The 144,179-nt window shown below is 41.8% G+C and overlaps 3 protein-coding genes and 1 pseudogene across 3 annotated transcripts; 2 read left to right on the top strand and 2 right to left on the bottom strand.

The window, feature by feature from the left end:
* The first annotated feature begins 26,520 nt into the window (after positions 1 to 26,520).
* Positions 26,521 to 31,438, top strand: LOC129860297 (homeobox protein Dlx4b-like). The gene is made up of 3 exons (XM_055930620.1): positions 26,521 to 27,093; positions 28,201 to 28,394; positions 30,498 to 31,438. The coding sequence occupies exons 1-3, from the start codon at positions 26,781 to 26,783 to the stop codon at positions 30,744 to 30,746; spliced, it is 756 nt and encodes a 251-aa protein (XP_055786595.1). The 5' UTR covers positions 26,521 to 26,780; the 3' UTR covers positions 30,747 to 31,438.
* Positions 31,439 to 50,598: 19,160 nt separating this feature from the next.
* LOC129860296 (homeobox protein Dlx3b-like) lies at positions 50,599 to 53,445 on the bottom strand. The gene is made up of 3 exons (XM_055930619.1): positions 52,942 to 53,445; positions 51,970 to 52,154; positions 50,599 to 51,540 (listed from the first exon to the last, which is right to left on the bottom strand). Exons 1-3 carry the CDS (start codon positions 53,282 to 53,284, stop codon positions 51,226 to 51,228), a joined length of 843 nt encoding a protein of 280 aa, XP_055786594.1. The 5' UTR covers positions 53,285 to 53,445; the 3' UTR covers positions 50,599 to 51,225.
* Positions 53,446 to 62,136: 8,691 nt separating this feature from the next.
* Positions 62,137 to 77,812, top strand: LOC129861410 (integrin alpha-3-like; annotated as a pseudogene).
* Positions 77,813 to 84,946: 7,134 nt separating this feature from the next.
* Positions 84,947 to 111,096, bottom strand: LOC129860367 (angiotensin-converting enzyme-like). The gene is made up of 25 exons (XM_055930712.1): positions 110,387 to 111,096; positions 106,200 to 106,367; positions 105,878 to 105,965; positions 104,474 to 104,617; positions 104,097 to 104,288; positions 103,638 to 103,735; positions 103,212 to 103,381; positions 102,870 to 103,093; positions 102,424 to 102,568; positions 102,182 to 102,280; positions 101,432 to 101,554; positions 100,966 to 101,177; positions 99,885 to 100,021; positions 99,452 to 99,610; positions 99,153 to 99,240; positions 98,476 to 98,619; positions 98,083 to 98,274; positions 97,712 to 97,809; positions 97,429 to 97,601; positions 96,941 to 97,164; positions 96,502 to 96,646; positions 96,302 to 96,400; positions 95,926 to 96,048; positions 95,526 to 95,710; positions 84,947 to 85,519 (listed from the first exon to the last, which is right to left on the bottom strand). Exons 1-25 carry the CDS (start codon positions 110,603 to 110,605, stop codon positions 85,311 to 85,313), a joined length of 3,858 nt encoding a protein of 1,285 aa, XP_055786687.1. The 5' UTR covers positions 110,606 to 111,096; the 3' UTR covers positions 84,947 to 85,310.
* Positions 111,097 to 144,179: the final 33,083 nt, after the last annotated feature.

The raw sequence follows: 144,179 nt of genomic DNA, 5'->3' as shown, positions 1-144,179 counted from the left end.
CCGTGAAATGCTTACTTACAGGCCCTTAACCAACAATGCAGTTCAAGAAATAGTTAATAAAATATTTACTAAATATAAGAAAGTTTTTTTTTTAATTGAAAAGTAACACAATAAATGTACCTAACAACAACAACAAGGCTATATACAGGGGGTACCGGTACCGAGTCAATATGCGGAGGTACAGGATAGTCGAGGTAACTGTGACTGCATAGATAATAAACAGCAGGTTTTGCAGCAAATGTAAAAAAAGAAAGGGGGTCAACGTAAATAGTCCGGGTGGCCATTTCATTAGTTGTTCAGCAGTCTTATGGCTTGGGGGTAGAAGCTGTTAAGAAGCCTTTTGGTCCTAGACTTGGCGCTCCCGTACCACTTGCAGTGCGGTAGCAGAGATATCAGTCTATGACTTGGGTGACTGGAGTCTTTGACAATTTTTTGGGCCTTCTTCTGACACCGCCTGTATATAGGTCCTGGACGTCAGGAAGCTTGGCCCCAGTGATGTACTGGGCCATACGCACTACCCTCTGTAGCGCCTTACGGTCAGATGCAGAGTAGTTGCCATACCAGGCAGTGATGCAACCGGTCAGAATGCTCTTGATGGTGTAGCTGTAGAAGTTTTGAGGATCTGGGGACCCATGCCAAATCTTTTCAGTCTCCTGAGGGGAAAAAGTTTTGTCGTGCCCTCTGTCATGGTGTGTTTGGACCATGATAGTTTATTGGTGATGTGGACACCAAGGAACTTAAAACTCTCGACCTGCTCCACTTCAGTCCCGTCGATGTTAACAGGGGCCTGTTCGGCCGTCCTTTTCCTATAGTCTACGATCAGCTCCTTTGTCTTGCTCACATTGAGAGAGAGGTTGTTGTCCTGGCACCACACTGACATTTCTCTGACCTCCTCCCTATAAGCTGTCTCATCATTGTTGGGGATCAGGCCTACCACTGTTGTGTTGTCAGCAAACTTAATGATGGTGTTGGAGTTGTGCTTGGCCACGCAGTCATGGGTGAACAGGGAGTACAGGAGGGGCCTAAGCATGCACCCCTGAGGGGCCCCAGTGTTGAGGATCAATTTGGCAGATGTGTTGTTGCCCACCCTTACCACCTGGGTGCGGCCTGTCAAGAAGTCCGAAGTCCGAAGAGTTAGGTGTTTAGTCCCAGGGTCCTTAGCTAAGTGATGAGCTTTGTGAGCACTGTGGTGTTGATCGCTGAGCTGTAGTCAATGAACAGGTAAGTGCGCTAAACGTCTATTGCCCCGTAGCACTCACTTCCATCATCATGAAGTGCTTTGAGAGACTAGTCAAGGATCATATCACCTCCACCCTACCTGACACCCTAGACCCATTCTAATTTGCTTACCGCAACAAAGGTCCACAGACGACGCAATCGCAATCACACTGCACACTGCCCTAACCCATCTGGACAAGAGGAATACCTGTGTAAGAATGCTGTTAATCGATTACAGGTCAGCATTTAACACCATAGTACCCTCCAAACTTGTTATTAAGCTCGAGACCCTGGGTCACGACCCCGCCCTGTGCAACTGGGTCCTGGACTTTCTGACGGGCCGCCCCCAGGTGGTGAGTGTAGGAAACAACATCTCCACCCACTGACCATCAACACTGGGGCCCCACAAGGGTGCGTTCTCAGCCCTCTCCTGTCCTCCCTGTTCACCCATGACTGCGTGGCCATGCACGCTTCCAACTCAATCATCAAGTTTGCAGACGACACTACAGTGGTAGGCTGGATTACCAACAACGACGAGACGGCCTACAGGGAGGAGGTGAGGGCACTCGGAGTGTGGTGTCAGGAAAATAACCTCACACTCAACGTCAACAAAACAAAGGAGATGATCGTGGACTTCAGGAAACGGGACACATCGACACATCGACGGGACAGTAGTGGAGAAGGTGGAAAGTATTAAGTTCCTCGGTGTACACATCAATGACAAACTGAAATGGTCCACCCACACAGACAACATTTCGGGTAGCCTTCCACAAGCTTCCCACAATAAGTTGGGAGAATTTTGGCCCATTCCTCCTGACAGAGCTGGTGTAACTGAATGAGGTTTGTAGGCCTCCTTGCTCGCACACACGTTTTAAGTTCTACCCACAAATTTTCTATAAGATTGAGGTCAGAGCTTTGTGATGGCCACTCCAATACGTTGACTTTGTTGTCCTTAAGCCATTTTGACACACCTATGTAAGTATGCTTGGGGTCATTGTCCATTTGGAAGACCCATTTGCGACCAAGCTTTAACTTTCTGACTGATGTCTTAAGATGTTGTTTCAATATATCCACATCATTTTCCTCCCTCATGATGCCATCTATTTTGTGAAGTGCACCAGTCCCTCCTGCAGCAAAGCACCCCAACAACATGATGCTGCCACCCCCGTGCTTCACGGTTGGGATGGTATTCTTCGACTTGCAAGCCTCCCCCTTTTTCCTCCAAACATAACGATGGTCATTATGGCAAAACACTTCTATTTTTGTTTCATCAGACCAGAGAACATTTCTCCAAATAGTACAATCTTTGTCCACATGTGCAGTTGCAAACCGTAGTCTGGCTTTTTATGGTGGTTTTGGAGCAGTGGCTTCTTTCTTGCTGAGCGGCCTTTAAGGTTATGTCAATATAGGACTTGTTTTACTGTGGATATAGATACCTTTGTACCTGTTTCCTCCATTATCTTCACAAGGTCCTTTGCTGTTGTTCTGGGATTGATTTGCACTTTTCGCACCAGAGTACGTTCATCTCTAGGAGACAGAACACGTCTCCTTCCTGAGCGGTATGACGGTTGCGTGGTCCCATGGTGTTTATACTTCGTACTATTGTTTCTACAGATGAACGTGGTACCTTCGGGCATTTGGAAATTGCTCCCAAGGATGAACTAGACTTCTGAGGTCTACAATTTTCTGAGGTCTTGGCTGATTTCTTCTGATTTTACCATGATGTCAAGCAAAGAGGCACTGAGTTTGAAGGTAGGCCTTGAAATACATCCACAGGTACACTTCCAATTGACTCAAATGATGTCAATTAGCCTATCAGAAGCCATGACATCATTTTCTGGAATTTTCCAAGCTGTTTAAAGGCACAGTCAACTTAATGTAAACTTCTGACTCACTGGAATTGTGATACAGGGAATTATGAGTGAAATAATCTGTCTGTAAACAATTGTTGGAAAAAATACTTGTGTCATGCACAAAGTAGATCTCCTAACCGACTTGCCAAAACTATAGTTTGTTAACAATACATTTGTGGAGTGGTTGAAAAATGAATTTTAATGACTCCAACCTAAGTGTATGTAAACTTCCGACTTCAACTGTATGTACATATTCTTATTCATTCCTTTACACTTGCGTGTATAAGGTAGTTGTTGTGAAATTGTTAGAGTACTTGTTAGATATTACTGCACGGGCGGAACTAGAAGCACAAGCATTTCGCTACACTCGCATTAACATCTGCTAACCATGTGTATGTGACCAATATAATTTGATTTGATTTGAACAGCATTCTCACATAGGAGTTTCTTTTGTCCGGGTGGGAAAGGGCAGTGTGGAGCGCGATTGAGATTGCGTCATCTGTGGATCTGTTGAGGCGGTATGTGAATTGGAGTGGATCTACGGTTTCTGGCATGATGGTGTTGATGTGAGTCACGACCAGCCTTTCAAAGCACTTCATGGCTACCGACGTGAGTGCTTCAGGGCGGTAATCATTTAGGCAGGTTACCTTCGCTTTCTTGGGCACAGGGACTATGGTGGTCTGTTTGGAACATGTAGGTATTACAGACTCAGCAAGGAGAGATGTTGAAAATGTCAGTGAAGTGTCAGTTTCTGTCATGTATTTCTGGTGTCAGTTTCTGGTTGTGCAAGACAGCAGATATCATTCCACTTGTTATAATTTTATTTCACATCATTATATAACACAGGAGACACTGATTGTATCATGGTTTCTTTTTTAGGTTGACCTAAGTGACATTTGATTCATGAGTTCACAGTAACTTACCTTCTTGTTGCTTATCACGCCTAACATATGTAACAATGACATGACTACCATGCAGAAACCGTTTTGACATCAGTTTGACATGTTTCCTTGTCTCATTGCCGAGCAACACTGTGTGTTATTCATTGGGCAGTAGGGACAGGCCAAGTGCTGTGGGGACCATTGTGTGTCATTGTAGGTCACAATGGAACTTAACACTTGACAGAGCTGGGGTTTCTTGTCAGCAGCTAAACTTGATCCTATTGTTTTGTTTCTGGTGAAGAGCTGTAAATAGAGGGATTTGACCCTGTGGCAGTTAGTCTTCATGTCACATTGACTCTAAACACAGTAATACTGCATATACAGTAAGGAAGATGATCACATGTAGGAGATCAACTGCATACATTAGTACTAAACACAGGAAGTGGGGATTTCCAAAGTAACGTATCTAAACATAATTTCACATACTACAGTGTTGGATGGCTTTATAGAACGTAATATGTTTAGAGGAACATATCTATTTTCTGGTGCTGTCATCTATCCCCATAGCCAGCAGCCCTTGAGGTGAGACAGGTTGACCTGTCCTGTCATTTTCATCCAGACAGATGTCTTCCTCCATCCTGCAAGGCCCCATCACGCTAGACGTTTACATCAACGCTTATGGAACCCCTACAGTGCCCTGCAGACCACAAAGGGGGCGGTCACATTACCAGAGGTGTAGCTACCTAGGTAACTTCAGAAGGATAATCCGTGGACCTGGTAAAACCGGTCTTTACAGGGCTTACTGTCTTTACAAGGCAACACCTAGCAACCTCAAGCCGTGCAGCATTGTCTGTTGATTGGGTCTGCATGTGTTCCCTTAGTCCAAGTCCCCTCGGTCGGTCATTGTTCTCTTGCTGGAGTATTTCATCTCTGTCTGTTGTCTCAACTGCTCTGTAACAAAGAAACAAACAAGGAAGAGGAGAATGAGAAATGGGGAAAGTTATGAAATACTGAGTGTGTAACTGTGCTACTTTACAGTATACTCTGATAGTGCTACCCAACACCTGTAGTATATTAAATAATGATATAAACTGGTTTACTGATATACGGATTTGTTAAAAACGGTCTGTTATTCTCTTTGGTTACCTTCTCATTGTCCTGGAGGAATCAAATTCTTCAGATGTATTTTCTCAGCTCCGCAGATGCCTCCTCAATGTCTTATAAACAAACATTTAACAGTCATGCCAACCTTCCTGCTGGCGTGCACTTAGTCGAACTGCGCTGCCACCTCAGAGCCACAGAGATGGATTGGATGGATTCTCCGTTTCTCAGACATGTCTCTAAGAACACTCCAGGCCACTGCCACACTCTGATGCACTGCTGATTCAAGCTAGACACCCAGACCACCACCCCTCCCCTTTATATTAAAATATACCAGCCGCCACTGGCATGGGGCTGGATTCAAGATTTACAGTGGAAAAGGCATATACATTTCTCCACCATGTTGAGCTGGTGTGTCTGGAATGTTTGTTGGGACTGGAGTTTTGCGAGGGGTGTGAGAAAACAACATAGTGTTGTAAACACTGAGGGTAGCCCCAGCCCCAATCTCTGATCCAGATGTAATGCAGGCGTGGAGACTGGAGAGAGAGAGAAGATTGCTGTAACCTAATCCAGAGCTACTGGTGTCACATTGGCAGTCCATCACCTCTCTCTCTCTTCTCTTGCTCTCTTTCGGTCTCTCCCTCCTCCTCTCTGTTTGGATTTATGGAGACAGACATCCAACATTCTGATGTATTGCTTCTGATTAATACTTTCTTGTCTTGACTTTACATTTATTTTGTATTTGTGGGGATTCTAAAGGCCCTGTGATCACAGGAAACAAATGACAAACACATGGTGTGATGTTTCCAAATTCTTTTATTAATTTGCAATAAACTACTCTAGCCTTGTTTTAAGGCATCTTGGGTAGTATCTCTTCTAAAAACAGGTATATTATCTATCGTGTGGCTATTCTATAGCAATTGGTTATTTCCATGCGCCTATTCCAATAGATTATAAATACGTTAGTTTATGTGCATGCATTTGTATTTGTACAAATGAGCTCTGACTGGGATTTTTGGGGGGGAATGGTCATCCAACTTGGAATTCCAAGTCGGAAACTCGGGCATCTTTCAAGAGCTCCGTCCGTCCGACGTCAAGACAACAGACTTTTTTCCCGAGTTCCCATTTGTCTTAAAAGCACCATAAGATACGGTCCTTTACACAGCCAATCAATTACAAATGTAAGTCTATCAGTGGCGAGGTCGAGGTGTGTTGCAGAAGCGCTTTCCTCACTCTGCTTTCTGGCAACAATTACACCAACGATGAATTCAAAGCTTTGGCCCAAAACCAGACGTACTCTGGTATTTCCCACTTATAGTGGTATTCCGGGAACTCGTCAGTCACTTAGGTTTGGAGGCTAGCTATAGGCACATTTCACCCTCTTCCTCTCGGTGCAGGTGTTGGTCGTTGGTCCTGCTGTTGGTAAGCGAGCTCTGAATCAGTCGTATTGATGTGCGTAAAATTAGGGTTTGGTCCAGGCCGCAGGAGTCAGTCGTTCATGAATATTCGAAGGTTGATTTCAACAAGTTACATTATCCCTTTTGGTCATACATCGAAATATTGACAGATTTTAAATATCTGCAAATAATCGATTTATTAATATATCCTACCAGGCAAATAAAGCATTTCTCAAAGCTGAAATGTACGTTTATGCGTTTGTTTCAGTCTGGCAAAATGTTGATTCTGTTTCTTTTTGTGTTTACAAATTGTGTAATATTAGTTTATTTTCTGCTTGTTTGTTTAAGAATTGCAATTGTATTTCGTGCTGTATAAATAGAGTTGTTGGCCTATATTATGCCTACAAAATAATAAAGTATCAAATTGAGGAGGAAAGCATTGCATTACTGGAACTATACAATGAATCCTGACAATATAAGTGTACATGTCTTTTCAGTTGCACAGCCATTTTACCATAATTTTGTATGCACATAAACTAGGAATATGTGCCTGCATTCATAATACCCAAGTTCTGCTGGTCATTACACAAGACAGGGGAGTAACTTTCTCTGGGGACGGGGGACATGAACCCCTCCCCTCATTCTGAAATTGCACTCTTCACGACTGTCTTGGTGTGCTTGGACCATGTTAGTCTGTTGGTGATGTGGACGCCAAGGAACTTGTAGTCCACAATCATCTCCTTTGTCTTGATCACGTTGAGGGAGAGTTTGTTGTCCTTGCACCACACGGTCAGGTCTCTGACCTCCTCCCTATAGGCTGTCTCATCGTTGGTCAGGCCTACCATTGTTTTGTCATCAGCAAACTTAATGATGGTGTTGGAGTCGTGCCTAGCCGTGTAGTCATGAGTGAACAGGGAGTAGAGGAGGGGACTGAGCACGCACCCCTGATGGGCACCCGTGTTGAGGATCAGCGTGGCGGATGTGTTGTTACCTAAAGCATTTCATGACTACAGATGTGAGTGCTAAGGGTCGGTAGTCATTTAGGCAGGTTACTTTAGTGTTCTTGGGCACAGGGACTATGGTGGTTTGCTTGAAACATGTTGGTATTACAGACTCAGACATGGAAAGGTTGAAAACCCCAGTGAAGACACTTGCCAGTTGGTCAGCGCATGCTCGGAGTACACGTCCTGGTAATCCGGCTGGCCCAGCGGCCTTGTGAATGTTGACCTGTTTAAAGGTCTTACTCACATCGGCTGCGGAGTGCGTGATCACACAGTCGTCCGGAACATCTGATGCTTTCATGCATGTTTCAGTGTTACTTGCCTCGAAGCGAGCATAGAAGTTATTTAGCTCGTCTGGTAGGCTCGTGTCACTGGGCAGCTCTCGGCTGTGCTTCCCTTTATAATCTGTAATGGTTTGCGAGCCCTGCCACATCTGACAAGCGTCGGAGCCGGTGTAGTACGATTCGATCTTAGTCTTGTATTGACGCTTTGCCTGTTTGATGGTTCGTTGGAGGGCATAGCGGGATTTCTTATAAGCTTCCGGGTTAGAGTCCCGCTCCTTGAAAGTGGCAGTTCTACCATTTTAGCTCAGTGCGGATGTTTCCTGTAATCCATGGCTTCTGGTTGGGGTATGTACGTACAGTCACTGTGGTGACAATGTCCTTGAAGCACTTATTGATAAAGGCAGTAATTCATGTGGTCTAATCCTCAATGCCATCGGAAGAATCTTATAACATATTCTGTTTTGTTAGCAAACAGTCCTGTAGTTTAGCATCTGCTTCATCTGCTTTATTGATCTAGTCACTGGTGCTTCCTGCTTTATTTTTTGCTTGTAAGCAGGAATCAGGAGGATAGAGTTATGGTTAGGTTTTCCAAATGGAGGGCGAGGGAGAGCTTTGTACGTGTCTCTGTGTGTGGAGTAAAGGTGGTCTAGAATTTTTTTCCCCTCTGGTTGCACATTTATCATGCTGATAGAAATTAGGAAAGACTGATTTAAGTTTCCCTGCATTAAAGTCCCCGGTCACTAGGAGTGCCGCCTCTGGATGAGCGTTTTCCTGTTTGCTCATGGTGGAATACAGCTCACTGAGTGCGGTTTTAGTGCCAGCTTCTGTCTGTGGTGGTATGTAGACAGCTATGAAAAATACAGATAAACTCTCTAGGTAGATAGTGTGGTCTACAGCTAAACATGAGATACTCTACCTCAGGCGAGCAAAACCCTGAGACTTCCTTAGATATCGTGCACCAGCTATTGTTTACAAATATGCATAGGCTCTCGCCCCGTGTCTTACCACAGGCTGCTATTCTGTCCTGCCGATGGAGTTTATAACCCGCCAGCTGTATGTTCTTAATTAATGTCGTCGTTCAGCCACGACTCGGTGAAACATAAGATATTACAGTTTTTAATGTTACGTTGGTAGGATATACGTGCTCTCAGTTCGTCCCATTTATTTTCCAGCAATTAAACGTTAACTAGCAGAACGGAAGGCAAGGGCAGATTAGCCACTCGTTGCCTGATCCTCACAAGGCATCCTGATCTCTTTCCACCTACGACACCAATTTGAGGTGCGTAATCCCAGTTCTGATGTCCAGAAGCTCTTTTTGGTCATAAGAGACGGTAGCAGCAACATTATGTGCAAAACAAGAAACGAACAATGTGAAAAAACAAACAAAATAGCATGGTTGGTTAATAGCCGATAAGACATAGCTATCTGTCAGGTAGAAGTACACTGCTCAAAAAAATAAAGGGAACACTAAAATAACACATCCTAGATCTGAATGAATGAAATATTCTTATTAAATATTTTTTTCTTTACATAGTTGAATGTGCTGACAACAAAATCACACAAAAATTTATCAACCCATGGAGGTCTGGATTTGGAGTCACACTCAAAATTAAAGTGGAAAACCACACTACAGGCTGATCCAACTTTGATGTAATGTCCTTAAAACAAGTCAAAATGAGGCTCAGTAGTGTGTGTGGCCTCCACGTGCCTGTATGACCTCCCTACAATGCCTGGGCATGCTCCTGATGAGGTGGCGGATGGTCTCCTGAGGGATCTCCTCCCAGACCTGGACTAAAGCATCCGCCAACTCCTGGACAGTCTGTGGTGCAACGTGGCATAGTGGATGGAGCGAGACATGATGTCCCAGATGTGCTCAATTGGATTCAGGTCTGGGGAACGGGCGGGCCAGTCCATAGCCTTCCTCTTGCAGGAACTGCTGACACACTCCAGCCACATGAGGTCTAGCATTGTCTTGCATTAGGAGGAACCCAGGGCCAACCGCACCAGCATATGGTCTCACAAGGGGTCTGAGGATCTCATCTCGGTACCTAATGGCAGTCAGGCTACCTCTGGCGAGCACATGGAGGGCTGTGCGGCCCCCAAAGAAATGCCACCCCACACCATGACTGACCCACCGCCAAATCGGTCATGCTGGAGGATGTTGCAGGCAGCAGAACGTTCTCCATGGTGTCTCCAGACTCTGTCACGTCTGTCACGTGCTCAGTGTGAACCTGCTTTCATCTGTGAAGAGCACAGGGCACCAGTGGCGAATTTGCCAATCTTGGTGTTCTCTGTCAAATGCCAAACGTCCTGCACGGTGTTGGGCTGTAAGCACAAACTCCACCTGTGGACGTCGGGCCCTCATACCACCCTCATGGAGTCTGTTTCTGACCGTTTGAGCAGACACATGCACATTTGTGGCCTGCTGGAGGTCATTTTGCAGGGCTCTGGCAGTGCTCCTCCTTGCACAAAGGCAGAGGTACCGGTCCTGCTGCTGGGTTGTTGCCCTCCTACGGCCTCCTCCACGTCTCCTGATGTACTGGCCTGTCTCCTGCTAGCGCCTCCATGCTCTGGATACTACGCTGACAGACACTGCAAACCTTCTTGCCACAGCTCGCATTGATGTGCCATCCTGGATGAGCTGCACTACCTGAGCCACTTGTGTGGGTTGTAGACTCCGTCTCATGCTAGTACTAGAGTGGAAGCACCGCCAGCATTCAAAAGTGACCAAAACATTAGCCAGGAAGCATAAGAACTGAAAAGTGGTCTGTTGTCACCACCTGCAGAACCACTCCTTTATTGGGGGTGTCTTGCTAATTGCCTATAATTTCCACCTGTTGTCTATTCCATTTGCACAACAGCATGTGAAATGTATTGTCAATCAGTGTTGCTTCCTAAGTGGACAGTTTGATTTCACAGAAGTGTGATTGACTTGGAGTTACATTGTGTTGTTTAAGTGTTCCCTTTATTTTTTTGAGCAGTGTATTAACCTTAGTTTTTTACCCGTTTCAACAGAAGTAAATTTGATGATGTACCATTAGCTAGAGCTAGCCAAAAGTTGGCTAACGTTAGATAACTTTGGCTATTCTTTTTGCCTCAATCACACTAGACCTGAATCAAACGATGAAACCAGTGGCCAAACGATCGAAGACCGATATTCTGATGTTTTTTCGAGGCAATGTGAGTTTTTATTAGTCAGTATAGCAATGTAACGTTATTGATCTGTCAGTTTCCCTAGCTAATTCCCTACTTTTCACACTGACATGGTATAAACAGCTCTACAGGCTTCTCTGTCATGGTGCACAGTCAGTACACAACATAATGCCCATCATGTCTTAGCACGATGAGATGGTGACAGGTGTTCCTGCAGTGTCAAACAGCCAGGAAAGACCAGCCTACGGAGGTCAGGTGAATTTTTGCAGTATATTATAACAAACAGTGAATGGATGCAAAGTTCCATCTTGAGTTGATGGGTAGGCTTCAGTCTGGGATCTGGGAATTATGGTAATTTCAATTATTGAACCATTGATTATATTCTTGGATAATATAATGTATAAATGTACACCAATGTAATTGTCTCTGTGCAGCAAACACTTGACAAGCAAGACGCTTCAAAGATTGAAACGATTTTAAGGCAGTCTGACAAACCTCTAAAGTTGATTTCCAAACTGTATTAAGGGTGGAGAGGCTTTTCAATGACACAAAACATGTAAAATAAAAATGTGAGGAAGACTTGGGAGATGCTAATGATGATGATGAATGGATACAGATATGTTAGAATGCCCAGTCATGTTCATATCATCTCAGACATAAATTCCTGCAGTTTAATGCAATCGCCGTGTTAGAATTCTAAAAATAACTTCATTACGACATCCAGCTTAGGTATAGCGAGAGAGTACCCAAAATCTGGGCGCAAACGACTATTTCACATGTTCGACAGATATATGAAATAGCATCATAAAATGGGTCCTACTTTTGACGATCTTTCATCAGAATGTTGTACAAGGGGTCCTTTGTCGGGAACAATCGTTGTTTGGATTTAGAATGTCCTCTTCTCCAGTCAATTAGCACGGAAAGCTAGCAAAGTGGCACGAAGCTCTCCTTCCTGAACAAAGGCACACAACGCAACACGCCTAACGTCCCGAAAAATTTTCAATAATCTAATAAAACTATATTGAAAAAACATACTTTACAATGATATTGTCACATGTATCAAATAAAATCAAAGCCGGAGATATTAGTCGTCTATAACGACAGCTGTACAGAAGGCAAAACCAGGTCCCTTCACGCGCTCTCCAGAAAACAGGAAACTGGTGACACGTCATACAAAGAGCTTTTGTTCGACCCCAGATCAAGTTATTCACTCCATTTCTTCTCTCACTGCCTGTCGACATCTAGTGGAAGACGTATGAAGTGCATCTATACTAATAAATATCAAGGACATTAATAGGCAGGCCCTAGAACAGAGCATCGATTTCAGATTTTCCACTTCCTGTAAGGAAGTTTGCTGCAAAAGGAGTTCTGTTTTACTCACAGATGTAATTCAAACGGTTTTAGAAACTAGAGAGTGTTTTCTATCCAATAGTAATAATAATATGCATATTGTACGAGCAAGAATTGAGTACGAGGCCGTTTGAAATGGGCACCTTTTATCCGGCTACTCAATACTGCCCCTGCAGCCCAAACAGGTTAATAACGAAGTGAAACTTTGACAGGACAAAACAATCACGAATACAACGACCGAACAGCTTCGATGTGCAAACTTCCAGCACACAAACAAAGAACAAGATCCCACACAGAAGGAGGGAAAGGGCTGCCTAAGTATTTTATTTATTTTACCGTTATTTTACCAGGTAAGTTGACTGAGAACACATTCTCATTTGCAGCAACGACCTGGGGAATAGTTACAGGGGAGAGGAGGGGGATGAATGAGCCAATTGTAAACTCTGATCCCCAATCAGAGACAACGATAGACAGCTGCCTCTGATTGGGAACCACACTCACCAGAAACAAAGAAATACAAAACCTAGAAATAAAGAACATAGAATGCCCACCCAAATCACACCCTTGACAGCTACTGTGACAGTTACTGTGTATACTTTACAGTATGAATACTTTTCATTAATTGACCAATATAAAACCATTCTCATTTGCAGCAACGACCTGGGGAATAGTTACAGGGGAGAGGAGGGGGATGAATGAGCCAATTGTAAACTCTGATCCCCAATCAGAGACAACGATAGCCTCTGATTGGGAACCACACTCACCAGAAACAAAGAAATACAAAACCTAGAAATAAAGAACATAGAATGCCCACCCAAATCACACCCTTGACAGCTACTGTGACAGTTACTGTGTATACTTTACAGTATGAATACTTTTCATTAATTGACCAATATAAAACCATATATAAAAATATTAAAAATAATGCATAAAAAAATATTGTTTCCCATCAGCTTGGACCACATTTTATTAGCCAAAAATGTGTCATTTCAATTCATGTATCCAATTATCAATACTGTAGATTTTTGTAACATCATATGAGTATGTTAAGTGTTTCTTATAAATGGCATAGGACTTTGAATAGCTAATAGAGAAATAAACATGCACACCAGATCTATTTATTGTTCACAAAATAGCCCCAGTCCTCAAACAGTCTCAGAGGAAGGACCCATCAGAAACATCATGGCTGCACTGTCTGAAGCGATGGGCTAAGCAGGCAGAAATGAGTGTTATGCTCAGTCAAATGGTGCCTGAAGGAGAGATTAAGAGTTCATCAATTGTGGCATGAACTCTTGTTCTGTTTTGTTTTCACTCCTAGGGCGAGAACACGAATGTAAAACAGCAAATCCGGTTGAGTGGTATGTGCACTGTACAGTATATGTAAAATAGTCCAGTTTCATAATAGAAGTTCTGATATCCCTGCCTCGAGTAAAACTACAAAAATACATTATTAACTGTTAAAATTAAGCGGATATTTACCATAGATGATCTACAATTGTAAATGTATTTTGGGTGTCATTTAACCATTGGAAGGGGGAGAATAGCCTACAAAAACTCAAAAGCTTTAATTTATGACAATTAGCATTTCAACTTCATGTTGAAAACTGATACACATGATGTGCACAATCTGCATAATTTCCTATGTTGTCGTTGTGATCTGATCCCATGCATTCATGATGTTTTCTCAGGGGCAGTGGAGTGACAGTCAGTCTAACACCAGGCCTCACCATTCTAACAGAGCCCTGCTTGTAAAACATGACGTGCCAAGGGGGAAGATCACAGCCATAGCAGTTACATGAGAATGTGCATTTGATTTGTACATGGGGGATGTTGTCATTCTGTATCAGTGCAGTGTGATGGACAAAACGGACTGACAGACACACACACACACACACACAAACACATGCCCATGCACAACTTGTGGACAAGGGAGACGCCAGTGAGTCTGGGACTTGCTCAGGAGTATTGTTATTAACATTTTCCCTTGCGTGTATTAAGGCAGCCACAGCGAGGACTCATCCAAGTGCTATGACTGCAGGGCTCGCCTTTGTTCTTCTCCTGTAACGCAGACATAATTGCAAGCCTTAAAGAGCATCTACCTTTCCTTTTCTCTCGCTCACACGTCTGCCTCACACCATGGCCCTCACCCTGCACGGTTATGACAGACATTCAGATCAGAGCTCAGCCCTATGGATTGAGCAACTAAGTGCCTTGTAAGCGGCGAGGTACATGCCCATAGGCTTCAGTCCCAAAACCTTTATTTTCTGTTTCTGTTCATTTGACCTATTGATCCGTTCGTGTGTCAAGCTGTCAGTTCCACGTGTAGGATTTCCATGATGGTTGTTTTGCTGTGATGAATTAAGAGTCTAGGAGTATCACATGCTAATCTGTCCAACGTGTACTGATCCCACGGTCTACCATTGTCGAGGTTCCTTTTAATGACTAGCTATTGCTGTCGTCACAACAAAAATAATGCACTATTTTCCGTAACAGGTTGAACAGATACTGCAGGTAACAGTATAGCAGTTTGCCATATTATTGTTCCATTTGACATCATGCTACAGGTCATTTCACCAAGCTTCCCAATTCGAAGCCTATGCAGCTGAGGCATTGTATGGAGCTATAGCAGTGCTCGATTACAAAGCCTGCATGCATTTCAGCTTGGCGGTCATTTTTCGGACTAATTTCTCTGACAATAAGTTGTGGCTTTGTTCAGGCTGGTTGGCTGTGTCGGGGGGTACAGGGAGGGACACATTTGTTCCAGCCCTAACCCAGAGTACTCTCAGTATGCATATACACTCAAAAAAACTGCTAATTAAAAGCAACCCAATTTGGGTTATTTGCTAACCCAGCGCTCTGTAAATATTGGACAAAACACACCCTCTGTCATTTTGACCCAGCCAGTTGGGTTGCGTGAATCATTTGGATAATTTAACCCTTAGTTAGGTCATTTTTACTCTCATGCTGGGTTGACCTAGCAGCTGGGACATTTTGAATGTAATCCTTTGGTTATTTTCAGGAGGTGTGGTGTATTAGGGCCGTGGCTTTCAGATAGATCTTATTGGCCACCTGTGAGGGTAAATGTTATTCATGTTCATCACGTTAAGTCTACAGGATTTTTTCTGCAAAGAAAAGTCTTGGGCGGGCCGAGCCCAAACAGTAACAATACAGAAAAGTTTTTCCATCCTGCAAATTTTATATATCAAATGTTATTTGTCTCATGTGTCGAATACAACTGTTGTAGACGTTACCGTGAAATTCTTACTTAAAAGTTCTTAACCAACAATGCAGTTCAAGAAATAGAGTTAAGGAAATATTACTAAATAAACTAGAGTATAATTTTTTATAAAAGTAACAGAATAAAATAACAATAACAAGGGTATTTACAGGGGGTAAATAGTCCGGGTGGCCATTTGATTAATTGTTCAGCAGTCATATGGCTTGGGGGTAGAAGCTGTTAAGGAGCCTTTTGGACCTAGACTTGGCGCTCCAGTACCGCTTGCCGTGCGGTTGCAGAGAGAACAGTCTGTTGGAAAAGCATTCCAGGTGAAACTGGTTGAGAGAATGCCAACAGTGTGCAAAGCTGTTATCAAGGCAAAGGGTGGCTACTTCATATCTAAAATATGAAATATATTTTGATTTGTTTAACACTTTTCTGGTTACTACATGATTCCATATGTGTTATTTCATTGTTTTGGTGTCTTTACTATTACTCTACAATATAGAAATAGTAAAAATAAAGAAAAACCCTTGATTGAGTAGGTGTCCAAACTTTTGACTTGCACTGTATATATGTAATTTGCCGGATGGTAAAACGTTTTGGTGTAAAAGTAACCTTTTACTACAATGGGCTAAATCAGGATCACACAGTGTTTCTTGGTAGTCTTAAAACAAATCTACTTTGAAACAAAAGTATACAACTCACCCACATGGTTATGGGCTTAAAAAAAGAAGAAACCTGTACCATGTCAGATATATTTTTTGTTTGCATCCCAATATTACACATTATATACATCACAGAAGATGGAAATATAACAAAACCGTTTGACATAGCAACAGTATTTTCAACAGGTTTTTTAAATAATGTTTATGAATTATGAAATTATGAAAGATATTTCACATTGCACCCATGAGGCCACCAGAGGATGATTTGGTCATTTGACTGCAGGAAAGGTCTACATGACTAAAACCAGATAGAAAGCATGTTGAAAGATAATGGACCTATATCTTTTTAAAATTAGATAAACCTTTTGAGAACTAAATCACAAAAGCTAGACAGTCAGGGAGAATCAAAAATGATGCATTCAGGAGTAACTCCATTGATTTTCTTATCATGTTTTAGCATAATATCACAGCATAAGCCATGTCAAAATGCGTAGAATTGCAGAAAATCAGCTTTAAAGAATAACTTTACATATTTTTCATCGAACACCAGGTGTTTTAGGCTTAGTTATAGTGAAACACATCAATTCTGGTCTTCATTTTGACCGTTTGTTTCAAAAGGGATATTTTGGTCTTTTAGTGGTAAATCTAGCTGTTTTTACTCCTAGTGGTTCACTCTACCATTGAAATCATTATATAGAGTCCTCTACGTCATCTCAAGGGAAGGGTTCAGTATGAAATATGCTGCTTTCAAAATGTGCTGTGCTGTCACCTCAAGACAGCAAAAAAATATCAAAAGGCAGTAATTGTGCTTTCAAGAGAACTGGGAACTCTTAAAAAAATGACTTCATGTGATCTCCAAGTCGAAAAGTCGGAGCTCTACAAAGATGCCAAAGTTTCCGACTTGGAATTCAAAGTTGCGTGACCGTTAAAAATATTTTTTCCCAGTCAGAGCTAGTTTTTTTCCCAGAGTTCCCAGTTGTCTTGAACGCACTGAAGTTGGAAATCTGAGATTTCCGATTTCCCAGTTGTTTTGAAGGCGGCATCAGGCACATTTCTGCATATGCCCAAATTCTACTTTTTGCTTACCGTTTTCACAAAGAAGAAAAAAACATGAAGGCTATGAAGATTATACAATTATATTTGTAGATACATCCATCGTAACAAGAAATATATGACACTGGTGATCATGTCAAATCGTTGTATTTTCTCCCTACCCGCTATGACTGATTGGTGGTGCAGTCCGCTATAATAGTTGGCTCATAGTTCGAAGGTTGTGAATTCTAATCACACATGGTGGAGATGTCTTTTTCCCCAAATCCTTTATTTACAACATTCATCCCATTCCCACACACTTTTAATTCTGAAAAGTGAAAGCATACCCGGGAGAGGGGTCGGCCTGGGGATAGTTGGAGGTTTTTATTAAGTAACCAAAACCAATCTATTGGAAAAAGAGCTGTTACCTGCGGGCCTGTGTACCGACATCCATGTTTTACAGCTAGTTTCCTGCATTTCTACACATTTTGCCATAGAGTGGAGAGATGTTTGCAGTTTTAAATATGGTATCTGAGTGAGACTGACTAACCAAATTAAATGGGGATCCCCCCAGGCTGGTAATTCGACCATGATAACAAGTCTTATACAGCTGGTCAGTAAACACATTTTGCAATCAAAAAATTGGATGCTGACATGGGCTAAGTGACTGATAAAACAAGACAAACATACGAGAAAGGCTGATGCACAACAACATTTCGATATTGCACCTTGTGGGGGCTAAAAATAACTATCTGAAGAAAAAAAAAGTCTGTAACATTAGGTAAAACATGACCAAAATGAGAGGGTTGTACACCAGCTTGACGCTAAATTTTACACAAATTTTACAACATACACCATCTGTTTACATTTTGACCATATGATTGAGTTCAGGTACAAGACAAATGTGCAGTTTTTGTTTTGCTATTAATTTAAATAGATTACATTCTCATCTGCATATATTTTTCTTGAATATTTATGAAACGTGTTGAAATTTGACCAAATAGGCAGGGTAAACTGTTTCCAAAAGCATCCCTTTATTTGCTTTTACAGAACCTTCAGAAAGTATTCACACCCCTTGACTTTTTCCAAATGTTGTTGTATTACAGCCTGAATTTAAAATGGATGAATTTAGAAATGTAAAATGAAAAGCTGAAATGTCTTGAGTCAATAAGTATTCAACCCCTTAGTCATGGCAAACCTAAATAAATTCAAGAGTAAACGTGCTTAACAAGTCACACTAAGTTGCATGGACCCACTCTGTGTGCAATAATAGTGTTTAACATGACTTTTCAATGACTACCTCATCTCTGTATCCCATACATACAATTATTTGTAAGGTCCCTCAGTTGAGCAGTGAATTTCAAACACAGATTCAACTACAAAGACCAGGGAAGTTTTACAATACCTCGCAAAGAAAGGCACTGTCATGCCCTGACCATAGAAAGCCTGTTATTCTCTATGTTGGTTAGGTCGGGGTGTGACTAGGGTGGGTCATCTAGGTGTCTATGTTGGCCTGTTATGGTTCCCAATCAGAGGCAGCTGTTTATTGTTGTCTCTGATTGGGGATCATATCTAGGCAGCCATTTCCCATTTGTGCTTTGTGGGATCTTGTGTTTGTGTAGCTGCCTGCGAGCAGCCCAGAACATCACGTTTCGTTTGTGCTTGTTAGTGTTGTTTGGTGAGTTTCGATTAATTAAAATATGTGGAACACAATGCTCGCTGCGCCTTGGTCCAATCATTTCGACGAGCGTGACAGGCACCTACTGGTAAACGGGTAAAAAATAAGCAGACATTGAAAATCCATTTGAGCATGGTAAAGTTATTAATTACACTTTGGATGGTGTATCAATACGCCCAGTCACTACAAAGATACAGGCGTTGTTCCTAACTCAGTTGCCGGAGAGGAAGGAAACCACTTAGGGATTTTACCAATGGTGACAGAGATTAATGACTGTGATAGGAGAAAACTGAAGATGGATCAACAACATTGTAGTTACTCCACAATACTAACCTAATTGACAGAGTGAAAAGAAGGAAGCCTGTACAGAATAAAGCATGTTCCAAAACATGCGTCCGGTTTGCAATAAGCCACTAAAGTAATACTGCAAAAAAACGTGTGGCAAAGCAATGAACTTTTAGTCATGAATACAAACTGTTAGGTTTGAGGCAAAACCAATACAACACATTACTGAGTACCATTCTCCATATTTTCAAGCATAATGCTGGCGTCATCATGTTATGTATGCTTGTAATCGTTAAGGACTGGGGGAGTTTTTCAGGATAAAAAGAAATGGAATAGAGATGAGCATAGGCAAAATCTTAGATAAAAACCTGGCTCAGTCTGCTTTCCAACAGACACTGCGAGATGAATTCACGTTTTAGCAGGACAATAACCTACAGCAATTTTTTTACCAACAAGACAGTGAATGTTCGTGAGTGGCCGAGTTACAGTTTTGACTTAAATCTACTTGAAAATCTATGGCAAGACCTGAAAATGGTTGTCTAGCGATGATCAGCAACCAATTTGACAGAGCTTGAAGAATTTTGAATACAATATTGGGCAAATGTTGAACCATCCAGGTGTGCAAAGCTCTTAGAGACTTACCCAGAAAGACTCACAGCTGGAATCATTGCCAAAGGTGCTTCTACAAAGTATTGACTCAGGGGTGTGAATGCTTATGTAAATTAGATATTTCATGCATTTAATTTTGAAACAATTAGCAAAAATGATTAACTCAATTTCATATTCAGGCTGTAACACAACAAAATAAGTCAAGGCGGTATGAATACTTTCTGAAATTACTGTACATACACTACACGGCCAAAAGTATGTGGAAACCTGCTCGTCGAAAATCTAATTCAAAGATCATGGACATTAACAGACTTTAACAGTCTTCACTCTACTGGAAAGGCTTTTCACTAGATGTCGGAACATTACTGAGCATTAGTGAGGTTGGGGACTGATGATGGGCGATTAGACCTGGCTCGCAGTCACCATTCCAATTCATCCCAAAGGTGTTCGATGGAGTTGATGTCAGGGCTCTGTGCAGGCCAGTCAAGGTCTTCCACACAGATCTCAACAAACCGTTTCTGTATGGACTTCGCTTTGTGCACGGGGGCATTGTCATACTGAAACAGGAAAGGGCCTTCCCCAAACTGTTGCCACAAAGTTGGAAGCAGAGTATCATCTAGACTGTCATTGTATACTGTAGCGTTAAGATTTCCCTTCACTAGAACTAAGGGACCTACAGTAGCGCGAACCATGAACAACAGCCCAGCCCATTATTCCTCCCTACCAAACTTTAGTTGGCACTGTGCATTCGGGCAGGTAGCATTCTCCTGGCATTCGCCAAACCCAGATTTGTCCGTCGGACTGCCAGATGGTGAAGCGTGATTCATCACTCCAGAGATATTTCCACTTCACAATAACAGCACTTAAAACTGACCAGGGCAGCTCTAGCAGGACATAAATGTGACGAACTGACTTGTTGGAAAGGTGGCGTCTCATGACGGTACCACGTTGAAAGTCACTGAGCTCTGCAGTGAGGCAAATTTTACTCCCAATGTTTGTCTACGGAGAATGTATGGCTGTGTGCTTGATTTTACACACCTGTCAGCAACAGGTGTGGCTGAAATAGCCGAAGCCACTTATTTTAAGTGGTGTCCACATACTTAAGTATTTACACTACCAGTCAAAAGTTTGTACACACCTACTCATTCCAGGGTTTTTCTTTCATTTTGCACGCTCTTGGCATTCTCTCAATACAATGCTGCTGGAGGAATGCTTTTCCAACAGTCTTGAAGGATTCCCGCATATGCTGAGCACTTGTTGGCTGCTTTTCCTTCACTGTGGACCAACTCATCCCAAACAATCTCAATTGGTTTGAGGTCAGGTGATTGTGGAGGCTATGTCATCTGATGCAGCACCATCACTCTCCTTCTTGGTCAAATAGCCCTTACACAGCCTGGAAGTGTGTTTTGGGTCATTGTTCTGTTGATAAACAAAAAATAGTCCCACTAAACGCAAACCAGATGGGATGGCGTATCGCTGCAGAATGCTGTAGTAGCCATGTTGGTTAAGTGCGCCTTGAATTCTAAATTTATCACTGACATTGTCAACAGCAAAGCACCTTCACACCTCCTCCTCCATGCTTCACGGTGGGAACCACACATGCTGAGATCATCCATTCACCTACTCTGCGTCTCACAGACACGGCGGTAGGAACCGAAAATCTCAGATTTGGACTCATCAGACCAAAGGACAGATTTCCACTGGTCTAATGTCCATTGCTCCTTTTCTTGGCCTAAGCAAGTGTCTTCTTCTTATTGGTGTCCTTTAGTAGTGGTTACTTTGCAGCAATTCGACCATGAAGGCCTGATTCATGCAGTCTCCTCTAAACAGTTGATGTTGAGATGTGTCTGTCACTACTCTGGATGGTTCTGACCTAGAACATGTGAACAACTACAAATACCTAGGTGTCTGGTTAGACTGTAAACTCTCCTTCCAGACTTACATTAAGCATCTCCAATCCAAAATGAAATCTAGAATCAGCTTCCTATTTTGCAACAAAGCATCCTTCACTCATGCTGCCAAACATACCATCGTAAAACTGACTATCCTACCGATCCTTGACTTCGGCAATATCATTTACAAAATAGCCTCCAACACTCTACTCAACAAATTTGATGCAGTCTATCACAGTGCCATCCGCTTTGTCACCAAAGCCCCATATACCACCCACCATTCCGACCTGTTTGCTCTCGTTGGCAGGCCCTCACTAAATATCCATCACCAAACCCACTGGCTCCAGGTCATCTATAAGTCTTTGCTAGGTAAAGCACCGCCTTATCTCAGCTCACTGGTCACCATAGCAACATCCACCTGTAGCATGCGCTCCAGCAGGTATATTGCACTGGTCATCCCCAAAGCCAACTCCTCCTTTGGCCGCCTATCCTTCCAGTTCTCTGCTGGAACGAATTGCAAAAATCTCTGAAGCTGGAGTCTTATATCTCCCTCTCTAACTTTAATCAAATCAAAATCACATTTATTTATATAGCCCTTCTTACATCAGCTGATATCTCAAAGTGCTGTACAGAAACCCAGCCTAAAACCCCAAACAGCAAGCAATGCAGGTGTAGAAGCACGGTGGCTAGGAAAAACTCTCTAGAAAGGCAAAAACCTAGGAAGAAACCTAGAGAGGAATCAGGCTATGAGGGGTGGCCAGTCCTCTTCTGGCTGTACCGGGAGGAGATTATAACAGAGCATGGCCAAGATGTTCATAAATGACCAGGATGGTCAAATAATAATTATCACAGTAGTTGTCGAGGGTGCAGCAAGTCAGCACCTCAGGAGTAAATGTCAGTTGGCTTTTCATAGCCGATCATTAAGAGTATCTCTACCGCTCCTGCGGTCTCTAGAGAGTTGAAAACAGCAGGTCTGGGACAGGTAGCACGTCCGGTGAACAGGTCAGGGTTCCATAGCCGCAGGCAGAACAGTTGAAACTGGAGCAGCAGCACGGCCAGGTGGACTGGGGACAGCAAGGAGTCATCATGCCAGGTAGTCCTGAGGCATGGTCCTAGGGCTCAGCTCCTCCGAGAGAGAGAAAGAAAGAGAGAAAGAGATAATTAGAGAGAGCATACTTAAATTCACACAGGACACCGGATAAGACAGGAGAAGTACTCCAGATATAACAGACTGACCCTAGCCCCCCGACACATAAACTACTGCAGCATAAATCCTGGAGGCTGAGACAGGAGGGGTCAGGAGACATTGACAAAGCATCAGCTGACTAAGCATCAGCTGTCAGAGCAGCTTACCGATCACTGTACCTGTACACAGCCAATCTGTAAATAGCACACCCAACTACCTCATCCCCATATTATTACTTACCCTCTTGGTCTTTTGCACCCCAGTATCTCTACTTGCATCATCATCTGCACATCTATCACTCCAGTATTAATGCTAAATTGTAACTATTTCGCCTCTATGGCCTATTTATTGCCTTCCTCCCTACTCTTCTACATTTGCACACACTGTACATAGATTCTTCTATTGTGTTATTGACTATACGTTTGTTTGTGTAACTGTGCTGTTGTTTTTGTCGCACTGCTTTGCTTTTTCTTGGCCAGGTCGTAGTTGTAAATGAGAACTTGTTCTCAACTGGCCTACCTGGTTAAATAAAGGTGAGAAAAATACGATTTTCTTTTTTTAACTCTGTGAAGCATTTATTTGGGCTGCAATCTGAAGTTCTGTTAACTCTAATGCACTTATCCTCTGCAGCAGAGGTAACTCTGGGTCTTCCTTTCCTGTGGCGGTCCTCATGAGAACCAGTTTCCTCATAGTGCTTGATGTTTTTTGTGACTGCACTTGAAGAAACTTTCAAAGTTCTGGTCTTAGTCTAATGATGGACTTTCGTTTCTCTTTGCTTATCTGAGCTGTTTTTGCCATAATATGGACTTGGTGTTTTACCAAATAGAGCTATCTTCTGTATATGACCCCTACCTTGTCACAACACAACTGATTTGCTCAAACGCATTAAGAAGGAAAGAAATTCCACAAATTAACTTTAACAAGGCACACCTGTTAAACGAATTGCATTCCAGGTGACTACCTCATGAAGCTGGTTGAGAGAATGTCAAGAGTGTTCAAAGCTGTCAAGGCAAAGGGTGACTACTTTGAAGAATCTCAAATATAAAATATATTTTGATATGTTTAACACTTTTTTGGTTACTACATGATTCCATATGTGTTATTTCATAATTTTGATGTCTTCACTCTTATTCTACAATGTAGAAAATAGTAAAAAAATAAAGAAAACGCCTTGAATGAGTAGGTGTGTCCAAACTTTGAACTGGTTCTGTATAGTGTATGTGAATTTGCTCAGTGTTTGAGTTCAGAGTGTCAGAGGCTGAGATGTTGAGACAAGTTTGCTCTGAGCCTGTGGTCAGGAATTGTATGCTTTCTTGAACGTGCCCCATCAAATGTGTTTTGCTGACTGATTAGGCCTATGCAACAAGCTATTAGTCCCTGTCATGTTTTAGATAATATGAGTGTAAGGGCTGTCGTTCTCCTCTTCCTCAGATGAGGAGAGGAGAGAAGGATCAGTGGACCAATACGCAGCATTAGGGAAATAAGCCATCTCTTTATTTGTAAAGACGATGGCAACACGAAAAAACAAAACACTTTCAAAATTACAAAACAAGAAAACGACGTAGACGAAAAACTTGAACTTACATAACTAACGTAAAACTCACGGACAGGAACAGACTACATCAAAACGAAACGAACAGCCAAACAGTCCCGTATGGTACATACATTCGACGACACAGGAGACAATCACCCACAAACAAACAGTGAGAACACCCTACCTAAATATGACTCTTAATTAGAGGAAAACGCAAACCACCTGCCTCTAATTAAGAGCCATACCAGGCAACCCAAAACCAACATAGAAACAGAAAACATAGACTGCCCACCCAAAACACACGCCCTGACCATAAACACATACAAAAACAACAGAAAACAGGTCAGGACCGTTACAATGAGTGTGTTTGAATGTTTCTCTTTTTGTTATAGTTTAACGATCTAAGAATAAAATATATGTATATATATATTCAGACATCATTATTTTATTCACTATCTTATGAAAATGATCCCATTGCATTTTTTACATTGTGAAAATAACCAAAAAGCACATCTCCGACAATGGATTCAAGTTTGGGCTCAATAAAGGTTGGCACTGGATAAAAGGGCAAAACGTATCCAGGCTCTGCAGCAGTTACCGGTTAGCAACAGTGAACCTTTACCTGTACCTGAACCTTGACCTTTACCTTGTAGAGTGAAACGTCACCTTGTAGTCTGCATAGGTCTACTGACTCAAACTGTTATATGTAGGTCAATATCTAATGATAGAATTAGTACACGCATGTAAACATCACTGTCACGTTGCGCTCCTTTAGTTCCTTTTTTTCTTCACACTTGCTGCGAAAGATGCCAGAGGGATGTTCTGGGCTATTTTATTGTTCCTGATACCATCATGTGGACCCCATAATTAATAGAATAACAAAAATATAAGTACATCTATAGAAAACTGTAAGTGGTTGTGCGCCATTCAAAAACTAGGCCTTACATATGCGATTAAGTTTCACCTTGTTGTGAAAGAAAGGCTTTGCTAGTACTTAAAGTTGCTTTCACTTTAACTGGCGCCACGGTGAGAATTACAGACACTGACATTAAAATAGCTGTCAAACTGCTGCGATTAAGAAACTGTTTTGCCTAGGGGGCAGTTAATTCACCAGGATCAGATATTTATATCGTTCATTCGATTGAGTTAGAATTGGCCGTTCTGATGGGAATTTGATTCTTTATAATACACCAAGTAAGGCCCATAGGGTAGACCTATCTGGATAAGATTTCCATTGGTGAATATTAGTTATAACGTTTATTATTGAGGGTTAATTATGACCTCGTATTGATTTATAATAGTGTAAAATACTGGATGGTTGAAAACGCATGTGCCTATCTAGATTATTGTTAAATTAAGATCATGAATGCACCTGCCATGGTTTCCATGTCTATGTGCTTTTTAAATAGCCCATGGCTAGAGGTTTATCATTTGACCGTCAAAGTGTGTCATTCAATGAAGTCTATACATTGAATATGCCAATATTTGGTACATTTCCATTGTAGGCATGTGTTGTCAACGTAACAAACAAATAGCTTATCTATCTGCATCTACTCAAATGAGAGTGAAATAGAAATAGCCTTAGGCCTAATACTACTTGTGTTTGGTATCTGATCCTTTGGATTTAGCGGGGCTAGAAGCCTATTGGCACCAAGTGACCGCTCAAACCCCAAATCACTGCTTGTCTATTGTGAATGCTTCTAAAATGTTGTGCTGTTTTGGTAACATCATCTAAATCAATCATACAAAGGATGGCCAATTTCGCAAACTTTTAGACCACCTAATTGATTTGCTTCGATTTTTATTTCAAACAACGTTTTAATAAAAATATGCGATTAATCAATGTTATTTCCACTTTGAGTCAATGGAACGAAACTTTTACCGCAACAAATAGTTATAAATAACATTAGGCTGTATTTAAATGATTGAGTAATGTCATTCTGGACTTTCTGTTTCAAAATAAGTGATTTATTATGTTACGTAAATCGAGCGGCGCACTGTGCGCAAATGATTGTTTATCAAATCGTTTGAGTGACATTGCATTAGTGGCTGAAGGAGTGCATTCACGAAACATATGTTAATGAACTTAACGGGTCTTTCGTGCAGGCTCGAGTGACAGCGTAGGTATTCGAGACCAATCAGAGCGCACGCTGATGGAAGGCAGTGGGGTTTTGAGGCACACCGCGTCTACATGAGTGTCTGGAGGATATTGTGAGGTTTACGAATGATGTAAAGAAGGATTTACTTTTATGTAGTTCTTTTTTTTTCTGCCTTTCACAGATCCCTGGATGTACATTTTCTTCGTTTGGAATACCTTTTTTTTTTATACAGGCAATGTTATTGACTTGATGGTGGATCCAGTTCAACTTTTCCTCGTTCTCCGACATTGCTCAATGCATTCCTCTTTAGACCGACGGTTTTATGGACTTCTGTATTAGCTAATGATGTCTATAGGTTTCATGCCTGACAGTTTGAATTCTTCAGGTCCCTCCAAATCGACCTTTTTCGAGTTTGGGCACGGGCACCCTGCGCACCAGCAGCATTCCCAAGGACACTCTCACATCTACCCCGTTAATGGCTTACAATCGGCCGGACACTCTCAACACGGTAGTCCCTTCTCCCCCAGCGCGTCCTCCTATGGCCGCTCCCTGGGCTACGCCTACCCCAGAGCGGTGAACACTCATCCCCCGAGTGCCTACATGCCCTACCAGCACAACAATCACAGTTTGGCGCACTCCAGATTAGATGAGACAGGTACGTGTAATATCAATATCTGTTTGTTCCTCACAGCTCTTGGCCTGTCATACCACCATACCATTTTGTTTTAAATCAATCAAATGCGTCGTCTACAATGAAAGTGTGCAATGTGCAAATTGAGCGGTAAAAGGAGTGTGGATTGTATGGAACTGTGCTTTAAAATGTAGACCTATTGCAATTGTAGGCTACATATTATCAGATGTAGGCTAAATGATCAGACAGTTCTTTGTAGGCTGTGGTAGGCCTATACCTCATTATAGTTGTCAGTCTGTACATATTTGTTGTTTACAAAAATGACAAAAATTGTCCTAATCACATTTGGGTTTAAAGGCAATACATTCAACAGCAATTTACAGTCAGTGCTACGGTAATCAAAATGTTTTCCTACTTTAAATGCATGTCAGACATTTTGGGGTTATCTTTACTACTCATGTTCCGTAATGAACACAGATGGTGTCATTAATTTTAATTAACCATCATTTTCTGTGGGTTAGCCCGATTATGCATGAGTACCTCAAACAGTCGTTCACTCCCATTATTAGTCAAGATTAACAAAGCAATTCCAGAAAATAAGAACCATTTCATCCATGCACAGCACTATAGTTGTGTCTATTTATTGTTCAACTGTGGCATTTTCGTAGGAGATAGCCTGACATGTAGGCATGCAGTCTGAATTCCCGGCCGTGAATTTCAAGTAGCCTCGGCATAGGCCTATGTTGATACGAACTCTTACATAGATACTAGGCCTTCTCGTGAATTTGTTTGGTAGATTATAGACAATGGGTTTTGCTTACATTTGAAATGGACTATATCAGACTATACTATATAAACAACAAAATTCAGAGTCCCTGGGATATAAATATCTGTCTTCCTCACTTGAGTCCTCATTATATGTTTGAAACAGCCTAGGATCTAATTTTATGATAATACGAGTTGCCTATCCAAGTTCAAGTATACGATAACAACTCTCATGTAGACCTAAATCGTATATTATCTTCTGCCCTGATGTAAAGTGGAAAGTTGTAAATCAAAGTGAATGTAGGCTACACCAGATTAGGCTACTGTTCAGCGCAGTTTGACTGAAATGATCTCTTCTATCCACAGATCATGAGAAGTCTACAGTGATTGAGAACGGGGAAATTCGTTTGAATGGTAAAGGAAAAAAAATTCGCAAACCACGGACCATCTACTCCAGTCTTCAGCTACAGGCGCTCCAACATAGGTTTCAGCAGACCCAGTACCTGGCTTTACCCGAACGCGCGGATTTGGCGGCTAAATTAGGGCTGACCCAAACACAGGTGGGCTAAATTAAACTTGACATAATAGCCATCAACAGTAGGAAATGTGATTTTAAAACTATCTTACATCAGTAGACTAATTACCAAATTATAATAAATTATTTGTGCAGTGTTGTATTTCTAGGTCATCCTTATGTTCAGGCCTAAGAAACCAAATAGTTTATAACAATTAAAGTGGAGTGCAGACAAGTTAGATAGGTACAAAACACCTCATTAATCGTTTTAAATACACATTGTATTTATTTCACTTTTTCCCTATTAATTTAATCTTGGAATATCAAATTAGGTCAAATTTGCTTCAAATAAAATTAATGATCCAAAGGCCTCACATACCTTAATTGTACTGCAAGACTGGACTATTTGAATTTGTGCACAGATCAAATTACTAGCCGTCGTGATAGAAGTGACAGATAATTAAATATTATGCAATGCTGTCTACTAGCATTATGACACATTTTTTCAAAAAATGTTGACATGAAACTCTTGAATCTGTCTCACACGGGTTAACATTTGAAAATGTCACACCAATACTGCCACAAGTTCATGTTTGTGTTTGATTGAAGAAAAACACAACACAACCTTCCCCTTTAGTTGTATGGAGAGGGTTTACATAGATCACAGATCTGTGGGTAACATTGTGGCTTTCTGCACTGCTCAAGACCAAATGAAAAGGCTAATTGAGAGCTTAGTTAAGTCAATTTCTTAATGCACCTTTATTCTTAATCTTAAATTACCATTGCGGCTGAAACCTTCTCACAGAGAGCTCTCTGTGACTTAAAGCAAACATAGCTCAATTGCGATATTGCAAGTACAAGTAGGCTTAACAGAGTAACAGGAAGACAGAAATACATGCTGCCACTCTAAACTTTAGGCCTGTGTGTTGTCTTTATAAACATCGGTGTCTAATTACCAACAATCTTTTGGTCGAAGTCATGTTAAAGCACAGTTATACATGACCGCAGAAATGGGCATTGAGCAGTACAATGTCGGCTGTCGGCACACACACGCAGAGTTTACAGATTGTAACTGGAAGAAAAAAAATAGGACAAGCTGTCATGTTGATGATCTATTTTCAAAGTCATTGTTGGCATTATTCATTTATGTCAGGTAAAATTCCGAAATCTAAGGGTGAAATAGAGATCGTGGCAACCATTTCCTTTGGACCTGTAAAGATAATGAAAGGCGAATAAACAGGTGGCGAGCATAACGTTTGGGTCTCACATCTCACCATGCACATCTGTCTTTTATGGGATACATTTTCAAGCCTTTAAAACATTGTTTTGCTCCATATATTTTAGTTATATTGTACATGCAACACTTCTATTCAATGTCTAAAATCAATAACGTGAATATGTTTTTAAATGACAGGCAATCCTAGGTTGATTGAGTTAAATTGTCATTCAAAACACTCCCTGGCCAAATCTCTGACCCACACCATCCTGTCTGGGTCTGATTTGATTTGGCTTTGTGTCTTGTTGCTATATATCAGAATGGTTTGACTTTGTCCACCTCGGGCTCTGTGGCTTTTATTTAATATTTTATACCGTCGTAAAATCGATCAGAATAGCATCTTGTTCTCCCTCCTTGTTTCCAGTGTTATACTCAAGCTCGCTGGGGCTATTTTATTTGACTATATTTTTAGCATGGGATTGTTGTCAGACTCATCTATCGTTGGCCTCATAAAATGTTGAACAATAGGGGAGCTAGCATTTAATGAACTAGTGAAGTGTCGCTCATCCATTTTGCTGAATTGCAATAAGCCTAATGGTTCTGGATCCATGCACTACCTGGCAACGTTGAAGAAATGTGTTCAAATTATAAGAAGTTTAAGAACGAATGCCATTTTCTGGGCTATTTTCTTTTTTAAACGTATAAAATCGTTCCAATTTTCAATGTAATTTCGAAATGATCAAATGTGAATATGACAAGCCATTACGAGTTTGCAAGCCATGACGAACGTAAATCATTTCTATTGTGTGGAAGATAATTGTTTAATGATTGTTGTGGTGGTGGTGGTGGAGAGAGGGACGTCATAGCATACGCTGAAATGTGCGGCTTTCCCCTCATATTTTCACTTTCTAAACATCTATTTTATCTTTTTAGATTAAAATATGGTTTCAAAACAAGCGCTCGAAATATAAGAAGATAATGAAGCATGGCAGCGGGCCAGAGGGGGAACATCTCCACAGTACGTCATCTATTTCTCCGTGTTCACCCGGGATGCCTCAACTTTGGGACGTGTCAATGGCAAACAAAGGGACCCCTATGCACCCCAACAATTACATGAACAATTTTGGTCACTGGTACCCAAACCATCTCCAGGATCCTATGTCCAGACCTCAAATGATGTGAGCGGACCAACTCAACACACCCGGCCATTTCTAACTTTTCAAGGGCCTTAAGGCTATATCTGCATACCCCACACTCGAACACGTCTCATCTAGCCTATCAAGTTTGATTTACGTGTTAAATGTCAATTGTCTTTTTTTCTTTCATTGCAATGTAGCCTATGTTTTTGGATGACGATTTGTATGTATGGTTAGCCTATTTCTTGTGTCCCCTTTACGCACTGTTCTTAATTTTTGGAACGGCTTTGGTGAGAATTGTGCTGTCAGGTGGCAACATGCTTATGGTTTGATTCCAGCAAGGTACATGCACCTGAATATGTGTGTCAATTGGTTATGACCGTATTATTAATGTGATTAACAGTAGTGTCCCAGGCAGTCCACGTTTGGAAAGCCTCGTCACAGCAAATATGAATCTATTGTGCAAATACATGTCAGAATTGTTTGCTACACACTGATGGATCTCAGCGTCTATTATGGTGAAGGTGTCAATAGTTATGGATCATTTTAAAGTGCTTTGTTTGATATACAGTGTATTCAGAAGGTATTCACATCCTTTTACCTTTTCAACATTTTGTTGTGTTACAGCCTGGATTTACAATGGATTAAATTGGGATTGTGTGTCACTGGCCTACACACAATGTCTCATCGTGTCAAAAGTGGATTTTTGTTTGTAGAAAATTGTTGAAGGTGAATTAAACATTTAAAGCTGAAATGTCTTGAGTCAATAACTATTCAACTAATTTGTTATGGCAAGCCTAAATAAGTCCAGGAATAAAATGTGCTTAACAAGTTGCATAGTAAGTTGCAGGGACTCATTCCGTGTTGAAATAATAGTGGTGAACATGATTTTTGAAAAACTACCCCATCTCTGTACAACACACATACAAATATCTGTAAGGTCCCTTTAATCGAGTAGTGAATTTCAAGCACAGATTCAACATCAAAGGCCAAATAAATTATTCAATGCCTCGCAAAGATTGAATAACTTTGCCTATTGGTAGATGGGTAAAACATAAATAATCAGACGCTAAATATCCCATTGAGCATGTTGACGTTATTAATTAGACTTTGGATGGTGTATCAATACACCCAGTCACTACAAAGATACAGGCGTCCTTCCTAACTCAGTTGCCGGAGAGGAAGGAAACCGCTCAGGGATTTCACCATGAGGCCAATGGTGACTTTAAAACCTCTTAAAGATCCAACCCTTTTTTTCAAATTTCCCCTAAAATGACATCCAAATCTAACTGCCTGTAGCTCAGGACCTGAAGCAAGGATTTGCATATTTAAAGTTTGTGTAAATGTGAAATGAATGTAGGAGAATATAACACATTAGATCTGGTAAAAAATAATACAAAGAAAAAAACAATGTTTTATTCCCGCCCAGGTGCAATTTAGACTTTGGCCACTAGACAGCAGAAGTGTATGTTCAAAGCTTTAGATTGATCCAATGAACCATGCATATCTATTCAACATGTCGTATCAAGACTGGCCAAATGTGCCTAATTGGTTTATTCATACATTTTCCAGTTCATAGTTGTGCACTCTCCTCAAGCAATAGCATGGTATTCTTTCACTGTAATAGCTACTGTAAATTGGACAGTGCAGTTAGATTAACAAGAATTTAAGCTTTCTGCCCATATCAGATATGTCTATGTCCTGGGAATTGTTTTTGTTTCTTACAACCTCATGCTAATCACATTAGCCTACATTAGCTCAACCGTTCCGAGGGGGGACACCGATCCTGTAGAGGTTTAAATCAGTTACAAAGTTTAATGGCTGTGATAGGAGAAAACTGAAGATGGATCAATAACATTGTAGTTACTCCACAATACTAACCTAAATGACTCAGTGAAAAGAAGGATGCTTGTACAGAATAAAAATGTTCCAAAACACCGCATCCTGTTTGCAATGAGCCACTAAAGTAAAACTGCAACAAAGAAATTAACTTTATGTCCTGAGTACCTCTCTTCATATTTTCAAGCATGGTGGTGGTTGCATCATGTTATGGGTATGCTTGTCATCAGCAAGGACTAGGATGTTTTTTTTAATATAAAATTAAATGGAATAGAGCTAAGCATAGGCACACTGGGAGACAAATTGACCTTTCAGAGGGTCAATAAACTAAAAGACAAGGCCAAATATACACTGGAGATGTTTATCAAAACAACATTGAATGTTCTTGAGTGGCCTAGTTACGATTTTGACTTAAATCATCTTGAAAATCTATGGAAAGACTTGAAAATGGCTGTCTAGCAATGATCAACAGCCAACTTGATAGCGCTTGAAGAATTTCAAAAAGAATAATGTGCAAATATTTCGCAGGTGTGCAAAAGCTCCTTAGAGACTTACCCAGAAAGACTCTCAGCTTTAATTGCTGCCAAACGTGATTCTAACTTGTACTGACTCAGTGGGTGTGAATACTTAGGCCTATGTGAATTAGATATTTCTGTGTTTCATTTTCAATACACATTTCTAAAAACCTGTTTTCACTTTGTCATTGCGGGATATTGTGTGTAGATGGGTGGGAATGTTTTATTTGATCCACCTTGAATTCTGGCTGTAACACAGCAAAATGTGGAATAAATTAAGGGGTATGTATACTTTCTGCATGGTGAAAATATGATAATTACAAACCTGTATGAAAATGCAATTTAATCAAATGCATGAGTAGACCTATAATCACTTATTGCAATTAAAATAAATCAACCGCAAGCCAATGTGGGGTAATACTGTCCTTAATAGTTAATTCTAATATTTTCAAAAGATCCCTTTTGCCGTGACATTGTATTCGCAATGCCGTGACCCGGATTCGAACCGGGGTTGCTGCGGCCACAACGCAGAGTACTAACCACTATACGCTCACGGCGAGCTACCAGGGCTGCGGTGGTACTGTGGGGGATTCTGGCCAATTAACTGGAGCCTGCAATGACGTTTATAGGCATGCAAATATCTTCAGCTGTTCGAGTCCAATTTTGAAATGATTCTGTCTTGATATTCTATTGTCTTCATAGTAGCACATCTATCTTAACGCTATAGTATAGTCTACCATCCTATATGCTATATATAGGCCTACCATTGAAGCACTCTTCTAGAGCGATTGAAATGTATTTTAAAGACCTTTGACAGTGAGTGATAGTTCGATTTCCAAACAATTCATATTCAGGTGAGGTCTATGATTACGCGCGTGGGTAGACCTATGATAGGTCTGAGCTTCTTCCAGAATAGTTAAGCCTACAATATTGGAACCCATCATTGTTCAGAATATTGCATTATGTTAGATATTTATTTGATTGACATTATGAATATGACAAGATCCCGGGCTATTGGTATTAAATCTGACTTGCAAAAAAACGTATATCAACAGTTGGAATCTACACTCTTTGAAAAAAAGAATCAAAAAGGATTCTATTGCTTGCTTCATATATTATGGCACCCCTAAAGGTTCTATATAGAACCCTTTGTAGGGTTATTTGATCAGAACCCCCAGGGGTTCTTCTTCACTGAACCAAAATTTGTTCTATATAGAACCCTTGAGATCCATGTAGGGTTCTATATGGGACCAATTTAGGTCATGTATAGAACCTTAAGGGGTGCCATAAATGAAGCAAGCATATAACCTTTTTGGTTCTATCCAGAACCTTTTTTTTTCTAAGGGTGTATAAGAAAAAACAATCAGAGATCATGGTGGAAAAAGTACTCAATTGTCATACTCGAGTAAAAGTAAAGATACCTTGACATAAAATGACTCAAGTCAAAGTGAAAGTCACCCAGTAAAATACTACTTGAGTAAAAGTAAACAAGTATTTGGTTTTAAATATACTTAAGTATCAAAAGTAAATGGAATTGCTAAATGTACTTAAGTATCAAGTAAAAGTATAAATCATTTAATGTTCCTTAAGCAAACCAGACGGCACAATTTTCTTGTTTTTTTTATTGACGGATAGCCAGGGGCACACTCGAACACTCAGACATAATTTACAAACGAAGCATTTGTGTTTAGTGAGTCCGCAAGATCAGAGGCAGGAGATGACCAGGGGTCTTCTCTTGACAAGAGGGTGAATTAGACCATTTTCATGTCAAAATGTAACAAGTATACTTTTGGGTGTCAAGGGTCAAGGGAAAATGTATGGAGTAAAAAGTACATCATTTTCTTTAGGAATGTAGTGAAGTAAACGTAAAAGTTGTCAAAAATATAAATTGTAAAGTACAGATACCCCAAAAAACAACGTACGTTGTACTTTAAAGTATGTTTTACTTAAGTACATGACACCACTGTCAAATATTCGTTTTGAAACATCATACATTCATATTTGTGTTGCTTATTGGTGTACAGCGTATGCTTATTTTGCTTGCACGGAATTTCAAATGCGAGCTATTCCCTCTCGATAGGCCTACAACTATGGAGGTCAAAAAGCCTTAGCTCGGCCTACTCTCAGAACATCTGGACGAGCGAGAAATCGTCGGTGCTTCGTTGAATGGGTCCACCTATTAAGGTCATTTCGACAGTGTTTGTTGAATAAAGCTTTTATTCGCGCGGGATAGACCTAGTCAAAGTCTACAAAATATCCCTCCTCATTAAGTGGTAGAAAGAACGAATGTCCATGAGAAGATACATAGTTGTACTGGGGGGGGCATGGAACATTTGCCACCATTTGCACGAGACAGGTGTTCGACTATACCAGCAGGGCAGTGCTAACATGTTTGGAGCCAGCAGGGCAGTGCTAACATGTCACATTATATGTTTTTTTTTAATCGATTATGAATAACCATTACATAGTTACCGATAAATAAAGTTTTTCCAATAAGGAGTGGACATTTTCGTGTAGCAGCCTTTGAGAAAACAGACAATTAAAGCATGCTCATTCCATTGCAGTGGACGAGGAATATTTTACTGCATATTTCTGTTTTCAACGTGGAATTATAAGAGCACACTTTCTGTTTTGCATGTTGCAAGGTATGTATAAGGAAGTTGTTTTCCTTTTTCATGACATGAGTAGAAGGGAGCGAGCGGTTATTGCCAAAATTCTCTCGGTATTTCTCCCCCTCTCCCTCTCTTTAAGTAAATCCAGGAATAAAACTGCCTGTTGTCATAATAAAATGATAAATGGGTGCATTATTCGATCACGAAGCAGTTTCTGATTAATAGTACTTCCAACTGATTTGCACATTCTTGCGTTTAAACTGTTTAAACATCCTGAACAAGCTATTTGTATTACTTTAGACAGTATCCATTGGAGCGAGCTGATGTTAATTCAGTATGGTGCAAGTTGCGCTGTAGTGAGCTTGCTTAATGACATCGAATGCATGCGTTTTAGAAGAAGAAAAAAATGTATTTTTTTTATTTTTCACACAGCCTCTTGCTTTCAGTGTCTTGGCAAAAAAGTATCAGTTATGTAAAATCCATTATGGACATATGCATTTTCGCCATAAGGAATTCGTTTTGGACTTTACTTGTAGCCTAACTATCATATAAATATAATTTTACTTGAATTAACAATTACATTCAGAGTTGTTTTTGTTATAAATCATTTTAAGAATATCATATGCTGGTTGTATTTGAGCGTTTTTGTTTTCTCTGCACAACATTTAGAAGTTGTTCCTTTTCAGGTTTGAAAATGCTAACTCCCGTTCGTATAAGCTAGTAGCCTAGCTAGCATACAGAAATCGGTGGTAGTAGTCAAAGTCGTTTTTAACTGCAATGCAGTTGATTAATGGCGATGACATGAACGTGTAGGCTTTTGGGTTTGACATCCATACAAATATTAGGCTCATTTTGCTGGGCGGCAATGAAGAGATTTGGGATCATTCCCGGATGGCATCTTACACCCACGCGTTTCCATGGCATTTCCATCGTTTGGGTCGAGTTCCATTGACCTCTTTACCACATCTATGGTAACATAAACACATATTAAAACATTACACGAATCTCTCTCTGCCTTGCTGTTGATCCCCCATAAACCCATACCACCACTGCCTCAGCGATTGTCATAGACATACTGTGCAGGGGTCTCCCGAGGCCATAAACTAGAAAGAGGGGAAAAGAGCATTTTGATTAATAAGGCTGCAGCAAGATAAAGACATACCACCTGCAGCAAGATAAAGATAAATATTGTTTTTAATATTTACATGTCCTCACCCCTGCTTTATTTCTTTATACACTGAACAAACATATAAACAGTAAAGTGTTGGTCCCATGTTTCAAAGCTGAAATATAAAATCCCATACATTTCCCATGCACACTTATAGCTTATTTATCTCAGATTTTGTGCACAAATTTGTTTACATCCCTGTTAGTGAGCCTTTCTTCTTTGCCAAGATAATTAATCCACCTGACAGGTGTGACATATCAAGAAACTGATTAAACAGCATGATCATTACACAGGTTCACCTTGTGCTGGGACAATAAAAGGCCACTCTAAAATGAGCAGTTTTGTCACACAACACAACACCACAGATGTCTCAAGTTTTGAGGGTGTGTGCAATTGGCATGCTGACTGCAGGAATGTCCACCAGAGCTGTTGCCAGAGAATTGAATGCTAATTTATCTACCATGAGCTGCCTCAAATGTCATTTTAGAGAATTTGGCAGTACGTCCAATCGACCTCAGACCACGCGTAACCACGCCAACCCAAAGTGAGCAATCGGTGGAGAAGGGCCTTGGTCAGGGAGGTTACCAAGAACCCGATGGTCACTCTGACAGAGTTCCGGAGGTCCTCTGTGGAGATAGGAGAACCTTCCAGAAGGACAACCATCTCTGCAGCACTCCACCAATCAGGCCTTTATGGTGGTGTCGCCAGACGGAAGCCACTCCTCAGTAAAAGGCACATGACAGCCCGCTTGGAGTTAGCCAAAAGGCACCTAAAGTACTCTGAAACTATGAGAAACAAGATTCTCTGGTCTGATGAAACTAAGACTAACTCTTTTGCCTGAATGCCAAGCATCACGTCTGGAGGAAACCTATCACCATCCCTACGGTGAAGCATAGTGGTGGCAGCATCATGCTGTGGGGATGTTGTTCATCAGCAGGGACTGGGAGACTAGTAAGGATCGAGGGAAAGATGAACGGAGCAAAGTACAGAGATCCTTGATGAAAACCTGTTTCTGAGCGCTCAGAACCTCAGACTGGGGTGAAGGTTCACCTTTCAACATGACAACGACCCTAAGCACATAGCCAAGACAATGCAGGCGTGGCTTCGGGACAAGTCTCTAAATGTCCTTGAGTGGTCCAGCCAGAGCCCAGACTTGAACCTGATCGAACATCTCTGGAGAGACCTGAAAATAGCTGTTTAGCAACACTCCCCATCCAACCTGACAGAGCTTGAGATGATCTGCAGAGAAGAATGGGAGAAACTCCCCAAATACAGGTGTGCCAAGCTTGTAACATCATACCAAGAAGACTCGATGCTGTAATCGCTGCCAAATGTGCTTTAACAAAGTACTGAGTAAAGGGTCCGAATAGTTATGTAAATCTGATATTGCCGGCTTTTAAAAAAAATACATTTGCAAAAATGTTTAAAAAAAAATGTTTTTCCTTTGTCATTATGGGGTATTGTGTGTAGATTGATGAGGGGGGGGGAAACTATTTCATCCATTTTAGAATAAGGCTGTAATGTAACAAAATATGGATAAAGTCAAGGGTTCTGAATACTTTCCGAATGCTCTGTAGTTGCTGAATGAAGTGACAAGGCATCTTTATATGCAATTTCACATCTCAAGATTAGAATAATGGGTAATCAAGTTAGACAGACAGAGTCTGGCCTTTTAAACAGGGCAATCAGGAAGATTCAAGGGAAACTCAAAAGACTGTCCCTGTGAGAGACAGAGTAGGCTGCAGAAGGGGAAGGGAGAGTGCAAGATGGGTTATGATATGGATACAATACATTCAATACATACAATACATTCGAATGGATAAATGCTATGGAGGCTTGCTTTGTTTATGAGCGTCAGAGGTGCCTGATGGATTTTAATCGCAGGATAGCAATGAGAGGAAAATGGGGATGTTATTGCAGTAAATCCCAGTTCCTTCGGTGGTGGACGAATAGCAAAGCTGCTCTATGGGGATTATTGTTATTAGCTTGAGTGATCTGACATCTAGTATAATTGTGTGCAACGTCCCGTTTGGATAGAATTCCACAGTTTCATTTGAGGGAATGATTGACTCCTAGGCACAATGCTAGGGATTAGAACTAAAACACACACACCGAGATAGAGAGAGAAACAGAGGCAGACTTCAACCGGCTTTGCACACAGCAAAAAGTAAAAAATATGATGACACTCCCATCAATGTGTATGCTGGCAGCCTACCAAGTAAATTCCACGATCACGCATTATTAAATCCACCAGCAGTCAGAATCCGACTGGCTTGAGTACCACCAACCTCCATAGCCCTGAGGTCAACTGGGGTTCACGAGTCCACAGCTGTCAAGAATGCCTTTCTCATTTAAGTTAATTTACATTTGTAGCAAAATGGCTCTGGTGAGTGATTCCAATGCAAGGGGGAGGCATGAGGCTTTGAATACGCGTGGGACAGCTGCAAACAGTCTTTCCATGGCTACATTTGCCATCCTGATTACATGTCAACCCCCAGTTCAACCCATACCCCAGAACCCCCGAGACCTCTGTGACACCATGCTGTTGACTGTTACTGTGCTAGGGAAGGAGAACAGTGCAGGATCCTTGGCACAATCTCTATTTAGGGCTGTTCTGAAGTGTTGTCATGCCGTATCACATTCAAGTTCAACAGTTCACGACCAGCCAGGGCACTTACACTTGCTAAAGTCTGGAGATTATAAAGAGACCTTTGTAACCTCTACAGCCCACACACACCAGCCCAGAGCCCTATAGCCACCAGGTGCATTTGTCTTCAGCAGAAATAGATCCCCTGGTGACATATAAGCAGCTAGCCATGACCACGGGCCACCCACGGTGAGGGAGGCACAGAGGGAAGGTCATATGTGTATATCTGAGCTGTCAAAGATTGCAGAGATATGTATAGGTTGTGTCATGTCATTTTGGATAATGAGACTTACAGTAAAAATCTAAAGTAAATTCATGTTACTGTAATTACAAGCAAATATAGACAGTGATGCTATAGGCCTTTAATGGATGTTAGCCTATATCAATATGACTTAAGTGCTGTATGTGGCATAACTGGTTTGGAAAGTGAACAGTCTTAAGGTCAAGTGTATGTTGCATGGTGAACACAGTTGACTTTCTTTGAATAGTAATCTGTTGTGGGGGTTTAATTCCAAAATGCAATAGTTAAATACAGACACTGCTCAAAAAAATAAAGGGAACACTTAAACAACACAATGTAACTCCAAGTCAATCACACTTCTGTGAAATCAAACTGTCCACTTAGGAAGCAACACTGATTGACAATAAATTTCACATGCTGTTGTGCAAATGGAATAGACAAAAGGTGGAAATTGTAGGCAATTAGCAAGACACCCCCAATAAAGGAGTGGTTCTGCAGGTGGTGACCACAGACCACTTCTCAGTTCCTATGCTTCCTGGCTGATGTTTTGGTCACTTTTGAATGCTGGCGGTGCTTTCACTCTAGTGGTAGCATGAGACGGAGTCTACAACCCACACAAGTGGCTCAGGTAGTGCAGCTCATCCAGGATGGCACATCAATGCTAGCTGTGGCAAGAAGGTTTGCTGTGTCTGTCAGCATAGTGTCCAGAGCATGGAGGCGCTACCAGGAGACAGGCCAGTACATCAGGAGACGTGGAGGAGGCCGTAGGAGGGCAACAACCCAGCAGCAGGACCGCTACCTCCGCCTTTGTGCATGGAGGAGCACTGCCAGAACCCTGCAAAATGACCTCCAGCAGGCCACCATCGAAGAGGAGCAAATATGATGAGAACTACATTGATTTGTGGAGTCGCTAGTGCGCGATGAGACAAGGATATCCCTGCCGGCCAAACACTCCCTAACCCCGACGACGCTGGGCCAATTGTGCATCGCCCCATGGACCTCCCGGTCACGGCTGGCTGTGACAGAGCCTGGGCTCGAACCCAGAGTCTCTGATGGAACAGCTAGCACTGCGATGCAGTGCCTTAGACCACTGCCCCACCCGGGAGGCCTATGGCTAGGACAATTCTGGGGGAAAGGCCAAAAAAACGATACAGACAATGACTTCATCAAACAACACTGTTTCACGACGCGTCAGTGACATGGCAGGAGATGTTTTGAAACAATTACTTCTTTGCATGCAGGCCAGTGAATTCTATGCGTTACAGCTGGATGAGTCAACAGATGTGGCGGGCCTGGCACAGCTCCTGGTATATATCCATTATGTTTATGGGGGTCAATTAAGGAAGACATCCTCTTCTGCAAACCACTGGAAACCAGGACAACAGGAGAGGAAATTTTTAAATTACTGGACAGCTTTGTGACATCAAATGGACTTTGGTGGTCAAGATGTGTTGGTATCTGTACTGATGCCGCAAAAGCCATGACAGGGAGACGTAGTGGAGTGGTAACGCGTACAAGCAGTTGCTCCCGACGCCACTTGGGTACACTGCAGCATCCACTGAGAGGCTCTTGCTGCCAAGGCAATGCATGACAGCTTGAAAGACATTTTTGACACTACAGTGAATATGGTTACCTTTATTAAAGCAAGGCCCCTGAACTCTCGTCTATTTTCTGGACTATGCAATGATATGTGTAGTGACCATGCAACGCTTTTACAACATACAGAAGTGCGCTGGTTATCAATGGGCAAAAATTGAGAGACAAGCTTAAAGTTTTCTTTACTGACCATCATTTTCACTTGTCTGACAGCTTGCATGTTGACGAGTTTCTCACACGACTGGCCTATCTGGGTGATGCTTTTTCTCACCTGAATGATCTGAATCTAGGATTACAGGGACTCTCCGCAATTACATTCAATGTGCGGGACAAAATTAAAGCTCTTCTCGGTCTGCATTAACAAGGACAACACACAGGTCTGTCCATCATTGTATGATTTTTTTGTGTGCAAATGAACTCAAGCTTACGGACAATGTCAAATGTTATATAGCTAGCGAATCACCTGAGTGTGTTGGGTGCGCAATTACACAGGTACTTTCCCGAAATGGATGACACAAACAACTGGATCCCTTTCATGCCCTGCCTCCAGTCCACTTACCGATATCTGAACAAGAGAGACTCATTGAAATTGCAACAAGCGGTTCTGTGAATATTGATATTAATAAATTTTCTTCGGGATAGAGTCCTTTTTTCTCATTTTCCGCATGACTGACATGCCCAAAGTAAACTGCCTGTTGCTCAGGGCCTGAAGCCAGGATATGCATATAATTGGTACCATTGGAAAGAAAACACTTAGTAGTTTGTAGAAATGTTAAAATAATGTAGGAGACTATAACACAATAGATAAGGTAGGAGAAAATTCAAAGAAAAACCAACCAGATATTTTTGTTTTTTGAGAGCCCATGCTGTTACAATGGAAAGTATAGGGGCATTCTGAAATCTAGCTCTCAGGGTGCAGTCCTATGGCTCCCACTGGGTGTCAGCACTCTATGTTCAAGGTTTCAGGCTTGTTTTTTATGGACTCCTCTTTAAATCTGCGTATTCCTCCAAAGCTCAGCTGTCCTGAGTATGCACAACTCTGCCAGGACCTAGGATCAAGACAGACAATTAAGTGTTTTAGTACTATATCTCTTGACACAATGATGAAAATAATCAAGGCCTCTAAACCTTCAAGCTGCATACTGGACCCTATTCCAACTAAACTACTGAAAGAGCTGCTTCCTGTGCATGGCCCTCCTATGTTGAACATAATAAACGGCTCTCTATCCACTGGATGTGTACCAAACTCACTAAAAGTCGCAATAATAAAGCCTCTAGAAAAAGCCAAACCTTGACCCAGAAATTATACAAAACTATCGGCCTATATCGAAACTTCCATTCCTCTCAATAAAATAAAAAAAAAGCTGTTGCGCGGCAACTCACTGCCTTCCTGAAGACAAACAATGTATAGGAAATGCTTCAGTCTGGTTTTAGACCCCATCATAGCACTGAGACTGCACTTGTGAAGGTGGTAAATGACCTTTTAATGGCGTCAGACCGAGGCTCTGCATCTGTCCTCGTGCTCCTAGACCTTAGTGCGGCCTTTGATACCATCGATCACCACATTCTTTTAGAGAGATTGGAAACCCAAATTGGTCTACACGGACAAGTTCTGGCCTGGTTTAGATCTTATCTGTCAGAAAGATATCAGCTTGTCTCTGTGAATGGTTTGTCCTCTGACAAATCAACTGTACATTTCGGTGTTCCTCAAGGTTCCGTTTTAGGACCACTACTGTTTTCACTATATATTTTACCTCTTGGGGATGTCATTCGAAAACATAATGTTAACTTTCACTGCTATGCGGATGACACACAGCTGTACATTTCAATGAAACATGGTGAAGCCTCAAAATTACCCTCGCTAGAAGCCTGTGTTTCAGACATAAGGAAGTGGATGGCTGCAAACTTTCTACTTTTAAACTCGGACAAAACAGAGATGCTTGTTCTAGGTCTCAAGAAACAAAGAGATCTTCTGTTGAATCTGACAATTAATCTTGATGGTTGTAAAGTCGTCTCAAATAAAACTGTGAAGGACCTCGGCGTTACTCTGGACCCTGAACTCTCTTTTGACGAACATATCAAGACTGTTTCAAGACAGCTTTTTTCCATCTACGTAACATTGCAAAAATCAGAAACTTTCTGTCCTAAAATGATGCAGAAAAATGTATCCATGCTTTTGTTACTTCTAGGTTAGACTACTGCAATGCTCTACTTTCCGGCTACCCGGGTAAAGCACTAAATAAACTTCAGTTAGTGCTAAATACGGCTGCTAGAATACTGACTAGAACAATTTTTTTTTATCATATCACTCAAGTGCTAGCCTCCCTACATTGGCTTCGTGTTAAGGCAAGGGCTGATTTCAAGGTTTTACTGCTAACCTACCAAGCATTACATGGGCTTGCTCCTACCTATCTTTCCGATTTGGTCCTGCCGTACATACCTACACGTACGCTACGGTCACAAGACGCAGGCCTCCTAATTGCCCCTAGAATTTCTAAGCAAACAGCTGGAGGCAGGGCTTTCTCCTATAGAGCTCCATTTTTATGGAATGGTCTGCCTACCCATGTGAGAGACGCAGACTCTGTCTCAACTTTTAAGACTTTACTGAAGACTCATCTATTCAGTGGGTCATATGATTGAGTGTAGTCTGGCCCAGGAGTGTGAAGGTGAACGGAAAGGCTCTGGATCAATGAACCACCCTTGCTGTCTCTGCCTAGCCGGTTCCCCTCACTCCACTGTGATTCTCTGCCTCTAACCCTATTACAGGGGCTGAGTCACTGGCTTACTGGTGCTCTTTCATGCCATCCCTAGGAGGGGTGCGACACTTGAGTGGGTTGAGTCACTGAGGTGATCTTCCTGTCTGGGTTGGCGCCCCCCCCCCCTTGGGTTGTGCCGTGGCGGAGATCTTTGTGGGCTATACTCGGCCTTGTCTCAGGATGGTAAGTTGGTGGTTGAAGATATCCCTCTAGTGGTGTGGGGGCTGTGCTTTGGCAAAGTGGGTGGGATATATCCTTCCTGTTTGGCCCTGTCCGGGGGTATCATCGGTGTCTCCTGACCCCTCCTGTTTAAGCCTCTAGAATTTATGCTGCAGTAGTTTATGTGTTGGGGGGTTAGGGTCAGTCTGTTATATCTGGAGTACTTCTCCTGTCTTATCCGGTGTCCTGTGTGAATTTAAGTATGCTCTCTCTAATTATCTCTTTCTCTCTTTCTTTCTCTCTCTCGGAGGAGCTGAGCCCTAGGTCCTTGCCTCAGGACTACCTGGCATGATGACTCCTTGCTGTCCCCAGTCCACCTGGCCGTGCTGCTGCTCCAGTTTCAACTGTTCTGCCTGCGGCTATGGAACCCTGACCTGTTCACCGGACGTGCTACCTGTCCCAGACCTGCTGTTTTCAACTCTCTAGAGACAGCAGGAGCGGTAGAGATACTCTTAATGATGGGCTATGAAAACCCAACTGACATTTACTCCTGAGGTGCTGACTTGCTGCACCCTCGACAACTACTGTGATTATTATTATTTGACCATGCTGGTCATTTATGAACATTTGAACATCTTGGCCATGTTCTGTTATAATCTCCACCCGGCACAGCCAGAAGAGGACTGGCTACCCCTCATAGCCTGATTCCTCTCTAGGTTTCTTCCTAGGTTTTGGCCTTTCTAGGGAGTTATTCCTTTCCACCATGCTTCTACACCTGCATTGCTTGCTGTTTGGGGTTTTAGGCTGGGTTTCTGTACAGCACTTTGAGATATCAGCTGATATAAGAAGGGCTATATAAATAAATTTGATTTGATTTGTTTCTTCCAAAACAAATAAGAATAATGAGTTTTATTACTGGGGCACACCCTTGGAAATTTGTGTATGTGCGCGCGATGAATACAAGACGCACCTGCAAATATCGGTTTCCTATTGAACATACTTCTTTCCGAATTAAATATTATAGTTTGATTACATTTGAGAGTATCTGAGGAGTCAATAGAAACATATTTTGAGTTGTTTTAACAAATTTTAGCGGTAGATTTTTGGATTCCTTTCTCTGCATGTTGAACGAGTTGATTACTCAAATCGATGGCGCCAACTAAACTGACTTTTTGGGATATAAAGAAGGACAAATCAGAGGAAGATTATCAAAAAGTAAGTGAATATTCAATTGCTATTTGTGAATTTATGAAACCTGTGCTGGTGGAAAAATATTTTTGATGTGTGGGCCGTCCTCAAACAATCGCAAGGCATGCTTTCGCTGTATTGGATACTGTAAATCGGACAGTGCAGTTAGATTAACAAGAATTTAAGCTTTCAACCGATATAAGACACTTGTATGTACCTAAATGTTTAATATTGATAATTTTTATGATTATTTATTTGAATTGCGCGCCCTCCAGTTTCACCGGAAGTTGTCCCGCTAGTGGGACGCCTAGCCTTAAAGAGATTTCATAAGCCACTGCCAGATTTCTGGATTGGGCTCAGAGTATCCTGCTTGGAAAATCGTGCTGTTAAGACACTGATGCCCTTTGCAACCACGTACCTATGTGAAAATGGATTCTCGGCCCTCACTAGCATGAAAACTAAATACAGGCACAGAATGTGTGTGGGAAAATATTTAAGACTGAGATTCTCTCCATTTTTACATTTAAGTCATTTAGCAGACGCTCTTATCCAGAGCGACTTACAAGTACATACATTCATACTTTTTTTGTACTGGCCCCCCATGGGAATCGAACCCACAACCCTGGCGTTGCAAGCACCATGCTCTACCAACTGAGCCACACGGGGCCACCCAACAACCCAACATTGCAGAGTTATGTGCATCCTTTCAAGCATACCATTCTCATTAACCTGTGGTGAGTTATTCACAATTTTCGATTAACAAATAAGGTTTTATATGTAAGATGGTTATATAAAGAGCAAAATTATTGATTATTATTATTTGTGCCCTCGTCCTATAAGAGCTCCTTGTCACTTCCCAAGAGCCGGATTGTGACATCACCAGATTAGTGACCAGAAAGCCCTTGTTTAATTTTCTCGGGTTTTGGCTGGCAAAACAGAGTAGCCTTCCTATGTTAATATTATCCATATAAAGTAGACTAACCATTTAGCAGTCTGCTACAGATGCATCTTTGCCACAGCAATACCCGGGGCCTAATTTACAACCGCTGCATAAACTTAAAATCAGACCTGTCCTCTTAACTGTGCACGTGTGAACAAGCATTATAACTCCTCCTGAAAAACACTCATACTTGTACCTTTTATGGTGACAATAACGCCCTTATTTGCTGATGTATAGTTTGGAAGTATTGGAATTAGGCCAAGACAGTAGGCTATCTAAAGGAATTAGCAATGTCGAATTTGATGACATGTCTTTGGAGGTGTTGGCAAAATGTTTTCTTTTGCAGTGACATTTGCGGTATCCGACCGTTTCTGAAAGACTAAAACAATTGCAAATTGTTGTGGACCTGTACACAGATCGTTTGAATGTAATAATGTTTTGCATTCTCTTTTTCCCTAATTTAAATATGCTAATTCTGATTTTTTTTTTTTTATCTACAGTAGGCCTACTTACTTACAGTGGTAGCCTACACTCTTCAACTCAAAATGTTTTTGTTTTTTTAAACGTTCACCCTTTCGGATGCATAGAGCAAAAACTTGAAATGATAATAACCTAACTAACAGTCCCAGTTAAATGAGAGATGCGCATGGTAATTTGGTGTATGGCTACTATGGGAATATAAACTCATGGCCAGAAAAGGAGAGGAATGTATTCCGCAATGGTTATGATACAATACCGTTCTAAAGTTTGGGGTGACTTATAAATGTCCTTGTTTTTCGTGAAAACATGCATGAAATTAGTTGCAAAATTATTAGGAAATATAGTCAAGACGTTGACAAGGTTATAAATAGTAATTGTGTACTTCAAACTTTGCTTTCGTCAAAGAATCCTCCATTTGCAGCAATTACAGCCTTGCAGACCTTTGGCATTCTAGTTGTCAATTTGATGAGGTCATCTGAAGAGATTTCACCTCATGCTTCCTGAAGCACCTCCCACAAGTTGGATTGGCTTGATGAGCACTTCTTACGGTCAAGCTGCTCCCACAACAGCTCAATAGGGTTGAGATCCGGTGACTATGCTGGCCACTCCATTATAGACAGAATACCAGCTGACTGCTTCTTCCTTAAATAGTTCTTGCATAGTTTGGAGCTGTGCTCTGGCTCATTGTCCTGTTGTAGGAGGAAATTGGCTCCAATTATGCGCTGTCCACAGGATATGGCATGGCATTGCAAAATGGAGTGATAGCCTTCCTTCTTCAAGATACTTTTTACCCTGTACAAATCTCCCACTTTACTACCACCAAAGCACCCCACATTGCCTCCACCATGCTTGACAGATGGCATCAAGCACTTTTGAGCCTGTAATCGAACCCACAAATGCTGATGCTCCAGATACTCAACTAGTCTAAAGAAGGCCAGTTTTATTACTTCTTTAATCAGGACAACAGTTTTTCAGCTATGCTAACATAGTTGCAAAAGTTTTTTCTAAGGATCACTTAGCCTTTTAAAATGATACACTTGGATTAGCTAACACAACGTGCCATTGGAACACAGGAGTGTGTAAGGACCAACGCCGTGGATGAGAAAAAGGTACTTGGAGTCAACATTTAATAAGGAACAGACATGAAACAACACAGACATAGTGTCAGCACATGGGCAAAACAACAGCACACGACAATCAATGCAGCAGCGGGGAACAGAGATGGGGAACTGAAAAATATAGGGGAGGTAATAAACAGGGGATTGAGACCAGGTGAGTCCAATAATATGCTGATGCGCGTGACGGGGAAAGGCAGGTGTGCGTAATGATGGGGAGCCTGGCGCCTTCGAGCGCCAGGGAGGGGGAGCGGGTGCAGGCGTGACAGAGTGATGGTTGCTGAATAATGGGCCTACACCTATGTAGATATTCCATTAAAAATCATCCGTTTCCAATAGTCATTTACAAAATTATCAATGTCTACACGGTATTTCTGATCAATTTGATGTTATTTTAATGGACAACAAAAGGTGCTTTTCTTTCAAAAACAAGAACATTTCTAAGTGACCCCAAACTTTTTGAACGGTAGTGTATATTATGTTCATAGATGAAATATTGCCTACGCTAGAAATCACATTACAGTACTCAGACGTAGCCTACATACGTCAATGGAAAAGGTGAACCGTCTGTCCTACCTTAGGATCGGATCGCATAGAGCAAAATAGACTAATTGAAAGACCTTACCTATTTACTACTGTGTAGTGGGTCCAATTAAATGAGAGATGGGACGAATGGTAGTCTATCCAAACCTGTTGTAGGCCTATAGGCTATTTTGTGAGTAGCCTATGAAACCATCACAGTCAGAAAAGGTGAGGAATTCATTCTGCAATGATCATGGACATGAAATAAATAGTAGGAAATATATTCCTATTTTTTAAATGATTTTAGAATTCAAAAGAATGGCAAATGATTGCACCTTGTTATTACATTTACCTAGACCTACCTGTTTTTGTGTTGTTGTTATGAATAAGAGTGTCATCATATATTCCTAATTTGCAAAAGGCTACTAGGACACTTTTTATGCCTTGCAATGCAAGACTTCAACCACTAGAAACTGTGAGTACGCATGGTCTAGAAACTGTGAGTACGCATGGTCTAGAAACTGTGAGTACGCATGGTCTAAGCAGTATAAGCACTTCCCCACTTTAAGTTCAGTTTTTATAAATGCCAACTTTGGCGTGAAAATTGGTTCACGCATGTTTTGGGGCATATTTTGTTAATTTGCAAAGTTTAGAAATGAGGACCCTGGTGATTTCATTGATCATTGACATATTTTGGGTGGGTTATATAGGCCTACGTCAGTGGTGGTACTGGCTATATGTCTACAAGATGGCTGTAACATCGCACCACCTTCAATACTTATGGGATGAAGATGTAACATACTCTGGCGAATTAATTGCGATATTTGTGAGGAAGAAAAAGGCTACAGACAGAGCGTATGCTTTCCATCCGGTCCTGCAACCTCCGCTGCACAGGCCCACAGGTAGGCCATAGGATCCTGCTTGCTCTGAACTCCAAGGTGACAATGTGACATCATATCCCTAGTTGATATTGACTGCTAACATGAATGACTTTCAGCTCAAAATCCAGGTGTAAAACGCAGTTTATTTTTCTGTATCTTGCGTTTTGTAGATGCTTGATCGTTTACTGCTGTCAGGATAGGCTGCGTTCGCGCAGCGATTCTGCTCGGGTGTTCGCCCTCTGCGCGCGCGCATGTGCGTGCATAGGGGCCGCAAGCTCAAAAAGTGTGAAAACCACTGAGCTAATAACCGGAGTGCTGATTTGATGTACATTTATAGGATCAGATGCAGCGCAAACATCAAATTGTAGGGAGCCAGGATTACCATAATAATAAATATGCAGCTTCAAAAATTGTTTGGTGATCAAGAATATGAACCGTTTACTTTGCAAGCTCACCAGCAATTGGGCAAAACCCTAACCCTAACACAGGCCTACCGGTCTTTTGGTATGTTAAAATTGCTTGAAATTACTAATTTAATTATGAAGCTGGAATTTTGAATTTGTTATTAAAATGAATGATTACATAATCAAAATGTGTTGTAGACAAAATAATGAAAAAGGCTGTGTCTGGTAGCCTCTATAAATAGACAAAGATTTGTATTTGAAGAAGTCATTGCCTGTAGCCTATATATTTGTTTTACTTGACTTGAGACTTGACTTGAAAAAACTTGTGACTCAACTCGACATGCTCTTAGAATGCACGACTTGGACTTGACTCAAGACTAGACCGGTTGTAAATTGGACTTGGACCCTGTGACTTGCTCTATTCTTTCTTGTAATCTGGCAACATAATACTAATCAAATCAAGAGACTCAAGCATGTCTGTTTGAATTTCGCATCCTATGGCCTCTTTGCACGCAGCCCTAAAAAACAAACCTGGACCGATTATGACTGTATCAACCTTCAGGGAGGGAGGCAAGCTGTCACACAGACCGATGTAACCCTTTCCTGGTGTTGGCCATTTGGTGCAACACTCAGCATTGAAGAAAACAGTTATTCAAATGAAACATTTACGAGATATTATCAACACATCTAAAATACACGTAGAATTAAGCTGCCACGTTAGTTCTATTTGTTTCCTGTCGACTGGACAAGCCAAATACAGAGGAAACAATGCATATATGTGATGAATTAAAAGTGAGTAAAAACGTTGAAAAAAATGGACAAGTGAAAAACAATATTCAATTGATATCTTTATTTGTTTTGACAGAAAGACAATAGAAACATACTAATTGCAACAATAATATAAAAAGGTTTGCAGCACCACAGTGCAGTACTTCCATTCCAAACAAATATGATCTTAGTGGTTCTGATTTCTATTAACACCTATGTACAGCCTTCGACATTTTGTAGGCTACAAATCGATATAAATTATGACCTGAGTTTCTGACGTGCGCACTGCAAACCCATAACCATGATATGGCTCAACTGCACCGTTTTTTTCATGATTGAGTTTTGGATCTTGTTAAAATATGATTTTGCATAGTCATTTACAAAAAGAAAAATAGAAATACAATGGAAGTGATAAATAATTTAAAACCACGCCAGACTTCCTTTAAATAGGCTACAAGTGATTCGACATCTCTTATGTGCTTGTGAATTTGAGACTGAGTTTTGAAATATTCCCATGGTAGGTAGCCTACAGTAAAAATGGTTTACCCAACGTTTCAGGGAAATACCTACTGCGCTCAACATTATCCAAAATAACCAAGGTTTCACCTTTGTCAGGTCTACGTCCAAAACTTTTAGAGCTCTATAAAGTTCCGTTGATTTGAAAGGGCCTCGTACTAAAACTCTATAGTCTTTGTTAATAAGCAGCCCCAACGCTTTGCTGTGGTACTACTGGGTGGTGCACTGCGCCCGGGTGCTGTAGATGCGATCCCTGTTGGTACCAGTGGTTGTTATAATCCTCCAGGTAGGGGGGCGACGAGCTGAGGGGTGGCTGCGGGATTTGGGGCCTGCTGGGCGGGGTAGTGAGAGAGTTATTGTCCCAGACCGTCGGGGATGGCGGGGAGTTGCACGCCATGGAGTCGCTGGCGTTTGGGCTGTGGTCGAGGGGAACCTCTCCGTTCTTGTAGAGCTTCTTGAATTTGGACCTCCGGTTTTGGAACCAAATCTTGACCTGTTAGGGAAAAGATGAACGTTGTTAGTCTAAATGTCATGTCAAAAGAGGAAAATATAATTTTCAACAAAACATCTGCATTTTAAATAGTCAATTAATAATGGGGGCTTACATCAGTAGGCCTCGGTCTAAATATAAAGCTAGGCCTATAGGCCTACATTATAAGGACATCTGGCCAAGAGCACACATTAAAAAAAATGTGTACACAAATGTGGCCAATATTCAAATGCAATATAATAACCAATTATTTTTGACAATACAAACATTTGTCAATGGAAAATAGCCTATAGGCTTCCGATGATTAATTTGGCGAGGTATGCCAGATATGAGACATTTCACTATTTGAGGACAACCTACAGAATTCAAAGCAAGTTGTTATGAGTTAAGGGTGACTGCACTTACAATGTGTGTAATCGTCATGATAGTTACCTGTGTCTGCGTCAGTCCCATTTGAGCAGCAAGTTCGGCTCTCTCGGGGAGGGCGAGGTACTGCGCTTTCTGAAAACGTCTCTGCAACGCTGCTAGTTGGTAGCTGGAGTAAATTGTTCTCGGCTTGCGGATTTTCTTTGGTTTTCCATTCACCATACGAACTTCAGGCTCGGGTTCTTCTTTCACTGTAAAGAAAGAAGCAACAATTGTTTCATTAGTTCTCAGTATCAATTATGAAAAACATTTAAACAATGCCAAAACAATGTAATAATAATAATGATAATAAGTCATCATCATGATAAACTTCCTGTTATTTTGTGTTAATTAATATATCATTACTATAATCTTTATTACATTGTTATAGGCTAGTTGAAGTTGCAATAGCAATGTTTTTATGAGTGGTGCAACGCGCAAATAAATGGGAAAAAGTCTTGATCGTGCTCAACCTGCAATAATATCCTCAATAATCGGTCAGTGTTTTGTATAATAACCCTACATATCTGCCCAGTGATTCGCAGACAGTTGCTATCAGTGCAATTACTAACCATAATCGTTTTACGACTACCTGTTAATAGCGGTCTATTCTTCATCAAACGCCATCAATTAGCAGCATGGTTCCAACTTCCGTATTGTAGTTTTACTAGTAACTTGTAATAAATCCCACCTTTACAAAATACTAATTTAACAATTTAAATGAATGTCTGAAACCCAAATATGACTTTTCACCCGTACAATGTTTTTGCTATCTCTGCTATCTCATTCTATTTCTGTCAGCTGTAATAGTCAACCAGTATAGATTACACCAATGCAAATGCTTCTCAATTGAGCGGGCCTATATAACATAAAACTACCCAAGACACTACCCTAATGTTTTTCCAGAGTATGCATGCGTTCTTCTCTCTCTATTTTACGCATACAACGAAACAGGCAAAATATAACACAGGAATAATTCAAATACGTTAAAGTATTTACCTGAGCTTTGAGGTGAAGCCTGCAGATGATCTCTGTTGTAATGTCCATATTGTCTGTAGGAATTTGTGTAAGGGTATTCAGACTTGGTGGGATAAACTCCTGCACCACCCATTCCATTCAGGTTAAATTGGTGATGGTAGGCATTCATTTGCTGCCCGTAGGTTTGACTCTGGTAATATTCGTGATGGCTGTGAGCCGTCTGTCCGCTGTAGTAGCCCATGTCCGTGACTGAGGACTCCGGGAGAGTCGGAGAGTCCTTGGAGCTCGGGTGGCAACTCATAGATCCGGGGAGATCGGTCAAAATGCTCGCTACCTTCTTCTCATAAGTCTGTCCGCTCATCATGGGTCGCAGCCCTCCAAAGAAAATAAAGTCCACGATAATTCGTAAACACAGGACGTTTGTGCAATAGTGTTCAAAGAAATCGCAGTGAATAGATGTAGTCAGTCGTGCCCTGAACGCTAGTCCTTGGAGAGCAAGTCCTTCTCAAACTCTCCTAGCTGTAGTAACTCGATTGTGGCACCAATCTACACCAGTGAAACGGAATTATAGAGTGCTGGGATGGATGCTGCGTTCTCATTGGCTCCAGTCAATCCCTTTCTATCTCTCCCTCTTGCCCTCAAGGCGAAATGGTGGCGCTCAATAAATCCTACCCTTGGACTAAATTGCCAAAACACACATGTCTTTTGGCGCTTCAGGTTTGTCTTTTCAACCTGGACCCAGGGGTAGATGTAACATAGCAAATGTAAATCCACAACACTCCAATTAGTATGATTTGTTACCTTTCATATGTTAGCTGTGTGGCTAATGTTAGCTAGGGCTTGGGGTTAGGAGTTAGGTTAAAGAGTGAAGGTTAGTGTTAGGTGAAGGATATGCTAACATGCTAAATAGTTGAAAAGCCGCTCAAAAGTAGTAAGTAGTTGCATGCTAAGATGCTAATGAGCTCAAATTCAAAAGTTGTCCGTGATGAGATTTGAACACACAACCTTTTGGATGTCAGATCTTTGAGTTACATGCCCACCCATACTTTTGTTTTTGCCTTAAGGTTGTCATATGTAACCTTACCAAACGTAACATATCATAATAATTTGAATGTCCTGGATTTACGTTGACTATTTTATGTCTAGTCTATGAGACCAGGCTGGTCTTTTAAAGACAATTTAGAGTTATTTAGCTGTTGACAGCATCACTCAAAAGCATATAACTACAAACAAACGTTGCATGGATTCTCTGTGCTTTGTTTGAAAATGGAGCTGAGTACTGACACTCTTACGAAGGCCTACTACTTATCCCACTGTAGCCAGAACGTCTGTCTCATTCCTTGTCCTCATTCTTGAGAAGAGTTAAGGCTACTTATTCAAAGCCGCCAAACTGTGCCCTTAGCCTATTCATTCTAATTCATCAACATTCAGAAGTGTCCTAGGACAGTGAGCTTGGGGTGAAAGAGATCGAAATGATAAGAAAACCATTCCACTGAATGCCTTTGGGGTGAATTATTTTCTCTTGTGTGTGTGTGTGTGTGTGTGTGTGTGTGTGTGTGTGTGTGTGTGTGTGTGTGTGTGTGTGTGTGTGTGTGTGTGTGTGTGTGTGTGTGTGTGTGTGTGTGTGTGTGTGTGTGTGTGTGTGTGTGTGTTTTCCAAAATCTATTTAAAACAAACAAACAAAAACTGTCAGGCCTACTGTAATTGTCATGCTTAATGAAAGGAGTGCTCATTGATTCGGTCTCAAAGTAGGTGTATGAAGTATAACACTACATCCAGGTTCTGTAGAGTTTATTTTTTGGTGATATTGTCATCATCCATGGTCATTATGTGAAGGCTATAGGCTACCCCAAGGTGTTAGTAATTTTGAAAAGCAATTATATTCTATGCCATTTTTTTTTTATATAACAAAAAACACATAGAGTGCATGTTCACTTCTGCTCTTGCACGTTATATAAGAGTGAAAGGTATAGAAAAGGTCTTATTTTTTGTTTGTTAATTATTATATATATATATTTTTTTACATAAAGTTACACTGCTCCGTAGTGTTTGGTTTTATGATTGTGGTAAAAGTTGAGGTGCTGACATAAAAACACTTATTTTACCAGACTATAGTGACACCATTCACCTCGATGCATTAATACTCCTTTCGGTGTTACTCACATAAGATATGTAAAAAAAATATATATATGTTACTCAGGCAGTCCAGTCCAAGCCGAACATTTTCCTCGAATGAATTCCTCCAAGTACAGTATTATATTGCATTTTCAGTACAACACATTGAACCACACCAGTTAAAGAATGAGGTTATACTACCCCCTTGTGGTGTATTCGTGGAAGGTTCAGCAGTAGTTGTAAACTGTAGTAACTGGGGAGTAATTCATTCGTTTATAAAGCGACATCTGGGAAACTCGTCACCAGAGAAGTATACATTGTGTAACTTGACTTTGGCTTCGTTAATTCTTGCTCACCATTTACAGAAAAATGTATATGAAATAAAAAAAATGGCATAAAAAAAACTAACTAAAAAAAACACAATACATGGTATGAATAGAATACAGGACACTTAGACACATATACCAGGACATTCTTCTCATGATGGAAAAAGGAATTGTTAAAAATGTATTGTTAAAAGAGATCCCATTATAAACATTCAAATGATAGAGTTATTGTACCGCCTGACAGCAGTAGAGCGACGTTTCTCAGGCGGTTCGTATGGCCAGGATTACACAACAGTTTGTGGCTGTTTCTCAGGCGGTACATACGGCCAGGATTACACAACAGTTTGTGGCTGTTTCTCAGGCGGTTCGTACGGTTAGGATTACACAACAGTTTGTGGCTGTTTCTCAGGCGGTACGTACGGCCAGGATTACACAACAGTTTGTGGCTGTTTCTCAGGCGGTACGTACGGCCAGGATTACACAACAGTTTGTGGCTGTTTCTCAGGAGCCTAGTGGTGCAATCACCTTTTTTTGTAGGGAGCAGGTTGTGCAGTGGGTGTTCAAGAGTGTGTCTGTCCTTCACCAGATGCATTGCAGCCTGCTTTCATCTCGACTTTCGGATGTGTGACTGCAATTTTGCAATAGAATGACACCACATACTTTATTGGGGTGAAGGAAATTAATATATTTGTCCATTATAAGAAGTTAATTAAAAGATAATTACTTCTTAAGTCCTCTTCGTCCCACAGCTTGTGCCCCATGAGAGACCCATCTCTTCCAGCTCAGCCACCTGTCTGTCGCCATGTTGCTTTTGGCCTGCCTTGCTTGCGCTTTCCAATTGGTGTCAATCTGGGCCCAGTTTTTCAAACTTTTCTGACTGGATTTCTGCAATCAGATTGCATTAAGGCCTAGATTCAATCAGTGTTGCAGACGATGAACACTAGAGCGCGATTTAAGTTGAAAGGTTAAGTTCCTGCGTTCGCCGAAACTGCATTCACGGTAATTGCCGCACATGTCGGCTCAATCGTAAATGACCTTCACATTCAAATCAAGCTATAAAACGTGGATCTTCCGCGATACGGATTGAATCTAGCCCTAAATGTTACAACTGGGTATTTATTAACTGAAACATTTGATTCTGATCCTCTGGATAGGGATCGGATTTGGTAATCCACTCTGACCTGTACAGCTTTTTTAATCGCTTTGGTACTTTTTTCACAAGTATAGTGCTGAATTTTCTGAACTCTTAGCACGCAACTCCAAACTGGTAACACTTGCAACACATATATAGTGTTACATTCAATACCTTTCATTGTGAATTCATTTTGTTTGCAAGCATCTTTCACCACACAACCACTGATCCAACATATAAGTTCACTGTGAAATATAATAAGTACTTTGGTTTAAACACAACAAAATTACATCTTCTCAATTGAGTTATTTTAACAAAAAGTTAATCCAATAGCAAAACATGTTTCAAAATGTCCCTTTGACTGTAGTATGTCACAGTATTGTGAATTGCACTGTTTTCACATTAGGCATTACATGTGCATAACCCATTAAAGAGCTAAAGAGTAGAGCATTGTGGTAGTCTAATCTTGAAGTGACAAAAGCACGGATTAGGTTTTTAGCAATGTTACGAAGACAGAAAGAAGCTGCTCTTGAAATATTTTTCATATGTTAGTCAAAAGAGAGATCAGGGTCCAGAGGAACGCCGAGGTCCTTCAGTTTTAATTGAGACGACTGTACAACCGTCGAGATTATTTGTCAGATCAAATAGCAGATATCTTTGTTTTTTGGGACCTAGAACGAGCCTCTCTGTTTTGTCCGAATTTAAAAGTAAACAATTTGCCGACATCCACCTCCTTATGTCTGAAACTCAGACATCCAGGGTAAGTGATTTTGAGGCTTCATCATGTTTCATTGAAGTTGCAATCGAAAGGTTGCAAGATCGAATCCCCAAGCTGACAAGGTAAAAATCTGCAGTTCTGCCCCTTAACAAGGCAGTTGATCCACTGTTCCTAGGCCGTCATTGAAAATAAGAATTTGTTCTTAACTGACTTGCCTAGTTAAATAAAGGTACTTTTTTTTTTAAATGCACAGCTGTGAAAAGTTGACATTGTGTTTCCGAATGACATCCCCAAGAGGAATAATATATAGTGAAAACAATAGTGGTTCTAAAACAGAACCTTGAGGAACACTGAAATGTACCATTTATTTTTCAGAGGACAAACCATCCAGGGTCCAGTAGGCAGCTGGAAGGTTTAGAGGCCATTCTTCTTTTAGTGAATGTCTCGAGAGATACAGGATTAAAAAACTAGACTGTATCCATTGATCCGAGGTCCTGGCAGTTCTGTGCAGACTCAGGACAACTGAGTTTTGGAGAAATATGCATATTCAAAAGAGGAGTCCATAATTTGCTTTCTAATGATCATGATCTTTTCGTCGAAGAAGTTCATGAATTCATCTCTGCTGAAGTGAATGCCATCCTCACGTGGGGAATGGTACCTTTTTGTGCATTCATTTTGTTTGTAGACATCTTTCACCACACAACCACACTGTTTTCACATTAGGCAGTACACTTGCACTACCCATTAGAATTGACTGAACATCAAATTCCCATCCCATGTGTGATCAAATGTGACATCATTGAATTTAAAAAACAACAACATTTATTTAATCTTTATTTAACTAGGCAAGTCAGTTAAGAACAAATTCTTATTTACCATGACGGCCTACACACAAAATGTGCTTAGAGTTTGAAGACATATTTCACAATGTAATCAAATGAAAGAAACATGTTTAGCAGGCATTAGTTCGCATCAAGCCTGTCTTGAGCATTTGGCCATAGGTTCTCATCAAAATCGCAGCAAATATCCTCATTGTTCATACAGCTGGGGAAAAACCTTTCGGCATGGCAAATCCAACTTGACAGTTCTGAATTGAAATCATTGCATGCCTTGTCCTTGGCCTGAAGGAGGGTGGTACGCTCATGGGGATGGCAATTATACACATTTCATCTGTATTGTAATCGTGTATTGTATTTTACAGTATTGCAGTGTACTTATGTATTGTAGAGTTAATCTACGTGGCTCAGTTAATAAGCGCATGGCACTAGCAACACCAGAGTTCTGGGTTTGATTCCCACTGGGGTCACACAATAAAATGTATGGGCTGTTGTCACTTTGGATAAAAGTATCTGCTACATAAATGGCATATATAACAGCATTGTAGTACTGTATTGGCTAATGCAATTTTAGTATAAGCAAAAAGACCCCAGAAACTTCATTTTGTATACATGTTTACTGTATAGGGGATGCATTTCTTTCTTAATGGACTTTCTGGATTATTTGCATATTGTATCGATATTATACTTGTGCACTGTAGTAGCAGTAGAACAATGCATTTCACTGCACCTGCTGCAACATCTGCTAGAGTTGTGAAAATGTACCACATGCTTGTGAAAATGGCACCAAAGTAATAAAAAAAACTGCAAACAGGATTAAATGTTGTTTTTCAATATTTCAGAACTCAATGGAACTGATTACCATAGTTCTGATGCCGCAAGTCAGGATAATCTTGATCCCACTGGAAGGGTGGATTCAGGGGGTTATACTGTATCACTAACCCGAGAAATGTCAATGTAACTAAGATGGGGAGGTTTAAAAAACATTGTGTTATATTGACTGCATTATAGGTATGGGGTCTAAGATAAGAAATAGACTGGATATCACTTATAAGTTATTACATACTTTTATTTGAGAAGTGTCAAATAAAAGTATGTAATAATTTATAAGTGATATTCAGTCTATTTTTTATCTTAGTTTTAATTCATTTAATTCATTCAACAAAGTTTACTCATCTTTGTTCATCTCTGACAGTGTAGACGTAGTAACATGACCTGTCCAGTAGATGGCAAGCTGTAGGCCTATTCAAAGCTCTGAAAATCCAGACTGTGATCTTGATATTGTAATATCTGGATCAGAATGATCCTATCTGATCCTTTATCGAAAACCTGTCTCATAATAATCAGAATCTACAGCACACCAAATAAAGTGAAGGTACCGTAGGCAAAATGCAAAACTGGAGAAACAGGAAAAAGTCTCTGCACACTTCCAGTCACATGCAATGAGATTACAGAACAACACTGTAGTGATATAGACCATCCAACAGGTGGCGTACACGTGACATTATTTTGCTTTACATACCCCTCTCGCATGCACATGCACACACTCACACAATGACGTCAAGGGTCTCAGCTACCCGAGCCATGGCATGTTCACCTGCTATCATCTAGAAGGCGGAGACAGTACAGGTGCATCAAATCTGGGACCGAGAGACTGAAAAACAGCTTCTATTTCCAGGCCATCCGACTGTTAAATAGTCACCACTAGCTGGCCTCGCCCAGTACCCTGCCCTGAACCTTAGTCACTGTTACCAGCCGACTACCACCTGGTACTCAGACTGTTGCCCTATGTACATAGTCATTGAACACTGGTCACTATCACTACTGGTCACTACCAGTGCATCAATCTAATTAACATGATTAAAAATCTGTCAGTTTAAGCTAGAGATATGTTTTTTTGCATAGTCTCAATCCATCTGCACTCAATCCAGGACAGACACTTCAAAACCATATTCCTCATTATTTATTTTTTGCAATTTATGAATGTGATATTTAATCTGTTTCTATGGACTATAGCAGTAAAGGCCAAATTCTATTATTTTATATAATATATATATGTATATATAAATCATTTAATACAGGGGTCCTAAAATTCAAAATCAAATAGCTTAATGACATGACCATCTTAAAACAATTCCATATTTTAGCTTAGTAACCCCCCCCCCCCCCCCCCCACTACTGTTTTACTTACTATATATACAAAAGTTTGTGGACAACCCTTCAAATGAGTGGATTCGGCAATGTCAGCCACACTCGTTGCTGACAGACGTATAAAATCGAGCACACAGCCATGCAATCTCCATAGACAAACATTGGCAGTAGAATGGCCTTACTGAAGAGGTCAGTGACTTTCAATGTGCTGCTAAGTATTCAAAATGTAACGAGTACTTTTTGGGGTCAGGAAAAATGTATGGAGCAAAAAGTACATTATTTTCTTTAGGAATGTACTGGAGTAAAAGTACAAGTTGTCAAAAAATATTCATAGTAAAGTAAAGTACAGACACCCCCCCCCCCAAATACTTAAGTAGTACTTTAAAGTATTTTTACTTAAGTACTTTACACCACCACTGGTGCATAATTTAGAACAACTCCGAGGCCCAGCACCTGCTCTTCCAAATGTGCATGTTTGGCTCTTATGCTGTCTGTAAAACAAGGAAAAACTAAGGTAATACAAGAATGTGCTCAAAAGACATCATGGGAAACAACATGGGAAACAACATTGACAACAGGATTGTATACATGCATGGGTAGTAAAATGAATTAGACCGTAACTTGAGCTAACAGTAATGCATCATTTTTAGTCAGTGCAGATTAAGGTTAAATCTTGTACATTCTTCTGTTCATGCATTTGACTTCTGCCTCTCAGACGTGTCGTTTTGCACACAGCACAACAAAAAATGATTAAAATGTGGAGCTCACCACCATGCTAGAAACGAACCAACCTCGACAATTAAAGGATCTTTTATCTTTTGTCAACGTACTGTATACCAATTACACAATTCTATCACAAGATGGGTGTATTATTCCACACAATAACAGCCATACCGTTGTTTTCCAACCAGCAGTTAAGTTGTGGCATTGCTTCAACAGAAGGTCATACATTAGATGGCGTGTGACGGTAAGTAGCCATGTGCGAACCACCTTGCACGAGCCATAATGGCCCGTAAAGCAGGAGCATGGTATTTACCTCAGCATTCACTAACTTTTGCCATCTTCTCTGATACTATAGGTCCACACTCTCAATAACCCCAAAGAGTGTTCTGCCATTTTGTCAAGCTGCCCTCAGTTCTGAAACAAAATCATTGGGAAAAGTTAATATTATCAAAAGGTGTTGCAAACATTATTCATGAACAGAGTACCTCATGCCACACCATAGAAATACAATTAATAGAACGGAATAGAAGTCTCCATTCAAGTCAATGATGGCATAATGGGTGGACTGTACAGTCCGTTTGTTTGTGTTGTTGGTCTTGGCTAGCTAAATGTTACGGTTGGTAGCTAGCTAGCTAGCACTCACTACCAGCATCGTCATGAAAACGGGCATGAGGGAAGCCCTACAATATTATGTTTTTCTAAGTAATGACAATACTACGGATGTAGTTTTGTAATTGACTAAAACAAGCAAACAAGAAAATTATGTTTGAAAAAAGGTTAAGTTTTTGCTGTGAGCAAATGGGGTAACCTAGGTAACCACAGGTTGTTTTCCCCACAGGCGGGCAGGGCCGCGTGACGTTATATCCAATACCGACTGGGTCTACTCCAAGTGTACTGATAGGAGCAGAGCAGAAAGTAAAAGCTAGGTAGAAAATACACAGGTTAAGACAACGTCGTCACAAATCTGGGACCAGCGCCGTTGCTAACTAGCATAGCTGGCCCCATTGTTGCAAAGAGTTATGGGATATTAGAATCCCGTGCTTAACCTTTGTCATCTTCAGCCTAGGGTGAGTTCGTAAATTCACTCTAGCTATCTACTACGATTTCAGAGCACTGTCGTCTGTGTGCCAGAGCGCAGAATCAGCGCTCACTGAAAGAGCATGAAGTTCACTAACCCTCTTAGTGGAGGTAATAGCCAACAGGAATGCCACCTTCATGGATAGGTGCTTCAAAGACGCTAACACCAGGGGCTCGATGCACACGTCTAACTCCCTTCATGAACTTGGAGAGCAATGGGTGGCCACCCACGGGTCCCTCAGGCCATCATCATGGCATGCCAAAATTGTGGCCAAGTACACTATCAAAGTAGATGCCGTACAGCCCGCAATAAGCAGTGATTGTAAAAAGTGTAAAACCATTTGTACATCTCACGACTCGTGGGCAACATTATGCCCCTCACACCAAGTACAGAATATGCCCCACCGCATTTGATATGACAAGTTGGTGGAGGAAGCCCTGGTGTTGTGCAACGTGTTCACCAAATTGTCCTGAAGTCCTAGCCCATTTACGCCTCTCAGGGGCCAAGCCCAAAGCTGGATGCCACAGCGTCCCCCGAGCCTGAGAGAGCAGGTCGTGTCTCAGCAGCAAGCTGTCATGGGGTCCCAAAGAGGAGGGACAACAGGAGGCTGAACCATGGTCATCTCGGCCAGTATGGGGCTATCAGGAGCAGCCTGATAGCCCCTGATAGTCCGTGGAGGTGATAGTCCGTGGAGGTGCCATGATCTCAGTCCCCCCGGTGATTGATATACATGTTGTCTGATCTGACCAGGACATGCCTTCCCCTTCAAGTAGGGCAGGAACTGTTGGAGTGCCAGGCGAACCGCCCTGAGCTCAAGCACTTAAAAAAAACAACAACGGCGACCTGGCCAAGATAAAGCAAAGCAGTGCGACACAAAAAACAACACAGAGTTACACATGGAAAAAACAAGCGTACAGTCAATAACACAATAGGAAAAAATAAGAAAGTCTATATACAGTGTGTGCAAATGGCGTAGGGAGGTAAGGCAATAAATAGGCCATAGTAGCGAAGCAATTACAATTTTGCAAATTAACACTGGAGTGATAGATGAGCAGATGATGATGTGCAAGTAGAAATAATGGTGTGCAAAAAAGCAGAAAAGTAAATTAAAACATTATGGGGATGAGGTAGGTAGATTGGGTGGCCTATTTACAGATGGGCTATGTACAGCTGCAGCAATCGGTTAGCTGCTCAGATAGCTGATGTTTAAAGTTAGTGAGGGAAATATAAGTCTCCAGCTTCAGCGATTTTTTTCAATTCATTCCAGTCATTGGCAGCAGAGAACTGGAAGGAAAGGCGGCCAAAGTGGGTGTTGGCTTTGGGGATGACCAGTGAGATATACCTGTTGGAGTGCGTGCTACGGGTGGGTGTTGTTATCGTGACCAGTGAGCTGAGATAAGGCGGAGCTTTACCTAGCATAGACTTATAGATGACCTGGAGCCAGAGGGTCTGGCGACGAATATGTAGCGAGGGCCAGCCGACTAGAGCATACATGTCGCAGTGGTGGGTGGTATAAGGGCTTTGGTGACAAAACGGATGGCACTGTGATAGACTGCATCCAGTTTGTGAGTAGAGTGTTGGAAGCTATTTTGACATTGCCGAAGTCGAGGATTGGTAGGATAGTCAGTTTTACGAGGGTATGTTTGGCGGCGTGAGTGAAGGAGGCTTTGTTGCGAAATAGGAAGCCGAATCTAGATTTCATTTTGGATTGGAGATGATTAATATGAGTCTGGAAGGAGAGTTTAGAGTCTAGCTAGACACCTAGGTAATTGTAGTTGTCCACATACTCTAAGTCAGAACCGTCCAGAGTAGTGATACTAGTCGGGTGGGCGGGTGCGGGCAGTGAACTGTTGAAGAGCAGGCATTTGGTTTTACTAGCATTTAAGAGCAGTTGGAGGCCACGGAATGAGTGTTGTATGGCATTGAAGCTCTTTTTGGAGGTTAGTTAACACAGTGTCCAAAGAAGGGCCTGATGTATACAGAAGGGTGTCATCTGCGTAGAGGTGGATCAGGGAATCACCCGCAGCAAGAGCGACATCGTTGAAATATACAGAGAAAAGAGTCGGCCCGAGAATTTAACCCTGTGGCACCCCCATAGAGACTGCCAGAGGTCCGGACAACAGGCCCTCCGATTTGACACACTGAACTCTGTCCGTGAAGTTGTTGGTGAACCAGGCGAGGCAGTCATTTGAGTAACCAAGGCTGTTGAGTCTGCCGATAAGAATACGGTGATTGACGGAGTCAAAAGCCTTGGCCAGAACAATGAAGACGGCTGCACAGTACTGTCTTTTATCGATGGCGGTTATGATATCGTTTAGTACCTTGAGCGTGGCTGAGGTGCACCCGTGACCAGCTCGGAAACCGGATTGCATAGCGGAGAAGGTACGGTGGGATTCGAAATGGTCAGTGATCTGTTTATTAACTTGGCTTTCTAAGACTTTAGAAAGGCAGGGCAGGATGGATATAGGTCTATAACAGTTTGGGTCTTTGAAGAGGGGGATGACCGCGGCAGCTTTCCAATCTTTAGGGATCTCGGACGATACGAAAGCGAGTTGAACCGACTGGTAATAGGGGTTGCAACAATGGCTGCGGATCATTTTAGAATGAGAGGGTCGAGATTGTCTAGTCCAGCTCATTTGTACGGGTACGGGTCCAGGTTTTGCAGCTCTTTCAGAACATCTGCTATCTGGATTTGGGTGAAGGAGAAGCTAGGGAGGCTTGGGCAAGTAGCTGCGGGGGGTGTCGAAGCTGTTGGCCAGGGTTGGGGTAGCCGGGTGACAATGTGCTCTCCCTTCCATTAGACATTTTGTCTGCGGTAACTCGCAAATTTTTCCCTAGGTCCACTCGTCCAAGTGCCGATGCATTTGTGGCATGATGTGAACAGTACAAACTTGTGTCACTATCAAAGTCTAATGGTTTTAAATGACTGTTTTCTATTGTCTGGAAACTCACTTGTAGAATTCGCTTGCAGTAGGTCTCTTAAAAAAGAGAAGCCGTGCAATGTTATTAAACAGAGGTGCCTAGCTATTCTTCTTTTGTTGATATCAGGTAACGTGCAACCTAACCCTGGCCTTGATATGCATTGTCTCCAAACCCCTTCTGATTTTAAATCTAGTTCTGGTTTTGGTATTTTTCAATTAAATGTGTTGTCAAAAATTGATGGGGTTAAGATTTGGGCTAAATCAACTGATGCTGATTTAATTATGTTTTCTGAAACCTGGCTCAGCAAGTCTGTTCTTGATAAGGATATTTGTATGAATGGTTAGTTACAATGTGTGTCACACTGATCGAGTGGGGGTGTGGCTATATATGTAAAGACTACATTCCTTGTAAGTGTGGCAAAGTCTGAAACTATTTATAAACAGTTGGAATTTCTTGCTTTGAATCTTGAGGTTTAAAGGGGTCTCTCTATAACTGTGATTGGCTGTTATAGACCCCCCTCTGCTCTCTGTGATGCATTTTCTTCTCTGATGCACCTTATGTCTAAACTTCTTTACAGTGAAATGATCTGGATTGGTGATCTCAACTGGTGTTGGTTAAAGCCAGCGTCTGATGTTTTTTAAAATGTTTTGTAATTCTATGAATCTTACCCAGTTGATTAACTCACCCACCTGCCCAAATCTCAAATGTCCAGAGAAATCTACCCTGATTGATTTGATATTGACAAATGTTCCACGGTTGGTGTTTTTTGTAATGATTTAAGTGACCATTGTGCTGATGTTGCTGTTAGAAATTCTAAGGTTACCAAGACAAACCCACGCTTTATTCGTAAGAGAAATTTGAAGAGTTTTAATGAGCAGGCTTTCTTTCATGATTTGTTTTGATTTTATTTTGACTGGAGCAAGATTGAGCTTATTCCTGATGTGGAAACTGCCTGGAAATTCTTTAATTATGTTTTTTTCCAGTTAAAGGATGGGATAATCCATGGTTTTCTTCTGAGCTGTCTTGTATAATTCACGAACGTAATCTAGCCTGTGCTAAAGCAAGGAAATCATGTTCTGATGCTGATTGGCTTCTTTTTAGGCAGTTACGAAACAATTGTCCTTCTCTTCTCAAGAAGGCCAAGTCAGAATATTTTATGTCTGTTACCACTGATAACCTGAATGACCCAAGAAAGTCTTGGAAGGCTATTAAGTCTACAATACCGTTCAAAAGTTTGGGGTCACTTAGAAATGTCCTTGTTTTCCTTTAAAACATACATGAAATTAGTTGCAAAATGAATAGGAAATATAGTAAAGACGTTGACAAGGTTGTAAATAATTATTATTATTATTTTTTATTTATTTTTTTTATCCCCTTTTCTCCCCAATTTTCATGGTATCCAATCGCTAGTAATTACTATCTTGTCTCATCGCTACAACTCCCGTACGGGCTCGGGAGAGACGAAGGTCGAAAGCCATGCGTCCTCCGAAGCACAACCCAACCAAGCCGCACTGCTTCTTTAACACAGCGCGCCTCCAACCCGGAAGCCAGCCGCACCAATGTGTCGGAGGAAACACCGTGCACCTGGCCCCCTTGGTTAGCGCGCACTGCGCCCGGCCCGCCACAGGAGTCGCTGGAGCGCGATGAGACAAGGATATCCCTACCGGCCAAACCCTCCCTAACCCGGACGACGCTAGCCCAATTGTGCGTCGCCCCACGGACCTCCCGGTCGCGGCCGGCTGCGACAGAGCCTGGGCGCGAACCCAGAGACTCTGGTGGCGCAGTTAGCACTGCGATGCAGTGCCCTAGACCACTGCGCCACCCGGGAGGCCAAATAATGATTTTTAATTGAAATAATAATTATGTTGTTGCTTTCGTCAAAGAATCCTCCATTTGCAGCAATTACAGCCTTGCAGACCTTTGGCATTCTAGTTGTCAATTTGTTGAGGTCATCTGAAGAGATTTCACCTCATGCTTCCTGAAGCACCTCCCACAAGTTGGATTGGCTTGATGGGCACTTCTTAAGTACCATACGGTCAAGCTGCTCTCACAACAGCTCAATAGGGTTGAGATCCAATGACTGTGTTGGCCACTCCATTATAGACAGAATACCAGCTGACTGCTTCTTCCCTAAATAGTTATTGCATAGTTTAGAGCTTTGGGTCATTGTCCTGTTGTAGGAGGAAATTGGCTCCAATTAAGCGCTGTCCACAGGGTATGGAATGGCATTGTAAAATGGAGTGATAACCTTCCTTCTTCAAGATCCCACTTTACCCCAACCAAAGCACCATCAGACCATCACATTGCCTCCACCATGCTTGATAGATGGCGTCAAGCACTCCTCCGGCATCTTTAAATTTTTTCTGCGTCTCGCGAATGTTCTTCTTTGTGATCCGAACACCTCAAACTTAGATTTGTCTGTCCATAACACTTTTTTACAGTCTTCGTCTGTCTGTCCAGTGTCTGTGTTATTTCGCCCATCTTAATCTTTTCTTTTTATTGGACAGTCTGAGATATGGCTTTTTCTTTGCAACTCTGCTTAGAAGGCCAGTATTCCGGAGTAGCCTCTTCACTGTTGACGTCGAGACAGGTGTTTTGCGGGTACTATTTAATGAAGCTGCCAGTGGAGGACTTGTGAGGCGTCTGTTTCTCGCCTATGTAGATATTCCATAAAAAATCAGCCGTATCCACATACGATAGTCATTTACAACATTAACAATGTCTACACTGTATTTCTCAATTTTATGTTATTTTAATGGACAAAAAAATGTGCTTTTCTTTCAAAAACAAGGATATTTCTAGGTGACCCCCAAACTTTTGAACGGTAGTGTATGTCTGGTAACATTCATGTTAATGAATTACCGTCATGTGTATTGAAGGACTCTGTTGCTGCAAATGACAAAACTGAAATGCTAAATTGTTGCAATGAGCACTTTGTAGGCTGTTTGATTCAGTGTCCTTTGTCTCTGTAAAACCCTGTGTGGATGAATCAGTGAGAGCTGGTCAAACATTTAGCTTTTTGCCATTCTCAGTGCAGGAGGTACATAAAGCCCTGAAATGCGTATAACAGAGAAAGCCTGCAGGTCCTGATCATCTTGATCCCTATTTTTTAAATCTGGCAGTTGATTTCATAGCTGAACTACGTACATATCTGTTCAATCTAACCCTGGAATGTAATGAAATCCCAAAGATCTGGAAATCAGCATTTGTCCTACCACTTTTAAAAGGGGGAGATCCAACTCTTTAAAATAATTATAGGCCAATCTCAAAGCTGTCACCCCTGGCGGAAAATACTTGAAACCCTTGTTAGAGAACAGCAAAAATCATTTGTTATATACTAACTCTATTTTATCACTGTACCAATCGGGTTTCAGGAAGAAGCATAGCACAATTACAGCAGCCATGAAGGTTTTAAATGATATCACTGAAGCCCTTGAAAAAAAAACAGCACTGGGTCTCACTTTTTATTGATCTCGCTAAGGTTTTTGATACAGTTGATCATGCTATACCGAGGTAGAGATTGTCGAGCGTAGGTCTTTCGGCTCATGCAGTTGCATGGTTTGCTAATTATCTGTCTGATAGAACTCAGTGCACTCAATTTGATGGGCTTATGTCTGTTAAATTGTCTGTCTGTAATGGTGTGCCCCAGGGCTCTATACTTGGTCCCATCTCATTCAGTATTTATATAAATAATTTAGACAAAAATATGCAAAATGCGCAACTTCACTTTTATGCTGATGATATTGTTATTTATTGTTGTGCCTCGTCTCTCACAAAAGCTTTCCAGATTTGCAAACGGCTTTTTATACTGTTCAACGTACCTTGTGTCAATTAAAGCTTATCCTCAATGCTGACAAAACTCAACTAATGGTGTTTTCTAAAGCAAAAAAATAGACCTCTGAACCTTTCACCTATTACTACCTGTCAGGGCAATGAGATTGAGGCTGTAACCTCATATAAATATATTGGAATTTTAAATGATGATGGCTCTCTTTTAAATTGCATATTCAACAACTTACAAAAGAATGTAAGCTGAAGTTGGGATTTTATTTTATGAATAAGGCCTGTTTTTCTTTTGAAGCCAGAAGGAGGCTTGTATCAGCTACATTTATGCCTATAGTAGACTACGGTGAAATTTTATATATGAACGCTTCCATTAAGTGTTTGAGATCAATTTACCCCCTTTACCATGGAGCATTGAGATGTATTTTAAACTGCAAAACCCTTACGCACCACTGCACTTTGAATACCAGGGTTGGCTGGCCTTCTTTAGTCACTCGTAGGCTCAGTCACTGGTATACTTGTATTTACAAAGCCATTTTGGCTTTACTACCATTTTATTTGGGCATTTTTATTGTTCAGAAATGTGGTGGGTACTCTCTTCGTTCGCTGGACTTTATTCTGCTAACTGTTCCAAATAACCTAACTGAATTTGGTAAAAGGGCTTTTATGTACTCTGCACCATCGGCTTGGAAGGCCTTACAAAATACTTTTAAACTGGAAGAACTTGTCCTGATTTGGGTTTTTAAATCATTGATGAAGGATTTTGAGGCTGATTTCTTGAAATGTCAATGTTTTTAATTTGCTGTTTAATGACTTCGTTATACTCCTGTGATTTCTACGATTTTTACTAGATTACTTGTCGTTTTTCATGTTGCCTGTCTGTAATTGTGTAATGACTTCCATGAATTTGAAACGAAAGCTTGACCTGGGCCTGGGGATCAGACTCCAGAGCCCTTTTATTCAGAGTTGTGTGAATGAGGTGGTCGACATTTGTCGTGGTAATTTCCTGTATTACTAAATGAGGAGAGTTTACAAACCACACACAAGTCAGAGTTATATTTTAAACTCCATCTTTAATTATATGAGCTTCACCATAGCCCTTTGACTCTCAGATCAATTCAGTGTCTATAAATGAATTCTCTGAGAGTGCTAACAAAAAATACTTAGTGTCTTTTATAGCCAAGATACACCCCTCTCAACTTACATGACGAACCACAGATCTTAGGAACTTCACCAAGGGCCTTTTACTTTAGAGAGGAGTATTCCATAGCCAGATAGCATTAGCTATAAATTATTGTTCAGTTTGCTCTCTAAGACGAGGTTCTAATCTCGTTCTTGGTACTTCTTAGTACCAAAACATTACCTCATCCAATGGCATATATCAATTGTAAATTCTAGATACTCCCATCTCAAATACACCCCCTCTTCTCCCCACTCCTGGAGAAGCTCACTAAGGGGAGTGAACCTCTAGGTCATATACTATGAAAGATAAGTTCAACATCAGAGGGGTAATACAATGGTTCCAGACACTGCCATACTCCTCCCCCCCAATGGGAAAATGAGGGAGTGATTGGAGTACAGACATAGTGGAGCCCTTCACATGGTTTCACAGATATATTCACCTATGAAGACAATGTTCAAACCTGACTTCTCCCTTTCTGATATTCTGCATATTACCAGACATGTAAAAGAAAAGCCTGACCTCTCCCCTCTCTGGGCCCCAAGTGACTTTTCCCTAGAGGAGAAAGGAAAATGCAACTGCCAACAATATAGTCCAAAAGAAGACATTCCAATGACAAGTATAAAGTAAATAAAACATCTTATTTATCTATGTTACCTAACTAATTCTGATTCAGCTACGACACTTTCAACACTTATCAGTTGGTTTGTGCAGGCTGAAGTATTGTGCTTTCGTATGCTATCAGAAACTTTAACATTTGTAACAATCATGGCAACATGCATTTGTTGCTACGCCTCTGTAATTACAGACTGCAATTACCACCAGCTACATGTTGTTAGTACAGTGTAACTATGAATTAATACAATTTAATTACGATACTTGTTACAGTGTACTTACATACTGTATGTAATAACATTGTAATAAGGACCCATTAAAATGAAGCATTGGCATCTCTTCTCTATGTCTCCTACAGTTTGACCATAACAGTCTGTTTCTCCTACACTCTCAGCAATGGGAACAAAGGTTTCAAGAAAAACACAAGTGTCATTCCTTTTCTAATACATCCTCACACAGTATATACACCTGGCCTGTACTTATTTCTGGCTGTACATCTAACTACTTTTGTCTTTCCTCCCTGTGTAGCGGTGAAGTACACAGTGGAAGCTGACATGGATCGCCGGAACCCTCGAGTTCACTTCCTGGTCAAGAAGCATGACACCTACACAGGCCTCCTCAACATGCCATCTCCCAAGACCGAGTGTCAGGTGCTAGAGCTCAGAGTAGAGGTAAAATACTGTACACACAGACACGCATGTGACTGATCACACAGGACAGACACACACACACACACGCACACATATGACTGATCACACAGGAACACACACTCATCTGTGTCATCTTGTCACGTTCTGACATTAGTTCCTTTTTTATGTATTTATTTTAGTTGCTCAGGGCGTGAGTTGGGGTGGGCATTCTATGTTGTTTTTCTATGTTTTGTTCTAGTCGTTATATTTCTATGTGTTTGGCCTAGTATGGTTCTCAATCAGAGGCAGGTGTCGATCGTTGTCTCTGATTGAGAATCATACTTAGGTAGCCTGTTTTCCCACTATGGGTTGTGGGTAGTTATTTTCTGTTTAGTGTTTTTGTTTGCACCTTACAGAACTGTTCGTTTGTCGAGTATTCATTCTTTATTAAATGTATTATGAATATGTACCACGCTGCACTTTGGTCCTCTTCTCCTTCCACCAACGACAACCGTTACACATCTTCTCCAGGAATATGTGAGGGATAAACTGGAGCCGGTGGTTTTCTCCCTGAATGTGTCCCTGGATGAACAGAAAGTCAGGAAAGCCCTGTAGAACCTGGACTCCTACCCTGTATTGAGCCACAAACAGAAAATTAGTGAGAGGAAGGCGGTATGTTACTGATTTAGGAATAACCTGATTCCAGTGAGTACGTAGTCATGTGTGTTTTCAAACTCTTTCTTCCCGTTTTTTTGCAGATCAACTTTCAGAAGGAGTGTGGCTCAGACAACAAGTGCACCAGTAACCTGCAGCGAACAGCTAAGTTTGCTAACGAGAGACTGAAGCCTTACCCCAGGTATGTGGAAAACACAGAAGAAGATATGTTATTCATGTGGTATCGGGCAGATCGTCCGTCTGAATACATTGAAAGTCGATGTTACTCTAAGAACTGCATGTTGTAATCCAATCAATCTAAAATGGATCAAGCCTCAACTCTATCAAATCATGTAGGTCCCCACCAAAAATTGGTTTGGACCCCAGTGCTTCAGATTCACACGATTTCCCTCTGGCGCAATATTTTGTCCATGGTCCCTTATACATGAACTGTGATGTTCTGTGTGCATACAGCCAGGGGAACCACCCATCGCGGCAGTACGGCAATAATGTGAAGAAGATGATGCTACTAGTGGAGGTAACTAACCTGCCTGGCCCTGGGAAGGTAGCTGAGGACGCCCACCAAGCCATGCTCAACATCTCCATCCCCTCCACTCTCAGATACTCTAGCGTGCGTTCCCGGGTACATCCACCAGAGAGTGACAAAGGGTTAGGTGAAGTCTGACTATTGACAGGTCCATTGACTTTAATTGCTCTGTCAACTATGTTCTGTACATACAGGTAATAGTGTCATAATGCCAACTGATATTTACTCGTGAGCTGTTGCACCCTCTATAATCACTGTGGTTATTACTAGAAGAAAGTTTGAACGTCTTGAAGAACGATCTGGCATAAATGGCTATGTGCTCTTTTAATCTCCAGAAGAGGACTGGCCACCCCTCGGAGCCTGGTTCCTCTCTAGGTTTCTTCCTAGGTACCTGCCTTTCTGGGGAGTTTGTCCTGGCCACTGTGCTTCTGCATCTGCATTGCTTGTCCTTTTGGGTTTTAGGCTGGGTATCAGAATAGCACTCTGTAACAACTGCTGATGTGAAAAGGACTTTATAAAATACATTTGATTGACTATGTGTATTTATTTGTAGGATCCTGATGTAGAATGTAGTGCCGAGAAGACTGTTATCTGTGAGCTGGGGAATCCACCGAGGAGTAATGAGATGGTAAGGCCATACTCTTTTAACCCATAGAGATTATACAGTACACCACATCATTGGTTTTACCCTACTGTAATGGTGCCTTGTGATAGTTCAAGTCTCACGACCCCTCACATGGTTTGCAGGTCTCTCTGCAGCTCATCTTTGAAACATCCGGAATCAACCTGAACACCTGTTGTCTACGTAAGCAACAGGAGATAGTTGTCGTCACTCTACATCCTCATATCATTATCTCATATTTACAGCAGTCAGTCTTTATGTCCGAGGGGGATATATGAATATAATTGGGTAAATAAACTAACCAAATAAACACTGTTGTCTCTCCAGGTTTAGTGAGCAGAATGACCTGTACACTGTGGTCCTGCTGACAGAGAACTTCATCCAGACTTCCTTTTCCATGTTAGTGTAACTTCAGGCACACACACCACGTTGTCCTAATGCAAGGCCAAGAGCCTGTTTCACAATCTAACTTCCGTTGACATCCCCCTTCTTCTTCTTCTTGTTCTTCCATCCTTCTTTCCTTCCTTCCTTCCTCTACCCCCCCCCCCCCCCTCCTCCTCTAAACAGAGACAAGCCCCTGGTCCAGACCTACTTCAGCGGGAAGGTGATGGGGGAGTCAGCTATGAACACCACCAGTGACGTGGGCAGTCTGGTGGAATAGACCTTCAAGGTGAGACACCAGCACTTAGCTAACGTCAGCTATGTTGTGGGCTAGTGAGTGATGCTTCCCTTTAAGTCTGAGCTGTAATTGTAGGCTGAACAGTTTTGCGAAGTAATATGTTCTGGACAGATTGTCAGTTGTCTGGAGTTGTGTGGGCGAGCTAGGTGTAGCTAGGTGTAGCTAGGTGTTGGCAGAAAAAAATGATAATGTGCGGTTAATATTACTATAAACACCACACTGCTTCTTCTTGTGATGTTGTGGGGGAAGAGACCCCAAATAAACTGGATCACATTACAGAACATTTAGATATAAATGATTTATGTAGAATAGACATGCTTTGTAGTCACACAGAATGAGGAATCCCGTAAGCTCTGTATACATTGTCATTTTTATATCGATATCTGTTCTGTTGCCATGTGTTTTTCCTGTGGTGGCTGTGATACCACCGTTCTACCACCAGGTGTCAGTGAAGGTAGAGCCTCTGGGTGCGCTGGGGACCCCTGGCCATGGAGTTTGAGTTGCCCCACGAGGTGACCAATGGGAAGTGGCTTCTCTACCTGACTGAGATCGTTACCAAAGGGACAACTGAGACACACTGTGTCCCTCCAGGGGACATCGTCAATCTGCTCAACCTCACGGTGAGTTACCAGAGTCTACAGAGGCCACAGAAACAGGTTTTAAATGCTAATTTCTAGTGACTTCTGAGAAAAGGACACAGACAAATCTTAACATACAAAGGTGCACATTTACAAGGCTAAGGGGGCCTTGCAGAGGGGCACTTACTCTGGTACAGTCCAATCAGTCTTTGGGCCATGGCCATTCATACTGTACTGAATACCAGTCTGACTGTTAATGTGGATATATTCAACTAAACAACCATTTTGTACAATTTCTTTGCCCCTGCCAGGTTGTTACTAATGCTGCTCTATATAAAGTATGGTTTTAAACATAATGTCATATTTTCAACTTATAATACAGTTATTATACTGTAATAATAACCATCAACATGCACTGTTCAAAACTGTTTAGATTTTTTTTTAAAGGTCAAACTGAAATGAATCAGTCTCCACTCCACAATTATCAAAAATAAAATATCATCATGGCTGACTCTCTCCTGCATTAAGTTCACACATGCAATACACCCTCGAGACTTAATCTGTTATCACTTCATCAGAGATCATTCAGTCTATGAACTATGAGCTTGGAGAGGCACTTCTCACTATCTTACCTGTTGGTTTGTAGCCTCTCTCTCTCAAACGGTCTGTCCATGGGTATCATCAAGTCTGCCTCTCTCCTCCAGAGAAGCCCCTCGCGCGGCACACGGAACGGGTCGGCTGTGGGCGGGATCGCCGAGGCTTTCCAAACAGACAAGCGATGGGCAGAGCGGGGATTATATAGCTCAGTGGGTTTGTGTTGGGCTTGTTGTTGACAGAAATGCCATGAATTGAACTGACATGATTCTTTAGAATCAGAGGCATGTTAGTTATGTCCGTCCTCCAGCTGAACAGGGCACTAGAACCAAAGATTATGGATAAACTGACAAGATAGCTAGCAATTTTTTTGCCATATTAGCAATGACATGACATCTATCAAAACACCTCAAAACAAGACATGGTATCAATAACAACATGAAATGAGCTGAAACGAGACACGATTCCCCAAATGGCAATTTCTTGTCATTTTTGCAAGCAATTTGGCCATCCAGAATCACAACAATATGCTGACTTCTGCCCCAAGGAAATGCACACGCCATTTTCGTGAGATGCCAGCTAACCCATATATAGAAATGCATTTATTAATGTCTACAGTCATTTTTGACACATTTATTTTTATAACAGACACCTTAATGCATACTTTTAGATTATATTATGTGAGCTAAACATAACAATAAAAGGGCTTCAAAGCCTCTCAATGGCCAATACATAGCATCAGCAATCCAGGGTTTATATACACCATTGTTATAGAACAGCGTGTTGACTTTTTGATTACACTTACCAAATTGTACAAACATACAGTGCATTCGGGAAGTATTCAGACCCCTTGACTTTTTCCACATTTTGCTACTTTACAGCCTTATTCTAAAAAGGATCAAAATATTTCCCCTCATCAATCTACACACAATACCCCATAATGACAAAGCGAAAACAGGTTCTAAGACATTTTTGTGTGCTTAGTGTTGCTGTCCTGTTGGAAGGTGAACCTTCACCCCAGTCTGAGGTCCTGAGCGCTCTGGAGCAGGTTTTCATCAAGGATCTCTCTGTACTTTGCTCCATACATCTTTCCCTCGATCCTGACTAGTCTCCCAGTCCCGTCTCCAAGTCTACCATAAAGGCCTGATTGGTGGTGCTGCAGAGATGGTTGTCCTTCTGGAAGGTTATTCCTTCTCCACAGAAGAACTTTGGTGCTCTGTCAGAGTGACCATCGGATTCTTTGTCACTTCCCTGACCAAGGCCCTTCTCCCCCGTTTGCTCAGTTTGGCCGGCCGGCCAGCTCTAGGAAGAGTCTTGGTGGTTATAAACTTCTTCCATTTATGAATGATGGAGGCCACTGTGTTCTTGGAGACCTTCAATGCTGCAGACATTTTTTGATACCCTTCCCCAGATCTGTGCCTCGACACAATCCTGTCTCGGAGCTCTACGGACAATTCCTTCGACCTTATGACTTGGTTTTTGCTCTGACATGCAATGTCAACTGTGGGACCTTATGTAGACAGTTATGTGCCTTTCCAAATCATGTCCAATCAAGTTGATGATCAATGGAAACAGGATGCACCTGAACTCAATTTCAAGTCTCATAGCAAAGGGTCTGAATACTTATGTCAATAAGGTATTTCAATTTTTATTTGAAATACACTTGCAAAAATGTCTAAAGACCTGTTTTCGCTTTGTCATTATGAGGTATCGTGTGTAGATTTTTTTTATTTAATTCCTTTTAGAATAAGGCCGTAATGTAACAAAATGTGGGGAAAAGGAAGGCGTCTGAATACTTTTCGAATGCACTGTAGAGTGCAATGACTGTACATTTTGTGGAAAAGGCGTGCTGACTGCTCATGATTCACGATGCATGCTACGTTGTGTCGAGGCGTGGTGGAATGAGAACGTACCTCAACCAATGGAAACAGCCACCCCCGCCCCATTCTGTGTGCCACGGCAAGGGGTCCTTACCTCTTTATGAAGTTAACACATGCAATACACCCTCTAGACTTAAGGTGTTATCATTTCATCAGAGATCATATATGATAACTCAGATTCACACTATGACAGATCATCAGCCTATGAACTCTATGGGCTTGGAGAGGCACTTCTCAATCTCTTACCTGTTGATTTGTGTCCTCTCTCTCTCTCCCTCTCTCTCTCCCTCTCTGCCTGTCTGACACAGCAAAAAAATGACTAAACTAACAAATCTACATGTAAAGCTACTAGCCGGGAGAAAGCTTATGGTTGCTCACGTTCGTTCACATATCAAAGTTAATTCACATTCATAAACTTTTTACTTAAACATACTTTGTTGTCGCCAACAACAATTACTTTCCCCAGTGCGGCGAGTAATTATGGTGGTGCTACATTTTCCCCTCACTCACACACTGCCTCGCTGCTTGTAACAACCAAGAGTGAGAACAAAGCAGTCAGTGGGGGCGGAGGAAGGGACACGTTCCAGCAGCGGAGGCCTTTTCAAAATATAAAGGTCCCTCAACTAATCTGTTTTTATTTTATTTATTGGGGGGGCTTCTAACATAATCTGTGTTTACACCCACAGTTAATCACCAATATTTGAAATAAGGAATACTATTTGGAACAAAACACCCAATGAAACCAGACTTGGACCTGACTCACAAGTCTAAAACAGGCTAAATATAATTATGTCTGCACAAAGATAGACTGAAAAGGTCAATGGTATTTTGGGAAGATATGCAGGAGTTGTCTTCATTTCCACACCAGTAATTATGTAATGCAGTGTGGTTCTTCCCCTCCACCTCCTCTCCTTTTTGTCTCTTCCTCTAATCACTTTTTCTCCCTTATTCCCCCTCTCTTCCTCTCCTGTCTGTCTCTCTCTCTCTCCCCCCAGTTGTCCGAGAACAGGAGCAAGCGTCCCAAACGAGGGGTGGAGGCTGAACAACCTCATACCACCGAGCCGCAGGCAGCCATTACCGTGCGGACGCGTCGTAAAGAACCCTATCTACTGGCGAGGACAGGAGATTAGAATAATTAACCATGAGTCCATGATCTATTCATTCTGATACTGAATATAACATAATATCTAGACAGGTGTATGGTCAATTAGAGGCCATAGACACAACGTGTCTCTCACTCTCCTGATGAATGCCTTTACTCTCTCTCCTCTTCAATCTGTTTTTTACTCTATGGGAAAATGTATTTCTTCGACTGACCTACATGGTCTATTTTTGTCTAATTCCTTAGTTTAGCCTTCAGATTTTGTGATTGTTAAATTTTTTAAAAATCAACAATTCGAAAATCAACACTATTTGAATATGGCTTTCCCTACTGTGTTGTCTGTCTTCCCAACAGCTTGGCTTCTTCAAGCGGGCCATCTACTACCAGATTATGCCAAAGTACTATGGAGTGTACTTTCAAGCTTAACATCCTTATCATTTATCGCCCTCCAGGTTCCCTTGGAGAGTTCATCAATGAGCTTGATGCCTTGATAAGCTCCTTTCCTGAGGACGGCTCACCTCTCACAGTTCTGGGTGACTTTAACCTCCCCATGTCTACCTTTGACTCATTCCTCTCTGCCTCCTTCTTTCCACTCCTCTCCTCTTTTGACCTCACCCTCTCACCTTCCCCCCCTACTCACAAGGCAGGCAATACGCTTGACCTCATCTTTACTAGATGCTGTTCTTCCACTAACCTCATTGCAACTCCCCTCCAAGTCTCCGACCACTACCTTGTATCCTTTTCCCTCTCGCTCTCATCCAACACTTCCCACACTGCCCCTACTCGGATGGTATCGCGCCGTCCCAACCTTCGCTCTCTCTCCCCCGCTACTCTCTCCTCTTCCATCCTATCATCTCTTCCCTCTGCCCAAACCTTCTCCAACCTATCTCCTGATTCTGCCTCCTCAACCCTCCTCTCCTCCCTTTCTGCATCCTTTGACTCTCTATGTCCCCTATCCTCCAGGCCGGCTCGGTCCTCCCCTCCCGCTCCGTGGCTCGACGACTCATTGCGAGCTCACAGAACAGGGCTCCGGGCAGCCGAGCGGAAATGGAGGAAAACTCGCCTCCCTGCGGACCTGGCATCCTTTCACTCCCTCCTCTCTACATTTTCCTCTTCTGTCTCTGCTGCTAAAGCCACTTTCTACCACTCTAAATTCCAAGCATCTGCCTCTAACCCTAGGAAGCTCTTTGCCACCTTCTCCTCCCTCCTGAATCCTCCTCCCCCTCCCCCCTCCTCCTCCCTCTCTGCAGACGACTTCGTCAACCATTTTGAAAAGAAGGTCGACGACATCCGATCCTCGTTTGCTAAGTCAAACGACACCGCTGGTTCTGCTCACACTGCCCTACCCTGTGCTTTGACCTCTTTCTCCCCTCTCTCTCCAGATGAAATCTCGCGTCTTGTGACGGCCGGCCGCCCAACAACCTGCCCGCTTGACCCTATCCCCTCCTCTCTTCTCCAGACCATTTCCGGAGACCTTCTCCCTTACCTCACCTCGCTCATCAACTCATCCTTGACCGCTGGCTACGTCCCTTCCGTCTTCAAGAGAGCGAGAGTTGCACCCCTTCTGAAAAAACCTACACTCGATCCCTCCGATGTCAACAACTACAGACCAGTATCCCTTCTTTCTTTTCTCTCCAAAACTCTTGAACGTGCCGTCCTTGGCCAGCTCTCCTGCTATCTCTCTCAGAATGACCTTCTTGATCCAAATCAGTCAGGTTTCAAGACTAGTCATTCAACTGAGACTGCTCTTCTCTGTATCACGGAGGCACTCCGCACTGCTAAAGCTAACTCTTTCTCCTCTGCTCTCATCCTTCTAGACCTATCGGCTGCCTTCGATACTGTGAACCATCAGATCCTCCTCTCCACCCTCTCCGAGTTGGGCATCTCCGGCGCGGCCCACGCTTGGATTGCGTCCTACCTGACAGGTCGCTCCTACCAGGTGGCGTGGCGAGAATCTGTCTCCTCACCACGCGCTCTCACCACTGGTGTCACCCAGGGCTCTGTTCTAGGCCCTCTCCTATTCTCGCTATACACCAAGTCACTTGGCTCTGTCATAACCTCACATGGTCTCTCATATCATTGCTATGCAGACGACACACAATTAATCTTCTCCTTTCCCCCTTCTGATGACCAGGTGGCGAATCGCATCTCTGCATGCCTGGCAGACATATCAGTGTGGATGACGGATCACCACCTCAAGCTGAACCTCGGCAAGACGGAGCTGCTCTTCCTCCCGGGGAAGGACTGCCCGTTCCATGATCTCGCCATCACGGTCGACAACTCCATTGTGTCCTCCTCCCAGAGCGCTAAGAACCTTGGCGTGATCCTGGACAACACCCTGTCGTTCTCAACTAACATCAAGGCGGTGGCCCGTTCCTGTAGGTTCATGCTCTACAACATCCGCAGAGTACGACCCTGCCTCACACAGGAAGCGGCGCAGGTCCTAATCCAGGCACTTGTCATCTCCCGTCTGGATTACTGCAACTCGCTGTTGGCTGGGCTCCCTGCCTGTGCCATTAAACCCCTACAACTCATCCAGAACGCCGCAGCCCGTCTGGTGTTCAACCTTCCCAAGTTCTCTCACGTCACCCCGCTCCTCCGCTCTCTCCACTGGCTTCCAGTTGAAGCTCGCATCCGCTACAAGACCATGGTGCTTGCCTACGGAGCTGTGAGGGGAACGGCACCTCAGTACCTTCAGGCTCTGATCAGGCCCTACACCCAAACAAGGGCACTGCGTTCATCCAACTCTGGCCGGCTCGCCTCCCTACCACTGAGGAAGTACAGTTCCCGCTCAGCCCAGTCAAAACTGTTCGCTGCTCTGGCACCCCAATGGTGGAACAAACTCCCTCACGACGCCAGGACAGCGGAGTCAATCACCACCTTCCGGAGACACCTGAAACCCCACCTCTTCAAGGAATACCTAGGATAGGATAAAGCTTAAAAGATTTAGATGCACTATTGTAAAGTGGCTGTTCCACTGGATGTCATAAGGTGAATGCACCAATTTGTAAGTCGCTCTGGATAAGAGCGTCTGCTAAATGACTTAAATGTAAAATGTAATGTAAATGAGTGAAAATCCGTAAAGATGAGCGCTACCAGTTCAACATTGGCTTCCAGACGGAGGATGCAGGCAAAAAGTACTGGATCACCAACTGGACAGAGATGCAACGTTACTACTACTGAAGCCCTTACCTTTGACCCTGAACTCTCGACTAGTCTCAGGAGTGTGGTGATGAAAGGACAAAAGGGTTTTTGTGATGTCACACAACTCGGAGGTCACAGCACATGGACTGGTTGTTTCTGGAACCTTCCTCTTCACCGTCTCCATAGATTTCAGCAAAATATTTTGGTTATTTTTTGTGCAATGCGCCAAATATGATAGAGAAATCACAATGTTTCAATTATTTTGATGAAAGGAGTGTTGTACATTCTAGGTGGGGTGTGTTAAAAAATCCCAGTTTGGTTGTAAACACAGGCTAATTTGATCTACTGTATATTTGCAGGGTTAAAAGTTGAAGTTTGACGTTTAAAGACCCTGTTATTTGCAGTTGATCTTGGTTGGACAGAGAACACATTATACGAGTAGAGAAAGAAGTGGTATGGAATGGCAGTGCATAGTTTAGGTGACCCTGCTCGCCCTATCTATCCTCTGTATATCTACTTCTCACTATGACCGCTAAGCACTTCAGAAGGGAGACATAGAATAGCCTAGTAGTTGCTTGTTGTTATGCTCCATCTTTTGAACTAGATAATATTTGGTGGCGGGACGGGATGGTTGGAGTGCACTTGAATTCTGAATGGCTGACAGAAGACGAGCACGTCACTAAATGATCATTTATTTCACTGGACTGTGTGGTTACGACAGTAGAGCTCCGTTGCTGTTGGTCTAGTTGTAATCATATAGAGGGAGTCGTGACACTGTACTAAGTGTATACTGCAGGTCTGTAACCTGCATGAGATTACTGTACGTGACAGCAATATCGGCAGGCTAGAGACAACCTACAGAGCGTGATTGATGGGATTTTAGGTTTTCATTTTCTCGTAGTAAGTAGTAAACCCTACGGCTCTATCCAATCTTTATCGCTGAAGCGCTACAGATTGCGAGATGGTAATGTTCGATTGAACATATGCCGCGTTTACCGTGAATGCAGTCTCGGCTAACGTGGGAACATTGCCTTTACATTAAATCACGCTGTAGCGCTGAACTTCACGATACGGATTTGAATAGAGCACTAGTGTGCAAATGACTGCATTTCTCCTGAATCATTTACGTTGTCACATTTTACTTGTGTGTTTTCTTTGGTCGTTCTTTACTGCGCTTCATGTTTGGTAGGCAGCAGAGCAAATCTAATTTGCAGTTCACAGTTCTCAGTCAAAAGAGAGTAGATATTGATGGTTCCGTCCAAAATGGCACCATATTCCCCACATACAGTAGTGCACTACTTTTGACCAGGACCAGGTTTCCCGATAGCGATGGACCTTGGGCTTACAAGTGCTTTAAAAAAATGCATTGTTCCTACAAACAGATGCAGCATGCGATTCCCAAAACACCACGCGGAAAGGACGTTAGGTAAGTGCGTCGTTGGATCACGTGTCGACACTGACAGGATTGAAAGAAAGGCAGCACTGCTCTCATATCAGCTTTCTCCATTAGAATATTACCTTTAACATTCCACAATACTGACGACAGATATTATAGAGCGATATTATCACGTTATGGCTGGAAATATTTAGGTAGCTTATTCTAGGCTAATGCTTACCCTATCATAATGCACCAAATCACATATGTGGCGCATCATTGCACAGGTTGTCACACATGAAATACACTATATATACAAAAGAACAGTATGTGGACACCACTTCAAATGAGTGGATTCGGCTATTTCAGCCACATGTATAAAACCGAGCTCAACGCCATGCAATCTCCATAGACAAACATTGGCAGTAGATTGGCCTTACTGAAGAGCTCAGTGAATTTCAATTTGGCACCGTCATAGGATGATACCTTTCCAACAAGTCAGTTCGTCAAAATTTCTGCCCTGCTAGAGCTGCCCCGGTGAACGGTAAGTGATGTTATTGAGAAGTGGAAACATCTAGGAGCAACAACGGCTCAGCCGTGAAGTGGTAGGCCACACAAGCTCACAGAACGGGACTGCCGAGTGCTTAAGCGCGTAGCGTCTGTCCTCGGTTGCAACACTCACTAACGAGTTCCAAACCACCTCTGGAAGCAACATCAACACAAGAACTGTACGTCTGAAGATCTCCATGTGCAATGCCAAGCGTCTGCTGGAGTGGTGTAAAGCTTGCCACCATTGGATTCTGGAGCAGTGGAAATCAAGCTTTACCATCTGGCAGTCCAACGGACGAATCTGGGTTTGGTGGATGCCAGGAGAATTCTACCTGACCCAATGCACAGTGCCAACTGTAAAGTTTGGTGGAGGAGGAATAATGGTCTACGGCTGTTTTTCATGGTTCGGACTAGGCCCCTTAGTTCCATTGTAGGGAAATCTTAACACTACAGCATACAATGACATTCTAGATGATTCTGTGCGTCCAACTTTGTTGCAACAGTTTGGGGAAGGCCCTTTCCTGTTTCAGTATGACAATGCCCCTGGTCACAAAGGGAGGTCCGCACAGAAATTCTTTGTCGAGATCGTTGTGGAAGAATTTAACTGTCCTGCACAGAGCCCTGACCTCAATCCCAACAAACACCTTTGGGATTAATTGGAACGCCGCCTGCGAGCCAGGCTTAATCGCCCTAATCAGTGCCCGACATCAATAATGCTCTTGTGGCTGAATGGAAGCAAGTCCCAGCATCAATGTTTCAACATCTAGTGGAAAACCTTCCCAGAAGAGTGGAGGCTGTTATAGCAGCAAAGGAGGGATCAACTCCATATTAATGCCCATGATTTTGGAATGAAATGTTCGACGAGCAGGTGTCCACATACTTTTGGTCATTTACTGTATATTGAGGCAAAAATTTGACAGTGTAGCCTACAATTAGCAAAATATAACATGACATGTATTTAAATGTACAAACCCTGTTTAGCCTATAGGCCTACTGAATGTATCTTTTAATGCAGTCATCTCGGTTCATTTGAAACATGTTTTTATGCTTTGCTTGTTCGTAACAATTGCAAAGACATTGACAATTTTATAATTGTAGTCAGCTTCGTTCCGAAGTTATTGGCTGTCACAGCTTGATTCTATGTTTAGCGGAGATCTTCTGTGTATAAAGTGACGCGGAAAAGGCAAAGAAAGCTACAAATCTAACGACGCACTTTGAAAGCATATCTGTTTGTTCACATCTATTCAATCAGATCCGCCTAAGCCAACATCTGCATAGCGTATCTTCTTTTTGTGGTGTCGAGGTGGAACTGTGTTGGAGCTGTCAATTCCACAAGCTGCTCCTGGCATTGTACCTAAAGTGGACATTAACATTGTCTAATTAAGAGAAATCCCATGCAGCCTTGTTCACCAGTTCGAACACTGGAACGTGAGATGTTGTTTCGTGACGATGATCAAGAGCAGCTGCTCACTGATTTGAAGGTTCCAAAGCAGTTACACCTCCAAAACATCAGCTATGCGCGTATAGGCTATCGCCGGTTAACGCTTGATCTGATTGAGAACGAGCGTTTTCAAGTGGAACTTTACTGAAGATGGAAACAGCTTGGAGATTTATCGATGCACCTACGAAGGTTCTAACGATGAACTTGGCCTTAAAATGCTTTTGGGAAACTCTATGAGCCCTGGTAATAAAAAAAAATGCAATACATAGGGAATAGGGTGCCATTTGGTATTCATCCAGACAGTTGGGTAACCACTCCAGTAGCCGTCACGTGAGACACCAGAGGTATTTTGCTGAGAGATTCTTTATCCAGTCATCTGTGGTCATTGCTACAGAGGTTCAATTGACTCACACAGTGGCTGGGGAGGAAGAAGGGGTGTAATAGTGTATGGTGGTCATTTTATATTGTGCTGTTTCGATGTACTGTAATTAAATAGTTCTTTTTTTTAATAACCCCTTATTACTACCCCTTATTTGATTGAATATATTACTCATTATTACCTGCAATATTGAACACATTAATATGTTATTGATTGTTTTAATCCATCTTATCTTGCCACATAGAACATCATTGGCCAATGAATACAGAGCAAATTGACATTTCTCTCTCTTTATTCTAGAAAGACAAAGTATTCCCTGATCAAATCAAATATTACAAAAACAATGTATACACAATTAAAGACTTTACAAACAATTACTTGAAACATTTGTTCCCCAGGCTCAGCACTTAAAATTTTACAAATAAATTACAAAACTGTTAGCTTCTTTGTTCTTTGCATAGTCAAAATAATTTTGACTCCAAATTTATACAATAAATATACAAGACATCAAATTTAGGGGAGAAGCAGAACAAAATAATAAATGAACCAATCAGGATGCACGGTACAAACAAACACCGATGATGACACTGCTGTTGCCAGGTGAAGGGGATCTTCCAATAAGGTTAGTAAGTGTGAACTCACTTCAGCTCCAGCTCAGATGAGGACAGATTTCTCCGTTTTGATTTCTTGTACTTGTAGCCCAGGAGGATGGTGGCCACTAGAAGCACCAGACCCAGGACCAGTAGGACCCACTGGCCTGCTGCAGCTCCTGCACCGTCCAGACTCATCCCAAGGAAGTCCACTTTACCCTCGTCTGGGGCTGGGGGGGACGTTTCTGGGCTGTCACCTGGGAACACACACAGAGGTGAGGGATGCAAATCAGGTTGTGGCATCATACCCCCATCAATAGCCTTCGCTAGAAAAGACTCACTCTTATCCTACGTGACTTTTCAAGATTGCTCGTGTCAACTCAGAACAACTTATTTAATGCATCTTTAGAAAGGAAAGAGTATCTTTTTCGTATCCTTTCCTCCATTTAAATGTTGTACAGTCAGTGGGTCTGAGAACATAGGTCTCTCAATTTTGTGCTCCCCCTCTTTTCTAACCCCATTCTATTTTCTCCTCTATCATGTTCTCTTCCTCAGTTTTTTTCCACATCCCAGTGTATTGCACTCCATTGTTCTCTCCACCTATTGGATTTCACTCATTTGAGTCCTGTCTCCCCTCTATCTAATCTCGAACTCCTCCTTTCAGCAGGAACTCATCAGCACATGAAGGACTGGAGGGATTGATTTCATTGCTAGGCGCCTCAAACCACTAAAATCAATGCTTAAGCTCTGACAACAGTTGTTTCTCTGCAAAGGCATTGGTTTCAAGTTTACATTGGAATTTTGGTAGCTCTGATGCATTGGGGGAAAAAACATACAGTGCCAGTCAAAAGTTTGGACACCTACGCATTCAAGGTTTTTTTCTTTATTTTTAGATGTAGAAAATAGTGAAGACATCAAAGCTATGATATACCACATATGGAATCATGTAGTAACAAAAAAAGTGTTAAAAAAATCAAAACATATCTTATATTTGAGATTCTTCAAAGTAGCCACCCTTTGCCTTGATGACAGCTTTGTACACTCTTGGCATTCTCTCAACCAGCTTCATGAGGTAGTCACCTGGAATGAATTTCAATTAACAGGTGTGCCTTGTAAAAAGTTCATTTGTGGCATTGCTTTCCTTCTTAAACTTCTTGTCAATAGGGGGGCGCTGTTTTCACTTTGGAAAAAATCGTGCCCAAATGAAACGGCCTCGTACTCTTTTCTAGATCATACAATATGCATATTATTATTACTATTGGATAGAAAACACTCAGAAGTTTCTAAAACTGTTTGAATTATCTGTGAGTAAAACAGAACTCATTTTGCAGCAAACTTCCATGCATTAAGTGAAAAATCTGAAAACGAGGCTCTGTTTCAGGGCCTGCCTATTCAATTGCTTTATATTTATCGATATGCATGCACTTCATACGCCTTCCACTAGATGCCAACAGGCAGTGGAAGGTGGAATGGGGTGTCTAGTTTGATCTGAGGCCGAACAAGAGCTTTTGGAGTGGCAGGTCAGGAATTTCTTTGTCTACCAAGGCGCGCCGCGGAGCTCGACATTGGGTTCTGAAAAGCGTTACGTATACACGGCGAATATCTCCGGCTCTGATTTTATTTGATACATGTGATAATAACATCATAAAGTGAGTTTTTTCAACCGAGTTTTATCAGTTTATTCAAAGTTTATTGGGACTTTTGGAATTGTCCGTTCTTTGCGCCAAGAGTTGATGGGCATGTTCGCGCCACATGGCTAGCCAAGGTTGATAATTCAACAGAACAAATGGACATTCTAAAACCAAACAACGATTTATTCTGGACCAAGGACTCCTTGTACAACATTCTGATGGAAGCTCAACAAAAGTAAGAAAACATTTATGATGTTATTTCGTATTTCTGTGTAAAATGTTGAGTCCTATTCTCCGCCGTTTTGGTGAGTGCTGTCTTGCAATAACGCAAGCTGTATGTTATGGTAAAGTTATTTTTTTAAATCTAACACAGCGGTTGCATTAAGAACCAGTGTATCTTTCATTTGCCATACAACAAGTATTTTTATGTAAAGTTTATGATGAGTTCTTTGGTCAGGTTAGGTGAGTGTCCAAAATATCTCCGGAGATTCTGGTGAATCGATGCTACGTATTCACAATGTATAATCAGGATTTGTAGCTCTAAATATGCACATTTTCGAACAAAACATAATTGTATTGTATAACATGATGTTACAAGACTGTCATCTGATGAATTTGTTCAAGGTTAGTGATTAATTTTATATCTTTTGCTGTTTTTTGCGAAAGCTACCTTTTGCGGTGAATAAATGCGTTTGTGTGTTTGGCTATTGTAGTTAGCTAATATAATTCTATATTGTGTTTTTGCTGTAAAACACTTTAAAAAATCGTGAATATTGGCTGGATTCACAAGATGTTTATCTTTAATTTGCTGTACACCATGTATTTTTCATAAATGTTTTATGATGAGTATTTAGGTATTTCACGTTGCTCTCTGTAATTATTCTGGCTGCTTTGGTGCTATTTTTGATGGTGGCTGCAATGTAAAACAATGATGTATACCTCAAATATGCACATTTTCGAACAAAACATAAATGTATTGTATAACATGTTATAAGACTGTCATCTGATGAAGTTGTTTCTTGGTTAGTGACTAATTTTATCTCTAATGTGTCGGTTTTGTGAAAGCTACCTGTGCGGTACAAACATGGTGAAAATATGCGGTTGTGTGTTTGGCTATTGTGGTTAGCTAATAGAAATACATAGTGTTTTCGCTGTAAAACATTAAAAAAATCGGAAATGATGGCTGGATTCACAAGATGTTTATCTTTCATTTGCTGTATTGGACTTGTGATTTCATGAAAATTATATTATAGGATATCCCTGTCCTGTTAGGCTAGGCTATGCTAGTCAGCTTTTTTGATGAGGAAGATCCCGGATCTGGGATGGGTATCACTGAAAAGTTAATGCATTTGAGCCAATCCGTTGTGTTGTGACAAGGTAAGGGTGGCATACAGAAGATAGCCCTATTTGGTAAAAGACCAAGTCCATAATATGGCAAGAACAGCTCAAATAAGCAAAGAGAAATGACAGACCATCATTACTTTAAGACATGAAGGTCAGTCAATCAGGAAAATGTCAATAACTTTAAAAGTTTCTTCAAGTGCAGTCACAAAAACCATCAAGTGCTATGATGAAACTGGCTCTCATGAGGACTGCCACAGGAAAGGAAGACCCAGAGTTACCTCTGCTGCAGAGGATAAGTTAATTCGAGTTAACTGCACCGCAGATTGCAGCCCAAATAAATGCTTTACAGAGTTCAAGTAACAGACACATCTCAAAATCAACTGTTCAGAGGAGACTACGTGAATCAGGCCTTTATGGTCGAATTGCTTGAAAGAAACCACTACGAAAGGACACCAATAAGAGGAAGAGAATTGCTTGGGTCAAGCAATGGACATTAGACCAGTGAAAATCTGTCTTTGTGAGATGTGTAGTAGGGGAATGGATGATCTCCGCAGGTGTGGTTCCCACCGTGAAGCATGGAGGAGGTGGTGTGATGGTGTGGGAATGTTTTGCTGGTGACACTGTCGGTGATTTATTTACGCTTAAGCAGCATGGCTACCACAGCATTCTGCAGCGATACGCCATCCCATCTGGTTTGTGCTTAGTGGGACTATAATTTGTTTTTCAACAGGACAATGACCCAACACACCTCCAGGATGTGTAAGGGCTATTTGACCAAGAAGGACAGTGATGGTGCTGCATCAGATGACCTGGCCTCAACAATCACCCGACGTCAACCCAATTGAGATGGTTTGGGATGAGTTGGACTGCAGAGTGAAGAAAAAGCAGCCAACAAGTGCTCAGCATATGTGGGAACTCCTTCAAGACTGTTGGAAAAGCATTCCAGGTGAAGCTGGTTGAGAAAATGCCAAGAGTGTGCAAAGCTGTCATCAAGACAAAGGGTGGCTACTTTGAAGAATCTAAAATATATTTTGATTTGTTTAACACTTTTTGGTTACTACATGATTCCATACAGTAGGTGTTATTTCATAGTTTTGAAGTCTTCAATATTATTCTACAATGTAGAAAATCGTAAAAATAAAATATAACACCTGAATGAGTAGGTGTGTCCAAACTGTTGACTGGTACTGTATGTATATATATATATCTCTTCATTATAATTCACATAATAATTCACATTTCCTGTTGCTGCAGGATTATTTTCCTTCTGTAACAAAAAGGCTCAAATGAAGATCCTACATCTGTAATGTCAATATTGAGCTTTGGGGCTAGATTCTATCAGATCTGCATAGCATTCCTAGATGCCATTCCAGACTCCCTCCACCTACCCAAGGATTTGGGAGAACAAAAATCAGTTAACTACCTAACTGATGATCTAAACGGAACTTTGCGTAATACCCTAGATGCAGACGGTCCGCTAAAAACAAAAGCAGCTGTCACAAGAAACTAGCTCCCAGGTATACAGAAAATTCCCGAGCCCTGAAACAAGCTCCCAGAAAATTGGAACGGAAATAGCACTCCACCAAATTGGAAGTCTTACGAATAGCTTGGAAAGACAGTACCGCGCAATATCATAAAGCCATCACTGCTCCTCGATCAGCCTACTCTTCCAACCTGATTACGGAGAATGAAAACAATCAACATTTATTTTTGATACTGTTGCAAAGCTAACTAAAATAGCAGCACTCAACAAGTGAGGATGGCCTTCACTTCAGCAGTGATGAATTCATGAATTTCTTTGACGAAAAGATCATGATCATTAGAAAACAAATTACAGTCTCTTTCAAAATGCATTTTTCTCCAAACCTCAGTTGTCCTACTGGACCATATTCAAACTAAACTACAGAAAGAGCTACTTCCTGTGCTTGGCCCTCCTATGTTGAAAATAAATGCCTTCCTATCTTCCGGATGTGTATCAAACTCACTAAAAATGGTAGTAATAAAGCCTCTCCTGAAAAAGTGAAACCTTGACCTGGGTAATGTTAAAAACTATCAGCCTATATCGAATTTCCCACTAGACGTTGGAACATTATTGCGTTCTCCTGGCATCCGCCAAACCCAGATTCGTCTATCGGACTGTCAGATGGTGAAGCGTGATTCATCACTCCAGAGAACGCATTTTCACTGCTCTAGGGTCCAATGCGGCGAGCTTTACACCACTCCAGCTGACGCTTGGCACTGCGGTGATCTTAGGTTTGTGTGCGGCTGCTCGGCCATGGAAACTGATTTCATAAAGCTCCCGACAAACAGTTATTGTGCTGACGTTGCTTCCAGAGGCAGTTTGGAACTCGGTATTGAGTGTTGCAACCTGAGGACAGATGAACTGACTTGTTGGAAAGGTGGCATCATATGATGGTGCCACGTTGAAAGTCACTGAGCTCTTCAGTAAGGTTAATTCGGAAACTATTCAGACCCCTTGACTTTTTCCACATTTTGTTACGTTACAGCCTTATTGTAAAATGGATTAAACAGTTTTTTTCCTCATCAATCTACACCCAACACCCCATAATGACATTGAATAATATTTCAGTTTTTAAACATTTCTAAAAACCAATTTTTCCTGACCCTTTACTAGGTACTTTGTTGAAGCACATTTAGCAGTATTTACAGCATCGAGTCTTCTTGGGAATGACACTACAAGCTTGGCACACCTGTATTCGGGTAGTTTCTCCCACTATTCTCTGCAGATCCTCTCAAGCTCTGTCAGGTTGGATAGGGAGCGTCGCTGCACAGCTATTCTCAGGTCTCTCCAGAGATGTTAGATCGGGTTCAGGTCCGGGCTCTGGCTGGGCCACTCAAGGACATTAAGACTTGGCCCGATGCCACTCCTGCGTTGTTTTGGCTGTGTGCAATCCTGTCTCGGAGCTCTACGGACAATTCATTCGACCTCATGGCTTGGTTTTTGCTCTGACATGCACTGTCAACTGTGGGACCTTATACAGACAGGTGTGCGCCTTTCCAAACCATGTCCAATCAATTGAATTTACCACAGGTGGACTCCAATCAAGTTGTAGAAACATCTCATGGTTTATCAATGGAAACAGGATGCACCTGAGCTCAATTTTGAGTCTCATAGCAAAGGGTCTGAACTTATGTAAATAAGGTATCTGTTTTCGCTTCTTCATTATGGGGGATTTTGTGTAGATTGCTCAGGATTTTTTGTTATTTAATCAATTTTAGATTAAGGCTGTAACGTAACAAAATGTGGTAAAAGTCAAAGGGTCTGAATACTTTGATGGCACTATTTCCATTGATTATCATTGAGATGTTTCTACAACTTGATTGGTGTCCACCTGTATCAGTTTGTCTCTGTGGATGGTTTGTCCTCTGACAAATCAATGGTAAGTTTCGATGTTCCTCAAGGCTCCGTTTTAGGACCACTATTGTTTTCACTATATATGCTACCTCTTGGTGATGTCATACGGAAACACATTGTCAACTTTCACTGCTATACAGATGACATACAGCTATACATTTCGATGAAACATGATGAAGCCCCAAAATTACCTACCCTGGAAGTCTGTGTTTCAGACATAAGTGTATGGCAGCAATTTTTTAAACGTTTAAACTCGGACAAAACAGAGACAGACCTAGTTCTAGGTCCAAAAAAAACAAAGAGACGATCATATCAAAAATATTTCAAGAGCCGATTTTTTTCATCTTTGTAACATTGCTAAAATCTTTAACTTTTTGTTAAAAAAATTGGCAGAAAAGCTAATCCATGCTTTTGTCACTTCAAGATAAGCCTACTGCAATGTTCTATTCTCCGGCTACCGGGATAAGGCTAATGCTAAATACATCTGTTAGAATGTTGACTAAAACCCCCAAATTCAATCATATTACTCCAGTGCTAGCCTCTCTACACCGGCTTCCTGTTAAGGCTAGGGCTGATTTCAAGGTTTTACTGCTAACCCACAAAACATTACATGGACTTGCTTTTACTGATCTCTCCGATTTGGTCCTGCCGTACATACCTACACGTACGCTACCTACACTGTGTAGGTCAAAACACGCAGTTCTCCTTATTGTTCCTAGAATTTCTAAGCTGGAGGCAGGGCTATCTCCTATATCGCTCACTTTTTATGAAATTGTCTGCCGATCCATGTGGGAGGCGCACACTCAGTCTCAACCTTTAAGTCTTTACTGAAGACGTATCTCTTTAGTAGGTCCTATGATTGAGTATAGTCTGGCACAGGTGGTATGAGGGCTGTGTTTTGGCCAATCGTGGGTGGGGTTATATCCTGCCTGATTGGCCATGTCTGGGGGTGTCGTCGGATGGGACCATGATATCCCTTGACCACTCCCCTGTATATATGCTGTAATAGTCTCTGTGCCGGGGGGCTAGGGTCAGTCTGTCCTAGGGTCAGTCTGTCCTATCTGGTGTATTTCTCCTGTCTTATCTGATGTCCTGTGTGATATTAACCTGTTGGGGATGGGGGCGCTGTTTAGACTACTTATGCTAATTTGGCTAATTTTTTAAACGGCTTCCCACAAAATCCTTGATCGTACAATATGCATATTATTATTATTATTGGATAGAAAACAGTCTATAGTTTCTATAGGAGTTGAAATTTTGTCTCTAAGTGGAACAGAGCCCATTCTACAGCAATTTCCCTGACATGGAGTCAGATTTGAGAAATGTTGGCCACTCTTCTGAAGTCATTTAAAAGGGCACTGTCGTTGCTATGACTATACGGACACTTCTTACGTCTTCCCCTGGATGCCTTTACGTGATGACGATTCCAACGGGGTCGATTGCTCGTTCACAGGCCCTACAAATGAAAAAACCCTGAAGCTAGTCATTCTTTGGGAGCTGCGTCATGAGCCTAGAGGACACCGGCGCGCACCTGTTCCAAGCGTTAGTTTAGCCTGTTATATTTCTCCGGTCATCTTTTCACTCGTTTTAGGAGTTAAAAACATCATAAGGTAGTTAATTTAAGGCGTTTTATAGCAATTTATATCCGTTTAGTGCGATTTTGGGACATTTATTTTTGCAACGATGTGAAAAGTTGGGCACGCTTTTCAGTTCATCCCGAACGCAGTTGACATTTCCACATGGCAAGAGGACAGCTTTCCACCAAAAGACGATTTCTCCCAAGAAAGGATCCTTTGCCCAAGATACTGATGGAAGAACAGCTCAAGGTAGGACATTTTTATTATGATAAATCGTGTTTCTGTCGAAACATTTTAGTGGCTTAGGACGCCATGTTTTTTGACGTAGCTTCGCTTGGCGCAAACTGTATTGAAAAGTAAGGATAAATTAAAAAATGTAATAACGCAATTGTATTAAGAATTAAATTGTCTATCAATCCCTGTCCACCCTATATTTTTTAGTCACGTTTATGAGTATTTATGTATAAGAGTAGATCACTGTCTAAGTGGCGCAAGGACATTTTCTGACCAGCTGAGCTACATTTCACATTGTCTAACCATGATTTTGGTGGCTAAATATAAACATTTTCGATCAAACTCTATATGGATTGTGTAATATGATGTTACAGGAGTGTCATCTGAAGAATTCTGAGAAGGTTAGTGAAAAAATTAATATATTTTTGGCGATGTTGACGTTATCGCCCACTTTGGCTAGAATCAATGCTGGGCTGCTATGTGCTATGTGCTATGCTAATATAACGATTTATTGTGTTTTCGCTGTAAGACACTTAGAAAATCTGAAATATTGTCTGTATTCACAGGATCTGTGTCTTTCGATTCGTGTATGCTGTGTATTTTTACGAAATGTTTGATGATTAGTAGTTAGGTAAACACGTTGCTCATTGTAATTATTCTAGTCCATTTGTGATGGTGGGTGCAATTGTAAACTATGCCATCTACCTGAAATATGCACTTTTTTCTAACAAAACCTATCCCATACCATAAATATGTTATCAGACTGTCATCTAATGAGTTTTTTTGTTGGTTAGGGGCTATAAATATCTTAGTTTAGCCGAATTGGTGATGGCTACTGGTGTTGGTGGACAAATAAAAGATGGTGGATTATGCTAATGTGTTTTTAGGTAATAGATGTACATCTTTACATATTGTGTCTTCCCTGTAAAACATTTTAAAAATCGGGAATGTTGACTGGATTCACAAGATCTGTGTCTTTCATTAGCTGTATTGGACTTTAATGTGTGAAAGTTAAATATTTAAAAAAAATATTTTTTTTGAATTTCGCGGCACTGGTTTTTCAGTGGGGGGGGGGGGGGGTGTGCCGCTAGCGCCACGCTGATCCTAGACAGGTTAAGTATGCTGCCTCTAATTCTCTCATCTCTCTCTCTCCCCTCCCAGAGGACCTGAGCCCTAGGAACATGCCTCAAGACTACCTGGCCTGACGACTCCTGGCTGTTCCTGTCGTGCTGTCCACCTGGTCGTGCTGCTGATTCAGTTTCTGCTGTTCTGCCTGCGGCTATGGAATCCTTACCTGTTCACCGGATCTCCTACCTTATCCCGGACCTGCTATTTCGACCCTATTTCTCTCTCTACCTCACATGTTGTCTTAACCTCTGAATGCTCAGTTATGAAAACCCAACTGACATTTACTCCTGAGGTGCTGACCTGTTGAACCCTCTATAACCACCGTAATTATTGTTTGACCCGGCTAGTCATCTATGAACGTTTGAACATCTTGAAGAACGATCTAGCCTTAATGGCCATGTACTCTTATAATCGCCACCGGCACAGCCAGAAGAGGACTGGCCACCCCTCAGAGCCTGATTCCTCTCTAGGTTTCTTCCTGGGTTCCTGCCTTTCTAGGGAGTTTTTCCCGAGCCACCGTTCTTCTACATCTGCATTGCTTGGTCTTTGGGGTTTTAGGCTGGGTTTCTGTATAAGCACTTTGTGACATCTGCTGATGTAAATACATGTGATTGATTGACAGCAGTTGTTTTGTCTGTGTCCAAGGTGAAACTACATTAGAGCTGTCAAATCCACAAGCACAATCTACACTTCGATTAGGCTGATAGAAAATAACAAAATTATTTTGTTAAATGAGTTTCAATTTGAGCGTCATTATTTTCATGTAGACTACACACAAGGGTGTGGCTTTGTGCAAATGATCACAAGAACACCGATTTGACAGCTCCAACGCAGTTACACCTCAGACATGCCAAAACATCAGTTATGCGGGTGTCTGAATCCTGACCCATAATGTTGTAATTAAGTGCAATTGCCATCAATGAATGAAGTTCAATAGTTGAAGATAGCGTTTAAAGCCAGCTATCAGACTTACTTGGTGGTTTCCAGTCGTATTCAGGCCAGCCTCTGACCTCATTGTTCTTGTTGTTCTCTGCTTCCAGCCAGTCAGTGAGAGGTTTAAAGTACTCTACCAGTGGCTTGGCAGACATGATGGGCTTTCCAGTGATCATGGCCATCGTTTCAGGCCAGGGCTTACTGAAACCCACTTTCATCACGTCACTGCAAAACACAAGGAATGGATAAAACAGATGAAACAAGTCCAAGAGTCTATCAGAAAGGCTGTCTCTTTTACTATAGTCTCACAAATACGTTTCAGACAACAATTCTACATACCTGAACGCTAACTTCAAAACGACATTGTTTATCGCATTAAAATATGGACAGTGCTGTCACGGTGATGGAATGCTACTTGTATGCGGGTGTACAGTACTGACCCTAGAAGTTTCCCTGCCTCTTTGGAGCGGTAGATATCACAATCGTGGAGAGGGCCTACATGCCCGGCGGCGTTACACAGAGCCTGATGGAACTGGAACTGTATGATGAAGCTCACAAAGTACCTGATAGGAAGACACACAGTCACATGACGTTCCCATTGTATCTCACATACAAAACAATATGTTTCATGAACGAATGTAATTTAATGCAATGTAGGCCTACATGTGTTTAATGAGCAAGAAAGAGAAGTGATCACATTGAAGTTAGGTGACTTAACGGTGAACATTTGGCTCACTATTGTTTTCAGCATGTACATTGCACCACTGATTTCATCTCCAGTAATAAATGTGGCAGACACCATGGCAGACACCGTACCTGACATAGGGCACATTAGCAGGGATGTGGAACTTTGCACCTGGGTCAAAGTCCTGCTCAGTGCGGGCCACAGGTGGACACAAGCCCTGGTACTTCATTCTGGAAGGGACAGACACAGTACAAAGAAACGATTCAGTTTTTCTTTTAGACAGATGAGATATGGAGGATGGAGGTTATTCACTTAAAGTAATAGTCTTTACCTCATATTCCACCATTCCTTGTTGTACTCCTCCTCAGAGATGCGTCCGTCAAACACTTTCCACCTCCACTGGTCCATCAGGTAGCCGAAGGGCAGGAAGGCAATTTTGTCCAGGGCGATGCTCATGAGGTAATTGATCGTACTCTCTATGGAAATGAACAGACACATTCACGTTTAGAGTGGCATAGCACATTCACAGTGCAATCACAGCATATAGCTAGTTAATTTATGTTCGCCACACAGATTGCTTTAAAATATATTTTGTTGATGCTCTGTCTGCAGCTATGCTGTCATCACATAACCATTTTTTCCCGGTTGGAAGAAGGTCTTAGTAGTGAATTGAAAATGTATCTTGCAAAAATTGCTCCTTTATTTTCCTCATATTTATGACAGGGAAAAAAGCAGGGCAGAGTCAAGACGATTAATAAGTAAGAGCTTACCTGCGTTGTCCTCCACCACATCCAGTAAACCAATCTCCTTTAGATGCTTGGGAGTCGCGACAGACAGGGCCAGCACATCACCGATGGCCTCGTGGAAACCTGGATTGGCGCCTTCACGGAAGGAGATGGGCTGGTCCTTGTACTGCAGGAAGTACTGCACATGACCCATCTCATGGTGAACGGTGATGAGGTCATCCATGGTTATCACGGTGCACTGTTTGATCCTGGAAATTAAGCATAACTCGTCATTTTAATGGTCAAAAAGGGCAGTCATCTTTGTTTTTCATGGGGAACGCAAACACATCTTGAAAGTTGAAAGGGTTAGAATACAACGACAACGGGTGGGGGTACCTCAAGTGAAACTCGAATCTGCAATCCTGTACATGTGAGTCCCAACAGCATACACCAAGAGTTCCAAAGCTCTTTGCAACGTTTCTGGTGTTTTACTGTCCTAAGAAAGCTACAGACTCTACATCCCTCCAAATTACCTGAAGTCTTTGCGGTTGTAGAAGTCCCATGCGGAGGCATGACACACCACATTGCGTCCATCCTTGGGTTTCTCCAGCATGGACTTGGCCCAGAACTCTGGAGGCATGGGCAGCAGCCCCAGAGAAGTGAAGAAGTTGTCTGACTCTTGGAACATCCTGGTGGCATTCCAGCCCTGTGGGGAAAGTTGGGAAAACCCAATAAGGTTTTCCTGGTCAGGTCACATGGAAACTCAATAATATCCCACCGTTAAACAGAAAAACTGGTAGTTGTCAAATTTGTTACCTTGGCTATCATGGCTGGTGTGGCGTCTACTTGTGTGGCATCGGGGTAGGGAATGGCCAAGTCCATGATGCCAGACCAGGTCTGCGCCCACATGTTACCTGATAGGACGAGAGAAACATGGCTGTGCTGTTTTATCCATAACTAAACAAATGTTAAAGGTATTAGCTATCTTTCAGCCTTGCACCCCTGACAGAGCTCAAAACAGTGGGATTTAGATTCAGAGCCAGCGCAATCCCTAGCCTGGTGGATCTGTCACAATCAATGTGACATCCACAAAACAACAGCAGAATATCAATGTGCAATGGTCATACATAAAAAGAGTTTTGGCCTTAGTGCTGGAATCCATGCTGGATTCCGACTCTTGGTCTCACCTAGAAGATGGGCAGGGATGGGCCCTCTCACGTTGATGTGTTTGCCCCCATACTTTTTGTAGAGAGACCTGCGCACGTAGGCGTGCACGTTGAGATAGAGGGGCTCCAGCTCCTTCCACAGATGCTCCAGGTCCTCTTCGAAGGTGGGGGTCTCGTACAGGGAGCGCCAGAAGGCCCCGTTATCAGAGTGTCCTATGAACAGACAGCATTAGAGTGAAGGAGAGTTCAGTGCCAGAATAGAGCATAAGTAGACTGCGGAGGCCGACAAGGCTGCCCCCTATTGCTTATTTTTTTCATATTAGTACTTGAAACCCTTCCTGAACTAATTAGAAAACCTACCAACTGCCAGCCTCTGTAGAAATGTCTTTGGGTCTGTTATTTTGAAGACCTTACCATTAAGAGTGGCAGCTTTGTTGGCCAGTTGAACATATCTCTTGTAGTCCTGTCGCAGTTCTCTGCCAGAGGCGTTTCTCCAGCCCTGCCAGGCGAACAACAGCTCATTATAGTCTCTGGACTCAGCCATAATCTGCTGGAGGTCTGAAACAAGACACAAACCAGAGAAAGAGTCAAGACCAGAACTCTCGAGACTCAAAACAAGATCAAACCCAACCGTTTGAGACCCAGAACAAGTGTATAAAGACCATGATGAGATCAAGACCCAATAATGTGAAATAAACAAGACCCAGACCAACCGTTTAAAAAAGTTTGTGTATCTTGACCACACGACCACAGTAAAGAAAAACTGAGACAAACCTCTTTGAAGTTTCATATTTGTCTGGTTTTGCTGAGTTAGTTGCCACCTCTTTTGTCAAATGTTATCTAGATAAGTTGTGATATATACTGTATATATATTTATATATATATATATATATATATTTTTTTATATATATATACATACATACATACATACATACATACATACATACATCTTGGATGTAAAACAAATATCACATGGACTAATAATACTAACCAGTTAGAAAAATGGACAATAGATGGACCTTTTATTTAGGTAAGTGTTTTGGTGCCCTGAACCAGGCATAGGATTGAGCAAGGTTATTGTGGGATCTTACCTGGGTCCAGTGGATGGCAAGTCCCATTAGCTCTGCACACCTGAGCCACACTGTACTTGGTCTCCATGTTCGCCAGCAGATTGTTGTACTAATAAAAAAGCAATCAACAGCATAAGAACTTGCAACTGCCCTAAAAAAAATGTTTATAGTCCTACATACCTGTTAAATAGCTGTAGAATAATTGAATTAACAATGGAGGTTAAAAAATACTGTGTGATTTTTTTCCCTTGATTTAGTCAGTGAACAGGGGATCATTTCGAAGGTATTGGGTCAATAAAAACACACAACCCCATTCCTACCTCTTTCAGTTCCTCGTCGGGAAGTCCTGCTCTTTCGATGTCACTGAGTTTCTTCAGGATACGCTTCACAGAACCATCCTGAAAGTCTGTGGTGTCATATTTGCGGGCCTCTTTTCCATAGGTCAGTGTGTGGACAGACATGTCCAAGTTCTTTTGCAGCTGGAGACAGAACACACTCACTCGTCACAACGGTCCATTGATTTGTCCAAGCGCAAGAAATGGGTCAGAAAAGCTGCAGGATGTGCAGTAGGATCTAGTGTGTTAATGCTGGACTGGACCAAAAGCCTGCTCATCCTGTACCTCCTCCAAACCCTGGTTCATGAATACTAAGAGTAGTTTTTGAGCTGTGGGTTAGTTGTGTGAAAGCCAATTGCCAATGTGTACAGTATAAGCGAGGGCGATGCTCCATTAAGACACCAGACCCAACTCTTACCATGTTCTGCTTGTTCTCCTCATTGATGTCAGTGTTGTAGGCCCACGATGCTTCAGTGTAGGCATTCCAGACCCCCTCCGCAGAGCTGTTGTACTCTTCCAGGAACTTCTTAGCCTGCACCTCATCTGCAATCTTGTCTAGGTAAAGAGAAAGGTACAGGTACATTTAAGCTACATGGCTATGTGACTGTGGCCTGTTTCTAACTTAAGATCTGAGGGTATAGCTTGAATTTGTATGCAAGTTCATCTTCCAGTGACATCCATGCATGATTTAAGAGAGAAGTGAATTTGTTTGAAGAATCTTTTTATTGATTTTTAGCATGAGGTTTCAATTTAGTTTGCAACAATGAGAGTTCTAAATGTAACGTCCAAACAATGGAAAAAAAATACCCACCACCAGTAACAAACATTATTATCATTATCAAGTTCATTGATAATAACTATTACAACAATCACAATAATAATTGCACTGCCTACAATTTCATCCACATTTAAGTGGAATCAATCAACAACAAAAATAGATGAATCACCAACAATGAAGTGTTCATATTAGAATTATAGATAGATGGTATAGAGAGTTTGTAACACAGTTCTTAGTCAGAAAATGAAAATGAAATAAAAAATAACAAACAAAATAAATACACAAATAAATGAATTAGAATAAATAGTAAAAAAAAAAAAAAGAATCGAACAAAACAAAAGGTTATAGATTAAGATTTTCCTCAATTTGTCCTACAATCGTATAAACTGAATTTGATATTTTCCTGTTTGAATCTTTGTACTGTGTGTATATATGGTTTTTTTTCTGACAAATAAAATTAATCAATCAATCAAGTGGGGAAAAAACATTGATCCATCTGCCAAAAGTAGGAGGGGCAGACTTCATCCAATGCAAAGTAACCATGTTGAAATGCTAATTATAGTGCACTTGTCATCAGTTATATCATCAACAACCAGATAAATCACATTGAAAGATGATCATTTTCCTCCACCAAATTTAAAGGTTGACTTTTGGAATTCCACATGTTTTATTTGATGGAAAATCCTCCTCCTCCTTTGGTTAAACCTGTTTACTGGCTCACCAATATCCTCGGGGTAGCCCTCTGGTACGGGTGGAACCCAGTTAAAGTCTGGCCAGCCCAGGGTCTCATTCGACGCTGCATTCTGTTCTTCCAGCCATGTGATGATGGGACCAAAGTATTCCATCAGGGCACTGGCATCCATCTTGTTTGTTCCGACGGCTTCCTGGAGCACCTGTGTCCAGGGCTTTGATTCTCCGGATTTAAGGACCGTCCTTTCAAATTCAACAGAGGGAAATGTGGGAAATGTGTTAAGCCTCATTTACTAATGTAGCTTTGTATGATTTAGCTTCAGCAAGTCTAGGGACAATGTTTTATGACTGATTCAGTTAGGGGGGGGGGGGACTACATCTTAGGGTCATTTGAGATTAAATATATTTTGTGTCTCATCTCTTAACTTGATCAGGTAACAACATTGTTTATATGGCTGTAATGAATGTTCTAAGAGAGGCAATATCAAAACACATACTCTAAAATCTTTCCCGCCTCCTTGGACTGGTAGATGTCACATGTGTGCAGGGGTCCACTCTGATTGGCTGCCTGACATAGCTTCTTGTGGAACTGGAACTGCAGAATGAAGCTCACAAAGTATCTGCGGGAGACCAAAAACAACATATTGAATCAATCATCCCAGCGAACCACAATTGGTTTGTTTGCATAAAACATTCGCCTGATATTGCAAGAACGTTCCCAGAACACATTCAGTCTGTTCTTTAAAAGTTCCCAAAATGTTTCATTAGGTTGTGGGAATAGTCGTATGGAATCATTGTGGGGATATCACAAAATATGAACTGTCCAGATGATTATACAATATTTATTTTGGGGTGCAAAAAAACATTCTTTAAAAGTTCACATTTTAGTGAATGTTAGGAGAACATTCCAAGGATATTTCATTTAAAACATGACATTTATTTTGTTTAAAAAAATGTCAGTATCAAAAACGTTATTTCTAAATTTTTGGGAGGCTATCATCCTAATGTTAGATGAAACCCAAACTATAACTTAATGTGAATCTTAGCTAATGTTCTGGGAATGTTTGAGGGTTGATGGCATTTGAGGATTGATTTTGTATTAATGAATTGAATGAATTTGTAATATTTATATTCCCTCAGTGGTCTTTATTCCTGAAGTGTATGTGCATAATAATCATCAATAAAACTATACCTGTATGTGGATATGAGGAAAGATGTGAGTGAGATGGTTTGAAAAAGAATCCTACCTGATGTATGGGGTGTTTCCTGGAATGTGGTATTTCGCTCCCGCATCCATGTGCTCCTCTGTGCGTTTGGTGGGAGGACAGATACCCTGGTATTTTGTCCTTGAAAAGTGAACAAGGGAAGACAAAATGACAATGTTTTTTTGAAAAACACATTCCCATTGTATAAAATGTACTATTATCTTGGACATAAACAATTTCCCTCCACAAACTTTCGTCAAGTTAAATCTTCTCTTGGCACTTACCTGAGGTGCCACCAGTCTGCGTTGTATCGCTCTGGGGGGGTGCGCCCACTAAACACACTCCACCTCCACTGGTCAATGAGATAGCCGAAGGGAAGAAAGGCCATCTTCTCCAGAGCCATCTTCAGCAGGTAGTTGATGTCGCTCTCTACAATGAACAAGCCAATTAAATCACACAAAAAAATAATAACCACCACAATAACTAAGTAACTAAGTAACTTACTCACTAAGTAAGTAATTAAGCAAGCAAGCAAGCAGGTAACTTACGTACTAACTTACTTTCTTACTTCAGCTACTATTTTCATACTACTTACTCATTTACTTTCTTACTTCCTTTACTCAGCTACTTAGTTAGTTACTTACTTGGCAACACTGCACCTACTAACTTACTAACCACAAAAAAATCAAATTGTTTTATAACAGTGTGCCATAGATATATTTCTGCGTACCGTTGTCATTGGTTGCATTGGGCAATAGGCCGATGCTGGCCAGATGCTTAGGCGTGGACACAGAGAGGGACATGACGTCACCAATTGCCTCATGGAAACCTGGGTTAGCCCCGCGGCGGAAGCTGTAAGGCAGTTCCTTGTACTGCAAGTAGTATTCAACATGGCCCATCTCGTGGTGCACTGTGAAAAGCTGCTGCATGTTGACTGTGGTGCACTGTTTGATCCTGAATGTGAGGAAACATCACATATGAAGACATTTCATCTTCATAGCATCGGGTAACTGAAGCCTCTCTTTTCTCGACTCCAGAGTTAATTTCCATATCCCTATTTCCACTTGCTCACCTGAAGTCCTTTCTATTGTAGAAGTCCCAGGCAGATGCGTGGCACACCACCTCCCGATTTTCTGGCTTCTCCAACATAGACTTGTCCCAGAACTCTTGGGGCATTTTGATGAGGCCCAGGGAGGTGAAGAACTCCTCAGCCACCCGGAACATATGAGTAGCATTCCAGTTCTGGGAGGAGGAAATAATTGTGTTTCAGGTATATACAGCCAAGCTTAACAGACTTTCAGTGGATGAATTTTGAGTTGGTACAAATTATTTCAACTAGGCTAGACAAGAGTTTGGGATTTTATTTTTAACAAACAAAAAGAGAGTTTTAGATATTGTTTTGGGATATATTGCCATTTCTTAACTTTCAACTATTTCCCACCCAGTGATCTACATGTAAACTGAGCTGATAACCAATTCTCCAATTTCATCAGCTTACTTGGGCCATCATTTCATCTGTCACGTCCACATTGGGTTTGCTGGGGAAGGGGATCATCATGCCATAGATGTTGTTCCAGGTTTGCGCCCACATGTTTCCTGAAGAAATTAAGCACACGCCACTTGGCATTAGCCAGAGGCTTAATAAATCTACTGGCAGAGCCTCCCTATTCACAAACACTGTGAGCAATGGCTATAGCTAGCACCTGATGTTTCCTGACTACGTGACTTGACCAGGAAACCGCAGGGCCTGTTCTAACCTACATTATGTGTCTGATAGTAACGTCTATAAGTAGGGCCCAGGTCAGGGCCAAGTGGTCAGGAAAAACTCAGGGCCCTACCTAAAGTTAATGCTAAACTTTGATGGAGTGAGATTAAGTCGACAAAAGAGCTGATAAAACAGTGAATGAAAATGTTGCATTGGCTATAAGTTCAAAAAGAAATTCAAAGGTCAACTCACCTAGCAGATGAGCAGGGATAGGTCCTTTAAGATTGATGTATTTCGGGCCGTAGTGGTTGTAGAGCTTGCGGCGCACAAAGGCGTGAAGATTCTGGTAAAGCGGCTGTATCTGTTTGTAAATAGCCTCCAGGTCATTCTCGAAAGTCTGTGACTCGTACCACGAACGCCAGTATGCTCCCGTGTCATCAAAACCTAGCGAGAACACAACCACGTTTATCAACAATTACCTTTCACCTCTTGTCTACCTCTCCTCTGTCTCCCTCACTACAACCATGGACCAAACTTACAATGCCTATGAAGTGTGCTAGAAATAGTGACATTCACAATGACACAGTTGTGGGGCTTAACCATATGTCAGGTCAACGTGATATTTTTACCATCAGCTTTATAGGCCTTGTTGCTAAGCTCCACAAACTTTGGATACTCTGCCTTGAGTGGAACACCCGATGCATTGTGCCAACCCTCCCAAGCGTACAGCAGTGTCTTGTAGCTCCGTGAGTTGGCCATGATCTCTGTCAGCTCTGTGGAGGCAAAGTCAAAGAGACCCTCAGTTACAGAACACAGAAACTCCCTACACAGGGGACTTCTGGATTTCCAAACGGCGCCAACGGAAAGAGAACAATGGTAGTTTTAACTTTTCTTAAACAATGAGGTGTAGAAGTGTTTAGATGACTTCATGCTCTCCTCTCAGCGGGAGAGGTGCCTAAAATATACATTCGCTAAGAGATTGGCCTTGAGGTATGATGATGCGACGAAGGCGGATAGTGGCCTAAAAACAACATATATTTTTTTTACAGGTTGGGTATAGGAAGTGACGGTAAGGAAAGAGGGAAGTTGAAGGCCACTGAACAAAGTGAGTTTGGGTAATCCAACGGCTGGCGTTGTTTTGTGATGAGGGACCCTGGACCACCCAATGTTAACTCTAGTAGATTGTAAAATGAGGAATCGTCTGGGGGAAGTGGACTCTTAATAGAGTGTACACACATTCACAGAAACCATTTCCATGATCTAGATTGAAATGTAGACTGAATTTGCATGATATGTCTAATGTTGTACTGTAACACACAGTATGTGTTACAGTAGGGGCAGGGTTTCCCAAACTCTGTCCTGCCCCCCCCCCCCCCCCCCCCCCCCCACCCCCCACCCATGGGTGCACATTTTGTGTTTTGCACTAGCACTATGCAGCTGATTCAAATCATCAAAGCTTGATGGTGAGTTGGTTATTTGAATCAGCTGTGTAGTGCTAGGGCAAAAAAACTAAACATGCACCCAGGGGGGCCCCCGGGACCAAGTTTGGGAAACCCTACACTAGGGTGTCAAAATGTACACAGAGTAGCAGGCCTGTAAGAACATGTTGTTGTTTGATTTCCATCCGTTACACTGCATGACATTGGGAAATGACTTACAGTAAGTGCAAAAAATGATTGCGTGGGCGTATTACTGAATCACTCATGTTTTTTGCCCAACACGATAGTTCACATTCGTTTTTTGGGGAGCACAGCTCACAAACCACAGGCTAGGGTTTAAACCAACACTTAGGTAATTGGGAATGACTGATGAAGTCAGCGTGCTCTACACTGTATTAATGACCAGTAGTAGGCCATTTCAATGTTCCTAAATGGTTTAAATTGAACCACTTCCCCCAGAGACCTCTTCAAAGTAATTACCCTCATCCTTTTCCTAACTTGTTACTTCTTCCTCCCTTAAACGTTCCCTCTTTTTTTTTACAATAAGCATAATATTGCAATTATAACTGTAATTACACGAAGACAGCCACTCACCTGGCTCAAGAGACCAGCATTCATCTGGCTTTGGACACACTTTGGCAGTAGAGTATATTTCAGACATCTTGCTTAGTATGACGTTGTACTGGGAGATAAGGAGATAAGGAGATTGTGAAAAGACAAAATGGCTCTCTGAATCCATTCAGACCTTGCCGATGCTCTCCTACAACAGCTGAACTTAACATATTATGTTTTATAACCTCTGCTACAGACATGTTGACATTTCAGTGTCACATTGACACACAACATCTAATTCCGAGTCTGACTCAAAGCTTGTAAGAGCTCTCCTCTAAAAAGATGTAAACAACATGAGACTGACCTCATTTCTTTCTCCTGCAGGTAAGTTAGCCGCTCCCAGAATGTTGATCTTCTTGATACGCCTCTGCAGAGAATCATTAAAGGTGGCCACCAGTATATCAGAGAAGGTTTCTTTGGCCTTCTTTCCCCAGGCTTCTGTGAAGGCCTGCTTTAACCCATCAGATTCCACCTGTAACCACAGACAGGTGATGGGGGTTTACTATAGTGTAGCAGCCCAACGGTCCTCACGTCACAGCATCCTGTATCTTGAGTAGTCACGGTCCAAGTTGGAAGAGTAGAACGCACAGGTACCGTTGACATCCAATCATTTGGGAAATTGATGATGCTGTATATTTTGTTCAGAAAGCTATGAATAGCCATTACAAAACGACTTCCCAGAAACAAGGAATCCACTAACTGTACAGTCTCCCTTTCTATATCATGGCCACTCACACAATTTCCGACTGTATTTGTCTTATTCCCTACTTCTGGTCTAGACTAATTGCATTGCACTAAATCCCAAGCAAAGGCCCACAGCATATTGAATATTCATGGGGATCATGACAGTTAGCTGTGGGCCAGAAGGCCCTCTTTGTGACAACAGTCAGAGCTCAGGGGTTGAGTGGGAGTACAAAGACTAGAGAACCCTGGCCCGTCAGATCAAAAAGTTCCTTATGCATCTTATTAAGGAGTGGAGACGACTACTTAACTAGGGAAGTGGCAGCATCACTCACAGTTCAAGGACAACACACAGGCATTATACTGTTCTCTTGCTCTCACTACGTAGGCAGTACATACACTCATAATATGAGACGTGAGACCTGTCCTTGACGTCGTCCTGGAAGGCCACTGTAGAGTAGAATACAGTCAATTCAACATTGTGCTGTGCTGTATGATAACGCTGATACATGAGGGATGCTGGAACACAGGGCCACTCAAGGCATCACACACATAGCACATAACATGTTATCCTGTCCATTATGACACTGACTGAAGCTCAATACAGATACGTCAAAGGGTTGAGAGGCTTCAGCCAAACCGCCTCGGTTCACCTTAGTGACTACTTCTGACAGTTTACGTGTTTTACCTGCCAAGAACAGATGCTGCCAAGAACTAGACTATTACAAACAGATTAGATGGTGTTGTTTTGTTATCGGTTAAGAGTGTTTTTACAGTAGAGAGAACGCCTCACCAGCGACACGGGGTGTACTGTATGATAACAAAGACAGATGACACACGGCCAACAGGGAGAATGATAACCTCAAGAGGACACACAGTCACACACCCATGTGTGCTACAATGTGGACCGAGTGTGAATATGCCACAAGCTACAGTCGTTTTGGGTTTCCCTATACTGTAGTATCATGTTTGGGGAGAACACAAAGTGACTCCTTTTCCTCCTGGGTGTTTGTTCCTAGACTGGGTAGACTGGCCCATTGCAAACTGTCCCTTTGTGTACTTTTGTGCACTCTCCATAAATTTGAATTTAACCCATTTGGGTACTGTTGTTTTTGCCGCGCTGTTAAAAACTCTAATTGAAAACCTACTAGTTCCCCAGCTGCCTTTCTTGTTTGTGATTTCCTACAGGGAATGTCCGGCGCACTCTGTCTACGTCCACCGTATTAGGGGTTGAAGGTTCTCCAACAGGACCTCCAGTCCATTAGTTGCGTTATTTGTATCTTAACCACAGAAGCAAAGAGTCACTGTCAGGAGGACACTGGAGCTCGTCTGTCACAGCCCAGGACATAGACATCCTGCCAGGGCTGACAAGACAGTAGCTTCTGTTACGTGATGTTGTCATTGAGGTCCAGCTTACCCACTGCGTCTCTACCGCCACTGATTAACAGATGGAAAACTGGTAACAGTGTTGAGGCATTAACTCTGACCTCTCTCCCACTCTCTCCCACTCTTAAACTCGTTGTTTGCTGCCACACACACTCAATCATATCATCAGATTGAACTCTTCTCTCTTTTTCTATAGGATAATAAAGATAAGGTGAAAAGCTGTTGACTACCCCACCTCTCTCTCGCTCTTTCTCTGTATATTTCTCCCTCTCCCCCTTTCTCTCTCTCTCAAGGCTGTTGAAAGTGTTCACTCACTTATAAAAGATTGACTGTAATTCAGAGGCCCTGACTGTAGTATAGTGTCATTAACCAAAGGGCCCAAGGTTCACTCTTGTTGATCTCATCAAGAGAAAGTTAATTTGTAAAAAGGCGAATGGGGAGGGAAAGATATCCTGTAACGAGTTAGTCAAATGTTCCTACCCAATTAGAACATTGGAATTCTGAAAAACTAGGAATCTCAGTCAAATGGTACTCTCATTGGTTGGCTAAATAAAGTACTGTGGATCTTCGCTTCATATTTTTTCAGATTTTCTGAGGAGAACAAATGCTTCATTCAATTGTGCTCTATGAAAGTTTAGTGAAAGAAGACGCTTTGAAAACACCACTCCGTGGATTTGGACCTGCTTTGACAGCCCTGGGTGTACACGTTTCATGTACTTTTTGGATAGTTGATATTCCGTCCGCATTTCAAAGTAACTGATGCCCACAACCAGTGGTGCTCTTTGAGCATTACATTTTTTTTAGAGCCTACTTGATATTAACCCTCCGGACTGATCTGACTGCTGTTTGATCCTTTGCTCTCCTCGGGCCTGAGCTCATTTGAACTGAGATTAAATAACTTGACCGCAAGGTTATCATAGATGTGTGTGTGTGTGTGTGTGTGTGTGTACACATAGAGGTGCAAGGGGAATACATCTAGTCTAATTCAATTGCTTACCATGCTTTACCATGGTACAGTTTATTAGCACATTTTTGCTTCAGATTTTCGCCTAATCCACTACGACAGGACTGAGACAAAGATGAACTCAGTGACGTAGGAATCCCCAGGCCCAGCCCAAGTTGAATGGAATGTTGGTGTTAACTTTACAGTACATCCCCACCAGTCAATAGGCCTTTCTCTCGCACGATGAGGGGTCATGCTAATTCATTGTCACAGCCTGCGGGGAGGAGACTCGCAGAAAGACCAGGAAGGCTACCCTCTGTCTGCCAGATCTTATAGAACACCAAAACCCCTGATTCCCTTTGATCCAATATTTGATGCGTGGGGAATAATAGCGGTCATAACTGGCGGAGACGCTCGATGCCTGGTGCGCGCATGTGTGTGTATGTGCGCACATGCGCGTTTGTGCATGTGTGTGTGTGTGTGTGTGTGCGCACTTGCATGCATGCGTGTTTGTGCATGTGTGCGTATGTGTGTGTGTTTGTTTCTCTCTCAGAGCGACAGATTACTGCCTCACACCTCCGCAGTTTGATTGATCCTTCCAGCTGCCTGGATCACTTTACTTTTTCACATTTTTTCACAGTCTCTAGCCAACACGGTTCCCCAGCCCATTCGATTATGCAAATGTATCCTGATAGCATATGGTGAGACGGGAGAAGCAGTAGAAGAGAAGCAGGCGGCACTAGTGTGCAAATGTCTCATTACTCCACTCTGAAAAGTCCCATTTAAACCGCACTACGGTGTCTTTAACGTGTGTACTAGGAAGTCCATGTTATGCATCAACCTGTGAAATTGCACTTTCCTCAAATACCCAGTGCAATGCTTGGAAAATAATCAGGCATTTGAACTTATGGGCATCTAACAAAACAACAACCCCCATTCTACCCTCTCCACACACACCCCACACCCCTCGGGCTTCATTCAAGACTCGGAGACGCTCAAACCACATGTGTGTGGGTTCTTTTGATGATTTTCAGAAAACATACAAGCCGAGTTGGCAGAAAATGGGAGGAACTGAGCATATCATTTTGGATGAGGATGAATAGGGTTGGTTGTAAAGCCATGCGGGGCTCAACCCAACAAACATCCCTCTATGGGTGCTGTTGTCATACAAGGAACCAGTCTAGCCTTGACAAACACAACTGAGTAAGACTTTACAGTACCCACCTCCTTGTTTATGCATTCATTAAGCCTTTATAACAGCTATGCAACATTCACAAAGCCTTCATGAATGCATACATGGGGGGGGGGGGAGGGGGGGCTACAGTAAAGTGTTACCCACAACTCTAACTGGTACGTAATGGTTCGCACTGGACTGAAGAGGCTAACGACTAACTAATCCAACTACTGTCAACCTTTCATTGAAACACCTCTGTGTGCTGTGTGCAGAGTGGGGAAGAGGGGCCCGGGGGGAGGAGTCCTACCTTTTTGTTGGAGTTGTGGGCCGTAATGTTGGTCTGGTATGTCCAGCTGGCCTCTTGGTTTTGGTAGGTGACAAGCTCGGCGGTGGTATTGTAGGCAGTGACAAAGCTTTCAGCCCCGTCCGCTGTGGCAGGGTATTCCGCTGGCACCCACTCGGGTGGCAGGACAAGTTGACAGAGTCCCAAGAGTGGCAGTACCAGCACCACCGCTGCCCAAAGCATTCTGGCCCAAGAGTAGTCTCTCCAATAAAGTCAAGGAAATAAAGTGGAGAAGGAAGGAGGAGAAGGTGTCTAAAAATGAACTTGTTGCAGTGAGAGGAGAGTAGAGTAACACCTTCCCTGGTTTTGTCTCATCCCAGTCTCCCTCCTGCTTCTCTTCTCCTACAGCCACTGTCTGTTCCTCGAATGCTGAGCCGCCACAGCCAGCTCCTTTTAAGTAGCTAGCAGTCTAACCCAGCCCACACTTCTCTGCAGCCTTCCCCTTTCCACTTCACAGCACTGCCTGCCGCACACTTACTAACAGTATCTCTTTCTCTTTTTTTCCTCTCCCTTTCCACCCCCCTCTTTTCTTCTTTCTTCTCACGCCCTTCTTTACCTGTCTCTCTCTTTCTTTAATTAACAGTATCTCTTTCTCTTTTTTAACCGCCCCTTTACCTACCAATAGTAATGATTGGAATCGCAGGCACTCGCTCTTTTGCCCAAAGCCAAAGCATGTAGAGGGAGAGAGGGAAGAGAAAGGGGGAAGATACAGAGAGAGTGAGAGAGAGAATAAGAGAGTGGGAGACAGTGAGAGGAGGTGGGGAGAGAGAAACAGGAAGAGAGAGATACAAAGTGAGAGAATGAGAGGAGGGGAAGATATGAGTAGATGTTAAGGGGGTGAAACAGAGATACAATATGGGAGACAGGGGATTCTATGTACACATTTATAGGGCCCCCTGACTTCCCAGCTCTCTCATCTTATAGCTACTGTATGAGAGCATCAGTGTTATTTCTCTCAAAAGAGAAAAAGATAAGAGGGGAAGGTTTTTGCTGCTGCTCCATTTTCAGAGTAATATCATCGTACTACCTAGCTGTGGGCAAAACAATAATACTGCACAGTACAAGCATTTTCTTCACTACTTAATTGGTTTACAAGGGCATAGTAACAAGTCACTAAATGTTACTCTCAATTGTTTTCATGGGAAGCTGTTTTTGCTTTCTTTGACTGTGGCTAGGATCACACAATCTCCTGTCTCAATCTGTGATTAAATTTGACATGTATTGAGACTCAAAACAGAATTTGGAAGGAAAGCTTGTCATTTTCATCTTATTCAAGGTTTAATACTGGCTTTTTTGTTTCCCTCATCAAAGCCTGTAGATAGAACAATAGCCAGCGATTAAATTGAATGTGTTTTTTTGGTTCTTGAAAAATACCTACTTTAATGAGTAAAAACGGATATAAACTGTGTAGAAATTACAACAGTAACAAAAGTACCCTGCTAACAATCACTAAAACGATAAGTGAGACCATCAGGGAGCATTGTAAACACTACAGGTATGAGTGCTTGGATGAACGAACAAGGAGCTAGCAATAGTCCAAACTGCACAATGGCTCAGAACTGTATTAGAGGAGGGTACTCTAAAAGCACATTCTCACAGTGATGTTACAACAGCTACTCTACAGCACAACAAAGCTGAGACAGCACAGCAGTCAGGTCCTCAACAAAAATAGAGGATGAGGGAGGAGGAGAGTGTGAAAAGGCAGGGGATTTTCATTCTGTCTTTATCACCATATTCTGGATAGTTGTCTGTCATCCAGACTGTCATCCAGACTGTAGTACAGCAAGCTAAACTCTCTGTCACTTGCTGTTGCACGGCAACTGACAATGAGGGGGGAGGGGGCTGGCCAACATGAGAGAACCTAGTTCAGCTTCTCTGGTATGGGGGAAATCAGAGGGAGAAAGAACACATTATTACACAATCAGAATAAAACTGGGGTAGACCTATTCATAGGAAAAATAGCCTAGATCTGGAGTCTGCAAGTGCCCAACATGTGGGAATATTGAAAATGTGCTGGCGCATAGGGACTTGGCATAATCATTGATGTAAGCTATGTCATCCCAATGACATTTTCCATAGAAGACCATTTCCAGAGAATGGGTTTTTGACTGGGTCTCTTCTGTACAGATGACCAATTTTATGGGTTATTCAGAGGTGGTGTGAATCATACCGTTGTGACTATAACTACTGTTCCCTGAAGGAGGGAAATTAGGTACAACACAGCTATGGGGACTTTGTGCTCTAGTGCCCTCTACTGAAGAACATTAGATGAACACCGTGCCTCACTGGAAACCCCACCTTCCACAGGTGATAAACCCGAGGCATGGATTCCTTAAATCTGGTACCGCTCTTCACCGATGCTCAGAAGTGGGCAGGGCGGAGCCGAACAGGTGTTGTGCCTTATTTCCCTCCTTACAGGAACAAAAAATATAGTCCTCTCAACATACCGGGCACATTCCCAGAACATTAGCTAAGATTCCCATTAAGTTCTACAGTAGTTAGGGATTTCTCTCACACTATGATGATAACATTCCAAAAATATTCAAAGAATGTTTTTGATAACAAAATCTTCATACTGTAGTTAATTTTTTAAATTAAATATCCTTGGAATCTTCTCCTAACATTCACTAAAATATTGTGAACAACATCTGTAACGACCCCCACAGAACATTCCCCAAAAGTTATCTTTAGGTATCTAGGTAATGTAATAACAAAAATTGTAACGAAAATTGTTTATGTGAAAGTTCCCAGAACATTTGTTAGGTTGCGGCAAATGTGCTCATAACACAAAAATGATCCAGTCATGCTGATGATTATACGACGTTTGTATAAAACATTCCCCCGATGTTTCAAGAACATTCCCGGAAAACATTTTGTCTGTTTAAAAGTTTCCAACTTGTTTCTTTAGGTTGTGGGAACAATCTGGTGGGAATATTGTGGGGACTTCACAAAAGATATGTTACCAAAACACAAAATACTGTCCAGTTGTGCACATGATTATACAAGGTTTCTTAAAGTGTGCAAAAAACATTCACCTAATGTGACAAGAATGTTCCCAGAAAACATTTTGTCTGTTCTTTAAAGGTTACCAGAATGTTTCATTAGGTTGTGGGAACAGTCTGGTGGGAACATTGTGGGGATATCACAAAAGATATGTTCCCAAAACACACAAAAAATAATCAAAATTTCCAAATAAGTCCGTTTTTACGACGTTCATAGTATATTTGTTTTAGATTTAACATAATATTGTATTGGTGTTCATACATTGTATCTAGTTTTGGAGATTCTCAGAACATTTCTAGAACATTTACATAATGTTATATTTAAGTTTGACCTAATATTCCCAGCATGCAAATTTGTAGCTCCTTAAGCGTAAGAAAGCAGATTGGAATGCGTCTCCATTATTTCCATCCAGATTTAATGGCAATTTGCATTTGGGGACTGTATTGTAGGCCCACTACAAGGTGACATAGAGACAAATGGCATTTTAATTTCATAAGACATTTGAACAGCATTTAATCATACAAACGTTGGTCAAAACATATACAGCGTAGGTTCAATGGTTGTAAAGAGATTCTCGGCTTTTTTGACTACGCACTCCACAAAGCAAGTCCTGCTGGCTCTAGTTTTAGCTTATGTTGTTAATTGACCAGCCCAGTGTACAGTTGAAGTCGGAAGTTTACAAAGACCTTAGCCAAATACATTTAAACTCAGTTTTTCACAATTCCTGACATTTAATCCGAGTAAAAATTCCCTGTCGTAGGTCAGTTAGGATCACCACTTTATTTGAAGAATTTGAAATGTCAGAATAATAATGGAGAGAATTATTTATTTCAGCTTTTATTTCTTTCATCACATTCCCAGTGGGTCAGAAGTTTACATACACCCAATTAGTATTTAGTAGCATTGCATTTAAATTGTTGAACTTGTGTCAAACGCTTCGGGTAGCCTTCCACAAGCTTCCCACAATAAATTGGGTGAATTTTGGCCCATTCCTCCTGACAGAGCTGGTGTAACTGAGTCAGGTTTGTAGGCCTCCTTGCTCGCACACGCTTTTTCAGTTCTGCCCACAAATGTTCTATTGGATTGAGGTCACACACATTTTCTACACGACTGAGGTCAGGCCATTGTGATGGCCACTCCAATACGTTGACTTTGTTGTCCTTAATTTTGACACAACTTTGGAGGTATGCTTGGGGTCATTCTCCATTTGGAAGATCTATTTGCGACCAAGTTTTAACTTCCTGACTGATGTCTTGAGATGTTGCTTCAATATATCCACATAATTTACCTACCTCATGATGCCATCTATTTTGTGAAGTGCACCAGTCCCTCCTGCAGCAAAGCACCCCCACAACATGATGCTGACACCCCGTGCCTCGTGCTTCACGGTTAGGATGGTGTTCTTTCTATTTTTAAACTCGGACAAAACAGAGATGCTTGTACTAGGTCCCAAGAAACAAAGAGATATTCTGTTAAATCTGACAACTAATCTTGATGGTTGTAAAGTCGTCTCAAATAAAACTGTGAAGGACCTCGGCGTTACTCTGGACCCTGATCTCTCTTTTGACGAACATATCAAGACTGTTTCAAGGACAGCTTTTTTCCATCTACGTAACATTGCAAAAATCAGAAATGTTCTGTCCAAAAATTATGCTGAAAAATGTATCCATGCTTTTGTTACTTCTAGGTTAGACTACTGCAATGCTCTACTTTCCGGCTACCCGGATAAAGCACAAAATAAACTTCAGTTAGTGCTAAATACGGCTGCTAGAATCCTGACTAGAACCAAGAAATTTGATCATATTACTCCAGTGCTAGCTTCCCTACACTGGCTTCCTGTTAAGGCAAGGGCTGAAGTTTACTGTTAACCTATAAAGCGTTACATGGGCTTGCTCCTACCTATCTTTCCGAGTTGGTCCTGCCGTACATACCTACACGTAGGCTACGGTCACAAGACGCAGGCCTCCTAATTGTCCCTAGAATTTCTAAGCAAACAGCTGGAGGCAGGGCTTTCTCCTATAGATCTCCATTTTTATGGAATAGTCTGCCTACCCATGTGAGAGACGCAGACTCGGTCTCAACCTTTAAGTATTTACTGAAGACTTATCTCTTCAGTAGGTCATATGATTGAGTGTAGTCTGGCCCAGGAGTGTGAAGGTGAACGGAAAGGCTCTGGAGCAACGAACCGCCCTTGATGTCTCTGCCTGGCCGGTTCCCCTCTCTCCACTGGGATTCTCTGCCTCTAACCCTATTACAGGGGCTGAGTCACTGGCTTACTGGTGCTCTTTCATGCCGTCCCTAGGAGGGGTGCGTCACTTGAGTGGGTTGAGTTACTGACGTGATCTTCCTGTCTGGGTAGGCGCCCCTCCTTGGTTTGTGCTGTGGTGGAGATCTTTGTGTTCTATATTCGGCCTTGTCTCAGGATGGTAAGTTGGTGGTTGAAGATATCCCTCTAGTGGTGTGGGGGCTGTGCTTTGGCAAAGTGGGTGGGGTTATATGCTTCCTGTTTGGCCCTGTCCGGGGGTATCATCGGATGGGGCCACAGTGTCTCCTGACCCCTCCTGTCTCAGCCTCCAGTATTTATGCTGCAGTAGTTTATGTGTCGGGGGGCTAGGGTCAGTTGGTTATATCTGGAGTACTTCTCCTGTCTTATCCGGTGTCCTTAAGTATGCTCTCTCTAATTCTCTGTCTCGGAGGACCTGAGCCCTAGGACCATGCGTCAGGACTACCGGGCATGATGACTCCTTGCTGTCCCCAGTCCACCTGGCCTTGCTGCTGTTCCAGTTAACTGTTCTGCCTGCGGCTATGGAACCCTGACCTGTCCACCGGACGTGCTACCTGTCCCAGACCTGTTGTTTTCAACTCTCTAAAGACCGCAGGAGCGGTAGAGATACTCTTAATGATCGGCTATGAAAAGCTAACTGACATTTACTCCTGATTATTATTTGGCCATGCTGGTCATTTATGAACATTTGAACATCTTGGCCATGTTCTGTAATAATCTCCACCCGGCACAGCCAGAAGAGGACTGGCCACCCCTCATAGCCTGGTTCCTCTCTAGGTTTCTTCCTGGGTTCCTGCCTTTCTAGGGAGTTTTTCCTAGCCGCCGTGCTTCTACACCTGCATTGCTTGCTGTTTGGGGTTTTAGGCTGGGTTTCTGTACAGCACTTCGAGATATTAGCTGATGTACGAAGGGCTAAATAAAATAAGCTTGATTTGATTTGATCTTCGGCTAGCAAGCCTCCCCCTTTTTCCTCCCAACATAAAGATGGTCATATGCGCCAAACAGTTATATTTTTGTTTCATCAGACCAGAGGACATTTCTCCAAAAAGTATGATCTTTGTCCCCATGTGCAGTAGCAAACCGTAGTCTGGCTCTTTTATGGCGGTTTTGGAGCAGTGGCTTCTTCCTTGCTATGCGGCCTTTCAGGTTATGTCGATATAGGACTTGTTTTACTGTGGATGTAGTTACTTTTGTACTGGTTTCCTCCAGCATCTTTACAAGGTCCTTTGCTGTTGTTCTAGGATTGATTTGCACTTTTCGCATCAAAGTACGTTAATCTCTCGGAGCGTTATGACGGCTACGTGGTCCCATGGGGTTTATACTTGCGTACTATTGTTTGTACAGATGAACGTGGTACCTTCAGACATTTGGAAATTGCTCCCAAGAATGAACCAGACTTGTGGAGGTCTACAATTGTTTTTCTGAGGTCTTGGCTGATTTCTTTTGATTTTCCCATGATGTCAAGCAAAGAGACACTGAATTTGAAGGTAGGCCTTGAAATACATCCACAGGTACACCTCCAATTGACTCAAATTATGTCAATTAGCCTATCAGAAGCTTCTAAAGCCATGTCATCATTTTCTGGAATTTTCCAAGCTGTTTAAAGGCACAGTCAACTTAGTGTATGTAAACTTCTGACCCACTGGAATTGTGATACAGTGAATTCTAAGTAAAATAATCTGTCTGTAAACAATTGTTGGAAAAATTCCTTGTGTCATGCACAAAGTAGATGCCCTTATCGACTTCCCAAAACTCTAGTTTGTTAATAACAAGAAATTTGTGGAGTGGTTGTAAAACGAGTTTTAACTTCTTGCGACTATAGGGGGTGCTGTTTCAAATGAGCATAATTGTCTCTACAGATGAAACGGCTTCCTACTCAATTCTTGATCGTACAATATGCATATTATTGTTATTATTGGATAGAAAACACTATCTAGTTTCTATAGCCGTTTGAATTATGTCTCTGAGTGGAACAGAACTCTTTCTACAGCGAAATCCATGACAGGTTTTGCGAAGGTCTGAGAGCGAAGCTCTGATCTCAGTTCAGTTTAAAGGGGTGTGTATATCCTATGGAACGACACGAACTGCACCCGCCTTCCCCTGGATGTCAGTAACCAATGAGAACTGGAATGGGCTTCCTGCGTAGCTCTCAGAGGTTATAAAACACCAAGGAGTGAGGTACGCCATCTTTTCGACGTTGAACTTTACGCAGAGAGAGACCCCGGGATGCCATTTTCGAACGCTTAGTAATGAACTTTAGATATATCAGTCTGTAATTTAATTTGATATAGGTGTTAGAAACATCATAACGAAGCTATTTGAAACCGAGTTATATCAGATTATCCGAGTATATTGCTATTTTTCGGAATTTCCTCAGTATTGCGTAATGAGGATTTGGACACGTTAGCTAATGTTAGCAATTGTTAGCTATAGTTAGCTGCTATATCAGAAGTTGAATGCAACGTTTTACAACCAAGCAACGATTCTTTTGGACAAAAGTACCACTTGGCCAAGATTCCGATGGAAGCTCGTCGAAAAGTAAGAGCTATTTATGATGTTATTCCATTTTTATATGGAAAAATGTAAACTCAATAACGGTAAATAGTGACGCCGTTATTGCGGCAGTAGTCTGTCTGTAACGCACACTGTATGTCTAGTAATGTTAATTTTAAAAATCTAACTCAGCGGTTGCATTAATAACTAATGCATCTTTCATTTCATGGCCAACCAAGTTTATGAATAGTTTTCGATAAAAATAGTTGTATTATCATGATGCTGCCGGGCAGATTGCTTGAGTAGTTGGACAGTATTTCCATTGTGTAAGCACGATTTGTGCCGCTAAATATGCACATTTTCGATCAAACTGTATATGTATGTTGTAATGTGATGTTACAGGAGTGTCATCTGAAGAATTCTGAGAAGGTTAGTGAAAAAATTAATATATTTTGGCGATGTTTACGCTATCGCTCTCTTTGGCTAGAATCAATGCTCTGGTAACGTTTGCATATGTGGTATGCTAATATAACGATTTATTGTGTTTTCGCTGTAAGACACTTAGAAAATCTGAAATATTGTCTGATTCACAGGATCTGTGTCTTTCGATTAGTGTATGCTGTGTATTTTTACGAAATGTTTGATGATTAGTAAGTAGGTAAACACGTTGCTCTATGTAGTTATTCTAGTCCATTTGTGACGGTGGGTGCAATTGTAACCTATGACATCTACCTGAAATATGCACATATTTCTAACAAAACCTATCCTATACCATAAATATGTTATCAGACTGTCATCTGAGGAGGTTTTTTCTTGGTTAGTGGCTATCAATATCTTAGTTTAGCCGAATTGGTGATAGCTACTGGTGTTGAGAGAAAATGGTGGACAAGAAAAATGGTGATTTTTGCTAACGTGTTTAGCTAATAGATTTACATAGTGTCTTCCCTGTAAAACATTTTAAAAATCGGAAATGGTGGCTTTATTGACAGGATCTGTATCTTTCATTAGGTGTCTTGGACTTGTGATTTAATGATATTTAGATGCTACTATTTAATTGTGACGCTATGCTAGCGATGCTAATCAGTGTGGGAGGGGTGGGGGGTGCTCCCGGACCCGGGGTAGGTGCTCGGTAGAGGTTAATGACTCCAACCTAACTGTATGTAAACTTCCGACTTCAACTGTATGTGAGCGGAGCATAGCGGAGCTGGAGAGGAGCTTGCCCAGTTTGCCTGGAGTGCAAAGCGAGATTCCCCAAAGGCTGGAGTATTGGCCTTCTCGCCCGCTCCGATATCGCTCCAGTAGCACTCAAATAGTCACTTCACGAGCTCAGGGCATGCTCGGCCCAGCATGCATTTGTAGTCTACTTGTGTGCTGCTATAGCACCTTGCTTTATTTTTATTTATCTTTTATTGAACCTTTATTTAACTAAGCAAGTCAGTTAAGAACAAACTCTTAATTACAATGACGGCCTACCAAAAGGCCTCCTGCGGGGATTGGGGCTGGGATTAAAAATACAAATAAATAAAATAAAAATATAGGATAAAACACTCACAGCGACAAGAGAGACTACACAACACAAAATAAAGAGAGACCTAAGATGACAACATAGCATGGCAGCAGCACATGACAACACCGCATGGTAGCAACACAACATGACAACAACATGGTAGCAACACAACATGGCGGCAGCACAATATGGTAACAAAACAAAACAGGGTACTAACATTGTTGGGCACAGGCAACAGCAAAAAGGGCAAGAAGGTAGAGACAACAATACATCACGCAAAGCAGCCACAACTGTCAGTAAGAGTGTCCATGAGTCTTTGAATGAAGAGATTAAGATAAAACTGACCAGTTTGAGTGTTTGTTGCAGCTCGTTCCAGCCACTAGCTGCCACGAACTGAAAAGACGAGTGACCCAGGGATGTGTGTGCTTTGGGGACATTTTACAAAATGTGACTGGCAGAACGGGTGTTGTATGTGGCAGATGAGGGGTGCAGTAGATATCTCAGACAGGGGGGAGTCATGCCTAAGAGGGTTTTTATAAATAAGCATCAACCAGTGGGTCTTGCGACGGGTATACGGAGATGACCAGTTTACAGAAGAGTATATAGTGCAGTGATGTGTCCTATAAGGAGCATTGGTGGCAAATCTGATGGACGAATGGTAAAGAACATCTAGCCGCTCGAGAGCACCCTTACCTGCCAATCTATAAAATATGTCTCCATAATCTATTATGGGTAGGTTGGTCATCTGAATCAGGGTTAGTTTGGCAGCTGGGGTGAAAGAAGAGCGATTACGATAGAGGAAACCAAGTCTATATTTAACTTTGGCCTGCAGTTTTGATATGTGCTGAGAGGACAGTGTACCGTCTAGCCATACTCCCAAGTACTTGTATGAGGTGACTACCTTAAGCTCTAAACCCTCAGAGGTAGTAATCACACCTGTGGGGAGAGGGGCATTCTTCTTACCAAACCACATGATCTTTATTTAGGAGGTATTCAGATCAAAGTTAAGGGCAGAGAAAGTTTGTTGGACACTAAGAAATCTTTGTTGTAGAGCGTTTAACACAATCCGGGGAGGGGTCAGCTGAGTATGTCTGCATCATCTGCATATAAATGGATGAGAAAGCTTCCTACTGCCTGAGCTATGTTGTTGATATGAATTGAGAAGAGCGTGGGGCCTTGGATCGAGCCTTGGGGTACACCCTTGGTGACAGGCAGTGGCCGAGACAGCAGATGTTCTGACTTTATACACTGCAGTTTTTGAGAGAGGTAGTTAGCAAACCAGGCCAAAGACCCCTCAGAGACACCAATACTCCTTAGCCGGCCCAAAAGAATGGAATGGTCTACCGTATCAAAAGCTTTGGCCACATCAATAAAAATAGCAACACAACATTGCTTAGAATCAAGGGCAATGGTGGCATCATTGAGGACCTTTAAGGTTGTAGTGACACATCCATAACCTGAGAGAAAACCAGATAGCATACCAGAGAGAATACTATAGACATCAAGAAAGCCAGTCAGTTGATTATTGACAAGTTTTTCCAACACTTTTGATAAACTGGGCAAAATAGAAATAAGCATTTAACAGGTAGAATCAGCTTGATCTCCCCCTTTAAATAAAGGACTAACCGTGTGGAACGCTTGTCGTCTGGAGGAGAAGAAGAGGACCAAGGTGCAGCGTAGTAAGTGTTCATATTCTTTAATCCAATACGCAACACTAAACAAAACAACAAAACGAACAGTCCTGAAATGTGAAACTAACACAGGAAACAATCACCCACAACACACAATGGAAAACAGGCTACCTAAATATGGCTCCCAATCAGAGACAACGATAAACAGCTGCTTCTGATTGGGAACCACACCAGGCCAAACACATAGAAAAACAACAACCTAGAAAAAAGAACATAGACTGCCCACTCTAACTCACGCCCTGACCAAACTAAAATAGAGACACAAAAACGGAACTACGGTCAGGACGTGACACCGTGGCTGTCTTTCAAGCAATGGGAACCTTCACAGAGAGGAGAGACAGGTTAAAAAGCTGTATTTTTCTACCTATAGAAAAATCAAAAAACAAGCCTGACAAGAGTAGCCAAAAGGGTGTTGAGCATCCCAAGTGGCTCTGCAAGTGTGGAGAGGATATTCTCTACTGCTGGCGGGTTTCCAGGCACCATCGCGTGAGCCTGAAGCCACTTGTGCTAAAAATGAATTCAAAGGCACCAATGAGTCATTTTTCATTTAATTTGTATTTAGTTCTAAGTCACAGCCTATATGCGCTATTTATAGACTATGATGATTTACTACAATAAAATGCTATTTAAATGCTGGGTGCTTTATGTCCTTACCAGCCTATTTTCTCGCACTTGCAAAAGCTTCACAATGTATTTCTTTGTAGGCTATAGTCTTGAAATAAATGAAATATTATAGCCTAAACAATTCATTTTTGTTCCTTCTTAGGCTCCCTGTCTGGCTCCTGGCCTATTTAGAGTGTTTATATGCTGTTTAATATGACACGTAGCCTATTTGAAATGATGTGCACTTCTTACATTCACCTTTTCATGTTCATTCAAATACTGTTCATTCAAATCATATGGTTTGGTTTCAATACTTCAAAACCAAATGGTAGGTTCAAGGTAGTCACAAAAATAGATGGGTGTTGGTTAAATTGTGATTTTAATGAATGAAGCGAATTTTGAGCTGCATTTTCCCCCCCCTGTGAATGCAGTGTTTTTTAGCAGAGCGGTTGGACAGGATGTGGAGCACTGCGCTCCATGAGCGATGCGCCGGTTGATGAGCGGGATTCCCAACCGCTCATTTCCACTCACAATCTCTGGTCCAGTCATATAGTCAAGTGCTGCAAAGAAAGACCTATTTGATCTGCACCTGGCTCAGAACAGAGAGGCACGTCTTGCTAGTCATTGTAATTAGAGAGCTAATATCAATACTATGCATGCCAGTCTCTCTCGTCTGAGAGTTGAGGAGAGACTGACTCCATCTCTCCTTTTCTTATAAGAAACATTAACGTGATGGAAATTCCAAATTGTTTGAATAGTCAACTTACACACAGCACTACACACTCTTAACTCACCAGAAATGCCACCAGGGGTCTTTTCACAGTCCCCAGGTCCAGAACAAATTCAAGGAAATGTACGGTATTATACAGAGCCATGAGTGCATGGAACTCCCTTTCATCTTACACACTGTCGGTGATGTATTTATAATTTAAGGCACACTTAACCAGCATGGCTACCACAGCATTCTGCAGCTATACGTCATCCCGTCTTGTTCGCGCTTTGTGGGACTATCATTTGTTTTTCAACAGGACAATGACCCAACACACCTCCAGGCTGTGTAAGGGCTATTTTACCAAGAAGGAGAGTGATGGAGTGCTGCATCAGATCAGACAATCATCCGACCTAAACCCAATTTAGATGGTTTGGGATGAGTTGGACCGCAGAGTGAAGGAAAGCAGCCAACAAGTGCTCAGCATATGTGGGAACTCATTCAAGCCTGTTGGAAAAGCATTCCAGGTGAAGCTTAATAAATAAACGAACACGGAACAAAACAAGAAACACGGGTAGCGTATAGACATGAAACACTGGAACAGAAACAATAACACCTGAGAAAAGAACGAAGGGGAGTGACAGATATACAGTAGGGGAGGTAATCAAGAAAGTGATGGAGTACAGGTGAGTGTCATGAGGCGCAGGTGCGCGTAACGATGGTGGCGGGTGTGCGTAATGATTAGACAACTGGTGACAACGAGCGCCAGAGAGGAGGAGCGGGAGTAGATGTGACAGTTTACTAATGTTAGATAGCATTACTGTAGCTACACTGTACATCTTGTTAACCATGCTAACATATTACCGTAGCCTAATACACTGATCTTACCTGCTAGATATTCCAACCGATGATGATTATCAATGAAAACAGGGAACAACAAAAAATTGTAGATAAAATTGTAGAAAGATAACTCGCGAAAATTAGCTGAGTAAATATGTTTTTCCATGGTCTTCTTCTAGTGTTTAAAGGTCCCGCCATAGCTCTATCCTCATTGGTCAATTCTTAGTTACTTCTTGGATGCACTGGCGTCTTGCACTGTTTGGTTGAGTGCAATTCTTGGTTACTTCTTGGTTGCAGATGGCGAAATGATTGGTTGTCGCAACCATTTTATTTTTTCAGTATATGGCCGTGGCAGTATGGTCAAACAGGTATTCCATGCTTCCATTGAATTTTTATAGACACACCTGGTAACTGGGTTATTCACCATCACTTCAACCATCCTCTTAACATGCTGCTTACTTCTGGGCCCAAGACTATGAATGCTAATCTAGTGGCCGGGGACATTGATGCAGGCAAACTTATATCAGTTTTACTTCATTTCTACCAGCACGTCACAGGTGCAACTAGAGGAGAAAAAAAAACTCTGGACCACCTTTACTCCACACACAGAGATGAATACAAAGCTCTCCCTCACCCTCCATTTGGCAAATCTGACCATAATTCTATCCTCTTGATTCCTGTACCACCTCAGTCACCGGCTTCATCAATAAGTGCATCGACGACGTCATCCCCACAGTGAGCGTACGTACATTTCCCAACCAGAAGCCATGGATTACAGGCAACATCCACACCGAGCTAAAGGCTAGAGCTGCCGCTTTCAAAGAGTGGGACACTAATCCGGAAGCTTATAAGAAATCCCGCTATGCCCTCAGACGAATCATCAAACAGGAAAAGTGTCAACACGGGACTAAGATTGAACCTTACTACACCGACTCTGACACTCGTCGGATGTGGCAGGGCTTGAAAACTATTGCGGACCCCAAAGGGAAACCCAGCCGTGAGTTACCCAGCGACACGAGCCTACCAGACAAGCTAAATGCCTTTTATGCTAGTTTTGTGCTGTTCCGGATGACTGTGTGATCACGCTCTCCGTAGCCAATGTGAGCAAGACCTTTAAACAGGTCAACATTCACAATTCGCATTCTGCCCCAAGAGATCCACATATGCCAGAATCTCAATCACACTCCAAGCTACCCTTTCCCACCTGGACAAAAAGAACACCTCTGTGAGAATGCTGTTCATCATCCTGGACACTCAGCGTTCAACACCATAGTGCCAACAAAGCTCATCACTAAGCCAAGGACCCTGTGACTAAACACCTCCCTCTGCAACTGGATCCTGGACTTCCTGACTGGCCGCCCCCCATGTGGTAAGGGTAGGCAACAACCCATCTGCCACGCTGATCCTCAACACTGGAGCCCCTCAGGGGTGCATGCTTAATCGCCACCTGTACTCCCTGTTCACCCACAACTGTGTGGCCAAGCACAACTCCAACACCATCATTAAGTTTGCTGATGACACAACAGTGGCAGGCCTGATCACCGACAACGATGAGACAGACTATAGGAAGGAGGTCAGAGACCTGGCAGTGTGGTGCCAGGACAGCAACCTCTCTCTCAATTTGAGCAAGACAAAGGAGCTAATTGTGGACTATAGGAAAAGGAGGGCCAAACAGGCCCCCCATTAACATCGACGGGACTGAAAAGGAGCGGGTCAAGAGTTTCAAGTTATTTGGTGTCCACATCACAAACAAACTATCATAGTCCAAATACACAAATACAGGTGTGAAGAGGGCACAACAGCACCTTTTCCCCCTCAGGAGACTGAAAATATTTGTCATCCCCAGATCCTCAAAAAGTTCTACAGCTGCACCATCGACAGCCTCCTGACCGGTTGTATCATCGCCTGGTATGGCAGCTGCTCGGCATCTGACTGTAAGGTGCTACAGAGGGTAGTGCGTATGGCCTTGTACGTCACTGGGGCCAAGCTTCCTGACATCCAGGACTTATATACTAGGCGGTGTCAGAGGAAGGCCCAAAGAGCTGTCAAAGACTCCAGTCACCCCAAGTCATAGACTGTTCTCTCTGCTACCGCACGGCAAGCTGTACCAGAGCGACCAAAGTCTAGGACCAAAAGGCCCCTTAACAGCTTCTATCCCCAAGCCATATATAGACTGCTGAACAACTAAACTAATCCAATGGTCACCCGGACTATTTACATAGACATTCAGTTTTTACACTGCTGCTACTCGCTCTTTATTATCACTTTACAAATGACATAGACTAACCTGTACCCCCGCACATTGACTTGGTCCTGGTACCCCCTATATATAGCCTCGTTATTGTTATGGAAATTGATTGTGTTACTTTTTGATTGATATAAAAAAAAAGTGCTTTAGTTTATTTACTAAATATTTTATTAACTCTATTTCTTGAACTGCATTGTTGGATAAGGGCTTCTAAGTAAGCATTTCACGGTAAGGTCTACACCTGTTGTATTCGGCGAATGTGACAAATACAATCTGATTTGGTTAAAAAGTATGGCTAAAAAGGCAAAAAAAATCCTGAATTCCTGAATGACCATACTACCATTGCTACAGTGCCTTCAAAAAGTATTCACACCCCTTGACTTTTTCCACATATTTTTATTATATTTAATTTTTTACAAATTAATAAAAAAATGAAAGCTGAAATGTATTGACTCAATAACTATTCAACCCCTTTGTAATGCTAAGCCTAAATAAGTTGCATGGACTCTGTGTGCAATACTAGGGTTTAACGTGATTTTTTGAATGACTACCTCATCTCTGTACCCCACACATTCAGTTATCTGTAAGGTCCCTCAGTTGAGCAGTGAATATCAATCAGTGAATATCAGTTTTTCCAATGCCTTGCAAAAGAAGAGCACCTTTTGGTATTGGTATTGGTATTTCCAATTTTACACTATGAATGGCGTATCAAAACATCCAGTCACTACAAAGATACAGGCGTCCTTCCTAACTCAGTTGCCGGAGAGGTAGGAAACCGCTCAGGGATTTCACCATGAAGCCAATAGTGACTTTAAAATATTTACAGAGTTGAATGAATACAGTGAATGTTCCTGAGTGGCTGAGTTAAAGATTTGAAAAAAAAAACTTCTTGGAAATCTATGACTATGAAGTCCTGAAAATTGAAGTTAAAAGAGGGGATGCTGGCCGGGATGCTGGCCTTCTAGGCAGAGTTGCAAAGAAAAAGCCATATCTCAGACTGGCAAATAAAAATAAAAAGATTAAGATGGGCAAAAGAAAACAGACACTGGACAGAGGAACTCTGACTAGAAGACCAGCATCCCGGAGTCGCCTCTTCACTGTTGATGTTGAGACTGGTGTTTTGCGGGGTATTATTTAATGAAGCTGCCAGTTGAAGACTTGTGAGGCGTCTGTTTCTCAAACTAGACACTCTAATGTACTTGTCCTCTTGCTCAGTTGTGCACCGGGGCCTCCCACTCCTCTTTCTATTCTGGTTAGGGCCAGTTTGCGCTGTTCTGTGAAGGGACTAGTACACGGCATTGTACCAGATCTTCAGTTTCTTTGCAATTTCTCGCATGGAATAGCCTTCATTTCTTAGTACAAGAATAGACTGGCAAGTTTTAGAAGAAAGTTATTTCTTTCTAGCCATTTTGAGCCTGTAATCAAACCCACAGATGCTGATGCTCCAGATACTCAACTAGTCTAAAGAAGGCCAGTTTTATTGCTTCTTTTAACAGAACAACAATTTTCAGCTGTGCTAACATAATTGCAAAAGGGTTTTCTAATGATCAATTAGCCTTTTAAAATGATAAACTTGGATTAGCTAACACAACGTGCCATTGGAACACAAGAGTGATGGTTGCTGATAATGGGCCTCTGTACGCTACAATAGTAATTTACAACATTAACAATGTCTACAATGTACTTCTGATCAATTGTATGTTATTTTAATGGACAATTAAAAACAAGGACATTTCAAAGTGACCCCAAACTTCTGAATGGTACTGCACATGAAAAAGGGCATCAGGTCCATGTGAGAGAAGACCGCAAGCAAATGTTTTTGGTTGTTATGGATGCTTATGCTAGATTGGCAGAAATTGTACACATGCAGAGTACTACTTCAGCTAAAACTGTTGAGGTACTCAGAAATCTACCCCAGGAAGTAGTCACAGATAATTGCCCACTCCTGTGAAATGAAATCATTCTTAAAATTGAACCGTATAAAGCATACCATGTCACCTGCATATCACCCAGCTTCAAATGGGTTAGCTGAAAGCCTAGTACAACATCTTAAGAAGTCGCTAGCTAAGAACAGAGCAATAGGTGGTATGACGTTACTGCATTGTGTTACTAACTTCCTATGGCTACCTAAACACACCACATACTAGTACACGGAAAACGCCAGCAGAGCTGTTCTTAAAGAGACAGGTTCGTACACAACTGTCCCTGGTCAAATCCCAGTTCTTGCCGAGTGTATAGGTTGAGGGGGTCAAAAATCAACAGTGACAAACTACAGTAGGTCAGATCCTCCTCTGTTGATCAAGAGTACCGAGATGAGATCCTCAGAGCCCTTGTGAGACCATATGCTGACACATGCACATTTGTGGCCTGCTGGAGGTCATTTTGCAGGGCTCTGGCAGTGCTCCTCCTTGCACAAAGGCGGAGGTAGCGGTCCTGCTGCTGGGTTGTTGCCCTCCTACGGCCTCCTCCACGTCTCCTGATGTACTGGCCTGTCTCCTGGTAGCGCCTCCATGCTCTGGACACTACGCTGACAGACACAGCAAACCTTCTTGCCACAGCTCGCATTGATGTGCCATCCTGGATGAGCTGCACTACCTGAGCCACTTGTGTGGGTTGTAGACTCCGTCTCATGCTACCACTAGAGTGAGAGCACTGCCAGCATTCAAAAGTGACCAAAACATCAGCCAGGAAGCATAGGAACTGAGAAGTGGTCTGTGGTCACCACCTGCAGAATCACTCCTTTACTGGGGGTGTCTTGCTAATTGCCTATAATTTCCACCTTTTGTCTATTCCATTTGCACAACAGCATGTGAAATTTATTGTCAATCAGTGTTGCTTCCTAAGTGGACAGTTTGATTTCACAGAAGTGTGATTGACTTGGAGTTACATTGTGTTTTTTAAGTGTTCCCTTTATTTTTTTGAGCAGTGTATTTAGTCAGCCACCAATTGTGCAAGTTCTCCCACTTAAAAATATGAGAGAGGCCTGTAATTTTCATCATAGGTACACTTCAACTATGACAGACAAAATGAGAAAAAAAAATCCAGAAAATCACATTGTAGGATTTTTAATGAATTTATTTGCAAATTATGGTGGAAAATAAGTATTTGGTCAATAACAAAAGTATATCTCAATACTTTGTTATATACCCTTTGTTGGCAATGACAGAGGTCAAACGTTTTCTGTAAGTCTCCACAAGGTTTTCACACACTGTTGCTGGTATTTTGTCCCATTCCTCCATGCAGATCTCCTCTAGAGCAGTGATGTTTTGGGGCTGTTGCTGGGCAACACGGACTTTCAACTCCCTCCAAAGATTTTCTATGGGGTTGAGATCTGGAGACTGGCTAGGCCACTCCAGGACCTTGAAATGCTTCTTACGAAGCCACTCCTTCGTTGCCCGGGCGGTGTGTTTGGGATCATTGTCATGCTGAAAGACCCAGCCACGTTTCATGTTCAATGCCCTTGCTGATGGAAGGAGGTTTTCACTCATAATCTCACGATACATGGCCCCATTCATTCTGTCCTTTTCCCCCCACTGTATATAGGTATAGGTATAGATGTTACCGCTGAACTAGAAGGTTTTGAGACTAAAACGTAATTTTTTTTTCAGATGAAATGTTTTATTACCAAGGACCATTTTTCTGATTTTGAATTTGAATTGTCATTTGCCCGACAGTATAATGCGGATCTTCAGTGCTACGGATTAAACATATGAAGTATGTTTTTGTAACAGCCGGCGTCGGAATGAGACCAAAGCGCAACGTGGAAAGTGTTCATGATTTAACGTTCAAAAAACACTCAAACAAAATGACAAAAGATGAAAATGAAAGCGCACAGTTCTGTCAGGAAAAACCACTAAACAGAAAACAACATCCCACAAAACCCAAACGGAAAACGACAACTTATATATGATCCCCAATCAGAGACAACGATAGACAGCTAGCTGCCTCTGATTGGGAACCACACTAACATAGAAATAAGGAAACTAGAATGCCCACCCTAGTCACACCCTGACCTACCCAAAATAGAGAATTAAATTAAATTAAATTATTTACAAACACTATATATTTCACGTAATAAATCTGAATATCCTGGAATAACTGTTGGCTCTCTGGCTGACTGTGACTGTTAGTAACTTGTCATTGTCAAACAATTAATTTACTTAAATGTGCAATATGCAGAAATCGCTCTGCCATTTCCTGGTTGCAAAAATTCTAATAGTTTGCCTAATTTCAGTTTGTGACAAAACAAGCAGTGATTGTGTAGAGAATCATTGTATCATCTAAACCACTGTGAAATATATTTTCCATGACCCCCCAAAATATTGTATTTTCAGCTGTTTGAAGCTGGTGTCCAAAACCGAAAATAAAAGGTGCAAAACGAAACTTAATAACGGAAAGTATTGAAATAGCGCACATAGAACAGATCTACCACTTCTTAGACTTGCTATTAATGAGAATGACAGATCTATAACTCAGATTTCTATGTGAATTAGATCGGGTCGCCCAAAATGTTACGTATTGCAGATTTAAATAAACTATAGAAACTATTAAACGATGACAGGTGTTTTAGTTACCTTGACAAACCGTCTCGAACGTCCACTCCACTGAGGTTGCAGAACATGCAACCCCTGGAGATAGTGAATGTTTGAACAAGTAATGGTACAGAAGTGTGGGAGATTCCTCAGGTGATTGGATGAGTCACCACAGTAAACAGACTGGATGGAGAGGGATTCCGAATAAGAAGCTTTAATTAACTCATTCACCTGGCAACGATAGACAACTGTTGTCAATAAACTGTCTGTCACTTCCTGTTTTAATAAAGCTTCAAAAACATTGCTTATTTCACACAATTCAAGTGTGTATGAAAGCACAAAGATTAGCTTGACAGAATACAATATACACTACATGCTTTGAGAAAGTAATTTTATTTTGAGATGTTTCATTTTCACAAACATAAAAAATAACATAACAATTGGATAATACTGCTAGGAAACATAATTTCGAAACTTGGAGAGAACCTACGTTTTCATATTTTCCCATAAAAGACTTGACAAAAGGAAGATTTCAACAACCTAAATGACTTCACTAATCAAGAACAGAATCACTTTCTTTCACTTGTGGTAACTCAAATCTGCTCATATTAGTCGAGTGAATGAGGTCAATAGGGAACGATAGCATTGAAACGATTGTTCCTATGTTGCGCCTCGAACAATGAATGATTACTAATGCAGTTTCAGATTGAGATCATGTGTCCTTGAGTGGGCCAAGTTTACACCTAAGCCGTGGCATGCCATTTACATGTAAGAATGTACCCACTAGGCACACACTGGTTGGTTCAATGTTTCCACGTCATTTCAAGAAAATTAAGTTGAACCAACGTGGCATAGACATTGAATTGACGTCTGTGCCCGGTGGGTAGTTACTCCCCTTTCCGCTGCTGTGAGATACCTACTGTAGATCTAGCTTGAGGTACAACTCCCAACCACAGATCTAGGATCAGATTAAACTACCCTCAAACTTCACCTTAACCATTAGGTGGACAAATTATCTGACCCTGTGTCAGTAGTTAGGGAAGACTTTTATCCGTAAATCTGCTGTCTCAATATCCCAGTGTTCTCTAACAAATGTATATGACGATTTACAGTTCAAGGTGATGGCGTTGTTCAAAGTCTGTGAAAAGCCTGATAACGTAAGCACCTCGGACTACTCTACACCTGGCGAATTGATTCTTATCATTCGGCCAAGGTCTTTGAATCTAAACCTTGTCCTATTCACCACTTAACTTTTGCCTCCCCTCTCCATCCTGATAACAAGGTATGTTGATGACTGTCTGATTGTACTTGCTCATTGCCATAACCAGAGGTTACCCTATCTTTTACAGGCCTTTGCTCCATACTTTTTTATTGCAAATTAACTTTTGTAACACATTTTGGTTCATTTGTGACCATAAAGTACAGATGTGATTGATGCGAAAAGATAAAGTAAGACAAAAGCAGACACATTTGTTTAGATCAATTGATGTGCTTGTTTCAATCACGTTACGTAAACTTAGATCTAGGGCAGGATCAAATATTAGGTTTCTAGTTCAACCTCAAGCAGGTTTTGACTTAACAACCTCAATCAGGGTTACTATAGGTCAATGTCACATGACGACATTGGTCTGAAGATGCTCTTTCTGTCTGGTCAGAGTAGCCGGAGTATCTCAGCAAGGATACACATCATCACAGATATCTCATCTGCGCTTACTTTCAACTCCAGGTGTGCGCACGCACGCACGCACACACGCACGCACGCACACGGTCTCCATACTGCTTCTGAAGTGTTTGGGCTCTTGATGCGTCTTTGGGGAATAGCAGAAGATGACTAGGTTACTCACTGAGGGAGGATCTTAGTTGACCTCACTGCTCACTGGGCTTTGGTCTTGATGGTCTCCTTCTACATACGGATGAGACACAAGGTGTGATATAATTGGAGCATGCCGCGTGATGGAGTACTCCGGTGAGCATGTGCAGAAAACAAGGGCTGAACTTTGTGGTAACCTGTTCATACAGTACAACACATTAATGCTCTCAGCTCAATGTCACATGTAAAATACAGTGGAAGCATGTCTCAAGCAATATTTGTGTCAGATGATATTGTGCTTTAAGAATGTAAGTTATTCCTTCTCTCTCCAACCTACCCTAAGTGGAAAACCTCCACATCCCAAGCTGATCAACAATAACAAGTTCCATTTGACTAAACGGTGGGAAAAGGAAACCTTGAGGTCTTGAGCGATCAGTGCTGTAAATGTGAGGCTGATAAACCATCAGACATGGATCTCAGGTCAATGTTACCTGGGAACATAAACGTTTCCCGGGACTATAGCGTCAGTCAGCGAGCTCACCATGAGTCGTTAATCATGGAACATACACCCCCGCCCTTCTTCAGGTGCACAATTGAGAGCAACCTGTCGGGCTGTATCACCGCCTGGTACGGCAACAGCACCGCCCACAACCGCAGGGCTCACCAGAGGGTGGTGCGGTCTGCACAACGCATCACCGGGGGCAAACTACCTGCCTTCCAGGACACCTACGGCAACCTATGTCACAGGAAGGCCAAAAAAGATAATCAAGCACAATAACTACCTGTTCACCCCGCTTCCATCCAGAAGGTGAGGTCAGTACAGGTGCATCAAAGCTGGGACAGCGATTGAAAAACAGCTTCTATCTCAAGGCCATCAGATTGTTAAACAGCCACCACTGGCACAGAGAGGTGGCTGCCTACCTACAGACTTGATATCATTTGGCCACTTTAATAAATGGAACACTAGTCACTTTAATAATGCCACTTTAAGAATGTTTACATATCTCACATTACTCATCTCATATGTATATATGTGACAGGTTAAAGGAAATACTAATAGCCTGTTATACATTAAAAAGTATTAGTAAATTCATAGTATGTGAGGATCTTAAAACATCTAAGGTTAAGAAGATCATGCATTCAGTATTAGTTGATAGATTGATAACATTTATATAATAAATGTTAAAATCCGTCAAGCATACAAAGGGTACGAATTGTGAGAGGAATGTGTAAACGTTATGTTGATTACTTTATGTTGTCGTGGATAAAAGTGTTAATCTGTGATCTACTAAATGCTCTTAATCTATGAGCCTGAGATCGATTGCTCTGGTCTCCACTCAAGTTCACGGAGAATTCGCGGTCTTTTTTCTCATTGCACTAAACGTTCCATGAGTAAACATTCCGTATCACGATCTCGTGATTCTTTCTACCCTTTGTCAGGTACGTTATTGATGATTAAAAAGAGTAATTTAAATGTAATAACTTGCTAACATGTCAAGAGTGTTTAAGGTTTGTTTAAGTAACATATTGAGGAAGTTAGTTAAGTTTGCAGAGTAATATGAGCCGTGCTCGGTTGCAGCTAGCTATGCACTGCTAGGTACTGCTACGTAGCTGCCATTTTATGTCGATTGTGAATGAACCTGTGCATTGTTAATAAGATATTTTGCGGTGATATTTGTGTAATGGTTTTTCAAACACTTTATTGCCTGTTGATAAATTGTGTTTTGGTTTACTGAGTTAAAGCTTTGCTTGACAGTTATATTGAAAATAGTATTTGTTTCAGTGATGTACAGTGTATACTGTTATGATTTGAATAAGCCTTGTACCCTACAAAACTCTATTTCCTGTAGATCTGTTATTCTGTAAAATGTGTTACTTTTGTAAAATGATTGCACTAAACGTTCCATGAGTAAACATTCCGTATCACGCTCTCGTGATTCTTTCTACTCTTTTTCAGGGGTGTAACATATACTGTATACTGTATCCTTCACTATCTATTCGTTCCTATCTAATGCATCTTAGCCACTCTGTCACTGCTCATCCATATATTTTATACGTATATATTCTCATCCCATTCCTTTACTAGATTGTGTGTATTAGGTTTTGTTTCTGGAATTGTTAGATATTACCTGTTAGATACTGCTGCACTGTCGGATCTAGAAGCATAAACATTTTGCTTCACTAGCAATAACCTCTGCTAACCATGTGTATGTGACCAATAAATGTGATTTAGTATCTGTCTATTACTGTCTATGCAAGGCAACCCCAGTCAACCCTTCCTCCAGATTCTAGTACTATAATTAAATTGAGAAGCTGCAATGGAACTCTGTGAAGTGTGGCGAACCCAAGATATCCCTGAGCATCCTATATCCCTGAGCATCCTATATCCTATACTATAGGGTGTGTGTGTGTGTGTGTGTGTGTGTGTGTGTGTGTGTGTGTGTGTGTGTGTGTGTGTGTGTGTGTGTGTGTGGTTGGTTGGCAAATACGAACCATATCACACAATGACATGACACACTTGCAACTGTGTTTCCCAACCCTGGTCCTCCAGTACCCTCAACAGTACACATTTTGTATTGTAACCCTGGACAAGCACACCTGATTCAACTTGTCAGCTAATCATCAAGCCTTCAATGACTTGAATGAGGTGTGTATGTCAAGAGCTACAACGAAACTGCGTACTGTTGGGGGTACTCGAGAGACCAGGGTTGGGAAACACTGACATACAACGTTTACACTCCGTTCTGCCAACGACATCTTAGAAAACATTCAAATACAGTACCATCAGTGTCTTTTTCGAAATGTTATAGTATAGTAGTATAACTTCAATACTGATACTGTGATCAATTCCTTACCAAACGTTTCAGGCTCCCCTGCCCTCATAAGAATAACAAAACTGATATATAAACAGTTGTGTTCCCCATCAAATGAGGTCATTTGTATCAAATGGCTAGATGAACATGTGAGTTCCACACTGTGCCTCGGTTACAACAACAAGCCCATAAAACAGCACTTACAGCAGTGCACCATACTGTTAGTGCTGAGGTGGATATTTTGAAGGGTTTGGTTTCTCCATGGGGGTGGGGGGGGATGAGTAAATAACATGCTTTCTATCGTGAGAAAGTTTCATCTCTTGAGAATATTCTGTGATGCACATTGTTTGCATTTAAGGTTAAGCCTATAATGAGTATAGACAGTGTGTAGTATTTGACCCTAGCCTCTTGGCTACAGAAGAAGCACATGCACGGGGCTACTTTTATGAAATGGATTCGGGAGAAAAATCATTGGTTACGGTTTATCGGTTATGGCGTTACTCAACATACCAACGTCTGGGTATTATTCCACTTAACTCTTGCCTCGATATAAGCCTCGTGATTTTTCCCCAAATCAAATGTGAAACCGCACCTTATTCACAAGCCAAAAAAAAGTTACTTTCCATAACACACGGAACTACTGTATGCAATCTTTCGTAAACATAACAGCTAGAGAATGCTTCATAGCAGAGTAATCATAATCATGCATTCCCTATGCTACATCAGTGTGGTCTCTCCTATAGTATACGAGTGCAGTCTCCACAGGGCATGATGAGTGTGGACTGTCCTCGGCATAGCAACAAGGGCTTGGTATTAAAGTGATGAATCATTCATCACAACATTAATTCTTATGAATGTATAATTTCAGCGCATGAGTTATTATAGATGTAGCTAGTGTTATTGTGTTGTCAAAAAGCTACTCTCTCTGTAGGTATTCATTACCAGGCGTATTAAATTGAGCAGAACAACAAACGCTAGCGCTGAAACAAGGGACGTGAATACATGTCAGACTAGAGGGAACGGTTAGTGCTGCACAAGAACACTTTATTAGGAAGAAAACAGAGGAGTTTTCTTCCTCAAATGAATGAATCCTCAGGGAGATACTGCACAGTATGCAGCTAAGTATACTTTTCCTGCTTAATGTTGGATAAGGTAAGGACCCTTACACTTATGTTAATCTTTCTATCTACCTCTCAATAGATTGTCAGAGAGGAACTAAAGCATATGAAAGGTCGTACGCGACCCAATTGTAATGATCTTTGAACAAATGTAGGAGACTTCATAATTACTGTGCGCAGACTTTCTCAGCTACGATACGTTTCAATGAGCTAAACAATTCCAATTGAATCTATAGTCCATTCCATTAGCCCCTAGATGTACTGTACATGAAGGACTACACATTCAAGCACCGTCTGTTTGGCAGAAAAGACACTTCAATCAATAATGTTTGTGACGGCGTGATAGTCAGAAATAAATAAATACTAATCAAATGCTCTATTCCAAAAAGAAAAACCATTTCAGGTGACCTTTGACCTCTAACTGCTCTGGATTCTGAATGGCCTGAATAGCCTGTGTGGAACAAGGCAGTATAAGCAGCACAAGAACGCACATAAAGATATAAAAATTGCATAGCAGTAGTCCTTATCAGAGGCTAACAGGACACAAAGATCATGTTTACTAGGTAATATGAGCCATAAAATATGATTAACCATGGCTGAAGACAGAATTACACAATCCCATAGTAATTTTCAGTCATAAAACAAAAGGTAGATCAACCGTGGGTAAGTCAATGAGACACGAGGTTACCTTCAAAGGTCATGTAAGATACTGTAGCTACCCCTATACAATATCTGACAGTGAAAGAACTCTAGATAGCCTGACTGAAGCTTGTTTGACTGTTTTATATATGAACATTTATTTTGATGGAATATAAAATTGACCCAGGCACAAAAGACAGCCGGTCATTTTATCTTCATATTGAACTAAACTAACTATATAACACAAGGGCACTAAGAAGTATTTTCGTAAGGCCTAGGAGGTTTATGTTATTTTCTCTTTGCTTTTTAAATTGAGGCTAATAACTTCAAGGGACAGATACTCCCTTCCCCTAAGTATAGGAGAATGTGCATTACGTTAGGTTGTGGGTAACGACCCCCATGTACAATCATACTTTTTTGGCCAAGACTTGTAATTGTATGAGTGTTGCCATTTATTTTCATTAGTTTTGAGGATACAAAATACATTTTTCTGATATGAAAAGGCCTTGGAGGGAGATTAATATTATTAGTATTTATTTATGTTATATGGGGATAGCTACCCCCTTTCCCTTTGGATAATGTTTATAACACTGTTTGTGTCTCCTTCTGCGCTGAGTCAAAGAGCGTGTCCCACATAGCACGGTTAGATCTATGACAGTCTTTTGGCCAGTTAAACTGACACTTTTTCATTTCATACGTCAATTATTAGACAAAAGGTATCTTGTTGTCCGAGACGTATAACTGTATTATGAGAGTGTTATCATTTATTTATTGTATTTATCATTTATCCTTTCCAGACTCTGAAGTCAGGAGGACTTTGAGTTAGGTGTTAAAGGCAGGCCACGCTATAGAGATAATAGGGCTGCTTTTACACAGGCAGCCTAATTCCGATTGCAGCCAAAAGGATCGGATAGAGAAATAAAAAAATCTTGTGGCGATTGAGACGTTGACCATTTTTTATTTTACAATCAAACTATCAATTTCAAGGTAATTCAAGTTGAAGAATTTGGTCCAACAAAAGCTTTGTTCCAATCTCATGTATGCATCGCCATATCTCAGAGGAAACAGCTATGACTTTACATTTTTGAAAGGGACAAGACTCCTTACTGCACGATTGTCCATAAACGTTCAAAATGGCTTTCAGTTCATTATCCGGTATTATTTATTGGCTTATTGATAAGTAATCATAGCAGTGTCAGAACATTATCATGGGCATTGATACCCAGCAGCACTTATTGACTGACCTCACTTAATGTGGCTCAAAGGCCGTATAGTCTTTACAATCTCCGCTGCTGGCTTGTTTGTTACACAGGAAATAATGGAGAATCATTAGAGCAGAGTTAATATTATTCTACTCTAAAATGAACTCTGCAGAGTGAACTTAAAACTCGGTTGTGTAAAAGAACCCCAGTGTTGTTGTTAATTACCAGAGTTGAGCATGATTCTGACATTTTTCACTCTGTGTAGAGTAAAACACTCAAAACCACACCATTCATTATCATATTCTCCAGCATACTCTATTGCAGTTTGATTTATTTGAATTGTTTGTTTCAATATCTGTGTTCTTGCATGTGCATTTATTGATAAATTAATCGCATGCAACACAAAGATAAATAACATACATTTTTCTAAACTAATCCAATCTGTTAAATGGACTTATTGCACCCGTTACTGAAATTAATGTTCTATTTTAGATGGTTTAGGTAGTCTCATTTCTTTATCTTTCTAACCCTGGCAGTCATTCTGAATGCAGGTTGTGGGTGAAAAGATTTTCCAATTGTTGGATATCCCCACTCTGGCTGGATTCCAATAGGAATTAAACATCAAGCCAGAATAATGTGACTTGCAGGCCTAATGTGGCCTGCAAACCAGGAGTTTCAGGTCACTGTATTACAATAGTATTTTTCTGTGTTTACCCTGATCCGAGTCAATTTAACCCTGATCAGAATCAATTTATTTAGTATTATGAGTCAGAGTAAATATGTAATGACACTGGTGGAACAAAAAATTACTCTAAACAATGAACTCGAGAATAGTGGGACAACACTGCAGAGAGTTAATAAAAGTAATGTTGTGCAGGGTGAAACGCAATGACTCAGAGTTAAATATCAACACTGAATTGAGCAAATACAACTCTGAAAAAGAACTCTGTTGCCAGAATACATTTAGCTTGTTTTAGACAGTGTAATGTTATCTGCACAGTCATTGTACTGTGTGGGAGCCTATCTATGGATCATGGCAAGGAAGGTACAACGCAGAAAATAGACTGGAGGAAGCACACTTTATGGATGCACACGTTCTTTAAAATGTAAAAACATGAATTTGACATCATCATTTCATGCCATTATGGAGATAGGGTATGGACTTAGATACAGTATACACTCTTCAGTTGTCCCCATAGGAGAAACCTTTTGGGTTCCAGGTCGAACCCTTTTGGGTTCCAGATGGAACCGTCAGTAGAAAGGGTTCTAACTGGAACCAAAAGGGTTTTTCAAAGGGTTATCATATGGGGACAACCGAATAACCCTTTAAGGCTCTAGATAGCACCTATTGTTCTAAGAGTGGAGAGAGCGTTATCCATATAGCACAGACAGACAGACAGACAGACAGACAGACAGACAGGCAGGCAGGCAGGCAGGCAGGCAGGCAGGCAGGCAGGCAGGCAGGCAGGCAGACAGGCAGACAGGCAGACAGGCAGACAGGCAGACAGGCAGACAGGCAGACAGGCAGACAGACAGACAGACAGACAGACAGACACAAGCCCATGAGAATGGACCTATATGAACCGTTGATGCCTTTAGAAAATGCATTATATAAGGCTGACCTCTAGTGGAGGTTCAGTAGGGTATCGTGTCATCCATGTATTTACAGCGAGCTCCAAAAGTATTGGCACGGTGACACATTTTTTGTTGTTTTGGCTCTGTACTCCAGAACTTTGGATTTGAAATTATACAATGACTATGAGGTTAAAGTGCAGACTATCAGCACAATACCCACACCCCCCCCCCCCCACAAATGCTAACCTACCCTGTTACTGTTATGGTGAGAGGTTAGCATGGTTTGGGGGAATGATACAGTATATGTGCGTCTAACTTTCTCACTCATTATTCACGATTCATTCAGGACTATCCGTAATTATGGTAGCATCCACATTAATATAGAACTGTTAATAAAAATGACTCTAAAATTACATTATTTACAATTAATTTCTATTGGGCCCAAAATAATCTGAAACGCAAGCAAAACAAACAGCAAATGTACCTGCCTTACTCTGATTTGGATTACGACCCTTTTCTTGCCCCAACTACTCTATCCACCTCCTGTGTCTGCATCTGGGTCTTAGCCTGAGACATGATAGTACAAACTGGCGACAGAAAACGCAGGTATAAATACACAGGAGATAATGGGGACAAACGGGAGACACCTGGTGGGGGGTGGAGACAAGCACAAGACGGGTGAAACCAATCAGGGTGTGACACATATACTATCACTATGGACATACATTATATTGTACTACTCTGTACCATTCTGGAAGAGAGCAATTGTCAGAGTGGTACAGTATACTGCTCTGTGCTCAGTGTGCACCGTATAACAATTTTATGATTTCCCTTCATGTTTAAGCAGGAGGGCATTGTTTGTATGAGAAAAAAAGAAACAAGTAAAGATACCATACTGTACCGTTTCACAAGTTACTTCATGAGACTACTGTACAGCATGGGACTTTTGTTCAATAAAAGTACAGTATCTTTGGTTGGGAATACACTAAGTGCATCCCAAATTGCACCCTAGGTAATAGGGTGCAATTTGGGACCCAAACTAAGTGCTGTAATACCTGTGCTGTTTCTCAGGCTGTAGATCCATCAGGAGAAAGTAGCTCGGAGAGAGACTTCATCACAGTAACAAAGTTGGCTTGCACCAAATTAATGAGCCCTCCCAAAGCTGGCCGGGAGCCCGGGGGCCGCGACACCAGACAATACATTTTCCCTTGTGGAGAAATGTATCCCATTAGACTTAGCATTGAGGTTTGTTAAAGTAATATGTTATTGATTTGACAATGCCAGCAGCACATAAACAAGACACTCTCTCTATGAATAATTTATAGCAGTCTACATCATTGACATCACTGACAAGTCTCTGGCATTATTAGCACTAGCGCTTATTAGCACTTACTTACTTTGTCTGTAATTCAATGCCGCCATAGCAATGTTATTCGGCCATCTTCTTGTGTCAGCTATCTATCTAGATGCTGACTTTAGAGCAATAATATGGTTGTGATGTTTTCCTAATTTATTGTCTTCCCCCTGCTCAATGAGCTGCAGCCTCGGAAGAGAACAGAGAGCGTGCAGAGTACATGGAGCTGTGGCCCGGTGGAGTGTCCCGTTGCTCCTGCTACCCAGCCTGGGGAACCCTCCTCTGCCAGCATCAATAATGGTCTCTACAGGTAAGCACAGCACTAGTTGGAGTAGTGATGGGGTATGACCAGTTATTGTACTGTAGTTAAACTAATCATAATGCCTGTATTACCAGTAACAGATGGACATTAGTCTACATTGTCTCAAGATGGGACATACTGTACATTTAAATGAGGGATTCTGAAAAAAAACATCACAATTTATCTATAAAATATCAATTGAATTATCAGCAACTATCACTCCTGTGTTCCAATGGCACGTTGTGTTAGCTAATCCAAGTTTATCATTTTAAAGGGCGATTTGATCATTAGAATACCCTTTTGCAATTATGTTAGCACAGATGAAAACTTTTGATTTAAGAAGCAATAAAACTGGCCTTCTTTAGACTAGTTGAGTATCTGGAGCATCAGCATTTGTGGGTTCGATTACAGGCTCAAAATGGCCAGAAACAAAGAACTTTCTTCTGAAACACGTCAGTCTATTCTTGTTCTGAGAAATTAAGGCTATTCCATGCGAGAAATTGCCAAGAAATTGAAGATCTCGTACAACGCTGTGTACTACTCCCTTCACAGAACAGCACAAACTCTAACCAGAATAGAAAGAGGAGTGGGAGGCCCCGGTGCACAACTGAGCAAGAGGACATGCGTGTCTAGTTTGAGAAACAAACACCTCACAAGTTCTCAACTGGCAGCTTCATTAAATAGTACCCGCCATACACCAGTCTCAACATCAACAGTGAAGAGATGCTGGGATGCTGGCCTTCTAGGCAGAGATTAGCTAACACAACGTGCCATTGGAACACAGGAGTGATGGTTGCTGATAATGGGTCTCTGTATGCCTATGTAGATATTCCATTAAAAATCTGCCGTTTCCAGCTACAATAGTCATTTACAACATTAACAATGTCTACACTACATTTCTGATCAATTTTATGTTATTTTAATGGACAAAAAATATGCTTTTCTTTCAAAATCAAGGACATTTCTAAGTGACCCCAAACTTTGGAACGGTAGTGTATGTATGCATGTATGTATGTATGTCGCGAATTCACATACAAAGTCAAACGCACACCATCAAAGGGAGTGAGACCAACTCGGACTCTGTCAAGTCACTCAGTCAGAACAGAAAAGCAGAAAGGTAGTGGCGAAAAAATTTGAGACCAAAAAAAGGGCTCTTGAGGCCGAAGCTGCAAAGTTTGTGAAATTAACTGACTTTTTTGCTAATAGTTCGGGTACTGCTTGTCCGAGTGCTGTGTCTGTGTCTGTGAGAGAAAACAGAGAAATACACACTCACGCACACTGACACACTGCTGCCAGTTAGGCCTAATACTTTGGCTGTATATTGTATGAAATACATTTCATACCTACTATAGAGGAATCATTACGGAAGGGAGGATTCGGGGGAACATTTAGACGCTAGGATACTTACATTATAGCCTAACAAGTCGTTAGATTGTCTTTTATAACACATAGGTAAGGCAATAGCCATCTACTAAACATTTATACAGTGCTTTTTATTAAACACAAGTCATCATGTATTACAATAAAGGTCAATTCGGGGACTGTCTGTGTATTTGAATAATTTTATCAATGTTTATTCGCTTCTGAATCAGTCTCTTCAGCCCAGCAAGTGGGTTTATGACCTGTAGTAACGAGAAACTCTGGTGTCGGATTACATTACATCGCCACCACCACTGAAGGCTGGAAAGTCCCCCCTATCTCCAGCTCACTTCATTCGCTAAAAGGCCCATCACTTCTTATCAGAAAGATACGCGTACCCGCATGTCACTGTCAAACGAACCACAGCAGTAGAAATCTATGCGCGTCCACATAAACTAGTCCCTGCATCGTTCTATGACAAACACAGAAGGTTGTATATTGAATTCAATAGAAAAAAACAGAGATAGGCAGAGAGAGAGAGACTGTCAGCTCCTTAATGTACCCATTGGCTGTATTATACGGCCAAAACATTAAGGAACTGGCAGTCTCTTGCTCTCTTTCTCTCTCTCTCTCTGTTTTCTTCTATATAATTATATGTAGTGTAATATTTGAACACTTAGCTACATGGGCAGGGGGGGAACACATGACATGCACTTATTTGAACATGTATTTAAGCTGTTATAAGGTATACAGAAGAGAACAAGGAGAATGTGGACTAGTTGCTAAAATGCCAAGGCCGAATTTTTGTCCCAGTCTGCCCCTGTTACGATCGTCGTAATCCTCCTCCTCGGACGAGGAGGAGAGGCGAGAAGGATCAGACCAATATGCAGAGTGAAAAGTGGTCATCTTTTTTTAATTCACGTAGACTGAACACTTAACATACAAAACAACAAACGTGACAAACCGCAAACAGTCCCGTGTGGTACTAACACAGACACGAGATACAAACACCCACAAAAACCACGTGAATCACAGGCTGCCTAAGTATGATTCTCAATCAGGGACAACGATTGACAGCTGTCTCTGATTGAGAATCATACCCGGCCGAACACAAACATCCCAACAAGAAAAAACACATCGACAACCCATTCCAACTCACGCCCTGACCAACTAAATAAATACAAGAGAAAGGAAAAACAGGTCAGGAACGTGACATAACCCCCCCCTTAAGGTGCGAACTCCGGGCGCACCAGCATAAAGTCTAGGGGAGGGTCTGGGTGGGCGTCTGTCCACGGTGGCGGCTCTGGCCGTGGTCGTGGTCTGGTCGTGGTCCCCACCCCACCATAGTCAAACCCCGCTTCCTTGGCCTCCTCCCAATGACCACCCTCCATGTCAATCCCACTCTACCAAAGGGCAGCACCGGACTGAGGGGCAGCACCGGACTGAGGGGCAGCACCGGACTGAGGGGCAGATCCTGGCTGGCTGGCTCTGGCGGATCCTGGCTGGCTCTGGCGGATCCTGGCTGGCTGGCTCTGGCGGATCCTGGCTGGCTGGCTCTGGCGGATCCTGGCTGGCTGGCTCAGGCTGGTCCTGACTGGCTGGCTCTGGCTGGTCCTGGCAGACAGTTCAGACAGCGCTGGGAAGGCAGGCAGTTCAGACAGCGCTGGGAAGGCAGG

Source organism: Salvelinus fontinalis, chromosome 8, assembly GCF_029448725.1.
Source record: "Salvelinus fontinalis isolate EN_2023a chromosome 8, ASM2944872v1, whole genome shotgun sequence".
NCBI lineage: Eukaryota > Metazoa > Chordata > Actinopteri > Salmoniformes > Salmonidae > Salvelinus > Salvelinus fontinalis.
Note: the sequence above shows the minus strand (reverse complement) of the source record. Positions and strands in the feature narration are given on the sequence as shown.

Coding starts and splice junctions, on each gene's coding strand:
- LOC129860297 (XM_055930620.1), top strand. CDS start 26,781: ATGATGTCTATAGGTTTCATGCCTGACAGTTTGAATTCTTCAGGTCCC. Junction 27,094..28,200: donor CTCCAGATTAGATGAGACAG/GTACGTGTAATA, acceptor TTCTATCCACAG/ATCATGAGAAGTCTACAGTG. Junction 28,395..30,497: donor TAGGGCTGACCCAAACACAG/GTGGGCTAAATT, acceptor TTATCTTTTTAG/ATTAAAATATGGTTTCAAAA.
- LOC129860296 (XM_055930619.1), bottom strand. CDS start 53,284: ATGATGAGCGGACAGACTTATGAGAAGAAGGTAGCGAGCATTTTGACC. Junction 52,155..52,941: donor GGCTTCACCTCAAAGCTCAG/GTAAATACTTTA, acceptor CTTTCTTTACAG/TGAAAGAAGAACCCGAGCCT. Junction 51,541..51,969: donor TGGGACTGACGCAGACACAG/GTAACTATCATG, acceptor TTTCCCTAACAG/GTCAAGATTTGGTTCCAAAA.
- LOC129860367 (XM_055930712.1), bottom strand. CDS start 110,605: ATGCTTTGGGCAGCGGTGGTGCTGGTACTGCCACTCTTGGGACTCTGT. Junction 99,611..99,884: donor AGGAGAACAAGCAGAACATG/GTAAGAGTTGGG, acceptor TTCTGTCTCCAG/CTGCAAAAGAACTTGGACAT. Junction 85,520..95,525: donor ATACGACTGGAAACCACCAA/GTAAGTCTGATA, acceptor GTGTGTTCCCAG/GTGACAGCCCAGAAACGTCC.